Source organism: Drosophila nasuta, chromosome X, assembly GCF_023558535.2.
Source record: "Drosophila nasuta strain 15112-1781.00 chromosome X, ASM2355853v1, whole genome shotgun sequence".
Classification (NCBI taxonomy): domain Eukaryota; kingdom Metazoa; phylum Arthropoda; class Insecta; order Diptera; family Drosophilidae; genus Drosophila; species Drosophila nasuta.
In genome coordinates, this window is record NC_083459.1 from 90,990 (window position 1) to 228,722 (window position 137,733).

At 40.7% G+C, this 137,733-nt stretch overlaps 23 protein-coding genes across 37 annotated transcripts in view; 12 read left to right on the forward strand and 11 right to left on the reverse strand.

Moving 5' to 3' along the window:
• LOC132796093 (hormone receptor 4) overlaps positions 1 to 11,689 on the forward strand; it is a 17,812-nt gene extending 6,123 nt beyond the window's left edge. Inside the window, 6 exon segments of the mRNA XM_060807130.1 lie at positions 1,310 to 4,166; positions 4,251 to 4,399; positions 5,431 to 6,843; positions 6,926 to 7,044; positions 8,109 to 9,282; positions 9,344 to 11,689. Of these exon segments, the coding sequence (XP_060663113.1) occupies positions 1,310 to 4,166; positions 4,251 to 4,399; positions 5,431 to 6,843; positions 6,926 to 7,044; positions 8,109 to 9,282; positions 9,344 to 9,906 (6,275 nt within the window). The 3' untranslated portion in view covers positions 9,907 to 11,689.
• A 792-nt stretch (positions 11,690 to 12,481) lies between these two features.
• On the reverse strand, positions 12,482 to 16,685 carry LOC132796094 (putative GPI-anchor transamidase). Of its 3 annotated transcripts, none has more exons than XM_060807134.1 (7): positions 16,529 to 16,685; positions 15,962 to 16,473; positions 15,779 to 15,896; positions 15,607 to 15,717; positions 15,388 to 15,548; positions 15,216 to 15,331; positions 12,482 to 12,602 (listed from the first exon to the last, which is right to left on the reverse strand). In XM_060807134.1, exons 1-6 carry the CDS (start codon positions 16,613 to 16,615, stop codon positions 15,241 to 15,243), a joined length of 1,080 nt encoding a protein of 359 aa, XP_060663117.1. In that variant the 5' UTR covers positions 16,616 to 16,685; the 3' UTR covers positions 12,482 to 12,602; positions 15,216 to 15,240. The 3 variants fall into 3 exon arrangements, with proteins under 3 accessions (XP_060663117.1, XP_060663115.1, XP_060663114.1); XM_060807132.1 differs by lacking the exon at positions 12,482 to 12,602 and adding an exon at positions 14,722 to 14,827; XM_060807131.1 differs by lacking the exon at positions 12,482 to 12,602 and having other exon boundaries at positions 15,111 to 15,331.
• A 2,918-nt stretch (positions 16,686 to 19,603) lies between these two features.
• On the forward strand, positions 19,604 to 38,418 carry LOC132795346 (uncharacterized). Its single transcript, XM_060806007.1, has 8 exons — positions 19,604 to 19,879; positions 23,371 to 27,031; positions 27,101 to 27,290; positions 27,499 to 27,735; positions 27,803 to 28,263; positions 28,329 to 28,498; positions 29,562 to 32,360; positions 35,932 to 38,418. The coding sequence occupies exons 2-8, from the start codon at positions 23,579 to 23,581 to the stop codon at positions 37,304 to 37,306; spliced, it is 8,685 nt and encodes a 2,894-aa protein (XP_060661990.1). The 5' UTR covers positions 19,604 to 19,879; positions 23,371 to 23,578; the 3' UTR covers positions 37,307 to 38,418.
• Positions 38,419 to 42,492: 4,074 nt separating this feature from the next.
• Positions 42,493 to 56,891, reverse strand: LOC132796921 (alpha-actinin, sarcomeric). 4 transcript variants are annotated; one of them, XM_060808281.1, is made up of 10 exons: positions 56,789 to 56,891; positions 54,879 to 55,045; positions 49,196 to 49,612; positions 48,945 to 49,098; positions 48,608 to 48,759; positions 46,400 to 46,492; positions 45,871 to 46,221; positions 45,620 to 45,798; positions 43,963 to 45,097; positions 42,493 to 43,882 (listed from the first exon to the last, which is right to left on the reverse strand). In XM_060808281.1, the coding sequence occupies exons 2-10, from the start codon at positions 54,990 to 54,992 to the stop codon at positions 43,724 to 43,726; spliced, it is 2,754 nt and encodes a 917-aa protein (XP_060664264.1). In that variant the 5' UTR covers positions 54,993 to 55,045; positions 56,789 to 56,891; the 3' UTR covers positions 42,493 to 43,723. The 4 variants fall into 4 exon arrangements, with proteins under 4 accessions (XP_060664264.1, XP_060664266.1, XP_060664265.1 ...); XM_060808283.1 differs by lacking the exon at positions 48,608 to 48,759 and adding an exon at positions 47,139 to 47,224 and having other exon boundaries at positions 54,879 to 55,414; positions 56,789 to 56,868; XM_060808282.1 differs by having other exon boundaries at positions 48,674 to 48,759; positions 54,879 to 55,414; positions 56,789 to 56,867.
• A 3,018-nt stretch (positions 56,892 to 59,909) lies between these two features.
• On the reverse strand, positions 59,910 to 62,108 carry LOC132796922 (protein ultraspiracle). Its single transcript, XM_060808284.1, has one exon. The coding sequence runs from the start codon at positions 61,627 to 61,629 to the stop codon at positions 60,112 to 60,114; it is 1,518 nt and encodes a 505-aa protein (XP_060664267.1). The 5' UTR covers positions 61,630 to 62,108; the 3' UTR covers positions 59,910 to 60,111.
• Positions 62,109 to 63,243: 1,135 nt separating this feature from the next.
• LOC132796469 (E3 ubiquitin-protein ligase trul-1) lies at positions 63,244 to 65,414 on the reverse strand. 3 transcript variants are annotated; one of them, XM_060807650.1, is made up of 3 exons: positions 65,284 to 65,414; positions 63,582 to 63,942; positions 63,244 to 63,525 (listed from the first exon to the last, which is right to left on the reverse strand). In XM_060807650.1, exons 2-3 carry the CDS (start codon positions 63,803 to 63,805, stop codon positions 63,384 to 63,386), a joined length of 366 nt encoding a protein of 121 aa, XP_060663633.1. In that variant the 5' UTR covers positions 63,806 to 63,942; positions 65,284 to 65,414; the 3' UTR covers positions 63,244 to 63,383. The 3 variants fall into 3 exon arrangements, with proteins under 3 accessions (XP_060663633.1, XP_060663634.1, XP_060663632.1); XM_060807651.1 differs by lacking the exon at positions 65,284 to 65,414 and having other exon boundaries at positions 63,582 to 63,794; positions 63,862 to 64,030; XM_060807649.1 differs by lacking the exon at positions 65,284 to 65,414 and having other exon boundaries at positions 63,582 to 64,030.
• A 1,712-nt stretch (positions 65,415 to 67,126) lies between these two features.
• On the forward strand, positions 67,127 to 69,720 carry LOC132796925 (chronophin). Its single transcript, XM_060808287.1, has 3 exons — positions 67,127 to 67,331; positions 67,417 to 67,797; positions 68,894 to 69,720. Exons 1-3 carry the CDS (start codon positions 67,296 to 67,298, stop codon positions 69,434 to 69,436), a joined length of 960 nt encoding a protein of 319 aa, XP_060664270.1. The 5' UTR covers positions 67,127 to 67,295; the 3' UTR covers positions 69,437 to 69,720.
• A 565-nt stretch (positions 69,721 to 70,285) lies between these two features.
• Positions 70,286 to 73,858, reverse strand: LOC132796924 (uncharacterized). 2 transcript variants are annotated; one of them, XM_060808286.1, is made up of 5 exons: positions 73,635 to 73,858; positions 72,157 to 72,238; positions 71,241 to 71,407; positions 70,834 to 71,176; positions 70,286 to 70,759 (listed from the first exon to the last, which is right to left on the reverse strand). In XM_060808286.1, exons 1-5 carry the CDS (start codon positions 73,647 to 73,649, stop codon positions 70,446 to 70,448), a joined length of 921 nt encoding a protein of 306 aa, XP_060664269.1. In that variant the 5' UTR covers positions 73,650 to 73,858; the 3' UTR covers positions 70,286 to 70,445. The 2 variants fall into 2 exon arrangements, with proteins under 2 accessions (XP_060664269.1, XP_060664268.1); XM_060808285.1 differs by lacking the exon at positions 73,635 to 73,858 and adding an exon at positions 73,552 to 73,622.
• Positions 73,859 to 75,269: 1,411 nt separating this feature from the next.
• On the reverse strand, positions 75,270 to 86,846 carry LOC132796287 (anoctamin-6). Of its 4 annotated transcripts, none has more exons than XM_060807400.1 (10): positions 86,609 to 86,846; positions 85,252 to 85,544; positions 82,967 to 83,406; positions 80,931 to 81,503; positions 80,117 to 80,172; positions 79,494 to 80,046; positions 78,796 to 79,420; positions 77,555 to 77,760; positions 77,208 to 77,489; positions 75,270 to 77,144 (listed from the first exon to the last, which is right to left on the reverse strand). In XM_060807400.1, exons 2-10 carry the CDS (start codon positions 85,262 to 85,264, stop codon positions 76,854 to 76,856), a joined length of 3,039 nt encoding a protein of 1,012 aa, XP_060663383.1. In that variant the 5' UTR covers positions 85,265 to 85,544; positions 86,609 to 86,846; the 3' UTR covers positions 75,270 to 76,853. The 4 variants fall into 4 exon arrangements, with proteins under 4 accessions (XP_060663383.1, XP_060663381.1, XP_060663382.1 ...); XM_060807398.1 differs by having other exon boundaries at positions 82,880 to 83,406; XM_060807399.1 differs by lacking the exon at positions 85,252 to 85,544 and having other exon boundaries at positions 75,271 to 77,144; positions 82,880 to 83,406.
• Positions 86,847 to 86,961: 115 nt separating this feature from the next.
• LOC132796297 (glycine-rich selenoprotein) lies at positions 86,962 to 87,755 on the forward strand. Its single transcript, XM_060807412.1, has 3 exons — positions 86,962 to 87,096; positions 87,158 to 87,242; positions 87,306 to 87,755. The coding sequence occupies exons 1-3, from the start codon at positions 87,078 to 87,080 to the stop codon at positions 87,532 to 87,534; spliced, it is 333 nt and encodes a 110-aa protein (XP_060663395.1). The 5' UTR covers positions 86,962 to 87,077; the 3' UTR covers positions 87,535 to 87,755.
• Positions 87,756 to 88,098: 343 nt separating this feature from the next.
• Positions 88,099 to 91,326, forward strand: LOC132796289 (IWS1-like protein). Its single transcript, XM_060807402.1, has 6 exons — positions 88,099 to 88,300; positions 88,432 to 89,454; positions 89,578 to 89,737; positions 89,806 to 90,169; positions 90,257 to 90,664; positions 90,731 to 91,326. Exons 1-6 carry the CDS (start codon positions 88,279 to 88,281, stop codon positions 90,851 to 90,853), a joined length of 2,100 nt encoding a protein of 699 aa, XP_060663385.1. The 5' UTR covers positions 88,099 to 88,278; the 3' UTR covers positions 90,854 to 91,326.
• A 1,122-nt stretch (positions 91,327 to 92,448) lies between these two features.
• LOC132796294 (lambda-crystallin homolog) lies at positions 92,449 to 94,651 on the forward strand. Its single transcript, XM_060807410.1, has 3 exons — positions 92,449 to 92,720; positions 93,331 to 93,709; positions 93,938 to 94,651. Exons 1-3 carry the CDS (start codon positions 92,680 to 92,682, stop codon positions 94,472 to 94,474), a joined length of 957 nt encoding a protein of 318 aa, XP_060663393.1. The 5' UTR covers positions 92,449 to 92,679; the 3' UTR covers positions 94,475 to 94,651.
• Positions 94,085 to 96,990, reverse strand: LOC132796291 (uncharacterized). The gene is made up of 2 exons (XM_060807405.1): positions 96,751 to 96,990; positions 94,085 to 96,551 (listed from the first exon to the last, which is right to left on the reverse strand). Exons 1-2 carry the CDS (start codon positions 96,904 to 96,906, stop codon positions 94,755 to 94,757), a joined length of 1,953 nt encoding a protein of 650 aa, XP_060663388.1. The 5' UTR covers positions 96,907 to 96,990; the 3' UTR covers positions 94,085 to 94,754.
• A 415-nt stretch (positions 96,991 to 97,405) lies between these two features.
• LOC132796295 (27 kDa glycoprotein) lies at positions 97,406 to 99,024 on the forward strand. The gene has a single exon (XM_060807411.1). It carries the CDS (start codon positions 97,680 to 97,682, stop codon positions 98,580 to 98,582), a length of 903 nt encoding a protein of 300 aa, XP_060663394.1. The 5' UTR covers positions 97,406 to 97,679; the 3' UTR covers positions 98,583 to 99,024.
• Positions 99,025 to 99,169: 145 nt separating this feature from the next.
• On the forward strand, positions 99,170 to 100,722 carry LOC132796293 (XK-related protein 6). The gene is made up of 5 exons (XM_060807409.1): positions 99,170 to 99,496; positions 99,575 to 99,730; positions 99,816 to 99,946; positions 100,018 to 100,170; positions 100,231 to 100,722. The coding sequence occupies exons 1-5, from the start codon at positions 99,255 to 99,257 to the stop codon at positions 100,617 to 100,619; spliced, it is 1,071 nt and encodes a 356-aa protein (XP_060663392.1). The 5' UTR covers positions 99,170 to 99,254; the 3' UTR covers positions 100,620 to 100,722.
• A 411-nt stretch (positions 100,723 to 101,133) lies between these two features.
• LOC132796290 (calpain-C) lies at positions 101,134 to 104,178 on the forward strand. Its single transcript, XM_060807404.1, has 2 exons — positions 101,134 to 102,016; positions 102,819 to 104,178. Exons 1-2 carry the CDS (start codon positions 101,313 to 101,315, stop codon positions 104,116 to 104,118), a joined length of 2,004 nt encoding a protein of 667 aa, XP_060663387.1. The 5' UTR covers positions 101,134 to 101,312; the 3' UTR covers positions 104,119 to 104,178.
• Positions 104,179 to 104,282: 104 nt separating this feature from the next.
• On the reverse strand, positions 104,283 to 107,183 carry LOC132796292 (uncharacterized). Of its 2 annotated transcripts, none has more exons than XM_060807407.1 (4): positions 107,119 to 107,183; positions 106,353 to 106,698; positions 105,739 to 106,051; positions 104,283 to 105,672 (listed from the first exon to the last, which is right to left on the reverse strand). In XM_060807407.1, the coding sequence occupies exons 2-4, from the start codon at positions 106,688 to 106,690 to the stop codon at positions 105,346 to 105,348; spliced, it is 978 nt and encodes a 325-aa protein (XP_060663390.1). In that variant the 5' UTR covers positions 106,691 to 106,698; positions 107,119 to 107,183; the 3' UTR covers positions 104,283 to 105,345. The 2 variants fall into 2 exon arrangements, with proteins under 2 accessions (XP_060663390.1, XP_060663389.1); XM_060807406.1 differs by lacking the exon at positions 107,119 to 107,183 and adding an exon at positions 106,758 to 106,788.
• A 777-nt stretch (positions 107,184 to 107,960) lies between these two features.
• Positions 107,961 to 108,562, reverse strand: LOC132796298 (HIG1 domain family member 2A, mitochondrial). The gene is made up of 2 exons (XM_060807413.1): positions 108,324 to 108,562; positions 107,961 to 108,226 (listed from the first exon to the last, which is right to left on the reverse strand). Exons 1-2 carry the CDS (start codon positions 108,466 to 108,468, stop codon positions 108,054 to 108,056), a joined length of 318 nt encoding a protein of 105 aa, XP_060663396.1. The 5' UTR covers positions 108,469 to 108,562; the 3' UTR covers positions 107,961 to 108,053.
• Positions 108,563 to 110,388: 1,826 nt separating this feature from the next.
• LOC132797314 (high mobility group protein DSP1) lies at positions 110,389 to 115,878 on the forward strand. Of its 3 annotated transcripts, none has more exons than XM_060808988.1 (6): positions 110,389 to 111,136; positions 113,790 to 114,284; positions 114,364 to 114,522; positions 114,593 to 114,756; positions 114,924 to 115,098; positions 115,167 to 115,878. In XM_060808988.1, the coding sequence occupies exons 1-6, from the start codon at positions 111,113 to 111,115 to the stop codon at positions 115,356 to 115,358; spliced, it is 1,209 nt and encodes a 402-aa protein (XP_060664971.1). In that variant the 5' UTR covers positions 110,389 to 111,112; the 3' UTR covers positions 115,359 to 115,878. The 3 variants fall into 3 exon arrangements, with proteins under 3 accessions (XP_060664971.1, XP_060664973.1, XP_060664972.1); XM_060808990.1 differs by having other exon boundaries at positions 113,814 to 114,284; XM_060808989.1 differs by having other exon boundaries at positions 110,390 to 111,136; positions 113,811 to 114,284.
• Positions 115,879 to 120,014: 4,136 nt separating this feature from the next.
• Positions 120,015 to 124,581, reverse strand: LOC132797312 (uncharacterized). The gene is made up of 7 exons (XM_060808985.1): positions 124,469 to 124,581; positions 123,247 to 124,057; positions 123,054 to 123,145; positions 121,840 to 122,728; positions 121,596 to 121,769; positions 121,322 to 121,520; positions 120,015 to 121,156 (listed from the first exon to the last, which is right to left on the reverse strand). Exons 2-7 carry the CDS (start codon positions 123,369 to 123,371, stop codon positions 120,542 to 120,544), a joined length of 2,094 nt encoding a protein of 697 aa, XP_060664968.1. The 5' UTR covers positions 123,372 to 124,057; positions 124,469 to 124,581; the 3' UTR covers positions 120,015 to 120,541.
• A 407-nt stretch (positions 124,582 to 124,988) lies between these two features.
• Positions 124,989 to 127,509, reverse strand: LOC132797313 (uncharacterized). Its single transcript, XM_060808987.1, has 5 exons — positions 127,155 to 127,509; positions 126,766 to 127,075; positions 125,944 to 126,677; positions 125,538 to 125,886; positions 124,989 to 125,469 (listed from the first exon to the last, which is right to left on the reverse strand). Exons 1-5 carry the CDS (start codon positions 127,500 to 127,502, stop codon positions 125,162 to 125,164), a joined length of 2,049 nt encoding a protein of 682 aa, XP_060664970.1. The 5' UTR covers positions 127,503 to 127,509; the 3' UTR covers positions 124,989 to 125,161.
• Positions 127,510 to 129,222: 1,713 nt separating this feature from the next.
• LOC132796276 (probable transcription-associated protein 1) lies at positions 129,223 to 130,719 on the forward strand. The gene is made up of 2 exons (XM_060807385.1): positions 129,223 to 129,377; positions 129,456 to 130,719. The coding sequence occupies exons 1-2, from the start codon at positions 129,267 to 129,269 to the stop codon at positions 130,560 to 130,562; spliced, it is 1,218 nt and encodes a 405-aa protein (XP_060663368.1). The 5' UTR covers positions 129,223 to 129,266; the 3' UTR covers positions 130,563 to 130,719.
• Positions 130,720 to 130,821: 102 nt separating this feature from the next.
• On the forward strand, positions 130,822 to 132,210 carry LOC132796277 (mucin-2). The gene has a single exon (XM_060807386.1). The coding sequence runs from the start codon at positions 130,929 to 130,931 to the stop codon at positions 131,964 to 131,966; it is 1,038 nt and encodes a 345-aa protein (XP_060663369.1). The 5' UTR covers positions 130,822 to 130,928; the 3' UTR covers positions 131,967 to 132,210.
• Positions 132,211 to 137,733: the final 5,523 nt, after the last annotated feature.

Here is a 137,733-nt window from a genome sequence, read left to right on the forward strand (position 1 = left end):
TGTTTCTGGGATTTGCCCATATCTTTATACCCGCTACCCATAGGGTAGAAGGGTATTATAACTTTGTGCCGGCAGGAAATGTGTGTAACAGGTAGAAGGACGCATCTCCGACCCTATAAAGTATATATATTCTTGATCAGCGTCAACAGCCGAGACGATCTATCCATGTCCGTCTGTCCGTCTGTGTGTCTGTCCGTCTGTCCGTATGAACACCTAGATCTCAGAGACTACGAGAGATAGCGTAATAGCTAGAGTTGTGAATTTTGATATATATAATAATAACTATAGTAGTTATGATTCAGATAAAAATTGTCGAAGTTATTAAAGAAATACTTTTGTATGGGCAAAAACGCCTACTTACTAGGGCTCTTAGTTGGTTTGGCTGACAATCTGGTATATTGTGCCGTCTATGGTATATTTTGAATGCGGTACTATGTGGATATACCACATATACCATTTGGTATATTTTTAGTATATTTGCAGTATATTCGGTATATTTTGAGAATAATACCGCAAAATATATTGCTTTTATTCAAAATGGGTAGCGTGTATCTCACAGTCGAGTACACTCAACTGTAGCTTTCTTACTTGATTTGTATTTCTGTCAGTATATTAATTAAATATACCGCACTTTAAATCAATATCAGAAAATAAGCGTTAGAAATTATAAAACCGGATTATAAATCAATATGTGAATTAAGCTTTTGTTATATTTCAGTATCTTGGGGTTATATTAATTTGGTATATTTTAACAATAATACCGCTCAGTAAAAAAAATATATATGTATAATATTAAACTCTTTGCTCAGAAAAAAAGATTAGATATTTCTTGACAGATTTTTATGTATTTTGTTCTTAGACGTGATTAAATATGATTGATTTTATATATACATATATATATTTTGAAGTCTCAAAAAATATTTTAAGCATATTTATTAAAATCATGAACTTAAATGAATATCAGTTTCATAAACTTTGAAAGAACCAAGGAAAATAATCTGTAAATTTTTAATTGCAATGCAGCTTTTGGCTTTAAAAAATACTTCTTACTTTTCGCTGTCAGACAATATTTATCAGGAAAACAAAAAACAAGCTGATGCTACCAATTAGACATTGTTACAGATTTAAAAATTGATTGATTATTGTCATATTATTTTCAAATGTTAACAATTGCATCTGCAGCAAGCAGAGCAGAGATAGCAACTTGTTTTGGCTGCTGAAGAGCAGATGAGATGTAAAGATGTGATTATTGTTAGACTAACGTATTGCGTATACGCACGGTGTGCGCTTGTTCTTGTTACCATTGCAGGAATTATGACACTGAGCCGTGGCCCGTACAGCGAGCTCGATAAAATGAGCCTTTTTCAAGACCTCAAACTCAAGCGGCGCAAAATTGATTCAAGATGCAGCAGTGACGGCGAATCGATAGCAGACACATCCACCTCGTCGCCGGATCTTTTGGCGCCGATGTCGCCGAAGCTTTGCGACAGCGGCACGGCAACAATGCCGCTGCCATTGCCGCTGCCATTGCCGCTGCCACTGCCGCTGCCGTTGCCACTGCCGATGCCGCTGTCGCTGGCATTGCCGCTGCCAGCGCTGCCATCGGTGACGGTGACGGTGACAACGGCAGCATCCACATCGGCGGCAGCAGCAGCTGCCGTCTCCACATCATCTTCGTCATCAGCATCAGCATCGTCATCGGCATCGTCAACAGCAGCAGCATCAGCGACGATACCGTCGTCGTCCTGCCCGAGCAGCAGCATCACGATAACCCCAACAGCAGCAGCCGCAGCAGCAGCAGCCACGACGGCAACATCAACAGCTGCAACAGCAGCGACTGCAACAGCAACTACAACCACAAAGCATCAACAGACTGAAATTCATTCATCGAGCAACGCGATCAGCGCAGCAGCTGCCTCGACGGTAATGTCGCCGCCACCGTCAGCGATGACGCCGCCATTGGCGCTCGACAACGCGGCAGCGGTGGCGGCAACAGTTGCTGGCGGTGCGGCAGGATCGCGTGGCACGCCGACACCGCCGCACAACAATGGCGGCGCCTCGAGCTCCAGCAACGGCAGCAGTCGCGCCTCGCCCGATTCGCTCGAGGAGAAGCCATCGACAACAACGGGTCGCAACAGCAACAGCAACAGCAACAGCAATGGACTGCTCAGTAGCAGTAGCAACAGCAATAGCAAGGTTAACAGCAGCAACAACAATAATAATGCTGGCGGCAATCTGAGCGTGATCAGGAGCGTGAAGGAGGAACGCATTCAGGCGTCGCCCACCAAAATGCTCGTCTATCTGCAGCATCAGCAGCAGCAGCGGCATGAGCGAGAGCAGCGAGAACGTTCCAGAGAGCGAGAGCGGGAAAGAGAACGAGAACGAGATCGAGAAAGGGAACGCGAGCTGGTGGAACGGGAGCAGGCGACGACGGGACATGTGACGGTGCTGGTGACGCCGTCGCGCATCAAGGCCGAGCCGCCGCCCTCCGCCTCGCCCTCGTCCACAACACAGCGAGAAAGGGAGCGAGAAAGAGATCGAGAACGAGAACGAGATCGAGATCGAGAACGAGAACAGCAATCGCTAGGAAGCTCGAGTTCGATCAGCTCGTCGCAGCAGCATCTGAGTCGAGGAAGTCCGCCGTCTCCGATGGCGTCGCATCATGGCCATGGCTACGGCCATCCGCATGCTGGCCATCTGCATGGCCACGGCCATGGACACGGACACGGACACGGACATGGCCATGGTCATGGACACGGACATGGGATGGCACCGTCAGCGATTGTGCAAACACATCATCTCCATCAGCAGCTGACGCAGCCACTGACGTTGCGGAAAAACAGTCCGCCGCAGGAGCTGCAATTGCCGCAGCTCTCGATGCAGTCGATGCAGCAGTTCAATCTGCATCATCTGCTTGGTCAGCAGCAGCAGCAACAACAGCAGCAACAACAACAACAACAACAGCAGCAGCAACAGCAACAGTCGCCGCAGCATTTGCAACAACATTCGCCGCATTCGCTGATTCGCGTCAAAAAGGAACCAACAACAACAGGCGGAGGAGGAGGCACCGGAGGTGGCGGTGTCGGTGGTCAGACACAGCGACACCTCTCGCCGCATCATCATCAGCAGCACCAGCAGCAACAGCAGCAACAACAACAGCAGCAGCAGCAGCAACACCATCAACAGCAACAACAGCAACAGCAGCAGCAACAACACCTCCAACAGCAGCAACAGTCGCTGATGCACTCGGCCACGCTGCAATCGCTGCGTCCCTCGAGTCGTGATGCAGCCATACTGTTTCGCGTGAAGAGCGAGGTGCAACAACAGGTGGCTGTGGCAGCAGCAGCCGCATCCTCTGGCCTGCCACCTCATCTGATGCAACCATCCGCTGCAGCTGCGGCGGCGGCAGCGGCTGCTCAGCGCATGGTCTGCTTCAGCAATGCGCGCATCAACGGCGTCAAGCCAGAGGTGATTGGCGGTCCCCTCTGCCCCTCGCCGCATCCTTCGTCATCGTCGTCCTCGTCGCAGCTGTCGCCGCAGACGCCGTCACAGACGCCGCCCCGGGGCACGCCCACCGTCATCATGGGCGAGAGTTGTGGGGTGCGCACCATGGTCTGGGGCTACGAGCCACCGCCGCCCACAGCCGGACAGCAACAGCAGCAGCAACAACAGCAGCAGCAGCAACAACAGCAGCAGCAACAACAGCAGCAACAGCAGCAACATCAGCAACAGCAGCAGCAGCATTGCCTGCAGACCGCATCGTCACCGTCGACGGGCTCGATAACGCCCACACACACGCCGGGTCCGGTGGGTCCGGTGGCACCGCAGAACAACGAGGAGGCAGCCCAGCTGCTGCTCTCGCTGGGCCAGACACGCATCCAGGACATGCGACCGCGCCCACATCAGTTCCGCACACCGCACGCCCTCAACATGGAGCGTCTGTGGGCCGGCGACTACTCGCAGCTGCCGCCGGGGCAATTGCAGGCGCTCAACCTGAGTGCCCAGCAGCAGTGGGGCAGCTCGAACTCGAACTCGAACTCCAGCGGCAACGGACGCTCCTTGGAGGCGCCGCACGAGCCCACGGACGAGGACGATCAGCCGCTAGTCTGCATGATCTGTGAGGATAAGGCCACAGGTCTGCACTACGGCATCATCACATGCGAGGGGTAAGTCGAAGTCGTAGTCACACCTCATCCTTTCCTCGTTTGCTAACACATGTTTCCCATTCTGTTTTTCTTCCCTCTCTGCAGCTGCAAGGGATTCTTCAAGCGCACCGTGCAGAATCGTCGCGTCTACACGTGTGTCGCCGATGGCACCTGCGAGATAACCAAAGCACAGCGCAACCGTTGTCAGTATTGTCGATTTAAGAAATGCATCGAGCAGGGCATGGTGCTGCAAGGTCAGTATACTCTTCCTCTTCAGCAACTTTTCATTTGAACACAATTTGAATCGAATCAAACTTGTTTCAATTCCTGAAATGTAAACTCATGTATGTTATATCTGGTTTGTAGTTAAGAAAGCCACAATCGACTATTCTCGCAAAACAATGCGGTATTATTAATATAATATACCAAATGAAGTTACTGGAAAAATACAAAAAATATACCAAAAGGTTAAACTTGTACTTGTTCAATCTCGAAAATATAGCGAAAGCTATTTTTGGTATATTGGAATGTTTGTGCTTCTTTAACATCGAAAATATACTGAAGGCTATACTTGGTATAATGGTATATTTGTGTTTGTTCAACATCGAAAATATACCGAAAGCTATATTGGTATACTTGTACTTACTCGTCTTCTTATCAAGCAAAAAAAGAAATAAGAAAGCTACACTCGAGTCTCCTCGACTCGGATACACCCGCTACCCATTTTCTATAAAAGCAAAATCATGTGGTGTTATTTTTAAAAATATACCAAATTCAAGTATATTGACAAATATTAAAATATTACGATGGCTATATTCGGTATATTGGTATATTTTTACGTGTTCAACCTTGAAAATACACTGAAATTTGTATTTGGTATATTTGCACTTGTTCAACCTTCAAATATACCGAATTAATATACTGGAAAAATGCTGAAATATACCTAAGTCTATATCTAGTATATCGATATACTGCCATCTGCCTGTTACATACATTTCCCTCAAGCAAAAATAAAGAATATCCTTCTATCCTGATATTTAGTGCGAGATATCAAACCAAAAACTACATAAAATCCAGATCGAATGGAAAACTTGTCCAATTGAAAAAGAAAGCAACTAAAGAAAATGCTTCGTGAGCTAAATTTTCGTTTTTAACTATTTCGAGATGTGTTCATATCTAATGTGCATTTGCGCATGCCAGAGTTTGAAAAGCGATCGAATACTTTCATCAGCTAGTGTACACAACTAATTTCAAGAAATTCCTCTCATTTTTCGATCCCTGTCAGCCGTGCGGGAGGATCGCATGCCAGGTGGACGCAACAGTGGAGCCGTCTATAATCTGTACAAGGTGAAGTACAAGAAGCACAAGAAGACCAACCAGAAGCAGCAGCAGCAACAACAGCAGCAGCAGCAACAGCAGCAGCAACAACAGCAGCAACAGCAGCAGCAGCAACAACAACAGCAACAATTGCTGTCGCCCATCCATCATCATCATCCAGCAGCGGGACACGGTCATCCATCGCAGTTATCACCGCATCATCTGCTCTCACCACAGCAGCAACAGTTGGCGGCAGCCGTTGCTGCTGCACAGCATCAGCACCAGCAATCGAAGTTGTTGGCGGCGGGGCATGCGGCAGCGGGGGATCTGAAGCCAATGTTTCTGGGTCCCGTGCTCAAGGCGGAGCATTTGCAGGCGCCGCCAATGCACAGTCCAGCCCAGCAACAGCAACATCAGCAGCAGCAGCAACAGCAGCAGCAGCAATCGTCGCCGCATCTGTCGTTGTCCTCCCCGCATCACGTGGCACCACCAACAGCCAGCCAACAACAGCAGCAACAGCAGCAGCAACATCATAACCATCACCAGCAACAGCAGCAGCAGCAGCAACAACAGCAGCAGCAGCAACAGGCGTCGCTGCCCGCACATCTGATGAATGGCACCATACTGAAGACTGCACTGACCAATCCCAGCGAAATTGTCCATCTGCGACATCGACTCGATTCGGCGGTCAGCTCATCGAAGGACAGACAGATCTCTTATGAGCACGCGCTCTCCATGATCCAAACACTGATCGATTGCGATGCCATGGAGGACATTGCCACGTTGCCGCACTTCAGCGAGTTCCTCGAGGATAAGTCGGAGATTAGCGAGAAGCTCTGCAACATTGGCGACTCCATTGTGCACAAGCTGGTGTCGTGGACCAAAAAGTTGCCCTTCTACTTGGAGATACCCGTCGAAATCCATACCAAACTGCTCACCGACAAATGGCACGAGATACTCATCCTTACCACGGCTGCCTACCAAGCGTTGCACGGCAAACGCTCCTCCAGTGGAGCTGGCGGTGGCGGTGGCAATGCAACGACCGCTACGGCATCGAGTCCCGGCGGCAACATCAACAGTAACAGTAACAGCAACAGCAACAGACACGGCTCACCAGCACCGACATCGACGCCGACGACACAGCTGCCGATGACGCTGCACAAGGATGATCCCGAGTTTGTCAGCGAGGTCAACTCGCATCTGAGTACCCTGCAGACCTGCCTTACCACCCTTATGGGCCAGCCCATTGCCATGGAGCAGCTGAAGCTCGATGTTGGCCACATGGTCGACAAGATGACCCAGATCACGATCATGTTTCGTCGCATTAAGCTCAAGATGGAGGAGTATGTCTGTCTCAAGGTTTACATATTGCTGAACAAAGGTACGTTCTCTCTCTCTCTCTCTCTCTCTCTCTCTCTCTTTATCTGATTATTCACTACTCTGTCTTGATTTTCCCTCAGCAGAAGTGGAACTGGAAAGCATACAGGAGCGTTACATTCAGGTGCTGCGCTCCTATCTCCAGAGCTCTTCGCCACAGAATCCCCAGGCGCGACTCAGCGAGCTGCTCTCCCACATACCCGAGGTAAGTGTGACCAACCAGTGAAGGCAGCTTGTAATCAAATCACTCTATAGATCAATCATTAACTATTGCTTTGCATTTAGTCAACCACAACCTCAACCATTGAGTCTATCAATCAAACATTCATCTGACTTCCTGCACTTCAATAGCACTCACTATTAACTGGTCATCAATCATTCAATCACATTCGAGTTATGCTCAATCAAGCCAACTTCTCAATCGTCTAATCGAGCAAATGTCACTCAAGCAAGTAGACAACACTAATTCAAGCAATCAATCAAAACAGCAGCCAAGCATTTATTCATATAGGCAATCAATCATCCACTCAAAGAGAAAATGAATGAAGTAAACATAGAAATGTCAATCAATCAATAAATCGCAAATTAATTCAATTCATTTAACAAATCAATCAAATAATTCAACATCAGTCAATCATTCAATCACACTCGAGTTATGCTCAATCTATTCACTAATGCAACCAACACCTCCACACTCTCGTCTAATCGATCAAAACGTCAATCAAGCATGTAGACAATAATAATTCAGGTAATCAATCAAAACAGCAGACAATCATTAACTCGTATAGGCAATCAACCATCCAACCGAAGAGTAAATAAATGAAGTATACATAAAAATTTGAATCAATCAATCAATCACAAATTAATTTGATGCATTACACAAATCAGTCAAATAACTCAAAATCAGTCAATCATTCAATCACACTCGAGTTATGCTCAATCACTTCACTAATGTAACACCTCTGTTTTTGAGTAAACAAATCAATCAAATCGCCAATTTCTGAATCGTCCAATCGCGCTAACTTCAATTAAGCAAGTGGACAACCATTAACTCATATAGGCAATCAATCATCCAACCTAAGGGTAAATGAATGAAGTAAACAATGAAATTTTAATCAATCAATAAATAATTTGATGCATTACACAAATCAATCGAAATAATTCAACATCAGTCAATCAATGATTGAAGTCTGTCATTAATTTTCTACAATACCCTTAAGCCACACATTACTGACTCAATCATTTAATCAATCAAACGTTTGATTGCAGATTCAAGCGGCAGCCAGTTTGTTGTTGGAGAGTAAAATGTTTTACGTGCCCTTCGTGCTCAACTCGGCGAGCATAAGGTAGCAAATGCTTGAGCACGGCCTGTTGCCAGCCACTAACCACCAGCCGCTGCCAGCCAACAAGTCACAGCAGCGTCAACAGCAGCACGACCCACAGCAGCAGCAGCAGCAACACTTGACTCCGCGACGCAAATCGAAGATGCATCAACAACAACAACAACAACAACAGTTGCAGGCGCAGGCGCAGGTTGCTTTGCTGCTCGATTTGCCAAAGATTAAGATTGAAATTGGGACAACGGAGCAACAGCAACTGCAACAACCATTATTGCTGCCGGCGGCAACAGCAACCACAACAACAACAGCAGCAACATCGTCCGCATCGTCGTCGTCCTCATCGATTTTGAAGAATTCGCTGCTGAGCGGCGCGGCAGCAACATTGGCAACACTAACAGCTGCTGCCGATCAAATAGCGCGCAACTCGGTGACAGCAACAACAATCGATGGAGTCAACAACAATAAGAATAGCAGCAGCAGCAGCAGCAACCGTAGTAGTAGCACAGCAGCAATGGTGCAGGAGGCATCAAGTAACAACAGCAACAATAACGGCAGCAGCAACAACAGCTTAGAAGAGAGCAAAAGACTTGAACATCAACAGCAACATCAGCAGCAACAACAACAACAGTATACATCAATTCTACAAACGGCCTTAATGTCACAACGTCCAATGGCAGCTGCCACATCAACAGTAACAGCCACAGCAACATCACCGATAGTAGCAACATCATCAACGAGCGCAACCAGAGCAACAACAACGACAATGACGACTGCAACAACAACAACGCCACCGCCAGCGCATGTGCTCAAAACGGCGGTGACATTGGCCAGTCTAAGTGAGATAGCAACAGCACGACAGCAGCAGCAACAGTTGCTGGCGATGCAGCAACAGCAACAACAGCAACACAAACTGCCTAGAAGAATAATCAATTTGTCAAGCAACACTGCCACAGGCCCAGGAGCAATAACGATCACTGCCAAACCAATGCCAAAGGCCTTGGAGTTGCGGCAACGCAACAGTAACAGCAACTGCAACAACAGCAACATCGACAACAAAAGCAACAACTGTTCGAGTTCGTGTCAGAGTCAGAGTCAGGCGAATGGTAAGCAGCACAATGTGTGATCCATGTGATTCAGAAGCTAATGTTCCATACCAATTGCTAGCAGCAGCAGCAACAACAACAACAACAACAACATCGCTGCCCAATGGCAACTGTTGTCACGTGCCGGCGACAACAACCAGCACGGCGACAATACATACGCAGACGGATGACATGTTGCTGGCAATAAGCGATGCTGCAACAGCAATAGCAGAAACAGCAACGGCAACTGTCACACCGACTTCATTAACAATGCGCCCAGCAATGCAACAACAACAACAACCACAACAACAATGGAATGCCGTGTCGACGACGACGACGGCGACGACACAGATACAAGCACAGCCACAACATCAACCAGCAACAATACCACATACCACAACAACAACAACCACAGCACCATACAACAGCAACAATAACAACAACAACCACAACAACAACAACAATAATAATAATAGCAACAACAACAACAACATGATTAGTAATAATAATAATTATAGAAATATAAATAATTATAATGCCGCTGCCGCTGCCGCTGCCACGCCCATGCGCCCGCCTACGCGCACGCCCGTGACCTCAGCTTCTGTTACTGTAGTTGTGTTCAAAACAATGTTACCTGATGACTGAATTATTTTAGAATCGTACACTTAAAGCATGTTTTTTATTATCATTATTATCGATTTACCGATTACCGATTACCAATTACCAATTACCGATTACCAACTACCAATTATCAGCTATCAATTAACAATTATTACTACATGCATAACAAATGTAGAAAGAGAGTTTAAGCGAAAGAACGATAGAGAAAGAGAGAGAGAGGGAGAGGACGCGAATTCGCATTATTCGATATATGTATTTCATATTTTTTTTTTTTTTTTTTGTCGTTTATTCAAATAAGTTTCGTCACACGCAAATTGTTAGAAACCTAACCTACAAAAATGTATAGCCTAAAATCTAAAGCTGTAACCTAACCTAGAAACTAGCACAGTCTGCATACTTCACACACACACACACACACACACACATAAACTCACACACACACGCACTCATGCTGAACCGAACAAACCAAGCTGAGAACACAAGACTGCAACAGAGAGAAAGAGAGAGAGAGAGAGAGAAACAGGAAAATGAAATAGAAATGAAATGGAATGGAACAGAGTTTGGCTCAATTCGGTTCGGTTTGATTTTGAGAGCTGGATTCCTGTGGTTTTAAACGGCATTAAACGCAGATGTGTTTTTTAACTAAATCAATTATGCTTTTACTACTATATTCTTTTAAAACACACACACACACATACATACACGCGAACATTTTATTACAGACATATATACATAAATAACAAATTATATAAACTTTTTTTTGTATTTGATATTTGATATTGTGTGCAAATTTTAAAAGAGAAACGAAAAGCAAATGTAAGAAAAAGTAAAAAGAGAAAATACAAAAAACCTAAGTTAAGTGTTAACATGTATCATGATAATGAGATCAGTTAGGATGAGTTAAGTGCAAGTGCGAGCGAGAGAGAAAGAAAGAGAGAGAGCGAAAGAGTAGCCACATATACACATACACACACACACATACACATACTCTTACTCACTCACACTCACACGAACACACAGCTAAAGAATAATGCGCATTGTTGAGTGCAAAGATAATTGCAAAATGTTTTTTTTTATATACATATATATACAAGAAATAAAAATTATATATTATAATTAAATATATATACACAGATCTGAATAACATATACATTGTGTTGTATGTATACAAAAGGAAAAGCAAACCACATAAAGAATATACACACACATACACATATATGTATATATAATACAAATATATATATTATATACATATAGAAACTGTAGTCGTATTTAGCTAGTTTTACTGTATTCGTTTTAAGTACTTTTTGTAGAGAAATTCACACACACCTACACACACACACACACATACACATAGGCTGCAGGCGAAAAAAGGGCCAAGGGGAGGGAGGAAATAAAGGGCGCTGGGCTGGTGTGAGCTTATCGATATGCAATGTTATCGATAACACAGAATGCGTAATTTCTACTTTAAATTATTACAATGGCATATTATGTAATGTTAGTTTAATAAACTGCAACACACACACACACTACTACATATATACAAATTTAACTCACACGCATACGCCCACATACACACACACACAGACACACCACTACATACTAAAATACATTTAATAATAAGCATTAAATACGCATAATATTAATGAAGATGAAATCGATCGAGAAATGAGAAATGAGAAATGAGAAATATGCATACAAGTTTTACATCTGTTTGTATGTTTGTATGTATGTGTATACACTTAAAAACAAAACAAAAGAAACTAATTATAGTTATTCATTTATATACTATACATCTATCTATATATATATATATATGTATATATATATATATATACATATATAAATGTAACTCTATTTTTTTATTATTATTATTATTATTATTACGATTACGATTATGATTACGATGATCTATACATACATATATATATATATATACATGGTATATATATGTAGGTACTTGTGTGTATATGTGCCTATATACATACACATACTAAACACATATAATTACGCATAGTACATACAAATTACATTATATATAATCATGTACACACACATACATATGCATATTGTACGTATGTATCGAGATATATACATATATACAACTGTGTATATCCTCTTTTTTATCGCGATCGCGTCGAATCGTCGAAATACCCCAAAAACGCCCCACGTAATTGGGGGCTTCATCGATTGCCGATTGTTATCGATATCGTCGCACTACCATTTATTGTAAATGTATTAATTTTGTTGATTTTTTTGCTGTCTGTATACATTTTTTTTAACAACATTTTTAATAAATGTAATTCTTAAATATTTTCATTTTTATTTGCTCCTCTTTTCCCTGCCCTGCCCCATGCCCCTTGCCACAACACAGCCCAGAACCCGAAAACGAACCCACGAAGGTCCTCAACACTGCAATTGGAATGTGCGTCGAATGCTTGAGAATGTCCTTGGAAAGTTCCAGATTGGCTTTGGCTCAGTGCACAATCGAACGAAAATGTTGCATACTTTTAGGAGAGATTTCCATTGCACCAGTTAACATTATCCCCAAAACTATGATAGCTCTTGAAATGGACCACGACAATATTCGTATGAAGCACACACTTGAAATGATATCAAAATTGGTTTCCTATCACACGTAAAACATATGGTACATTATTTATTCATTAGCATACAAATTGTTTAGAAAATGCTGATTTCTTCGCCATCGAGTCTTTAATCTGTAAAAATGAAGGAGAATATTATGGTTATTATGATATTGAAGTAACTGACAAAACTCCTTGCTTGCCATACATTTTTTCGCCCTCACACACATCCTCATCCACAAACTCAAACACACACACATACAAAAATACTATATAGTAGAGAGCCAGATGATGGACAGAGAAATATACCGAGAAAGTCAAATGAGAACATAATGCGTAATCTATGTAGCTAAGAAAAGTTTAAAGCAAGAGTCTGACATGAAATTGCCTTCAAGTTGTTTTCAAGATTTTCCGTAGAGTGTGTTTTTTTTAAAGAATAAAAAATACGAAAATGAGAAAAAAAAAACAAAATGAAAAATAGGAAAGAATTAATATTAAAAGTACGTATAAAGGACACAGCATAAAATATAGGCATAAGTACTTAAGGATATGTAGCAAATGTCATGAAAATGAATAAGAAACATGAGAGGAAAAGAAAAGAAAATATAAACAAAAAAGAATATAACAATCTAGCAACTTTTATAAGGCATAGGCATCTGGAGAAGAAAAAGAAAACATAATGAACATAATGATAATGATAATGATCGTGATTAAAGACGATGATACCATATTTTTGCACTGCGTGTTATCAAATAAGTGTTAGGCATTAAATCGTAACTGTATTGCATTGCATTTGAGCTAGAAATGGACAAGAAGAAGGCCTCTCTGATAAATCCATTCTATATATCGTATATATAGCTTAGCATCCCGTTATATCCAGCTCTAAACCGCATATACTACAATACATGCATATAAACATATTTATATACAGAATATATACATACGTAGGCAAGAACGAGAAGAGTTGCACTGACAATGGCACCAGCAGATCCAATCTCAATCTTAATCGATAGCCGATAGACGATAGTCGATAGCCGATAAGCCATTACCCCCTAAGCCTAAGCCAGACCGTACTCTTCAAAATTTGGTATCCTCTCTTTGGTTTTGCTCTAATGTCATTGTAAATAACGAGTAACGAGTAAGCAGTAACGAGTCACGCGCATAGAAATGCACTTTGCAAACTGGTTTATTGTTACAATTTCCCCCCGTAGCACCATCCTCTCTCATCCTGACATCTCCTGGCATCCATAACGATTAGTTAGCTAATTTTCAAGACACGGGCAAAGTGAAGTAAGAAGAAGAAATCCATTCCAATACCCAGATGCGCACACACCAATCAAACTAACCGAAAATCGAAATGAAACGAAAAGAAAATAAATCGAAAATGTAGATGATCCTAAGTAGTACTCACTGTTCCACGGGCAGCACTCGCTAAACATGATAATTCACCACATGATATGATATTTCATACGATAAATGCTCAAGCCGACAAAGATATGTACAATGTACATATCTATATATATCTTGCATATAGCGAAATCGAGAGCTATGAACTCATTATTGAGCGTGTAATGCCAGTTGCGAGGAGAGTAACAACTTTTTATGGTGCTTAACTCGATCTTGAGAACAAAATCCCTTTAATACTTACATAATCGATAATCGATAAACCTAAAACTCAAACAATGGGACTGATGCAATAAAAGCTAATGAAACACATATATATACAAATATATATATATATATATATATAATCGATATTATCTGGCATTTTTCAACATGATTTCACACAATAACAAGAACAACAACAAAAGATTTATACATATATGAAAATGAACGAAAATAATAACGATAGCAGATAATTATAATGAAAGAAAAACATGTAGATCCTTCCATACGTTAAAGAGTAATCGTCGCCCTGTGCAAGTTCTGGACGATCTCGACACGTTCAGGAAGTGAACAGCGCAAGAAATGCCATTGTTACTCTTTAAAGATGTTTTTTTTTTTATGTATACCAAATTAGCGAAAGGATGTAAACGAAAACAAAGAAAAAAAAACCAAAAATAAAATGATGAATTAATATTGTTTTTTTTTCGTGAATTCATGTGGATTCTACAAACTGTAAGATGCTTGTCGAATGAAACACATTTTTCGAACTTGCCTCATACCTTTTATATAAGTATACAATAGATATTGTATGTATGGTTTTTGTTTATTTTTCATTTTTTTAGATTTGATATGAATGTTACTTGATGGATTAGAGAGCGTTTTGATAGTAAGAAGAAAAAGAAAGATGACAAAAACAAAAGTATAATTTAAAAACAGATATATTTGATGTAATTACAATGCGGAATGCGAATGATCTGAAAGAAAACCCAAAAAAGAATTGTTAGCAAATAGACAAATGAAGGTGACGGAAATTCAAATAGATTTTGAGAATGACGATGAAGTGTGAACTAAGCCCATAATTGAGAATTTTAAAGCACGATACGAGATCACAAACACAAAAAGACACACTCACACACACACACACATATAAATTTAATAAATTACACATGTATTAATAATAATATTAATAATAATAATATAATATAAATTAATGAAATGAAATGTATTTACGAATAAAGTTAATATTATCACATGAAATGTGTACAACATTCGACTTTATTTTCTCTCTCTCTTTCTCTCTCTCTATCTCGCTGTCTTCCTCTTTCTGTCTCTCCATCGCCATCTTAACGCAGTAATCCTTACCAAAGCTAGTCTATGTACATTCAGGTCATTTCAATAATTCAGCTGTGAACTGTGGCTCCATTATGATCTTGAACTCTTTCTTTGGCTGCACATTTGCGACATCGTTAACAAAGTCCCTGCGAATCGAATGATTAAAGGAAATATCTTTCAAAATGACCACAACAAAACGTACTCTTCGTTGGACAGCGTCACATTGATGCGTTCCGTGGAGACGCGAGTTGGCCGAATAGCGCCAAAGAAGTCGGTGATGGGCACCTTATGCGGATCCCGACGATAGAGATCCTTGCGGACACCGACAGTCGAGATGCAGACGCGCTTGGGACACACTTGCAGCTGCAACATGAACAATTTGGTTACAGGCTCCTTACAAAATACTCGAAAATTGTCTTACAAATTCGCCAATTGTTCGCTTACTAAAGGGCTGAACCTTCTCCAGAAACTCAAGTGCATAATAAGTGTAGCGATCGATCATATAGACGCCAATCGAGGGATCCACATGATGCTGCAATGAGGCACACAAGATTAGCAATCGCCTGAGTTGATGAGACTAGCGCAACACCTACCGATAACGAATCTTCGCCGACCAGACTGCTGGCCACCGCCAGAACATTAGGTGAGGTGAACTTCTCATAGAGCGAGGCCGCCTGGCAAGTGTCCACCATAAAGAAGAGTTCGTTATAGCTGCAAGGAGATTGATGAAGTATCCACAAAAAAAGAAAGAGAGAAAAATTGGCAACTAGACGCACCGTTTCTTTTCCCACATCTGCTGAATGCCATCGGCCAACTCCTGACTGGTTATCTCTTCTGAGTCCTGGAACTTGAGAAAACCGTCACCACCATGTCCCGTCAAATAGATCAGCACATTGCTGCCTGCATCAGAGAGCAGCTTCTTGGACCGTGCCGTACCATTCTGAGTGCGTCCCGTGAGCAGACGCACAAAGTTTTCCACGGTGACCTCGTAGCCGCGATAATCGACCTCCACATCATCGCCATACACATTGATGTGCTGGTTGGCATTGTTGTACACCTGACCTGGGCGGGGATTGCGAGCATTGCATGCCATGTCGTCGGCAATCATTAGAATGATTTGCGAGTCAGGAATGCCCAGACGCTTCACGGAACGGTAGATAGAGAGCACGTTGGCCACATGACGATAGTTGAACCAGAAGCGCGATGCATCCACCAGCACCGCCCAATTATTTGTATGCGTCGATTGCTGGGCGGCATTCACAAAGCTCTCGGGTAACGTTGTGTGATCCTATATAATAGATGATTTCAATCAGCATTTGTGCATCCCTTGGCTCTCTACTTACCGCAGCGCAGCCCGCAATAAAGATTATACACAACACAATTCCTTTAAGCAGCATATTTTGTTTTACTGTCATTTTAGTGTTTTGCATTTAATTTTGTGTTGCCGGTGTTGTGTGTTGTCAGCCCTGTTCCTGCTGTCAGCGCTGCCAGAGCTGTAAGAAAAACAGCTGTGCGCGCTGCCATGCATGTGACGATAATACGAGGTGGCAACGCTCGGCTGTGCAAACTGTATTAAAAATGGCCATTTTTCCAATGCATTTTATGGCTACATAAATAGCATTTATGCTACATTTCTGCCTTAAAACATGTAGTTGACAATCTCAACTAACTGTTACAAGCACGAAATATCCATAAATCGAGCTCTAAAAGTCCTAAAAAAGCAATAGAAAAGTGCTACTGTCGCTTTGCCACAATCCAATATGGCGTAAAACAGTTCGCTGTGCAAACGAAGAGAGAGAAACGAAACAAAAACAAAAGAAGAAAAAACAGCACGTCAGCGGACAGCACTTCGTATACTTATACATGCATACGCACATATGTATGTATGTATGCATACGTATGTACATACATGAAAGTTTCTGATGTGCTTGTGTATGTAAAAAATACAAAGACATTTGGCTTTTCTCATGTCGACGAGAAGCTAATGAAAATGAAACAGGCAAATACCTAAGAAAAACTCTTCGAATTCGCCGCAAACATCTCGCAAACGCGATCATGGCGCTCTCTCTCGCTCTCTCTCCATCTGTTTCTCCTGTTCTTAACGATTCTCCCTCTCTGATTCACGTGGGTTTTCATATATACACACATATGTACATATGCATGTGTGCATGCATATGGGTTTGGTTGCTCTTACTTTTTTGGGGCGAATGTACATGTATATGTACATATGTTGTGTGTATGTGTGTTTTTCACCATTTCGCGATGAGCTTGAAGCTTTACCGGAAGTTTTCTTTTCATTTTTTCATCCGTTTATTGTTGTGTATTATGCCTGCCCACTAGTATTCGTATGTACGTTTATCGTCGCTTCTGCTTTGCCTACAGATTCATGGCTGATAGCTGCGTCGTGGCGTTTTGTCGGCCATTGCGTTTTCCAATTTGTATTGCCTTCAGCGTTTATATACATACATACACACCCATGAACATGCATACACATATATACATACATACAACATACATGAATGTGGCTGCCAGAGCGCTTAAAGTTTCTACAACATTTATTGTACGTGAATACTACTTATTTGCTTAATTTTTAAATATTAGTTACATATATACACACGATTTAGATGTGAAATGAAACCAAATTAATCATGCTAAGTAAAAATGTTACATAATATTTAAATTGCATTGTATTAAAGGAAGAAAGGGAGTCATAAAGTGCAGCATGCTTGCCAATTATTTCTAGTCACTGGACAAAGGTGAAATTGAACGACTGGTGGGTGGTGAACTGCAAACAATTAAATGGCGACCCTACATACATATGTATGAGTGTGTGTGTGTGTGAGGTGAAGAAATATATCGATATGTTCGATTGCACTCAATTAATTTTCGAAGGAGTGGTGTGCAAACTACATCGATTATTTGCATGCAATATGGACTTTTCAATTACATTAATATAATTATCATGAATGTAGATTAAAACGATGTAATAATTATTAAAGCCCAGATGCAACAGTTGTATCAAAAAGAAGCTCGGCATATAAAAAACAATGTCCTAGTTGGACGCACATCCTTTTGACCTTGACCCCCTTTTCACAGCATGATGTACATACATGCATAGGTTGCTGCATACAGTGTACAATTATTTGTTCTATTGATTTTCCCGCTGCCCTTTTGCTCGCGTCCAAATAGCACAACAACAATGTCGTCAGCGCAATTAAGTTTGCTGGCTTTAACCCACATTCACACACACACAGACACTGTAGCAGGTGTGTGTTGGAAATGGAAACAGGACTCCGTCGTCATCGTCGTCGGCCACTTGCAGGATTGCCGTCCACTTCACCACTAAAGCAGCACTTGAGCACGTCACAAAAACAATAACAACAACGGCGTGATAGAATGAGAGGAGAATAACAGCGTCGCCCTTTGCCACTGTGCTTTTGCTTACCAATACCACTATAAATACTAAACCAATAACGCGAAAGACACGCATAAGTACATGTGTTGTTGTGTGAAAAAATAAAACATTAAAGTAGATGGAAGTGCGCAAATAGTCGGGGACTTTCGACATTTTCGCCATATTTGAAAAGAAATGTGCTGCCTCTTTCATTTCCGATAAAAGAAAAACAGCCGCCGCAGCAGCAACAACAACAGCGGCAGCTGAAGAGAGCGAAATAGTGACAGACGCAGCAGCAGCAGCTGAAGTAGCGGCGGCGATATGAATAAATGAATTTGCATACGAAAAAAAGCAAAGCGAAAAAAATCAGCAGCAGCCACATCAGGCGGCGGCGACGGCGGCGAATAGAAGTACATAAGCTGCCTGCAAGACTTTAGTTTAGTTTTATTGCTACCCCCGAATCGAAGCGAAGCGAATGCTCTTTGCATTTTGTCATAAAGTCCTTGCAGTAGCCAAAAGCAGCAAAGCAAACAGCAAACGGTAAATGACAAACGTGAGTATTAAGCACAAGTTAGTATTGTACATTTTGCTGGCCCATCTTGGTCGACTTGCGCATACCCTTCCCACCGGGCAGCAGAATTGCGGAAATCGACGAAAGGAAATGAAAAGGAATGGGAATGTAAAGCAACTTTGTTAAATCTTGGAATGCAATTGATGCATTAACTACAAGACTCTGTGACCATGGCAGTGCTTGATTCAGATTTTAAACTTGATATTGATTTGTATACATCCTTTAATTATGTTTAGTTGTGTGAGTTGAGCACAAGAGTATTTCGAAGATAGCACTTAAAATGTTGTCGTCGAGTCAGAGTAGACGGCGATGGCAAATGGCGGCGAATACATACTTCGCCGCCACCGCTCTCTCGTTCTCACTCTCGCTCTCGCTCTGCGCTCTCTTGGTCGCTCTCTTTCAACATGTTGTGCGCTGCCATTTTGCCTTGTTATTTCACTTCGTACCGTGTTTGCGTTCACAACTCTGTCGGTCGGGTTCTGCATTTTATTTTATTATTATTATTATTTTTTTTTGTTTTTCTCTGCTTTGGCTTGTGTGTTTGGTGTAGTGTGGTGCAGTATATTAAAAACTGACCGCGTTTTCATCGACTTTGATTCGCATTCAACGCGAATACAACAAAATACTACGAATTGATTTACGCGATTTAATTGAATAACAATATAAATGCGGAAAATTCGCAAATGATGCGAAGGCGACTCTGAAAAAGGAAAAAGCAAAGAGAATTAAGTAAGTATCGTCGTCGTCTGCCTCTTGTTTGTGAATGTGTTTGTGTGTGCCCCGTCGCATATGTGTGTGTTTGTGTCGCTGCCTATGGTTGTGTGAACATACATGCATTAATAGCTTTGTATGTGTGCGTGGATGGCAAATCACTCGCAAATAAAAATGCTCCCATGCATAATTTCAAAGAAAACTTTCAATGTTCGCAAGAACAACAAACAAGCCAAAAACATTTGACAAATTAAGTGCAGCATATATCACAGCTGAGCTGAGCAACAACAAAAACAAAATTCAACTCTCCGAAGAAGTGTAACCCAAAAAAAAAAATGCTTGTTAATTTTGTGGTTTCACGTGAATTTTTTGGGGCAACAGTTTTCCCCGTTGAAGTTTTGCCCGGCCACCTGCTGGCATTCTCCCCGGCCTCTTTCCACGATCTGCGCTCATTTCTAACTTCCAGCTTCCACAAAACTCGTCCTTGGACTGCGGCGTTCATTTACATATGTATTATACATGCGAACATTTCGTGCTCATCAACTTGCTCTCTTCGTAATATTTAATTTGTTGTCGGTTCGCTATTTTCAATGCATCCTTTAAAAGTGAGTGTAACACGCATACGCACGAGCATAAATACACACACAGAGACATGTTTAAGTATATGTAAATAATAAACGCGCTCAGCTGCCGTCGATCAATCTATCGAAATTCAAAATGATAAACAAGGCGGTAAATATATTTTGCAGTGTGACCAATCGGCATGCGCAAATTGCAACTGCTAATTTCGAATCCAAATTGTGACAGGTAATTTCGCAATGCAAACTATGATTTCTGTACAACAACGATCAAGAATTAATTGTGAATTGTGTGTTGAAAGTGTGTGTATACAAATGCCGCAAATCCTCATTTTTCCATATGCAAATTACAGTGTGTTCTCTGCTCCACCTGTAGCACACCTGATTGGTGCAGTCGCTTTCCGACTTTGTGTGTAATCTGCAAACCACCACAAATAATATTGTTTTGTTTATCAATTCAAATTACTCGCAAATTTGACTTAGCGTTGATAAATTAATAGATCAAAACATTAAAAAATGTTTGCAAAATTGTTGTGGCGATGTAAAAACATCGATATGGCTATGATATGCACATATATCGCGTGTGAGGTGAAGCTGTCGCCACGCGATATTTTTGCTATCGATATTTTTTACCCCTACATCCCTGGCGTGCGGCAACGCTGTGCACACATCGCGCACACACACAGTACAAGCCAGATTTGGATCCAAAACGGAGCAACAAATTTTAAAATACACAAACATTAAACGGGTGTTTTGTTTTATATATTCGCTCATAAATACAAGCGTTTGGAAAGTCAGTGTCGGTAATATTGGCTTGCAAACAAAACAAAAGAAATGTGCAGCGAACGCAACGAAAATTAAATACCATTTTTTCCCTCTGTTGCTGCTGCTGATTTGTTGCTACGTGCTACGTGTGTGTGTTTTGTGAGTGTGTTTACAACTGCATTTATCGGTTTCTCAATTTTCGAAACATTGCTGTTGGCTCTTATTTAAAATGTTTTTTTAATTTTTGTTTTTTTGCATACTCACGACTGAGCCTGCAGTACATATGTGTGTATGCGTGTTAGTGTGAGCATTATGTATACTGACTTCATTTTGGATTTTTGTTATTTGCGATTCGCTTTTATTTCCTTTATTCGCTGTTTGTTGTCGCTGTCATTTGTGTGTTTGCCTTCCCACTGCTTTCGTCGTTGCTCTGCTGCAGAGGGTGGTGGCGGCTCCGGCTTGTCACTTTCTGTGTGTGTTTGTGAGCAGCAGTGTACGTGAGAATGAGTGTGTTTTGTCAGTGTTATTAAATCCGTTTTGTGCTGTGTGAGGAAAGTGTAGTGTTAAAAGTGGGCAATGTAAATGAAAATGTCGGATTGTCTCCTATGCTAGATTCGCCACACAGGCGACTGGGCGAAGGTCGAATCTGAGTCGCTGCAGTTTAGTTGCAGTTGTTGCAAAAAATATATTACCCATCAACAAATCAAACAAATAACCAATTTCGCTCTCCCTCTATTTTTTCCGTCTCTCGTTTGCATGCTCGCTCTCTTCGTTTCGCTTCGTCTTTGTGTGCTTCTGGCGTTCTCTGTTGACAGGCAGCGCAAAAATGGCGCCTGTCATTTCGCACGCGCGTTTTCTTCGTTCGCTGTTCGCTATCAACTCTAGTGACAGGATCAGTCCAAAGCCAAAATTATTGAGTTCTTCATTTCGTTGTTGCGGTAATTATTCGCCATGTGCTCTCGCATTCTCTTCGACTATGAATTCGTATTTCATTTTCTTTGCACTCTCTCTCTCTCGCAATTTGAATGGCGTTATAAAGTTGCTCTCTCAGCGGCAGCAACAGCTACTTTACTTGTGGTTTCTTCTGGCAGCCCCAGCTGCTGTTTCTGCTGTTGCTTTCAAACTCGTTTTGCCACCGAGAGTGAAGAGAGTGAGGGAGGGAAGGGAGGAGTGACTCTAACGGGGTGTGAGAGTGACAATCACAGTATGCGAAGTGTGTCTTGCGAATCTAAAACACATCGCAGAACGCAGCTTTCTACGCATCCTGCTTCCTCTTCCTCCTATAGCTGTTGTCTTGCGACGTTCCTTTCGTTGCTGTCAATAGGGACCACGGATAACGCGTCGTATGCGCAATACTTGCAAAGTTACTTTAAATGCAGCTGTATTTTAGCAAATTACTCGAACGCTTTGGCTACTTTTATGTTTTTCGTTTTATTATTATTATTTTCTAGCTGGTTCTTAAAAGCAGCTTGCGTTTCTACAAAAAACTCATATTTAAGCTTGCCGCTTGAAATTTCAATCTTCATTTATTTACTATACGTTAAATACTTTATTTGCGCATGTATATGGATGAACGTACAAGAGCGCTGTACTTGAGCAAACACTAAATTGTCTTCTTCTATATAAGGTTCTGGGTCACTAATAGCTAAACCTATAAGATCTGAGGCTGTAATTCCGACATTTAACCCTTTCGGGACTACTGGGACAATACGTCCCAAAATTTATCATTGCATACTGGGACAATACGTCCCAAAATTTTTCATTGCATCGTATTTTCTATAATTTTAATGCTAAAGCACTTGTGAAATATCCCAAACACAGTTTTAAGTGTCTATTTCATAATGTAAACAAAAAAGTAACGAAATAAAACCCCGTCCCGAAAGGGTTAATTCTACAATAAGAACTTTCTTCAAATGCCATCTCTAAACATTTAATATTACAAACCCAAATAAAAACCCATTTTTATCGAAAAGATTAAGGAATTGTAGCTTTTAATAATAATTGATTATAATTTTGAAAAATAAAAGTAAACCCCTTGAGTTGTAAACTAATTGCTATGCTAGGAGTATTAAATATTTAATATTCATATTTGTGCTCGGGAAGGCAGGCAGACAGAAAATAGGCGTGTCACATTGTGTTTAATAAAACGTCGTTTCTCTTTCGCAGGTAGTTAACAAATGGGACCAAATCACAACAACGCTCTCAAGTATTTACAAGCTGAGCAGCCAGAGATTCGTTGTCACAGACACACCGACGACCGCAAGCAGCAGCAGCAGGAGCTGGCGGCGGAGGCAAGTGTATTAAAAGCGTCAAAATAGGAGCGTCGACATCGTCGGCAGCAGCGTCACCAGCTTTGCCCCGTGACAGCTCGAGGATGTCGGCGCGCAAGCCAGCGACAGTAGCAATATCAACACCAGCAAAATCGGATAACAATAATGTAGCAACATCACCCACACTTGAATTGGAAGGAACTGTATCGGGCGGTGATGAAGCTGCAACTGGAGGAACGTCAGCAACAACAACGGCAGCGTCTGATGGAGAAGTGGAGACAACAACTCCTGAGGAAGAGGTAGATCAAGGGCCACCAGAGAAGGAAAAGGACAAGGAGACGACGCTAGAGGCGACTGTGAAAGACAGCGGCTCGCCTAGAAAGTCGTTGACGGACACAAAGATACTGCGGAACACGCGTCTGTCATCGCCACTGCTGCTGGGTGCTGCCAGCGATGGCGAGGATCAACAGCCCAGCAACAGCCAAAATAACCAGAGAAAGGGCTCAACGGATCGTCAGATTATACGCGGCCGTAAGTCCATAAAGGAGATGCGCGAGGCGAAGCTGCAGGACGAACTCAATGTGAAAGAGGAGTTGGCCAACTTTGAGCTCGAGGACGAAGCGAAGGACACAAAAGACAATGTCAAGTCAGTGCTGGACAGTAAAGATAAAGAAAAAGAGACGACGCCAACTCCAACAACTGCCACTTCCACTCCGACTCCCACTCCTGTGTCCACTCCCGCCACAACCTGCAATCGTGTTACACGGAAAGCACACGCTCAGGAGCTGGCCAACAACATGGCCGCTAACAACAACACACGCGTCACCCGCAATCGCCGGCAATCGTCGACGGTCAACAACGAGCCCCAGCTGCCGGCTCGGGGTCGCCGAAAAAAGGCAGCGTTGCTTAAGCGCAAGCGCTCCATCGACGATGCGTCCAACGAGTCTAGCTTGGCTTTAAAATACACCAAAGTCGAGGTCAAGGAAGAGGACGACGATCCCGACTCGAGTGTGGCATCACTGGCTGGCGATGAAGTCGCTGTCACGCCCGCCAAATCCTCGTCGTCGTCGTCGGGTTCGTCGTCAACGCTCAACATCAAGCTAGAGCTGCCTGACACCGAGGATACTCCCATGCACACACCCGAGCTGCCCTCCCCCGCTGTGCAGCAATCAACGGCCAGTCGACGTGGTCGAGGCAGACCCCAAACACGGACTACGCCCGTCAGTTGCACTGGGAGCAGCACACGTGCCACACGCCACAGCAAGGCCGGCTCGCCGTGTCTGTTGTTGGCAACCACGCTCACTGAGCCGCCCACGGCTTCGAAGCGCCGTCGGGTCGGTTCATTGAATCGCAGTCTCCTGGTCGCCAAGCCGACGTCATCATCGTCCGGCAACGCTGGAGTTGACGAGGACTCCAAGGATAGTCTGGCATCCAGTTCCATGGATGATTTGTTGCTGCCCACGGCAGAAATAAAACAGGAGAAAATTACCATGGACTTTGAGGAGAGCCTTGATGCCGGGAGGACCACAAAACCGACCGATCCGGAGCCCGTTGAGGAGGCACCACCATCAACAAGTGCTGCCGCCTGCTCCAATGGCATCGAGCCGCTGACAGTCGACACTGATCCGGTTGCAGTCAAGGCATCACCTGCCAATGAACTGGAGGAACAACAAACAGCAGTCGAGGGAACGGTCAAGGACTTGGCAACAGGTCAGGAAACAGAAATAGAGGCGGGAGAAACCGCATCGGCGAACGAGAACGAGACGGAGGCTGGCAAGGCGCCCTCGCTGAGCCCAGAAATGATTAGCGAGGGTGTCAGCGCCATTAGCGTAAAGCAGTTCTATAAGAAGCCCGAGTTTCTGGCCAACAATCTGGGCATCGAGAAGGATCCTGAGCTGGGCGAGATCGTACAAATTGTTACGGAAACGACAGTCGACGCTGAGGCTGAGGCTGAAACGGAAGCTGAAGCTGACGTTGAGGTCGAAGCTGATGCTGAGGCCCAAATCGAAACCCAGGCCGAAACGGAGCTGATCCTTGAGCTGGACGGGGATGCGGAGAGCAAACAGGATAATTCCGCCTACTCCTCCGCGGCCATGGACGAACTTCGTGTCGATGAAAGCGGCGATGAGACCACTGAAATACTGGACGACCAAAAGACCACAGATGAGCAGGAAACAGCTGCTGAAAAGCAAGCAACAACAACAGCCGCAGGGGAGGAGGAAGATGCGACAGCTGCTGCCGTCGCTGTTGCTGCTGAGACAATGAGCTCGCCGGGCGAGCTAAACGGCGAGACTGAGCAAGCATCCAAGGCGGATGACTACGATGACTTCGAGAGCGAGATTATGGAGCAGCTGGCTAAGGAAGGCGTAGTGGATGCCAGTGGCAATGCGCTTAGCGCCACCAAAGCGTCGACACTGGATAAGCCAACAACGCCACCATGTGATTCGCTCAAGATTGTGCAGCAGGATGAGGACACTGAAGCGGAAGCTGTCGTGAAGGAAGAGCAGGAGGAAGAGGAGGTTGAGAAAGAAAAACAGCTGCCGCCTACTGAGGAGGAAGTTGCAAAAAAGAAACCAAGCCAAGTGGAGCTCGACTTGGAGGTGGCACCCTACACCGAGGAACAGGAGGCGGAGGCCAATGCCGAGGCTGATGCTGATGATGACGCCGATGGCGAGGGCGATGCCGATGCCGAGATGCAAATACTCAGCGAGGATTGCGTCGAATATCCCGAGGAGAACAAAGAGAATGTGTCGACTGCGGCCGCAGATGGCATCGTTGTCGCAGCCGGTGGCGATGCTGTCAACTGCGAATCATCAATGGACATGGACATTGATCTGGCATTCAAGAGCGAGGACAGTGCTGTCGCCGCCAATCTGGAAGTGGTGGCCGAGGTTGAGGGAAAGGAAGAGGTAAAACCGAAGATGGAGGATGAGGCGAAGAAGTCAATTGATGAGCACAAGATCGTGACCAAGATGGAAACTAATGGCGATGGCGACGGCGACGATGAGGTGCTGCGTCGCGAGAAGGAGCTGCATCTGCAGCATCTCGGTCTGCTGACACATCAGGCAGCCGAGCAGCTGCGTCAGGAATACATCCAGGAGGCGCACACTCGCGCCGTCCACCAGCAGCAACAACAGCAGCATCATCCCAGCGGCAAGCGATCCGCTGCCAAGGGCAATGCGCACATCGAATCCAGCGGCACACTCAAGACGGTCATCAAGCTCAATCGCAGCAGCAACGGCGGCTCAGGAGGAGCAGCTGCGGTGCCCACAGGCACCGTTATACACGGCGCTGCTGTCGGTGGAGCGGGCAATGCAGGCGTCTCGGGTGGTGCAGCGACGACGACGTCGGGCATTGGGAGTGCAACGCGCAAAGGTGGCATCGTGGTTGGAGGCGGCCATACGGGAGCGGCGAGCAGCTCGGCGCACGGTGTGCGACGACAATCGCTTAAAATGACATTCCAAAAGGGACGGGCACGTGGACACGGGGCCACCGATCGGGCGGCCGATGGGCAGCATGGGGCCCATGCCGAAGACTATTACACGATACAGAATGAGGTAAGTGTGGTTGGTTGCTGCTGCTTGTACAAGTAAAACTGATCTTGTGTCCAATTCTCCATTTTACAGAACGAAGGTGCGAGCAAATCGAATGCAAATCCGAATCTGGGTAACGCCGGCCGCAAGACAACTAACCGTCTAAGCTCTACTAACAACAACCATCACAACAACAACAATCAGAATCACAGCAACGGCAACAACAAGCAGCAGTTGCAACAACAACATCAGCAACAGTTGCAGCACAGCAAACATAACAATGGTGCGTGTTGCCGCCTCTGTTGCATGTTGACTTTGTTACGTTTTGTTGAGTTTTGTTTTGTTTGTTGCTCTTTCGTTTTCCGTTTTCTGCTCTCCGTTTTTCCCTTCCCCAATATCCCGCAATAACATTTTATTTGGGGAATTCCTAAGGGAATTGCCACTTACTGCCACTCGACACATTTCGCTTACATCGTTTTGTTGCACCACAGATTCGTCACACTCGGAAGGCCAAGGTGGACAACTGGACCACAGCTTCTATCAGACGGTGAAGAAGGACGAGAAGGAGAAAATACTCATACCAGAGAAGGCCTCCTCGTTCAAGTTCCATCCGGGACGTCTGTGCGAGGATCAATGCTACTACTGCAGCGGAAAGTTCGGACTCTACGACACGCCCTGCCACGTCGGCCAGATCAAGTCCGTTGAGCGTCAGCAAAAGATACTCGCAAGTAAGTTGACCTGTTCTTTCCCTTTTTTTGTGTCTCTCTAAGGGATTCTTTTTGTGGCTTTGTGCAGATGAGGAGAAGCTGACTGTGGATAATTGCCTGTGCGATGCGTGCTTCCGTCATGTGGATCGACGTGCCAATGCGCCCAGCTACAAGAAACGCATCTCTGCGCCAGGACACCTCGAGTCCAACAGCAACAACAACAACAGCGCTGCTGCCGGCGGCAGCAGCTTGGACAAGCACTTTGCTGGCGATGCAACCGATACTGACTTTGCCACAACTTCATCGGGCGCTGCTTCCGCATCGGCGCGTGTCTGCGCTGTCAAGGATTGTGCCGATGGGGCGAGTCATTCGCTGCGGCGCAAATGCGTGCGGAAGAGCGTCAAGAAATGCCTGCTGAACTTCGAGATACCCGTGGGCACATCGAACGTCTGGCTCTGTGAGCCGCACTACAACACTGTCATTCAATCCTCTGGCTGTGTGCTGTGCAAGCGTCGTCTGGGCAAGAATCACATGTACCACATCACCTCGGTAAGTGTAGATTTACTCTTGTGATTGTCGTAAGGATTGTTGTTAATCGATTGCATCATTTGCAGCAGGACACTGATCGACTGGAGAAGGCTCTGGCCGAGATGGGCATTCCTGTGCAGCTGGGCGTTGGCACCGCCGTCTGCAAGCTGTGTCGCTATTTTGCCAATCTGCTGATGAAGCCGCCGGACAGTACCAAGTCTCAAAAGGCCGAGTTTGTAAAGAACTATCGCAAGAGGTAAGAGGAAGTCCCCGAGACAGAAGAAGAAGGCAGCTGTGGTGACCCAGTAAAGTATGTTCCGTCTGCTTATCTTTTTGCAGTCTTCAAGCGCTAAAGCTACAAAATTTGCTTGAAATATTTCTTTGTGTTCTACGCAGTTCAGGATTGAAGATTGAAGAAAAAGTTATTGATCATTGATCATCCAAGCTATAGCAATTAATTTATAGCACAAGTCCAAGTTAAAAGTTTATTCGGATTGTTTAAATTCGCATTTATGTGGCAGGTTAACTTAATTATATATAATTACATATTGACTACTGTAGCATAGCAAAGTGGGATATCAGTATAAGATTTGCAATACATTAAGAGTAATTTATACATATGTACATATATACATCACATACAGATCTAGCAGGCAGATCCTGCGGGTACGGTCCTTTAAGATGCCTTTTTCTCCTGTATCTCACGAGACATTGAGCACCAGCAGTATGTAGTAAACTTTGCGATGTTCTACCTCTTGTTAATAGGAAAATCAGTCTTCTACATTGAAGTAGATATTAGAATATCCGAAAGTTAAAAGATAATTTAGAATTGAAATATTGAGAAAATCAATCAATCTTTAAGATTCCATCGAATTTGGTTGCCATCGTATACAAATTGTTGATGTTAGTCAAAAAATACTTTTGTATGGGAAAAAACATCGACTTATTAGGGGTCTTAATTATATCCATTTACCTAAAATAGTTTTCGGTATATTTTTAGTATTAAAGCGGTATATTTTAAAATTAATACCGCACTGTTTTTTTTTTTAATTGTTTGGTATATTTGCATGTAGTACTATATCAATATACCTAATAATTTTAACTCTGGTATTTGAATGTAGTACAATATCAATATACATAATATAGCTTTTGGTATATTTCTTAGTATTTTTGGAGAACATTAATTTGGTATATTTTAAAGTTAATACGTCATTCTGTTTTTATTCGATATGCGTAGAGGGTATTTAACAGTCGAGCACTCTCGACTGTAGCTTTCTTCCTTGATATTTACTATAATTGTCTTTTCTCTCGCTTCGCAGGCTGCTCAAGGTGCACAATCTGCAGGACGGCAGCAACGAGGTCTCCGAGGCGGACGACGAAGATGTGCGCGCCTCAACAAACAGCACAGTTGCCGTTGCTACAGCGTCGGCGGCATCGTCGGCAGCTGGCTACGATGAGGGGTCCACAGAGCTGCCTATGGTGGTGGACTACGACGGGCCCGCGACGGACTCGAATTCGAGCAGCTCGTCCTCCCATGGCGCAGCCGCAGCCAGTGCGGCCAGCAAGCAAATGTCCAAGCTGCAGGCGATACTCCAGCAAAACCTGGCCGGCGAGACAGCAACGACGAACGTTGCCAGCAGCGGGGGCGGCGGCGTTGGCAAAGATAAGGCTGCTGATATTTCGAATGTGCTGCGCGGCAATCCGAACATATCGATGCGGGAGCTCTTCCACGGCGAGGAGGAGTTGGGCGTGCAGTTCAAGGTGCCTTTCGGGTGCAGCAGCAGCCAGCGCACGCCCGAGGGCTGGACACGGGTGCAAACATTTCTGCAGTACGATGAGCCGACGCGTCGCCTGTGGGAGGAGCTGCAGAAGCCGTACGGCAATCAGAGCTCCTTCTTGCGCCATCTCATACTGCTGGAGAAGTATTATCGCAACGGCGATCTGGTGCTTGCGCCACACGCCTCGCCCAATGCCAGCGTCTACACACAAACGGTGCGTCAGCGCCTCAACTCCTACGATCATGGCCACTGCGGCGGACTGCAGAGCAATGCGAAGAGTGCAGCTGATGCTGCTGCTAGTCAGTCGCAGTCGCCGCCAACAGCAACAGCTGCAGCTGGCAGCAGCAACTTATCCTCCTCCAGCTGTGCGGCGTCAACGAATGCCGCCAGCGTTCTAGCAAGTGCCCTGATTACTCCACAACAGCAGCAGAGCCAGAATCAGAGTAGCGTTGATTCGCTGTTGTTGCAGCCGCCAAGTCAGGAGGCGGTCATTCCTTTGGTTGAGCTGAACGACGATGATGACGACGACGACGATGATGATGATGGTGGTGGTGGTAATAACGGCAACCAGAAGCGGGAGGATGTAGACTATACGCCGCTTGAACGCCTGCGCAATGTGTCCGTGGACAAGCTGACGAAGCAGCTCAGCTCGAATGCAGTCACCATCACTGCGCGGCCCAAGGAAAGCGGGAAGCAAGCGTCGTCAGCAGTTGAGGAGACAACAGCACACAAAATGCCATTGAGCAAGGATGCGCCGCCTTTGGTGCCCACAAGCAGCGCAGCAGCAGCTGCGGCAGCGGCAGCCAACAGTCGCAGCATTCTCAAAACCAATCTGCTGAACAAGGCAGTCGAGTTGTTGCCGCTGTCAGCGGCACAGCAGCAACTCCAACAGCAACAGCAGCAGCAATCGAATCACAAACCCGCCGCGAATGCGAACAACAACGAGAAGCCGCTCAAGCTGCTGGATGTGGCCAATCAGCTTGCGCGTAGCCACCTGGAGCAGCAGTCGGTATCGCTGCTGACGCTGCAGCAGCAACAACAACAGCAGCAGCAACAAAAACAGAAACCTCTGGCTGCCGCTGCTGCAGTGTTGCAACAGCCCAGCAAGCCAGCAGCGACGAATGTGGCACAGTTGCTGAGCTCGCCACCTGAGCTCATCAGTCTGCAGCGACGACGCACAAGTGGCGTGGCTATCGCAACTAGTGTCAACTCAGCGGCAGCTGCAGCAGCAGCAGCAGCGGCAACGATTGCATCGGTACCCGGACTGGCTGGCAAGCGACTCCAATTGCCTCGGGCAGGCGGCGGCAGCGGTGCTGCCAACGCGCCCAGTGTGATCATGCTGCCGGATTCGCTGTCGCCGCAGGAGCGACATGACAGCAAGAGCTGGAAGCCCACACTGATACCGCTGAAGGAGCAGCACAAGGTGCCGAACAAGTCGCCGACTCTGTTCCAAACAGCCGACGGACGTCGCCTGCCGGCCCAAGTGCAGGTGCAGTCCGGCGGCAAGCCATACCTCATCTCCATCATAGACTACAATCGCATGTGCATATTGCGACGCGAGAAGCTGATGCGCGACCAGATGCTGAAGACGAATGCCAAGTCCAAGCCAGGTGGTGGTGGCCAGGCGCAGTCGCAGTCTCAGTCGCAATCCCAGCAGCAGCAACAACAGCACTCGTCGAACTTTGCTGGCCTAAGCAGCAAAATGGCAGCAGCTCAACAGACTGCACGCCAGCAGCTGCAGCAGTTGCAACAGCAGCAGCAACACAAGCAACAGCTGCCTACGCTGCAGCCAGGCGGCAGCAGCGGATTGCGTTTGGCTCGTCTGGCGCCGAAGCCAATGCCACCACTGAGCAACCCACAGCAGAATGCGACCACGACTAGCAACAGTGGCAGCAGCTCGACGACGACAACGCAGGCGACCAACTATCAGCCGATGCTGGTGAATGCCTTGGCTGCTGCGGCAGCGGCTGCAGCGACGGGCAGCAGCAGCGGATTGGACAACAACACCTCGTGGCTGTGGAAGAACTATCCGGATCACTCGCAGTTTCTACTGAATGGCAATGGCAGCGGAGCTGGAAACGCCAGCAAATTACCGCATCTCACCAGCAAGCCGACAGCGACAAGCATCAGTGGGGGCGGCAGCGGATTAGGTGGGAGTGGCAGTGGTGGAGGTGCGATTACTTTCACGCTCAAACAGCAGCAACAACAGCAGCAGCAGCAGAAGCTCATCGATAATGTCATCATGTCCAAGATACCCAAGAGTCTGACAGTCATACCGCAGCACATGGGTGGAGGAGGAGGAGGTGGCGGAGACTTGACAGGTTCAGGCTCAAAGGAATGAGAACAACTGAAGCCCCAACAACAACCGAGTGACGATGATGGGATGCATTTGAAACGCAAGCAGTTGATACTTTAAGACGAAGAAAGGATGCGAGAGAGATCAGAGTCAGCTTTAGCTGTAGCTATAATATATATATATATAGATATAGTAGTGTTGGCCAAGCATATTCCATAGAAACAGTCGCGGATCAATGGATACGCCCAAGAAGGATTTTAGATGATAGGCAAACTACACAACAAACACACAGAAACACATTATACACACACACACACACACGCATACATACATACGGCTAGAGTTGAAAACTATACAAATAGAATGAAGAGAGACAGCGATAAGCATGAACACAGCGCAAGAAGAAATGGCGACAGAATCGTGGTGTGTTATAGGTCTAAAGTTAAAATACCTTAGAAATACAAAAGATACATATATACACTACATATGTAGTAGAGGGGGGGGGACACACACACACATACACTTCTTTATAGATATACACACACAATATGATACGATATGATATATAGTATATAGGCATTGTAGTATTAGTGCTCGGGGTGTGTTCTATATTGAATCATTGTTAAGTATGCCTTTAAAGTTAACATACTGCGCGAACAGATATATATACACACACACACACATCTTCATCAGCAAAGAAATAAGGCAGATGCACATATGTATATGTAAGGAAGGAATACATATATGCATATATTTTTTTATTCGACTTTACGGCACATCATTACAACATTTGGGCATTCGTGTATTATATATATACCAAATTGCTAGTACATAAATGCACTGACCAGACAGAAACGGCACGTGTGTAGAAAGAGAGGGCAGAGCACAAACTAAATGCTGCCAAAAATGATATTGGCAGAGGAAAAGAGAATATTTTGTAGAGTTGCGCATGGATGCTCGCTTGTTCCGCCTTCGAACTTATGTCGCGTCGTCTCGGCTACACACACACATACACAAATTCTCATACACACACACTTTCGCAAACCAGAGTTAGTTAGTAGTTACTCTCATTTAAGATGCTTTTTTTTTTTATTAAATTTACTATTACACAAAGACTACAATTCTATAAAGAAATGAAAGAAGAATGCACTAAAAATGATCGACATATTGAATTAATGTTGCGATTATATTAATATCTAATTTATGTTTGATTTCCAACTATTTTTTGTACATATTTATATACAGACAACAAACAACAACACGAAATAATCAATAAAAACAAAAACGAAAATGCATTCAAAAGTTTGATGAACACAACAAAGAACGGGAAAAGCACTCGAAGTGTTCAAAGTATATTTTTCATTTTCATTTCGGTTCTTAGCGATTCCTTTTCGTTGGCAAAATCCTTATCGCTCTGCGATTATCGATAACAGTGCGATCAATCACAAATTGCACTAAAATTCAAAAAGCTTTCCAAAAAACGACAAAAAAAAACAAACACTATTGAAAAAAGAAAAAAATATATATATACATATATTTATTTTAAGCAGAGATTTAATTGTGAATTAGATGGTTAAGCATAGTTATATTTATACATATAAATTCAATCGTTGTTGTTAGACATTGAAAATGTATTTGTAAACGGAGAATCAAATTATGAATGTTGAGCATATTTTTGGTTGTCGTCGAGTAATAGATATTTATATATATACAGACAGATTTAGATATAGAGCATATATATATATACAAACAAACATACATATACATATATATATTTATGCTTTCCCCAACTGTTGTCTGCCCCAATGGGGCTTGGGGACCTACCATTCATACATACAGAGCAGTATATACCAGTATATTAAACTGATCTAACAGATGCACATTTGCTTTAAGAACCTGGTTTGCCCTCCCCCCCCAGAAATCCCCGCATCCCTACCCCCACTGTGTCCATGTGTGAGTCATTATGTGGATGTGTGTGTTTGAGTCTTGTGCGTGTGATTTGATTGTACGCGTAATATTTACTACTCTTGTATACCATTTACCAACTACACTTATTTATGCATTAATTTCAGTTCTTGTACAACATATAAGCAAGGATCAGATCCCATTTCGATGCGATCTCCAGCCTTTTGTTACCATACAACAAAAAAAAAATCAAACCATACAAAACAAATACAAATAAACCCCATATGATAAGTACTATAAATACAATATAGTGGTTTCATTTCACTCGATTGCAGTCTTGTCTGGTGTTAACCAAACTTAAGGGAGTTATATAAGTACATACATACATACATATGTACATATTTATGTAAGAAGTCTATATTTAGTAGATTTATTGGTCAGCAAATATTAAATATTAGTGCATTTCCATTACCATTTTGAAATATTGCCCTAGATAGTATGAAAGTTTGGAACTCGTTTTTTTACAGAAATCGCTTTTTTCTTCGTTTTTCTAATCCGGGGAAGTCCAAAAATTATGTTCGTTGCCAGAGATTACATCAGCTGCATTAACATTTGAATTTGAAGAAGTGTGCAGCTTGGCCGACATAATTATTTTGGAAAAAAAACGCATAAAAATATTTTTGTTATACCCGGTACCCATAGTGTAGAAGGTTATTATAACTTTGTGCCAGCAGGAGTAAGAGGATTTAAAAGGCAGAAGGAGGCATACACTAACCAGAAAAAATTGTAATCAGATTTTATTTATTTCAATCGTAAACTTACCATATTTAATTAAAATCGAAAAACAATAAAATCACAAGTTTTTGGGCAAATTAAATTATTTCAACCGCTTTGGCATAGACTGAACTTCGGTAAAAGCAGATGTATTTTGCTCCACTCATCCAAAATCACCTTCTTAGATCCGGCGACTGCGGCGGTGAGTGCAGCTCATGTTTTGTATTATAAAGCAACCACTGCTTCACACTATGCGCAGTATGCTTGGTCGAGAGTGCTCGACTGTGAGATACCCGCTACTCATAAAAAGCAAAATAAAATGAATAAAAGCAAAATATTGCGATATTATTCTCAAAATATACCGAAATAATATACCACAAAATACTAAAAATATCTCAAATGGTATATTTTGTGCATAGTGCAAAATATACCAGATTGTCAGCCAAAACAACTATGACCTCTAGTAATACGCGTTTTTCACCATACAAAAGAATTTCTTTAATAACTTCGACAATTTTTATCTGATCGTAACTAAAGAAATCACAAAGACTTTAGTTATTATTATATTATATATATAAATTTGAAATAAACTTGATCTGCGTGCAAAAATAAATGCTGTTGAAAATAAGTTATAGCTTTATCTCTTATAGTCTCTGAGATCTAGGTGTTCATACGGACAGATGGACAGACGGACATTGCTAGATCATCTCGGCTGATGACGCTGATCAAGCCTATATATTCTTTATAGGGTCGGAGATGCCTTCTTCTACCTGTTACATACATTTCCTGCCGGCACAAAGTTATAATACCCTTTTACCCTATGGGTAGCGGGTATAAACTTAGAGGCAAAAATACACATTTATGGGATGCACCTACCAAAATGAAATATTAATTATAACGAATATGAATTACAATATAAAATTATAAATAAATATATTTGCAAAAACACGACCATGCATACCATAGCCACCTGGAGCAGCAGTCGGTATCGCTGCTGACGCTGCAGCAGCAACAACAACAGCAGCAGCAACAAAAACAGAAACCTCTGGCTGCCGCTGCTGCAGTGTTGCAACAGCCCAGCAAGCCAGCAGCGACGAATGTGGCACAGTTGCTGAGCTCGCCACCTGAGCTCATCAGTCTGCAGCGACGACGCACAAGTGGCGTGGCTATCGCAACTAGTGTCAACTCAGCGGCAGCTGCAGCAGCAGCAGCAGCGGCAACGATTGCATCGGTACCCGGACTGGCTGGCAAGCGACTCCAATTGCCTCGGGCAGGCGGCGGCAGCGGTGCTGCCAACGCGCCCAGTGTGATCATGCTGCCGGATTCGCTGTCGCCGCAGGAGCGACATGACAGCAAGAGCTGGAAGCCCACACTGATACCGCTGAAGGAGCAGCACAAGGTGCCGAACAAGTCGCCGACTCTGTTCCAAACAGCCGACGGACGTCGCCTGCCGGCCCAAGTGCAGGTGCAGTCCGGCGGCAAGCCATACCTCATCTCCATCATAGACTACAATCGCATGTGCATATTGCGACGCGAGAAGCTGATGCGCGACCAGATGCTGAAGACGAATGCCAAGTCCAAGCCAGGTGGTGGTGGCCAGGCGCAGTCGCAGTCTCAGTCGCAATCCCAGCAGCAGCAACAACAGCACTCGTCGAACTTTGCTGGCCTAAGCAGCAAAATGGCAGCAGCTCAACAGACTGCACGCCAGCAGCTGCAGCAGTTGCAACAGCAGCAGCAACACAAGCAACAGCTGCCTACGCTGCAGCCAGGCGGCAGCAGCGGATTGCGTTTGGCTCGTCTGGCGCCGAAGCCAATGCCACCACTGAGCAACCCACAGCAGAATGCGACCACGACTAGCAACAGTGGCAGCAGCTCGACGACGACAACGCAGGCGACCAACTATCAGCCGATGCTGGTGAATGCCTTGGCTGCTGCGGCAGCGGCTGCAGCGACGGGCAGCAGCAGCGGATTGGACAACAACACCTCGTGGCTGTGGAAGAACTATCCGGATCACTCGCAGTTTCTACTGAATGGCAATGGCAGCGGAGCTGGAAACGCCAGCAAATTACCGCATCTCACCAGCAAGCCGACAGCGACAAGCATCAGTGGGGGCGGCAGCGGATTAGGTGGGAGTGGCAGTGGTGGAGGTGCGATTACTTTCACGCTCAAACAGCAGCAACAACAGCAGCAGAAGCTCATCGATAATGTCATCATGTCCAAGATACCCAAGAGTCTGACAGTCATACCGCAGCACATGGGTGGAGGAGGAGGAGGTGGCGGAGACTTGACAGGTTCAGGCTCAAAGGAATGAGAACAACTGAAGCCCCAACAACAACCGAGTGACGATGATGGGATGCATTTGAAACGCAAGCAGTTGATACTTTAAGACGAAGAAAGGATGCGAGAGAGATCAGAGTCAGCTTTAGCTGTAGCTATAATATATATATATATAGATATAGTAGTGTTGGCCAAGCATATTCCATAGAAACAGTCGCGGATCAATGGATACGCCCAAGAAGGATTTTAGATGATAGGCAAACTACACAACAAACACACAGAAACACATTATACACACACACACACACACACGCATACATACATACGGCTAGAGTTGAAAACTATACAAATAGAATGAAGAGAGACAGCGATAAGCATGAACACAGCGCAAGAAGAAATGGCGACAGAATCGTGGTGTGTTATAGGTCTAAAGTTAAAATACCTTAGAAATACAAAAGATACATATATACACTACATATGTAGTAGAGGGGACACACACACACATACACTTCTTTATAGATATACACACACAATATGATACGATATGATATATAGTATATAGGCATTGTAGTATTAGTGCTCGGGGTGTGTTCTATATTGAATCATTGTTAAGTATGCCTTTAAAGTTAACATACTGCGCGAACAGATATATATACACACACACACACATCTTCATCAGCAAAGAAATAAGGCAGATGCACATATGTATATGTAAGGAAGGAATACATATATGCATATATTTTTTTATTCGACTTTACGGCACATCATTACAACATTTGGGCATTCGTGTATTATATATATACCAAATTGCTAGTACATAAATGCACTGACCAGACAGAAACGGCACGTGTGTAGAAAGAGAGGGCAGAGCACAAACTAAATGCTGCCAAAAATGATATTGGCAGAGGAAAAGAGAATATTTTGTAGAGTTGCGCATGGATGCTCGCTTGTTCCGCCTTCGAACTTATGTCGCGTCGTCTCGGCTACACACACACATACACAAATTCTCATACACACACACTTTCGCAAACCAGAGTTAGTTAGTAGTTACTCTCATTTAAGATGCTTTTTTTTTATTAAATTTACTATTACACAAAGACTACAATTCTATAAAGAAATGAAAGAAGAATGCACTAAAATGATCGACATATTGAATTAATGTTGCGATTATATTAATATCTAATTTATGTTTGATTTCCAACTATTTTTGTACATATTTATATACAGACAACAAACAACAACACGAAATAATCAATAAAAACAAAAACGAAAATGCATTCAAAAGTTTGATGAACACAACAAAGAACGGGAAAAGCACTCGAAGTGTTCAAAGTATATTTTTCATTTTCATTTCGGTTCTTAGCGATTCCTTTTCGTTGGCAAAATCCTTATCGCTCTGCGATTATCGATAACAGTGCGATCAATCACAAATTGCACTAAAATTCAAAAAGCTTTCCAAAAACGACAAAAAAACAAACACTATTGAAAAAGAAAAATATATATATACATATATTTATTTTAAGCAGAGATTTAATTGTGAATTAGATGGTTAAGCATAGTTATATTTATACATATAAATTCAATCGTTGTTGTTAGACATTGAAAATGTATTTGTAAACGGAGAATCAAATTATGAATGTTGAGCATATTTTTGGTTGTCGTCGAGTAATAGATATTTATATATATACAGACAGATTTAGATATAGAGCATATATATATATACAAACAAACATACATATACATATATATATTTATGCTTTCCCCAACTGTTGTCTGCCCCAATGGGGCTTGGGGACCTACCATTCATACATACAGAGCAGTATATACCAGTATATTAAACTGATCTAACAGATGCACATTTGCTTTAAGAACCTGGTTTGCCCTCCCCAGAAATCCCGCATCCCTACCCCCACTGTGTCCATGTGTGAGTCATTATGTGGATGTGTGTGTTTGAGTCTTGTGCGTGTGATTTGATTGTACGCGTAATATTTACTACTCTTGTATACCATTTACCAACTACACTTATTTATGCATTAATTTCAGTTCTTGTACAACATATAAGCAAGGATCAGATCCCATTTCGATGCGATCTCCAGCCTTTTGTTACCATACAACAAAAAAAAAATCAAACCATACAAAACAAATACAAATAAACCCCATATGATAAGTACTATAAATACAATATAGTGGTTTCATTTCACTCGATTGCAGTCTTGTCTGGTGTTAACCAAACTTAAGGGAGTTATATAAGTACATACATACATACATATGTACATATTTATGTAAGAAGTCTATATTTAGTAGATTTATTGGTCAGCAAATATTAAATATTAGTGCATTTCCATTACCATTTTGAAATATTGCCCTAGATAGTATGAAAGTTTGGAACTCGTTTTTTACAGAAATCGCTTTTTTCTTCGTTTTTCTAATCCGGGGAAGTCCAAAAATTATGTTCGTTGCCAGAGATTACATCAGCTGCATTAACATTTGAATTTGAAGAAGTGTGCAGCTTGGCCGACATAATTATTTTGGAAAAAAACGCATAAAAATATTTTTGTTATACCCGGTACCCATAGTGTAGAAGGTTATTATAACTTTGTGCCAGCAGGAGTAAGAGGATTTAAAAGGCAGAAGGAGGCATACACTAACCAGAAAAATTGTAATCAGATTTTATTTATTTCAATCGTAAACTTACCATATTTAATTAAAATCGAAAAACAATAAAATCACAAGTTTTTGGGCAAATTAAATTATTTCAACCGCTTTGGCATAGACTGAACTTCGGTAAAAGCAGATGTATTTTGCTCCACTCATCCAAAATCACCTTCTTAGATCCGGCGACTGCGGCGGTGAGTGCAGCTCATGTTTTGTATTATAAAGCAACCACTGCTTCACACTATGCGCAGTATGCTTGGTCGAGAGTGCTCGACTGTGAGATACCCGCTACTCATAAAAAGCAAAATAAAATGAATAAAAGCAAAATATTGCGATATTATTCTCAAAATATACCGAAATAATATACCACAAAATACTAAAAATATCTCAAATGGTATATTTTGTGCATAGTGCAAAATATACCAGATTGTCAGCCAAAACAACTGTGACCTCTAGTAATACGCGTTTTTCACCATACAAAAGAATTTCTTTAATAACTTCGACAATTTTTATCTGATCGTAACTAAAGAAATCACAAAGACTTTAGTTATTATTATATGTATATACCAAAATTCGCTCTACTACGACTCTAACTTTAAAATTTCGCTTGTTATTCGAGTTTTGTCAATTTGTGGGCGTTGCAAAAATTTGAAATAAACTTGATCTGCGTGCAAAAATAAATGCTGTTGAAAACAAGTTATAGCTTTATCTCTTATAGTCTCTGAGATCTAGGTGTTCATACGGACAGATGGACAGACGGACATTGCTAGATCATCTCGGCTGATGACGCTGATCAAGCCTATATATTCTTTATAGGGTCGGAGATGCCTTCTTCTACCTGCTACATACATTTCCTGCCGGCACAAAGTTATAATACCCTTTTACCCTATGGGTAGCGGGTATAAACTTAGAGGCAAAAATACACATTTATGGGATGCACCTACCAAAATGAAATATTAATTATAACAAATATGAATTACAATATAAAATTATAAATAAATATATTTGCAAAAACACGACCATGCAGGAAGAATACAATGCAACTACACAGGAAAGAATCAACTTGGATGACGTCAATATACCATATGTATGTATGTATTTAATAGTAAACACATATTTGCAAATTTCCGTATCTAATTTAAAAAACACTTACCACCCGAAAAGTAAGACGAACACAATGACTTTCTGGACTTTTCTAGAACACAATTAAAACAATAGATTAAAGTCGCCAAAATTAGTTTTACGAAATAAACGTTTATAGGAAAGTTAATTATTAACATATTGACTAAATAAATACCATTAGCTTTAATATTAATTTTAAATAATTAATGTTGGAGCACTACAGCCAAAGTTTGTTCTCTTTAAAGTGCGATTAGCAGATGGGAAAAAGCTTATTAAAGCAAATTAAATAAACATGTGTTCATGAGTTTAATGCTATTTTTAGAATATACTGATAGATTTTTAGAAAAATCAGGTTTATCATTGATAAACTTATACATTTAAGAGACAATGTGTCTTTATTTTGTTTCAATTCGATGTTATATATTTTCATCATTTTTTGCCTCTGTCGGATCCACTGAGCACCGAGCTTTTAACTGTTGGCAAAGGGTTTTGAACATCAAGGTGTCAGATTTTCGTTCTTTTATGCCGAATTTGCTCTGATCACTAAAAATTACTTTGTCCAAAAGGCAAAGGATCTTGGATGCATTTTTTTGAAATTCCACGCGCTGTTTTTTTATTGACGGGCGATATGAAGGATTGTTTTGCGCAACTCAGGCATGAAAATTCTAATTTCTAAATTTTGCGAACTGTCTCATCATCTATGTAAATCCTTCTTTTGGTTCTGTTGTATGTCTTGGCTAATTTTCGCTACCCTTGGATTACGCCCCACCTCCTTCAAAACATTCCGCTTTTCACGATCGGTCAGCTTCGGCCGCCTATCAGAACGTAGCTTAGACTTAACTGTGCCTGTTTTATTAAAAAATGTAAGGACTTTTTGAATCCACGAATGCGGTTTGTAAACAAGTTCGCCATTTAAAATGTCGATATGGGCATCGCAAAATGTAAATGCTTCGGCCTCATTCCTCCTGCTTTTGCTGTTGGAAAAATATAGGAAAACTATGAATATTTGGAGATTTCGATTTCTTTCATGATGCGCCATGCAGCAATAAATTATATTCGAAATGCATTCATCGCACTTTCTGCTCAGAATTCACAAAATTGCAAAGACATTTCAGTCGTAAACATTCGTCGCCAAGAAAAACAAGGAAAAAAAAGTGAATTGCGGTAGTCGTTGGTCGCACAGTTGCCAAACTTCAGTTCAAATTGGAAAAACAAAATCCGCCAAATGCTATGAAGTTCTATTCGCTGCAATAAAAGAGTTGTCTTCAGCACTGAGTGACTTGTCAGTATTATATGGTTAATGATAGAAGCGAACGATCGATTTGCAATCCTTAGAGTTCATCGAAAGCGATGTAAAATTCATGATGAATCGGTTCGATTGTAAAATACGTTTCAAGAGAAGATTCCAAGTGAAATTGGCGATGTATATTAAAACACAATATCACCAAATAATCATTTTATTTCACTTTCTCGTATATGTTTGTGTGTGTGTGTGTGTGTGTATATATATGCATATGAAATGGATAGAAATCATTAGGATTCTTGATTTGTAATTCGTTTTTTTTTGATTTGTTTAATGTTAAATTTGTAATGTGTTAGTATCGAGTGCTGAAATTGTGAAATTCTAGGAAATAAAATAAATATATGTATGTATGTAGTATGAATAATAAATATGTATACGAGTAGTTTGATTTCATTTCGATGAATAAATAGCTACATATGTATATAAATAGTTTAGTTTATTGGCTGTTTTCTCATATCATCTCTTTAATCTCCTTTTTATCCTCTTCACTAAGCCAGCTATGCCTGTACTCCTCCTCTCTTTCTATTTCGCTCTCTCTCTTTCTCTCTCCGTCTCTCCCTCACTGTGTCTCTCTAGTGATCGCTACACTCGGGGGAAGTCAATAAAATGTTGCTCGATTCTTCGCCAAGAAATTTGTATCGTTTGCGCTGTTCTAACTATGTTACCTATCTCTCTGTCGCTCGCTCTATCTCTCTCTGTTTGGTTGTGCCTCTAGTTCTTCTCTCTTCTAGCTGCTCTCTCTTTCTCTATCTCTCTCTCTCTCTATCTCTCTCTCCATTTTTGCTCTTTCTCACTGTTTCCTCAAGGATCATATTACAATATGCTTTCTTTGATTAACTTTAGAATTTGTTTTTGTTTTTAGCATTTGCTTTGTTTTTCTTTGTTGTTGTTGTGTTGTTGTTTTTGTTGATTTTTTGTTTTGTTTGTTTTATTAACAAAAATTTCAAAAAATAATGTTTTATAGACGTTTTGTAGTTGTTGTTGTAGTTTTCTTTTTTCTTTGTTGGATATTCGATATGCATTTGTTGTTTGTTTTGCTATTTAACAATCGGCTTTTTAAAGATGTACGTAGTATGTCGAAGATGGCATACATCGAGATATACAATATATATAATTCGCTCGAAATTATAATATGTTCATTTTTGCATCTTTTTTGTTGTTGTTTGCTCTTGTTTTCTTTTTCTTATTCTTTTTTGTTTTGTTTGAAGTTACCTTTACGAGTGTAGTATAATAATAAATCTATGTTTATTAATATTATCATTATTAAAATTTATCAATTATTATATGATCTCTCTGCTCCACGGCACATGGGAGAGCTTTGAGTAGGGGGGTGGATGGGGAGGGGTGTTAGTGGTGTTGGGTGGCGTTGCTTTACAAATCGGTCTCGCCATAGAGAGCTGTGCTGAACGACATATAGTCCAGGGCGCCGGGCACGCCATTGGGTCCCTTGTATGGTGGCATGCGCTGGATGCAGTATTCGGCCTGATCTGGTGGCAATTCACGGCGCAGCTCATCGGGCAATATGTATGGCTAGAGGTAAGCGAGAGAAAGGAAAGAGATGTAAGTCAAGATTCAAAATGAAATTCAAGTATAGTTCGATCTTCGCTTACCTTGTCGGCGGCCAGGATTCGGAAGGAATCGATGACTTGCTCGGCAGTGTCGGTGTCGGTGCTCTCGCGGGTCATAAAGTCGAGGAAGGCATCAAAGTGCACGTAGCCGGTGTTGTTGGGATCGACGACAGCCAAGATGCGCTGGAAGTCCAGGTCACCCTGACGATCCTTGCCAATCGAATAGCCCAGCGAGACGAGGCACGATTTGAACTCCTCGGGCGTCAAGCGACCGGTGCGATTCTTATCGAAATGATTGAAACTGGAGCGGAACTCGTTCAGCTGCTCCTGGCTGATGCCCTTGGAGTCGCGTGTCAGTATTTGATTCTCCACCTCGTTGATGTTGCGATTGATCGAGGTCAGCAACTGCTCCCAGCCAACGCGCAGCGTTTCCATCGTGTAGTTCGTGTAGCGATTCTCAAAGATCATCGACTCTTGGACGGCCTGGTGGATCTTCTCGAGCTCCTCGATGTTTGGCTTGTAGGCATACACCGCCTGCTCGTACTCCTTCAGACGATGCAATTGATCCTCCAGCGAACCCTGCAGTCCCATACCGATGGCTGTGACCGCATCCATTTGACGCTCGATCCAGGGTCCAACGGTGTTGGCCTTCTCGGCGAACTGGCGACGCAGCATCTCGTTGTTCTGCTGCTTGCGCAACTCGTTGGCCAGCGTTTGGTCGCGCTGTGGCACCAGTTGACGAACATCGCTCCACTTGCGTGTCATGTCGTGGGCGGTCAACGTGGTGTAGGGATTCTCGAGGCCACCGGGTATCTGGTGTTGCTTGACAATCGATTCGACCTCACGCACCAGGTTCACAATCAAATTGAACTCCTTGTCGGCTTCGCCGAGTGTCGCCTTGAATTGATCGTGCGCTTGGATCAGACCCTGAATCTCCTCCATGGTGTGCACAATGAACATATCGACCAGATCCTCGCGTGTGCCGTCCAACCAGTTGTTGAATGGCGCCGCCCTCTTCGCAAACTCCAAATGCAAGATATCGATCTTCTCCAGAATGCGTTCAGCCTCATCCAAGGCGGTGCGACGACGCTGGGTTAGGGCACCGAGACGATCCCACTGATCGCAGATGCGCTGGCAACGTGCGTTAACCGACACGCAATCGTGGTACTCCAGAGTGCTGTAGCAGAGAACGTGAGAAGAGAAGTTAGACGACATCTTTCTCCAAATGATCATTTAACGAATACGGATGATATCCCTAATGATATTGAAATGAGGTAAAGATCGATGAAGATCGGTTTCAAATTAAAACCATTAATTGATGTTCATGACAAGATGGTTTAGAAGATCAAGGTTCTTCTGTCGATAAAAATGAACGTTGATTATGCGGGAAAATAATTCAACTAACACTCAAAATGATCATCGAGACGAGAACTATTGTGAATAACAATGAGTAATGCAAATCTGCAGCTGATCGTTGAAAAGCACATTGAACTGCTAAATTCCCCCCGTCGATTACAATGTGATGAGAACGTTTGAAAGTTATCTATGATCGTTTAACCTAACCTCACACTTTGTGTAGTTCGCCCATAACGAATGGGAGCGTCCGAGGTAAGCATTGGATTAGTAATTGGACAAACAATTGAGCGACAGTTTGAGGAGAGAGCATGGGGAGGAACTTGTGAAAGGAAAGCAAATTTACTTGAGCTCCTGGGCAATGGCGGCAATTTGTTCGACGCGATCTTGGTGGGCGGCCAGATCAGACTCAAAGGCTTCGTGCTTCTTCTTGAGGGCCTTCAGCTCGTTCAGCTTGCATTGACGGAAGTCCTGGGACTGCAGCATCTCTTCCTTGCCGCGGGTCCAGTCCTCATGGGCATCGGCCTACGAAGTCAGAGAGAGAGATGATGAAAGCTGTTACGATTGCTCGAAGATTACAAAGCGTTGGGCGCTCACCTTATGCTTGAACTTCTGGGCCAAATGTTCGAGACGCTCCAGGCGCATGGTCTCGGCGAGCAGCCATTCCTCGAAGGCCTTCTCGGCGAGCTCGAGACCCTTCCATGAGTTGGAGATGTCAGACACTGTCTTGCCCTCGGTGGGTAAGTAGGCTGGACGGTTGGACAGACGCAGCTTCGTCTGCAGAGTGTTAAAGTTAGTTTCGAGTTTTGCTTTCTGCTCAACACGTGGTGGCTTGTGCTTGCGTCGGTACGTGCGGTACTCTTCAAGCTTCTTCTGTACTCCGGCCAGCGAGTTGTCCGCCTGGCGGGAGTTGAGCCATGGCATGGTGCGACGGATCCATTCCAGCAGCTATACGCGAAGGAGAGCAGAAAGGAATGCCGAATGCAATTAAACGTGAAAGCGAAATGAGTGATCAGCTTTCGAGCGAGTTCACAAGTTGCAACGAGTCATTGGAGAATGCATCCTTGTAATCATTGCAACGAGTAGCAATATCACTCGCTAGATCAATTTAAAGCGTGCAACTTACATCGCTGGCCAGACGTTCGTACTCCTCCATGAGACGCTCATTCTCCTGGTTGACCTTGAGCACCTTGCAAATACGGTTTGCAGCCGTTTCCGCCTGTATCGATTGTGAACGTAGGTAGAAGGTGTGATTAGCAAAGACTTTGTCACTCTCCAGCCCAATTACTCTGAGTGTTGGGGATTTACGCAAACGCAAAACAACCAAACTCAGAATTTTCGGAATGCAAAACGAGAACGAGACGAGACGAACGAACGAGAACGAGCAATACAAAAACGTAACGGGAAGGAAGGGGAACGGAACGGAACGAAACGAAACGGAGCGTAACGAAAGTCGCATTAGTTGAAATTGAATATTAATTGAATTGAAAAAGCCCTTTAGGGAAGCAGGCAGGCAGACAGGCAAGCAGTGTTCCAAGCAGCTCTCAAGGATCATTTGCCAATTGGTGTTTTTCCTCTTCCTCGCGTATCCTTGCGCACCGTCGACAGTGTAACGAGTTGCGAATAGCGTGTGGCGAGTAGCGAATAGCGTGTGAGTGTTTGTGTTCATGTATCAGACAATGAGGGAGAGAGATAGAGAGATGGGAGAGTGCGAGCTGAACTATGGATAGGCTGTCGATAACAAAATTGCACCAATGGCAAAGAAATGTTGATATGAGAGATTCAATAGATGTTGAGGCAGAGATAAGGAGCAGTGGGCAGCAGTAGTGATGGCAAATGGAAATGGGAATGGGGGTGTAACAGACCTTTTGGGCGCCACTGAAACAGTGATAATACGATGATACATAGGTCATGACAGCTCTCTCATCGGGCAGCGCAGTATTCTGCAAGTCTGCATGAGATCAATGATGTGGTATGGTGGTATATATTTTGTATTTTTGTTGGTTTGATTGTTTTGGTGTTTGGTGATCGTGGTGGTGTGTTGTTGATGTTGTAGCATTATCGTTATCATTATCGTTATCGTTTTGTTGTTGTAGCGAGAGCAGTAGCAGAGTATTGTAGTTGTTGTTGTAGTTGTTGTTGATGAACATTGCAGTGCAGAGCGACAGCGAGAGAGAAAGAGAGAGAGAGAAAGAGAAAAAGCAACAAACATACAAAATTGAATTATTTGTCGGTTAGTCTTCGGGCAAGCATATCATGAACACAACTTAGCAAGTAAACGCTCAATATGCAAATAGTACTCATAGTAATATAATATGCCGATCTGCAGATATTTATGTACATATTTCACAAACTCAAAATCAGAAATCCCCGATTAATGGATATTACTTAAATTGACGCCTCTTTTTTAATACTTTCGATATTGTTTTTTTCAATTTTAATTTTATTTAGGCGAAGTTGATTTAAATTCGTTTTATCATCGATCCTAGCGCGAAGTTTACATTTTCTTGACCTTTCTCACTTTATTTCTACCTTCATTTACAATTCCTCTCCGGACATGAACTTTCCTTACAGGGCATATTAATATAATAAATAGTATATCTGATATTGAGCGAGTTAGTAGCTTAATAATCATAACTTAAAGCATGCCTAGGGATTAACGCATTGGACTTGAGCTCAAAGCACGCTTGGATACGATTCACAATGGTGCATAATTCAAGCATGATCTGAGCTCAAAGAGTCACAATAATAAGTACATAGAGTAATACATATACATAAATATATTATACAGTAATCAATAACATAACATGAGAGAGCAGAGCAGAGAGCAAATGGATCAGATGCAACATGCGCAGGAGCGAGAGAGATGGAGAACTGCGTGAGCTTTTGCTTTTTTTGAAAGCTCACCAATACCAATGCGGCAGATCTCTCATCGTATTAGTACGGGGAGAATGGGTTAGTTAAATCGCTTGCTGGGCACAGCATAAAGCGCACACACTGTGTACAGAGATGTGGTCTGCAGTATATACTCCTTGAGTATATATCATATATATACGTATGTCATATATATCCATCTAGAGATCAGTGTTTGAGTTATTTTGTTGTGTATTATTGGCGTTAATACATCGAAAACAAACAAGAAGACGAAGCGCATTCTTTGGCGGCGGTTGGCGGTATTTTTTTGGGGATTTCATGTTTTTTTTTTGTTTGTCTCCAAAAAAACAAAAACTGCAATATATATAGTATTGCATATAGGCATATGCGAACGAGAAATGGAATATATATAGTATATATAGTTCATATTTATGTGTATCGAGATGTGAAGTTTAGTCACATTGTAATTATTCGGGACGTAGGTGTATTGTCTTGTGGGTTCGGGTACATGCGTCACATTTCCAACCTGTTGGGCTCCCTGGAAGGCGTGATAGTAGCAGGAGACGTACGTCATGATGGCACGTTCATCCGGTTTTGGAGTGTTGATTAAATCTGTCATCGATTCGCGGTTGTTGTTGTTCGTTGTTGTAAGAGAGAATTGAAGCATTATCATTATTATTAAAACTAACTGATCCTACGCTAGAAAATACTGCCTAAGTCATCAAAAATCACTTATCTTAAGAGCTAGCTTAGATGATGAAGCTGGAATATACAAAAGGAAATGACTGCGAACATACCATCTGGATCCAACATCCTTGGAATATCAAGATATTTCTCAGCAACATCGAAGGCAGTGTTCAGATTCTCCAACGGATTGTCTTTGGAAAGCTTGGCATAGTCGATCAGATCTGGGCGATGACGATGGATGAGCGCACAGAAGGCCAAACCGTCCTAAATAGATTGTGTGCATTATATTAGACTAATATATTCGCAATATATGTTACATGTATGTAGTATAGATTCACGATTTCATCACACAGACACTTACCTTGAAGGACAGATGGAAGTTCTGTACGTTGACGTTCTTGTAGGGCGCCGTCTTGCGCTGGCACCACAACAGCAGACCCTCCTTGGCGGTCATCTCCTCGACGGAGATGTCCTGAATGGCGAAACGCAGGATGATCGTCCAGATCATGCCCAGCGTCATTTTGAGATTGCCATCGACGATCTCCTCGGCACCAATCGACACCAGATGCACGCCCTTTGATGCGATGAAATCAAGAGCCTTGTTCACGTTGGCGATTTTGTGGAAACGCATCTTGCCGCGATCGGGCTTGGGCAGAGTCTCGCCGGAAATCACCTCCAGCAGCAGCATCAACTTGAGGCCATTGCGGAAGTCCTCCTCGATGTTGTCGATGGCAGTGCCGGCCTTACGCAAATGACTGTTACACCACGCGGTAAATGTCTGAAGAGCGCAACGGATGTTACAAGATTACAAATATATTTTAGTTGTATTCTGATTCTAAGCAATTTACTTATAGAGACTCCTAACATAATGAGAAAATACTTCTTAACCACAAATCAATTCATTAAAGTTACCAACAAAATTATCATATCTGTATAAATATCGTTAATAATAATAATTATTGTGGTAGCTATAAATAGAACATTTTAAGACAATTCTCAGAGTGATCTTCTCTTAAAGAATTGAATGATTTGAACAAGCTTTTAAGTACAAGGAACTGACATATCAGTTAAAATAAAAATAATCAATTGTCCTATTTTACAGTTAAGGACTAGTGAAATACATACATAAGTATATCAGTGAATTACCCATTATTGTATACCTACATATTATATCAATATTAATGGTTTTCTTCTAGCCAAGAATATCGAATATAAATCGAGCTCAACATTGTTTATTTCCTAAAATTTGGGGAGCTGCGGAAGAGATCATAAAAAAGGGAAAGGGGAAGAGGAAGTGGAAAAGGAGTTTAGACAGCCCCAACTTTCTTTAAGTTGAGACCCTGAAGAACAAAAAAGCTCAGCCACAAGCACTTTTGCCGGTCTGGCAAGGCTGCTGCTGCTGTGACGGCAAATGCACCGATAACGACAACAACAACAAGAACAACGGCGACGCCGACCGCGACTGCGGCTGACAGTTGCAGTTATTTTTCACCGAATGGGGACAGACAGCAAGAACAAAGAGAAAACAAGAAAAAGACAATGTGCATGTGTATGTAAGTGTGTGTCCGTGTACATGTGTATAGCCATACATTCAAACAATAAATAAACCAGTTTTTTTTTGCACACACTTCATTATTTTGGAGTTGCGCCGACGCTGCTGTCTGCGTTTTTGGTGCTTGTAAATTTACAACTTGTATATGAGTTGCATTGTTTTGTTATTGTTGTTGGGCATGGCACGCCCACACGCCCGCCAAATGCAGCTGGGCCACAGTAATGAGACTGTGTGTGTGCCTGTGAGTGTGAAACCATTCAGCTGGGCATCCAAAACTCAACTCAATGATCGAAACAAACAGTGAAAAGGAAAGCAGCGGACATGATTTACAAATGCGTAACACATATCGATAAAGGTTCACATATATCGATATGCATAACAATGGACAACCGCTAGATTAGAACGTCGTAGGGATGGTAAGCCATCCCCATCTATATGCATACACAATATTTTTCTGCTGTCTTTCACTTTGCCCGTCACTAAGCTGGGAAAATTATGTTGGAAAAGTAAATGAAAGACGAATGATAAATAAATGGGAACAAAGTCGGGCTGCTTTGGCTGCTTTATTGCCCATTTAGCTGCTTACAGTTACACATGCGTGCGTGAGACAATGGGACAGTGACAGTTTTCGAATCAAACCAAGTTGAGATTGTGGCGCTGTCGCTTTGTCGCTGCTGCTTGAGGCCTGAGGCTGTAAGACGAGCTTAGAAGACGACAGACGACAAACAGCAAACCGGGCAGCCGCAGCAGCACAAGAACAAGAAATGCAACTGTTAATGCAAATCGCTCTTAAGTCAGTCTGCCTGGGTGTATTCGTGTTTGTGTGTTTGTGTGTGTGTATCAAAACGGGCGCTGGGGACAGACAGATTACCTCTGCATTACATTAAGCACACAAACAATAACACGTTCAACTAGGCCAGCAGTGCAGTAGAAAGAGAGCACAACATACACACACATTGATGGTGTGGACAAAGAGAGAGAGGGGATAAGCCGCTGTCTCAATGCTGCGTTGCCAAACGAGTCGTTGGCGCTTCCCGCTAGCTAGTTAGCTACACACACACAACATACATATGTATGTGTGTGTGGGGCTAAGTGCCTGCCGCATTCCGTCGTCAACCCGTTTGAATGTCTTCCTCTTCTTCTGTTTTTGCTGCCGCTTTGAGTTTTAGCTGCAGTCAAAGCCGTTATCAGGCAGCGATTTTCAAGCTATTCAAGCTTGCTGTCTGTTCTGTTCTGCTCTGCTCTGCTATTAAGGCATCTCTGATCTCTTTGCGATTGAGCAATCGGTCATTGGTTCTCACGACGCAAATTGCGCACGCGTCAAAATAACAAAAACAACAAAAAAGCCCAAATAAAATACAAGCACAAGTCTAACAGACGCCAACGCTAACGACAGCGATGATGGCGGGAGCTTTCGGTAAAAAGCTCTTCAGCTACGCGCACTCGCTCTGGCACACACCATTTTTAGCTGAATGTAATTTGAGGCGGCCTCATAGCATGGACTCATTCGCACACACACACACACACACGGACATAGAGAGACAGTCAGGCGGCGTAATGGGGTGAAGAGCAAGAGCGAGAAAAGATGCTTTCGCATTTTAGTTGCGCTACACAAATAATCGACAAGCGAATATCGATAAATAGCTATCAAATGTTGTTGATCCGTTGTCAAAAACCAAAAAGCGCAAAAAAATGATTTGTTATTGTCGCTTCAGTGCACACGTTTAGTTAAGTCATTGTCTATGGCAATCCTGCCAGCTGGCAAATGTCTAACACCTGAGGCACGCACACACACACTCACAGCAGTATAACCTCTGCACAATCACACACTCACACAAAATGTATGCTGCAATGTGGATGACGCATAGGCTGCTGTTGAATCACATTCACACACATATGTATGTACACTCACACAGGGACAGTTGGCCAAGCGAACGAAAAAAGATCGAGAGTGAGGAGAGATAGAGAGAGAGAAAGAGAGTGAGAGTCATCGCAAACAAAACAACAAAACAGCCTACGCCTACACACCTGCACAGCTGCCCCAAAACCCACCACACCTTTCACCGCCCACCTCCCACCACACCACACTAAACCACACACAGTGCAGAGCAAAGTAGCGCGCTTGTTCACACAGTCATCAGCCTTCCATTTTGGCCAATGTAAACACATGAAACAACATCAACCATAACAACAACAACAACAACAATTTGCTGCTTTCATTATTTCAACTGCTGCTGCGTCTTTTATAATGACGAGACGAAATTCTATGGTGCGGTAATTTACGATTACGAAATGTATATATAGATCAACTAGTTGATACAAGTACTCGCCGCCCCCTTCCCCCTCCATCCCACTCTCTTGTTCACGGTTGCCCCCAGCGAGTGTGTCAAGCTCAAAAATCAAAATTGTTTGAAATCAACAATTTTCTTTGGCCAGGAGCATTGCAGGTGCATTGCTATGTGTGTGTGTGTGTGTGTGTGCGTGTGTTTGTATGTGGAAATTGCAGCGCTTCATAATATTGCTGGCTATTTATATTTGTAAATTGTCTGCCCCTCCCCTCCGTCTACCCCTCACCAACCCATTCATCGGCGTGTCAAAACCACAACCTTGCACTAAATTTACCGAATTTTTCTTTTTTAATGCATATACATATACGCTTTTTAGCAATTTTTAGAATTATGTATATAAATATCTGCGGCAAGAAGAAGCAGACGGGGGACTTTGGCTGGCTAATTAACAATATTGAAGCATTTGATGCGCTTCATTTGCTCACAAAAAGATTAAAAACAAAAGAAAACCCAACAAAAAGAGCAGTACCCAAATATATAATCGAGAATTTTCAAACGTTAGATACCCGAAATTCAATTTTATGAGACCTCTAAAAGAGCCTGGAATAAAATAAGTTATGCGATCGTTATGAAACTATTTGAAATTTGTCAGCCAAGACATTTTTTAGCGATAGTAAAAACATTATTTTGATATGCAGTTATTAAATAAGCTAAAAAAGAAACGATTTTCTATTTTTCGATTCGATTCGATTGAACAGGAAGTGAGCATTATCAAGTTACGAATTAGGCATAAATGTCTCTCGAATTTAGAAGCTTTAGCTCTAAAAGTCACTGAGATTTATGCGACTAAAGAGGAGAATACTTATTTAGTTGATGTTTTTACACCAAGTTGCAATACCCTGCTATTAAAAGTGGAACAGGTATAAACATCATTTGCCAATTTATCAAGAGGCAGTGTAAAATGTTCGCAGCGGGAAGGGGAAGATTCATGACCCACTGATTGAAAAGCTTATCGAGCAGGTGGGGGAGAGGAGGAGGAAAGGAGCTGCAGCTGGGAAGCTGCCATTGAGTCATATCTAACAACTATTTAAACAGTGGCAGCATGTTATTTGTTATTGTTGTTGCACAGTAACGGCAGCCGCTTCCGTTGAAAACAGAACAAGACAAACAGCGACGACAAATGCCGTTGAAAGAGGAGAAAGAGAGTGAGCGAGAGGTGAGTACTCATTTAAGTATGGGGTGGTGAGGTGAGGTGAGCTGAGGTGAGCTGAGGGGAGTCAAGTGCAAGCACAACATAATTGAATGGAGAACATTGTGTTTAACCTTCGGTAGATTGTTTGGCGTTGACTTCGGTTCGGGGGCTTTGTGGTGGGTGGCTAATTGAGTGGGCGAGGGGATTGCGGGTGGGTGCGTGGGGGGCGTTTGTTCTATCGCTAGACATGGCCTTAGCAGGTATTGTCAAAACAGCGCAAACAGCAACAACAACAGACAGAATAAGACAGAAATTGAGGTTTCCAGTGATAAATGATTGTGTGTCGAACGATATTCCTGATGCCAAGGCAACCACTGCCATCATCATCAACAACAACAACAACAACAACAACAGCAACTATGTAGAAGAAGAGCAAGCAGCCAAAGTCAGCCACCAGGCAGAGCAAATAAAAAAACACTTATTTTTGTTCAACATATTTCAAACATTTAAGAAAAGAACCATGAAACGAATCTATTTTTAAATTGTGCGCTGAGCTTTTCGTCGGCTACTGGCTCGCCGCCTCACAAATATTGAAACATAATCGAAGAAACATCTACATATACAAACGGATATATGTATGTATGTATGTATATATTGTATGTCTTCTACTGATGTATGTATGTATATATGCTATATCTACATCAGAGTATATACTCTATACTCTATATGTCAGCTATAGAAACTACTGACGATCGCATACATTTTATATTTCTCGACTATGGTAAATTCGACTTTGCTTCTTCGCCGCCTCAATTCTACACATTCAATATGAATAGTCGATAACATCGATGGCAATCAATTTGTCATCTCTAATTAAATCTCGAAATCAAGTTGGCAGCACTGGTCAATGGTCAATGGCCAATGGCTAATGGCTAATGGCCAACGGCCAACCCAATTAATTCATGAATAACAGGAAGTAAGTGTAAGTAATGCATGTTTTGGTCACACTCACCTTCTTCTGTTGCTTCTCCCACGCCGGATCAAGCAATCCCTCGCGCTCCCATTCCTCCTCCTGCTCCATATAGCCATCTCCGTACTCCATGGAGAGTCCGTTCTCCATCATCATGTTGTGGCTGTTTTTTTACGGTGCAGTTGCTGGTGGTGCAGTTGCTGTCGCTGCTGTTCGATTGAAGGGGTTGCACACTTTTCGTTATTATATCTCGATTATTTTGTTTTTTCTTTTCTTTTTTGTTGCTTTTTTTTGTTTTTTGTTTTGTTTTTGTTATCAACAGTTGCAGTTGCTGCTTGTGTGTATGTGTGTGTGGGTGTGTGTGTGGGTGTGCAAAACTGTTTTAAGCTTAATTCTGCTTCTTTATCAATTCGATTCGAATTCGCAAATGGATCGTTCGAAGTTGGGCATAGAACTTATTCAAGGGTGTAGGGGGGATCGATCACAAACAAGAACAACAATAGAGAACAGTGCAATGTATGTATCTGGTGAGAGGGGGCGGAGGGTAGTTCGTTCGTAGATGATCCTTAAAAATTAATCTGCAATATGCGAGAGTGAATAGCACAAATATTTTCATTAGCGATCACCCATAGATAATTTCATAAACGGAAACGGAAACGAAAATGTAAATGAAAACGAAATGGAGACGTAAAGTGCACAACAAATATATTGAGGGGCGACTTTAAAGGGTCTCGCCATAAGAAAGGTTCATCGATCAGTGATCGATTATTTCAAAGACAGCTTGTTAGTGCGATCGATGAATGCGAATTGTAGATCTTCGGTCAACAAAATTTGATTGGTGACAAAAAATATGTAAAAACATATGTGTTCATAAAAATCAAAAAGAAATAACGCAAACAATTTGGAGAAGAAGCAGAAAAACGTTGTATAACCCACAATAATTTGGCTACTTAATTTATTTTGTTCACATTTTCGCTTTTTCTTCGTTTCGTTTCAATCCGTTTCGCTTCCATTTCGTTTCATTTTCATTTCCATTTCGTTGCGTTGCGTTGCGATTCGTATTGGTATCGTTTTAAAAATAGTATGTTTTGAAAAGTTTTATTTTCGGCGTCAACGTCAACGCATGTGCCCCGTGTATTTGTTCAGAGAGGAACTGGGGGAAGGGATTGGATTGGATTGGATCGGATGGGATTGTGGATGTAGTACATATTTGAAACAATTTTGAAAATGTTCACACAGACACACACACACATACATACATACATACATATATATATATATATATATATATATATATATATATATATATATACATATATATATATCACGATGTTGAGTAAGTACTCAGACTTTGATTCAGACTCAGTTTGGGATTGAATTTGAGTCTGTGGTTCAGATTGTGATTCTGAATACGAATGTCATATGTATGTGCGATATATATGATACATATAATTGGGTCGATCCGTTTCAAAGTATTTAGCACAGATATAGCAATAATTTTTCTTTTGCCATTTTCAAACTGATATATATAAAAATGTATACATATACATACTTGTAGTTTTTCGGGTATTTGTGAATATATATTCTTATATACATATATATATATATTCACATATATACCTGCATATATACCCGACTCACTCACTCGCACGCACACACACATTCGTAAATTGTTCGTTGAAAAAGCTTCTTTTTTATAGCAATATATCGATATACTATATGTAGATATATATGTATATATCTTTATATATTTAGTGTACGTATTTTTTCAACCAAAAAAAAGGAAAATTATAGTTGTTTTTTTTTGTTTGTTTTTTTTTGTTCCTTTTCAGATTTTGTATACCAAAAATTTTCAAAATAAAAAAAAATGTAAAAAAACCAACAGCAACAACAGCAACAATAACAAAAACAACAAAACAATATGTATGAATACAATTGGAGGAAATATCTACGTTTGTCGCTTGCAAAGAGAAAGACCCGCTCGCGTTGATAGCTAACTCAAAACTGATGTCGCGCCAGCAAAAACTGAATATCGTACGTGTGCGACGACCCAGAAGTGCCGTCGTCGCAGCAGCGCAGCAGTCAAAGAAAACTGTGCAGCAGCCGACGCAGCAATAACAACAACAACAGTTACGGCATGAGCAAATGCACGACGACAACGACAATGATCGCCTCTCGTCGTCGTTTTCGTATACACACACGAAGATCCCACGAGCGAGTGCGCACTGCGCACCCACACACATACAGCTGCAAGCGACAGGCACGCACACACACACAAGCACACGAATCATACATGTGGGAGTGGGTGGCAAGGCAAAGAAGAAAGTATGAATTCGGCCAGCAAACACTATTGTTGTTATTGTGCTGTTTCAGTGATGCTGCGCGAGTGCGCCTATGCATGTGTGCATGTGTGTGTGTGTGTTGTCTGGCATCCAAAGAGAGACTCGATAATTATCGATATGTACAAATGCAAAGAGAACAACAACAGGTAGAAACTGTTAGCAAAAAGCCGTTAGCTTTTGGAAATGCAACAACAAAAAAAACAAAGAAAACTGAACGGAACGCACACACCAAGGCAGCGACGGCAGCAGCAACAGCGGCCAGAGCAGCGGCAGAACAACAGCTTCAGAGCATCTGCATTTGCAGCTGAATGAAGCGAAACGAGCCACCCTGTCATTGTATGCGTGCCTGCGCCTGTCTCTGTTTACGTGTGCATTTGTGTACGTGTGTGTGGAACAACAACTTGTTGTTTGCTGTTGCTGTTGCTGCTGAGGCTGCTGCTGCTGATGGTCAATGCGTATCTGTCAGCTTAGAGCTGTCCGCTCCTTCGTCCGTTCGTCTGTCTGTTTGTCACGTCTGTTCGGGGTCGCGCTGTCGCATCATACGCCCCCGCCTAGCTACAAAAATAGCAAATTGTTAATTTCGCTTCGAAAACTCTTTTCCAATACATACATATGTACTTGTATGTGTGGACCGAAAATATGCTTAGGAAGCGGTGATGGGGGCGGGGAGCACATGATTTTTATTGGCATGCCACTTGGTTTTTCCGTGCAAAACAGAAGATCGAACATATAATATTTACTCGAATAAATACATACGTATGCGATATACACATATAGACAGATTATTTATGAAATTGATTAAATATTTTATAGCGCTAACGCAATTCGAAATGCACACACACACGCGTGTGAGCTTTTTGCTGTGTGTGTTGGTGCGAAAGGACTGCAAAGCGGAGCAAGCAGCGGTAGGCAAAAAAAAAGCTCTCGCTGAAAAACAGTCAAAAATGCTAGATTCAACCTCCAGATAACAAGAAGAAGAAGTAGAGTGGGGCGGGGGTGTAAACAGGGTATTACGTGGTCGCAAAAAAGAAGAAAAAAAAAAAACGCTTGTCGAAATCGTTTATTTTTGGCCCCATAATGTGCGTCGTCAGCGCGGCAATTCTTGTTCTTTTTCGAAAACAATATCTATTTTTAAACGTTTTGTGCGTTAATACCATATTTCTGAAAATATGTATTTCGACGCAAAACATACATAAATTTAATAAAAATTGAAAGAAATGCCTGCAATACACACATACTTTATGTTTATATACATTCATATTCACGATCAGCCATAAAGCAGACACACTTTCTATGGAAGCTAGTAGCAGCAACGTATCTTCCTCCCACAAGTTCCGTGTTTTTTTTTCCGGGGCAACACAAATTTCAAATTTCGATTACAGTAAACCCAACTTTATTCACATGTTTCCATTTTCTTTTGAAATTCTTCTAATCGAAAAATGAATTCGATTTGAAATAAATGCGTGAGTTAGAAAAAAATACATTTTTATCAAGTAACAGAATGATTTTCTTTATTTGAAATTTTGATTTTTTAATTTTTCAATTGTGAAATATTTATTAAGTTTCCATTTTCCTCATAAAAAAAAAACAATTTTTTTTTGTTTAGTATATTTTTAAAATTAGACAAACGATTTCAAATCAAAATTTAATAATTATTTCACAACTTTTTGCATTTTTAGATAAAAATTATATTTTATCTCTTGTCATTGTACAAAAAAAGAGATAAAAATACTTATTTTTATAACACAATTTTATTTTATTTTTTAAATTATATTAGGTAAGTGATTTTAAATCAAAATTATTTTTCCAAATTTTACATTCAATTGGTATTTTTCTATACTTTAACAAAAAAAAAAAGATTCTTATATATTTTAATACAATTATAATATTTACGATCCCTGCTCTCAATGCAATTCAAATCCAGCAATATTATTTCGGTAATTTTCGAAGCTAATTGAAATTTGATAAGACTGTGATAATTAAAATAGAAGGTGTAATTTCTCGAAAATAAGTCATATACTTTTTATTTGCATTTCAACCAAAAGTTCCGCTGCCAAAAAAATAAATGGAAATATGAAAAGCTGAAAATTGGCATATGTTATGACATCTAAATTTAAATAAATCATAAATTGTGCAGACTCAGGAATTTGGCAAAGTGGCAAAGTTGAGGCGGCGGCGGCAACGTCAGTGGAGCGATGTGAGCTTAGCGAGTGTCTACTGTAATGCAACACATCCAAATATCCAAATCATTTCGAGGACAATTTCGCCCGTTCTCTTTTGCACAAGGACAAATGAAGGCAAAAATAACAAACACACACATACACTCTCGGGTATTATATCTATAATAACATCGACATCTACATCGTCAGCGAAATCGACTTGGACATCGCAAAATCTACAGCTATATAACACTATATAATGTATATTCGTATTTGTATTCGTACAGTATATTAATTTTGCATGTATTTTATAACTTGTGGGTATAATTATTTTAAGAAATAATTACAATGCTTGTTACAGATTTAGTTTAGTTGTATGTTTTACATTTATCATATAATATGTTTATATATATATATATATATATTTGTATATATATACATGTACTACATACATATAACTATGTTTTGTTTTCCTTTTCGATTTTTTTTTTGTTTTATCGCAAATAGGGCGATAAATGTAAATAGAGGGAGAGAGTAGGGGGCAACATTTTCTAGTATACAAAAAAACAACAATGACATATTTTATATTTTATGTAGTATCATCTCATATTAAATTAAAAGGGGTAAGTGGGGGGAGAAATGCGCATAAACTCAATCACAATCAATCGATTCCGATCCAATCGATCATCGATCATTTTTCTATATATCTATTTCCAGGGACATCGATAACGATAACAGCGCATCATCATCGTCCTCGTCCTCATCAGCTGCAACTCATTCGGGCTTGAGCGTCAATCCTGGCGGCGGTTGCGATTCCAGCTGCTCAATGAACAGCTCCTCCAGCGGCCGATCGCTGATGATGCGAAAGAAAAACAAGTGATCCAAGCACTTCAAACTGATCGAACGCAACGCAGGCAGCCGCAACAATAGCTGAGCAAAGCGTCCATCATCGCCGGGATGCTCGACGCGACAGTGCTCATCGAGGCAGGCGTAAACCTTCTCGCGACAGAGCTCGATGTCCGCTCGATTCTTAATGCCCCTGATGTCCGGATTGTAGAGTATGATCGCTTTGAGGCACGACAATTCCCGTCGATCGAGATTCAAGCGTTTCATCTTCACACTCAACTCTGACAGAATGCGATCGAAGATGGAATGCACGCCCGCCTTGATGGCGCTATTGCGATGATACGAGAAACTCTGGTTGAGGAACAGCTGCTGTGGCTGCATCACCGGCGATCGCCGCTCAAAGGCGCTATCCCCGTGCCCCATGCCGCCGAGCGAGTCGTCCAGCGACACAATGCTGCACCAGGCGACGTTCGCGATCAGCAACTCGTTCCATGCGGCCTTCAGCAGTATGACCTGATCGTCGAGTGGCAGTTGGGCAAAATGTGGCATGAGGCGTGCATACTCTACCATCTGATAGAGCTGTTTGTTCACCACCTGGCACAGGGCGGAGACGGCTCCTTTGTAGTCCGGTTGCACGGTGGAATTGGGTCCAACCCGCAGAAAGGCGAGCGCTTGATCGCCACTGTGCGTCTCTGCCCGTTGCTCGGCGTCCAGCAGCCGTTCGATGGTGAAGTCGCGGGACACATTGTTGGCCATGAACTCATCAGAGGCGCCACCCAGATTGCTGCCGCCGCCGCTGCCAAGATTGCTGCCACTCAAGTTCCCGCCGCTGCTGTTGCCACTTGCGCCTCCAACGGGTCCGCCACCGAGTCCACTTGCATTGCCGCTACCAGCGCTGTTGCGTGCCGCCGAGCTGCGTGCCCCACGCTGTCGCTCCTCCTGCACCGCCTCGCGCTTCATGCCGCACGACAAGCACTTCTGATAGCGACAGTATTGGCAGCGATTGCGCTGCCGCTTGTCGATAATGCAGTTGCGATTCTCGCGGCACGCATATGTGAGATCCTTGCGCACGGTGCGCTTGAAGAAGCCCTTGCATCCCTCGCAGCTGTAGACGCCATAGTGCTTGCCACTCGCCCGGTCCCCGCAGATGGAGCACAAGTGCTTTGATCCGCTCAGCGGATGATTTGGCGGATATTGTTGCTGCTGTTGCTGCTGTTGTTGCTGCTGCTGTGATGTGGCGGCCATTTGATTGGCGTTGTTGTTATTGCCACCGACTCCGGGAAGCACGTTGGCCATATTCATGGCCTGCAGAAATGGGGGCACGGGACTCTCGGCCTTGGGCGAAAAGCTGCTGTTGTTGCTGTCATTTAGCTGCGAGATGTCCGGCTTCACTTCCTCCTTTATCGGCCCCAGACGAAAGCCAGCGTCCTGGTCACAGTTGTCCATGTTTCGCTTGCTTTCTTATTTTGCTTCGTTTTGTTTGTTGTTTCGTTTCGCTTAGTTTCGTTTTGTTGCTGTTTTTTGTTATTTTGTTATTTCGCTATTTTGCTTATTCGCTGTGTGCGTGTTTGTCTGTCTGCTGTGTTTTGTGTCTGTGTACGTTTTTGGCGACTTTCGCCACTGCAGCAGTTTCACTTTGCGGTCGACAGGAGCGCCACCGTGTCGTCGTGTCGTATGGAGTTTATTTCTAATGCCTCGCTGCATCAACAATTGCAGTTTGCAGCATTTACATAACTTTTGCTGCTTTGCATCTGTTTCTTGCCACAGCACACAACACACACACAAACACGAAAAAATACAACTAAATAACAGCAGCAACAACAACAACAATAATAAGCATCAAGTGTAGACAGGCTTTCTGACTAATGATTAAATACTTTTCGCGTCGACATTTTTTTCTCAACAAAGACGCGCAAGTTCACCACAGCAGCAAACTTCAATTCACCACCCGGTTTCACACCAGAGCCGACGACCAGTGTTGTCCAGTGCTCGCAGTTGCGGCGCGCAAAAAACACATCAAAACCAAACGCAAAACAAAAACACAATTGGTTGATTTTGCTTTTGCACAAACAGCACAAATTAATTATGCTTGCTTGACAAATATTTGCTTGATTTTTTTTTTGCCTTTAGTTTGTGAGTGCAAAACAACCCTGATTTGTGTGCTACCACCATCAAAAAACAGAGTTCTCACCACAAGCACAAAACGCACAGCGCGAGCCGCAAAGCAACTCTGTATTGTCTGCGTCTGTCGCAATACAATTTTTGTTGTACTTGCAAACGCACAACATGAACACACACATATTAGCGCAACAGACGCAAAAACACACATACAGAGAAACAATAGCGACCCTCCTTGCACTACACGGCATATGCAAAATTTACAAATACAACTGTAAGCACACACACAAACATGCACAGACATATGGACAAAGCGCCAATTCTCCGGCTCCGGCCTCGTCCCAAATAATCACACAAGGCAGCAACAAAACAATACTGAGTACGAGCCTCCTCGAGATTATTGGTTAAACAAACTATGCCAACAATAACAACAACAACAAGCAAACAAATGCTTTCGTTTACACAAGGTAGTATTTGATATTAAAATGTTAGAGAAATGTTATAGAATGCACAATGCAACTTACTTGCATGCGCACTTGTTTGATTTCACGCAAAAATAACTCTATAATGCGTCGTTTGTTTACACCAATTACTTAATTGTTGCACACTCACATACGCACACACATCAAATTGTTGATGGACAATTGATAGTAGCAATTTTATCTGTATTTGCAATTGTCTTTATTTACCGAACTACTGATCTGCTGTCCAATTCAAACGCACTGCAGAGTTTACAGTGCAAACAAAGTACGCAAAAATACTAAAACTAAATTTGCCATCATAAAATACAATTGATTGACTGCAGTCGTCTATCGTTATCGAAATAATATAGTAGTATTGCCCGCCAAATATTCGAATATCAACAGGGAAATGAAGTAGTATTTGATAAATGGGTGTATAATCAATTCAAATCTTGGCTTTTAATAAGAAAGTAATGCTCGTCTATGATATAAGTACGTATATGTAAATATTTATTACCTACATGTGTCATTGGCATACAGCCGGCATAGATTGTAAAATTGTAAAAATGTATAAATTGGTATGGTGTAATACAACGAAGTTTTGAGCCCACAAGGGCTGCTTTATAGCGCATGTTCATATTCATATTTATACTCAATTTGTGTGCTTTTATTGGGCAAGTGATTTGATTCCGATTCATCAAAGTTCAAGTAAATCGGAAAGAATGTGGCACTTGTACTGCGGCAAGTTGGGCATTGTTCCGAGCTGGACAAAAATAAATTAAATTGAGATCAGACTGTATCACCACAACATTCACTCACTTTTCTTTCCAACGCTCCAGGCACGTCCAGTGGAAGACATGACCGCAAGTGCCTCCCCAGATATTGTCAACCGATCGATACGATTCCAAGCAAATAGTGCAGTTTACTTTGCTGCTGCTGTAATCTTTTGAATGGTTATCAATATCGCTGTTGGTGCTAGTGCTGGTTCTTCTGCTGTTATTGCCGCTGGTGCTGTCCATCGTGCTGTTCCAACTGCCGCACATATTTATGGATAATAATGAGCTTTTTTGCAGTGCTTATCAGTTTGCGTCTTTTTCACCTTTTTCCGCCTGCACTTTGCGAATCCTTGTCATTTACATTTACAAAGTGATCGCGGGCTTTGATATTTTTATTGCGCCACCTATTATCTTAGACCGAGTCAAAAGCGTTAACAATGTTTTCTGTCTTTATATGGCCAATATTATCGACAGTTATCGATAGCACGATTGGTTTGATGAATCTAAAGCAGTTGAGCTTGTCAGCGACAGTCATCGAATGGTTCTGTCTTTTGCTTGTTGACATTTTTGTGCATGTGTATGCGCGTTTATATGTAAATGTTAGCGTGTGTTTGTAAATCGATATGTATTAATTTAGTATTAATTTAATACTACTCAAAAAAGTTTTGATACTTTAGCGCCAACTATTGATAAGAAATATCGGAGGTGAAAGCAATATTTACGTTATATTTGCAAAAAAAAGTTAACGGCCATTTAGCTTTCACCTCCGATATTTCTTATCAATAGTTGGCGCTAGTATATATATTTTAAGTGTATATATTTTAAGAAATTATTTGCTGATTATAAGAAAATTCGATTCTTATCAATTTACAAATGCTTAAACAGTTCACCGTTAACCAAAAGAGCCAAATGTAATGTTTTTTTTTTCTTTCCATTTTTACAACTTGACGGCTATGACGCTGTTTTGGACGTTGGCGGTATATTTGAGGAGCTTTTTAAGATTAACACAGCAAGCATCTTCAACTTATGAGCGACATTCTTTTACTTATACATATATTTATTACCAGATTATTTGATTAACTAACAACAAGTACAAGAAAGGATCTGTTTTCGCTGAACATAAATATTAGTACACTTAGACTGGAGAGTAAAGTACTAAAATTGTTCTTCAAACAATTATTTTACCCGCTACCCATAGGGTAAAAGGGTATTATAACTACATATACATATATATTATATATATTTTTTTGACAGTATTTGTTATGTTTGTACGCAATCAAATAACAAGCGTAATTTTTACAATAACATTTATATTTTTTATGATTCCTGAAAATTGAGTTGTGACAATCTGATATATTTTGCTCACTATGACAAATTTTGAATGTAGTACTATATCAATAATCCAAATATAGCCTTTGGTATTTTTTCAGTATTTAACAGATTGTTAATTTGGTATATTTTAAAATTAATACCGCTCTGTTTTTATTTTATTAAAAATGGGTACCGGGTATCGCATAGCCGAGCACACTCGACGGTAGTTTTCTTTCTTGTTTTAATATGTAGTACTATGTATATCGATCTACTAAATATATCCCTCGGTATATTTCAGTATTTTTGTGATATTTTCGGTATATTTGTAGAACATGGTTTTGTTAATACGTACACAAAAATGTGCTGAAAATTTACTCTTAGCCAGCCGAAACTGTGATCTGTGTTAAATAACATAAATTCTCGAATTTACATACCTTTACTTTCTTCTCCATATTTGGCCCGGTATTTAAATGATGAATCTTTATTAAAAGAATTAAACATTCTGCGGCATCATCCAATAAGCTTTTTAACTAGAAAATTGTCCATCATAGTATTGTTATTAGCTTTTCCTACAAAATAGTTACACTAAAATATTATAAAATATAAACGTCTCAAAATTAATAACAGTCTACGCAGTGTACTATATAGATCCAATTACGAATTATTTGTTTTTTTTGCTATTTGGAATTGGGGCACGCGATAAAATGCTCTCAAATAGGTGAATGGCCGCTGATAAAAAGTGTTTATTTTGAGATTTGCCAAACTTTAACTCTGTAGCTAAGATGTGTTCCTCCCCATTCATTGATAAGAAGCCACTAAAAGGCTTATCAAAATGGTATATATAAGTGATAACACGTGTTTATATCAATATTGTGTATTCGACATTAACAAACAGCACCATAACAATGATGTTTCTTTATTAATCTTTAAGTATTGCAGTTTATATGATAATATCAGCTTTAGTTTTAACCCCTTAATGCGATATCGATGTGGAATTTTAGCTATAGATTACTACAGCAAATTGCATCATCACACTTATCTATCACCGAACATTTATATCCGAGTAAGTAATCTTTTCATTCAATAGATTTTAATATATTTTTTTATACATATATAATCAATGAAAATTTCACTTTTGGAAATCAATACGAATCTGTTTATATAAATACTTGTTCTTCTACTCAGCAACTGTTACAGATATTCTATATATATCAATTACATTATACTGGTCATCATTCAAACTATATTATATTATTATTGTAAAATTGTATACTGTAATTTTACTATAACTTTTGTTAGGCTTCCATCAATTTTGTTTTTTATATTATATGTTAGAAGGTTTGCATTGAAAAGCTTGAGAATTTTATTGAGTTAAACATCAAAGTTCAATTTAATGAAATTGCCAATTTACATTTTTGGTTAGTTTCCACTCATGAAATATTAGCACATTTCTAATAAATAATACGTAACCGTTAGACGTATTATTGGACCTATTTCATTCTAAATTGAATACTACTTAGTAAAATTAAATTAGATTTCAACGCTTAGATTTTAGATAATAATTTCACTTGTTGACATTATTCTTGTATTTCATCACAATGTATAATCTTTTGTTTTTGTTTGCAGTAAAATCAAACATTATGAACATTAATTTGAATTTAACACTTCCCAATTGAAATTATTAGTTTACTTTGCACTCAAAAAGATGTAAATGAATTGATTATAATAAATAGATTCCTGAGTTTCATAATGATGTGTACATATAGTATCTTCTGTTTACACTTCATTCATATTCATAATATGTGCATATGTGTGTGTTGTTTCTTGGAAATTCGATTAGATTAATTCGAATATCGTTTACACTTTAAGGTTCAACCAGCACAAACCGTTGCAGTAGCGGTCTTTACATACATATGTATGTATGTGCATATATGTGTGTGTTTGTATGTATTTGTGCACTTGCACACTTTTGTCACATACAGGTTGGGTTGTGGGTGCAGGCAGGAAAGCACTTACGGCTGTGGCAGCGACAGCGACAGTGCGAGAGAGAGCGAGAGCGATGGTGAAACTGCGAGAGTGCATAAACACAAAGAAGAGAGAGTCGAGATAAGTTTTAGCAGCAGCAGCAGCAGCAGTAACAACAACAGCAGTTATTGGTTTCAATTTCATTATTGTTTTTGTTTTCGGTTTTGGGTTTTTGTTTGTGGGTTTCTTGATAGCAAACGGAAGCGACCTCCTCATACGTACGCTGTACATTAACTCACTCACTCACTCACTCGACTCGCTCGCTCGCTTGCTCGCTCAGTCTTCGAACGCCGTCGCCTGGAAAGTGTTAATTTATTTTCTTTGCAGTTTTTAGTTTTTATGATGCGTTAGTCGAGTCTGTCACATTAGTTGAGCAGCAGCAGCAGCAGCAGCAGCAGCAACCGCAGCACCAACCTTCGTCATGGCCAACAACAGCAGCAGCAGCAGCGTCGCAAGCGTTAGTCACTGCTTGATCATCAGATTCCTTGAATTACAAACGAATCATTATTTTCTTGTGTTTTTTTTTTATCACTCACTTACAGCGACCTCGTCACATTTTGCAATTGAGTACGGAAGAGAAGCGTCGCTTTGTCGACTCCTTTGATCGCGTTTTCACGGACATCGATGGCGTCATCTTCACTCTGCAGCACAACGTGCCCCATGCCCCCGATGGCTTTGCCGCCCTCCAAAAGGCCGGCAAACCCATCACCTATGTGACCAACAACAGTGCACGTGCCGTCGAGTCCACAGTGCGCAGTTTCGCCCAGGTGGGCATGGAGGTGCAGAAGGAGCAAATCTGGCATCCAGCGCAGTCGATTGTCCACTATCTGCGCAGCATCAATTTCGATGGACTTATCTACATCATAGCGTCGCCAAAGTTCAAGCAGGTGCTCCACGATGCCGGCTTCCAGATGATCGATGGCGTAAGTTAACCTAATTCCCTTCTCACTCCTCCTCAGTTTAATCTTTTCCGTGTGTATACTCCATTGGGAAAACATTCTGTTTCTCAATCCCATTCTTCTTAATCAGTATTCGACTATCTGTCCTTATGATCTCATAATCTTTTATACCTAGAGATACCAAATTTGATGTCAGTATTTCCCAAGTTGTTCATTTATTTATTTATTGTTGAGATACTAAACTTGATATCAGTATTCCCCAAATTGTCGGACAAAGATTTTCTTCCAATCGAATAAAGAAGTACGAAGTTATTCAAGAAATAAGTCAGTTGCAACTTAGCAGCTCTGTAATTTAACATATACCGATTGCGTTAAGCGAACATTCCTGCTTTATTTATTTATTTATTCTTCTTAATCAGCGTAAAAGGTTGAGATACCAAACATGGTATAGAATTTCTCAAATTTCGACACAGACACCTTTTTTTTTATTTTCCTAAATCGTATAATAACACCTCTGTTATTTAACATTTAATCATTCTGCTAAGCGAACATTCTTGTCTTATTTATTGCCTTACATCAATATCTTCATCTCATAGTATGTAAAAGCTTGATAAAACTTGTTGTCAGTATTCCTTTCGACACAGACAACTTTTATTTATTTTCCTCAATCGTACAAATAACTTGGAAGATGTTCAAGAAATAGGCTATGTAGTTATTACTTAACAGCTCTGTTATTCAGCATTCATTAATTCTGTTAAGCGAACATTCTGTAAAAGTTTGAGATACCAAAGTATTCCTCAAATTTATACGCAGTGAACTTTTTTGTTTCCTCAATCGTATAAAAACTTGTCTTCAAAAAATAATTCAGTTGTAACTTATGTTATTTAACATTCAACTATTATGTTAAGCGAACATTCTTGTTTTTTATTTCTTTACTCTTTTTAATCAATGTTCCTACGCAGACAACTTTTTTTCTTTTCCTCAGCTCTGTTAATTATCATTCAATCATTCTGTTAAGCGAACACTATTAACTTATGGCTGTTATGTCAATGTTAAATTTCTTTTAACTTCTTTAGCTCATTTCTAACTTGTATTTCTCTTTTCTTTGGGGTGGTGACAGCCTAATCATCTCATCGAGGACACCTACTCAGATCTGGCGAAGCACATTTTCGACAAATCGCCAGTGCGTGCTGTGGTCATCGATGTGGACTTCAATTTGACCTCGACGAAACTGCTGCGCGCGCATCTTTATCTGCGGCATCCGGATTGCCTGCTGTTGACCGGCGCCACGGATCGTCTGCTGCCTGTGGCCAAGGACATAAACATCATTGGACCGGGTCCCTTTGCCTCCATTCTGGTTGAGGCCAGTGGCAAGGAGCCAACGATGCTGGGCAAACCTGGACGTCCTTTGGGCGATATGCTCATTGAGCATCACAAGGTGAGCGATCCGAAGCGTGTGCTCATGATCGGTGATATGTTGGCGCAGGATGTGAAATTTGGTCGTATGTGCGGATTCCAAACGTTGCTCGTCCTCACCGGAGGCTGTACGCTGGAGCAACTCGAGGCGGAGACTTCGCCCGATTTGGTGCCCGATTATTATGCGGATAGTGCGGCCGATTTGGCGAAACTATTCGAGACACTTGTGCCCAAGGCGCATGTCTAGCTAGATTACTCTAAGATTGATAGTTTATTCACCGGCAAGGATCGCAGAACGAAGAGTTTGACGAGCTAGCAAATACTCTACAATATGTATAGGGAAAGATCGTTCTGATTTACTGATTACTGCACTCCTGTGCTCTTGTGTATATAACATTATAATGTTCCATAAGATAATGCTTGTTATTTTTGCCCATAAAATTACCAATATATCGTGTAACCCCCTATTTATTAGAGAAAAGAGAGAGAGAGAATTTGTAATAAATTTAATACATCATTCTGTGTTGAGAAGTACTTTCGTTTTATTTTTATAGTATCACTAAAATTTATGATGTTTTCACTTGCGTTAATCTTATCAACGAACTTGCTTGAACTATGCATAAGATAATTGAAATCGCACAACTTTCACATGTTCAGACCTTCTATATACCCTGTATTCTTAGTTATCTCGATTATTTTCCATTTCATATTCCCAATGAAAATGATCGAATTGTGGAAGTTATTAAAGAAATACTTTTGTATGAGCCTACTTACTAGGAGTCTTAGTTGCTTTGGCCGACAATCTGGTATATTTTGAATTTGGTACTATATCAATATACCAAATATACCATTTGGTATATTTTTAGTATTTTGTATAATTTTCGGTATATTTTTAAAATACAATATTATAATACCGCAATATTGTGCCCTTATTAAAAATGGGTAGCGGGTATCTCACAGTCGAGCACACTCGACTGTAACTTTCTTACTTGTTTATATATTGTATATGAACCTACTAGTGTTTGAACCCAAGACCAACTGAAATCGTAAATAAAGATTTTTTCAATCTTGATTTATTTTATTACCTTTATTTTTAAATTTTTAAAAATTCGGAATTTTATTCAAAACTATGTTCTACGATCTTCGGTTATTATATGAAACAAAAAGATCTTAAATAATTAGCAATGATGCAAAAAAAAAATCTTGTGCAATTGGGTTTTTTAGAACTGAGCGAAATGCCCATCTGGGTCACCTCCTCACTTCCTCCACTTATCCGACAGATCGCCCAGGCAATCGCAGACGTAATCTGGCAAGTGGGCGTGGTCGGGGGGCAAGCTGGCGACATCCTCGGCGCTGCCCCCGCCGGTGAGGACGAGCAACGTCTGATATCCACTGGCACGGGCAAAGGCAATGTCGCTGGCCAGACTGTCGCCGATGAAGAGGACGCGACTGTTTGGGCAATCGATGTGGCGATCGCGCAACAGTTGACGCAGTGCCTCACCCGGCTTGCCCAGCACCGTGGGCTGGCGTCCACTCGCCTTGGCCACCACATCGATGAAGGCGCCGGGTCCTAAAAGGAGGGAGAGAGAGAGAGTAACGCAAGAGTAAAGAATAGAACAGAATAGAATTTAATGGGTTGCCCACCGATGATGTCGCCGGTGCCAAAGGGAATCATGGCATCAGCTGCGCCGGCCAGGAATAAACAGTTGGGATTCTGCAGCTGGACATGGGCGCGCATAAGTTTCGTGGCACTCAGATTGAAGTCCACATCGATGACCACCGCCTGCACCTCCTGCCGTCCATAGATGGCATCACGCAGATCCGCGATGCTCTCGATCACGAATCCTTCTCGTTCCTCCGCCAAATTGAAGCCCGCATCGCGTAGCAACTGCTTGAAGGGAGGCGTGGCCAAACAGTAGATGAGTCCCTCGAAGCCAATCGATTTGAGATGATCGCAAATCGTCTGAGCCGGATGCACAATCTGTTCCTGCATTAACCAATCGAGTGGGGATTGGAGTTTGATCATTATTCGAACAATCTTTGCTTCTTACCTTGTCTATGCTTAGTCCGGGCTGACTAGCGAACTTCTGGAGATGCTGCTTCACGGAGCTAATGCTGTTGTTGGTCACAAAGGTGAGCTGCTTCCCGCGACGCTGCAGCTCGGAGATTGCCTCAGCTGACCCTGGTATAAAGTCACGCAAAGTGTACCAGACAACGCCTGCAAAGGACAACATAGATTAAACTCTATCTTTATACAATACAAGTATATTTCCCTTTTCTTTCTTCACAAATTCGTTTTCCCCATCTTCAGAAATAATCGGAGTCGTATACGCAACATAATGTAAAGCTTCAGTTTTGTTGCGTATACGACTAGTTACACAATAAGAGTCAAGTATACATATGTTAATGGACTGTTTACTTTTGTTGATTTTCTTTTATAAGCAAACGATAAATTAAAAATTTCAATTTCGTTGCAATTTTATAAAAAAAAATTGTGTATTTCGAAAAGAAAAATTAAATTACTTTCCAATTCCCAACATTACTCGATTCATTTGAATGCTCCTATCTCGTTTGCTTACATTAAGTAAGCAATGATTGAAACAATGAACACAATGGAAGAATAACGTGGTTCTAAATCAACAACAATCCAGACTCTAGACTTAACGATTGTGTACATAGAAAGAAAAAAATCTAGATTGAAAAATGTTGATTTAAGATTTTGTTGATCTCAAAAAAAAAAAACAATCTTGAAATAAGATTTGCATGCTAAATTTGCATTTTAACATTTAAAACATCCTATTTTAAGATTAAAATTTTGATTCAAGGATGTTTTATTTTGGATTGAAAAGAAGGTTACAAAATCTTGATTTAAGAACTTTTCAATTTTAGAAATAATTATTGTTATTATTTGCATAATGATTAATTGATTAAAAGCTAGATAGTATGATCTATAAAATGTAAACCAACCGTCACAATCGCAGAAGACCACATCGAAAGAGTCGAAGAACTTTTCACGTTCCGCTGCAGAGAGCTGCTTAATATTTTTGGGCTGCAGAGAAACGAATGGAAATGGAACGCATAACATACATGTGAAGATAAAGTATTTTAAAAATTGACTGATATGTTGTTAGTGCATTCAAAGTAAGAGAAAATAGTTCAAGTTTCAATGCATTTAATATAATGTAATGTATGCAGCTTGCAGCTTGCAGCTACGAAACAAATGGAATTGGCACAAATGTAATTAAAACCCACTACGGCGAAACAGGTGCATGCAGAAACAATGGAAAAGCGGTTAAATTAATTAGCTAAACCACATGGATTGCAATTGTGATGTTTTGAAAAATGGGATTGCGTTTTACTGCGAATAATATGTAGGGGAACGCATGGAAATGAAACACACAACCTTTGCACACGTTTGTACATATGTCGGTATGGAGAACCGGCACACAAGAGGAAAAGCAAAGGAATTGAAACACAGAGCTAAGATATATGTATGCATAAGTGGATACTTGGGGATGCATAAAAAAAAGGAATTAAATCGATTTTGACATATTTTGACGAATTTTACATCACCTTAAAGTCAGAAAAGATAAACATGTATCCACTTTTGCTCTCCCCTGTACGTATAGACATATGGTATATGGAACACAGAACTAACAAATACATATCTATTATATTATTATTACTTACTTACTTACTTACTCATTACTTTCCCTCTTGTGTACCTTTTCTATGGAATGAGATGCAAATTAAACAAAGAATAATGTGTGCTTAGATAAAGGGGGGGAAATTCAAGGCCACCAAATCAGCAATGGAAACAAATGAAAATGAAACCCAGAACTAATAAATATATGAAATGAGATTGGGGATCAAATGGGTCAAATGGAAATTAAACAAATGAATAATGTGTGCTTAGGTAAAGGAGGAAATACAAAGCACAAAAACTATTAATGATGAATGGATACTTCAGCAATGGAAACAAATGTAAATGAAACACAGAACTAATAAATATAGGAACATATGTACGTAAATACGTCTTGTGTTCCATTTCCATTACTTTCTCTCTTGTGTACCACTTCTATGGAATGAGATGCAATTTAAACAATAGAATAATGTGTGCTTAGATGAGGGGAGAAATTCAAGGCCACCAAATCGATATTATTAATGAAGAATGGATACTTCAGTAATGGAAACTAATGGAAATGAAACACGCGATCAATTTGCACTTTTATCTACATCATAGTCGTAATGTATCGTTGCTAAAATGATTGTTTTGTTTTTTAATTACAAAAAGAAGAGCAATGATGAAATGTTGTGAAGTGCAATGCAATAAGCGGCTTATCTGTAATTGCTTGGACACACTTGGCAGGGATTTGGCTTAGTGGAAGCCAGCGACCAGGCAGCTGCTTGCCAAAGACGACGCAGCATCGCGACTAAATACTTACGGAACTGGAGCACATTGTGATGGTTGCTGTCTCAGAGGGTTGAGCGATAAGATCTCGATGCAAATGCGGTTCAGAGTTGACAAATCTATTATAATGCTGATTTCGTTGTTGTTGTTGTTGTTGTTGTTGTTGCTGTTGTTCTTTTATTATTATTATATTTGTGTGCTGCGACTTATGCAAATGCAAATGCCATTGAAGCGTTGTGCCAACTGATTCGTAGCTAAGCTCAAAAGTATCGTCCAACTGCTCGACTGGCCAAAGACAATTGAACGGACTGCGACTGCGAGATCTGCGATCTGCGATCTGCTTTCTGTCAGATGCATTTCAATTTAGTTACAGATGATTAAATTAGCACCTATCACGCTAGCTGATCTTAGAACTGGAGCACATTATTGTGTGTCAGCTTGATGTGCTTCAATTGTTTATATCCCCATCGTCATCTCGCTTTCGCCCTCGCCCTCGCCCTCGTCAACGGTTCCAATTGATTTGCCACCATTCGAGTGTTATGCTATATGACATTCATAGATTGCATACGATCGAGCTTCCGGTTCTGCCGCACTGACCTGTTGCACTGCAGCGTCAGTTACGATAGAACACTGGACACATCGGATCAACAATGAACGCATAACTTTATAACAAGTAGAGGTATCCGAATAATTCCGAATAGATTGCAAGCTGAACAATTTCCTTAAGGAAACACACAACAAAAAAATGTTCTAAAATTAAGAATTTTGATCTCAAAAGTTTGTCAAGAACGTGAAAATCCTAATGTTAGAAAACACATCAAGAACATTTAATTTAAGACCCAAGCACTTATTAACAAGAAACAAAAATCCTATAGTTTTCTTACACTAAAAATCTAATTATCATATAAGATCAAAAATGTATTATTTATATTTAAATTTGGCATTTTTTAGACTAATGTTCTTAGTTTGAAGAATTTGTTCTTTAAGTTGTCTTATGTCAATAAAACGATTTTTAAGACAAATCTTGATTTTAGAACTTGGTTTTTTTTCAGTGCATATATTCTGATTCGGTAACATAAAACGCTTGGTGTTGATTGGAATTTTAAAACTCAGTTATATTTTGCAATAATCTGTCGCAGATTATTGCCAAGACAACGAACTTAGCAAATATGGCATGAGCTATGAATCCTATACTCGTTTTTTTTTTCATTTCTAAATTCCAGTATAATTTATTATGACTTTTGGCTTCATTATAGACCTAACCCTGACCGCTTAAAATAGAAGTTGCAACGATTCCAAAAGAATGTGCTCAAGATATAAGCTATTTATATCCGCGTAGAGAAGTATTATTACATTTATTTTTTTGATATCTTTTTAAAATATTGTTTTATTGAAAACGAGTTCTTGCTTTTTTGTACAAAAAAGAAAGACTTGCAACTCAGCTCTTAAGCATTTTCATAAGGTTTCGAATATTGTATTGTTTAGATAAATCATTATGCCCAAGGACATATAATAATTGGCCGGCCGAGTTCCTTAATCTTTTACAAATTATTCTATACTTCACCTTTAAAAAAAATATCCTTAAAATTCTGAAATGTCAATTCGAAAAAAAAATAGTTGAAACTCTACAAATTATAATTTCCACATTTCTTTTTATTATCATAATTTCCAGTTATGATCTTAGAAATTATTTTTTGTTGGTTTTTAATTTTTTGCATTTTTTATACAATTATTTTTATAATTATTTTCAATTTACATTTTGGTTGTTATTAGTTTTTGTTTTGTGTTTTGTAAAATGTTAACAATGCTATATAAATTTACATTAGAACATTCTGCGGATCGCAACGCATCTCATTTGTATATATATAAATATATTTATCAAAATAATAAAATATACTATTTCGTATCTCGTAATTTGCTGTTGTATAAAACACATGTATGCAGTGTGTGCTTAGCGAAGACATTAAACGAAAAACAAAAAGATCGAGAAACAATAAAATTCAAATTCAAAATTAAAAAAAATACACTATAAATGAAAAATAAAACGAGTTAAAAGTACACGCAAAAATACACACATAGGACATGTACGAATCTACTATAAACATGTGTAATGTTTGTTTGTTTGTTTGTTGTTTTGTTTTCGTTTGTTTGTTGTGTAAATTGTAAGGTACATTGGATTGTTTATTAGTGTTAACATGCATATGCATCTGCTTGGCATACGCATCTGATTAGTTTGGTATTTTTGTTTGTTTACGCGTGTGTCGATAAGGTACAAATGAATTCGCTTTCGCCTTTGCTTTAGAAATAACCAGTATGATTCAAAAGATACATCTACTACTAGTGCTTCTAGATACATCTATCAAAAATTGTATGTGTGTGGGTGTGTCTATGCAACATTCATAATTTTGGCATTCTAAGAAAACACATCGAAAACTCTCGTACTATTTAATGAATGGAATATTGAATAATGAATTGAATTAAGATGAATTTTGCATGAATCTTAGCAGAGAATGAGTTTGCCATTATTTTTCCGTTTTACGATAATTGCAAAAATAATCGAGTTCGTACGAAAAACAAAAAATTAACGAATCAATATATTTGATTGTAAAACAGAGTTCCTCAAAGCAATCATAACTCTTAACTGCTTAAGGAATAAGCTTAACTTTTAGTGCCGAGCAGAACATTTTTCGATAGGGAATACCTCATATGCACACACACACACGCACACATACAACTATATGATATGATGTCTATAATTTCGAGTGTCTGTTGCATCAGTCGCGTTTTTCTACGAACACTTTTCAATTTGGCAATTCATTTTGGATTTACATACATATATAGAACATAAATTATGCAACAGTTGCTCACACTTATCTGATATATGTATGCACACTATATACGCATACACATACACATATGTACTCTTAAGTTACACACACACACACACAAAAGTATTTAGCGCCTTGAGCAATTGCATCTAAAATGAGTTTCTATACTTAAGTACAGCACATAGTTAACAACAACAATTCAGGGCAAAAGTAGTGGAGAAATTAATAATATAATTTATACTATGTACACATAAATATGTATGTATGTATGTGTGTGTGTGTGTGTGATGTACTATATACAAAAGTATATAAGCAGTGTTCTTCTTGCCCCGGTAACAAATTCAAATCAACATTCGAGGCTTACAACTAAAATGCACTTGGTTTCTTCTGCTGATGATCATGACAATGATAGTGATGATAGAATCTCAGACGTAGGTGGTCGAACTGTCCCCAGCAGAGTTCTTATTGTTGCTGTTGTTGTTGTTGTTGCCATTCAGTCGCTGACGCAACAAATCCTCTGGCTCAGAGCCAACTGTTTGCTGCTGCTGTTGCTGACTCTGCAGTTGGGTCTGCGTCAATTCCTGGGCCTGTCTCTTCTCAAACTCGATGATGTGCTCGCGCAACAGGAAATTCTCGCGCTTGATTCGCTTCAGCAGACGACCGGAGACATCAGGCACAGCCCAGCGCAAAATGCCCTGAAGCATGGTAATAATATTCTGCAATAGAAAGCAACTCATTTAGCCATCAGCATACTAGGATCAATTTCCAATTACGCTCACCTGATAGATGACAATGAAGGCGAGACGAGCCGTCAATATCTTCCAGTAAACCACGGGTCGCTTGTAGGGATTCGGTTCCCAGGCATTGTTGCGAAACTCGGTGTAGTAGCACTCCGTTACGTTGGCAGTCGCGCTGACATTCAACAGCGTGTCCGTCTCGAAGTCTTTAGTGTAAAAAGCAGCCATTGTAAAGTTCAGATAGCCGTTCAGCTCGGGATCATCGTGAGTCGCTTTATAGACTAGTTTTGGTATAAAGTTTGTGCTAAATGCAATTATCATAGCCTATCGAAAGCAACAAATTTTAATAATAAATATAATGAGATTGCTTCCACTTTGCTTGTACTCACGCTAGAGGCGACTGCAATGTGCGTGAGAACAGTCATTATGCTGTGCCAGACGCCAATATCACGAGCACGCATTCCCACGGGACGTCGCACGAATCGCAGCATCTTGATGGCATCGAGGCGCAGCTCGATCACATTGTTGATCAACGCCAGCAGCGGCGCCAACGGGAATGCCAAGCTAAACAATGTTATGAACCCGTATTGGATCACTGCCCGAAACGAAAGTAAAAAGAGAAATGTTAAATACAGCTTTTTATATCCGATTTTTATAACTTTGTGCCTGCAGAAAATGTATATAACAGGCAGAAGAAGAGATATTCGACCCCATTCTTGATCAGTAACAACAGCCGAGACAGATATAGCCATGTCCGTCCGCCCGCCCGTCCGTCTGTCTGTCCGTCAGTCTGTCCGTATGAATTACTTAATCTCATAGGCTATAAGAGCTAGAGATACATTCAAGTTTGTTATGCATTTTTGCCAAATCAAATAGCAAGTGCAATTTTGAAGCTAGAGTCGGCATATGCGTAATTCTCTTGCGGAATTTGTCGCGTTCACACTATTTACAGTGAAAAGAACATAAACCGGAAAAATTTATAAATAAATAAACTATATTCTTATAACTCTGGATTACCACTATATTTAGAACCAGAAGTAATTTTAGGAACTTTTTCTGTTTCAGGATAAAGATTATAAATTGGTAAATGTTTTGGTTCGAGTACGTTAGCTTTTAAAGTTATCTTAAAACAGAAAAATTATTCCAAAATCATTCTTAGCTCTAATTAAAGTGCTAATAAAGAGCTTTAAGATTAATTTTACATCAGATTAAAAAAATGTTTTGGTTTTGTATATTTTTTCAATTTGGATAATGTCGCACGTGACATTTTCACCGGAGAATTATCCATATGCAATAATAAAAATAGTTTTTATGATTCGTGAAAATTTAATTGCGATCGGATAAATTTTAGAAGCTATTTAAGATATTCGATTGTATTGTAAAAAACGGTCACTATAATTGGATCCCATTTGCTTTTGCTGACAATTTGGTAAATTTTATACTTTATGGTTTATTTTAATGTTGTACTATAGAACCGATATACCAAATACATATCCATCGATATATTTGTAGTATATTTTCGGAATAATAATTTGGTGTATTTTATAGAATGTGTTTTTTTTGTAAAGAGTAGTGAACCCACTCAACTGAAGCTTTCCTACTTGTTATATACATTATTAGATGTACGCACCCATTTCAAGATATTCAGCGTAGAGCGAGTTATTCTCGGCGGGCAGCAGATTAAAGTCCTCCGTGAATTGATTAGTGGATGGTACCAATTTCTGTTCGCTGTGCCGTTTAAACCAGCCGTAATTCTGATTTAGCTCCTTGGCAGTGCGCATTAAATAGGGTATCAGCATCTCGACGATGGCATTCACCGCCTGTTTGCCAACCATTATGATGACCAGCTGCACACAGAGCTCCATCAGGCAGCCGCCCGGATTGCACTCCTCCTGGCGAAAGCTGAAGATGCGATTGTATTTGGAGGGATACCCAACAAATTTGCCTTTGAAGAATGCAATGTAGAAGAGCGATGAATAATAGTTGACAAACTGGAACACATAGTTCTTGATGGTCAAGCTCTCATCGTATTCGGTCTGTGTGCGGCAATACTCGTAATTTGTGAGCCGCACCGCTAAGCTGCTATAGACCAGATCCAGTATGGAGATGACGATCAGATCGAGGAAACCGGCTGTAATTGGTAGCACCATTATCTTGTATGTCATTGTGTTCTCATTGGCCAAAATGCTATGTGAGGCCCGCTGTGCCATGCGATAGATGATGATCGCCGAAATGGCGATCACTGATATGCAGATCTACAAAATGTGATCAACACTAGATTACTACGACGAGTTCTACTTTCGAATGATTCGATTTCACAGCACTTACAAATAAGACCATAATGCTGTAGCTGGTAAAGTTTGGCCAGAACTTGATGCTCCAGAAGGGCACATCTGGATCCAAGGTTTTTGCCTCCCCCAGCTTCTTGCTGAGACGCTTTGATTGTGACACCTTGGCCAAATACTGGGGACGCGGATGCTCGACGTGATGATTGAAGCCCGTCAGACCCCAACGGTGCACCAGACCGGCCGAATAGCGTTTCCACAGCTCCAGATAGATCACCGACCAAATGGCCATAACAAAGGCAAACACCACGGTCATTTTGTTGTCTATCAAATAGTTGAATTTCGATGAAGTGCAAGTCTCGTTGAGGCGCCAAAAGTTGCACCCTTTATCGCACTGTGGACACATGATCGTCTCATTGTCATTGCAAATATCCTGACTGATCGGATCACTGGACCACGTAACGAAGCCGTACAAAAAGAAGAAGATGCCCAGCACGCTCACCGGCATCAGCATGTGCGTATAGAAACCCAGCCAGGCGAAATACAGCGCCACCTTGGCTCCAAAATAGTCCTTCACGTAGTCCAACGGCTGCAGACTGTTGAATGAAAGGAAAGTAGTTAATACAGCACTCAAAAAGGAAAGTCTCTTTGGTATATTTAACTCACTTCTTCCATTTGCGAATGCTCGCCCATTCCTTTAGCAGCTCACCTCGGCGATCTTTCTGCAAAATGCAATAAGAAAAGAATATTAAGACATAAAAAAGCCGTTCAGTATTATTTTTAAATATACCAAATTGAATCAAATATAAATGAATATACCAAAAATAGTTAAATATACAAAAGGCTATACTTGGTATATACTATTTGATAAATGAAAATATAGCAAGAATACAAAACTGCACACAGAAGCCACAGCCATTAATTAAAAATCGTATAATTTATTTAAGTAATACTTCTGTATGGCAAATTACGTCTATTGCAATCTAGTCTTGGCTGTTTTGGTTGACAATCTGGTATATTTTGACGCCTGTGGTATATTTCGAGTGTAATACTTAATCGATATACAAAATATGGTCTTCGGTATAGTTTAGTACTTTTACGGTATATTATTTGGCATATTTTAGTATTTGTATGGTATATTATTTGGTATATTTTAATAATACTACCTCACTGTTTTACTTAAAAAAAATGGATAGCGGGTATCACTCGAATGTAGCGCTCTGACTTGTTTTCGATTATTAGGAGTGACATCTAAAACAAAATTGATCTGCGTGCTACAACAATACAGCTCTATCTCTTATAGTCTCGGAGAAATACATATGTAAGTGTTCATACGGACAGACAGACGCACATGGCTATATCAGCTCGACTAAACAAGAATATATGCACTTAATGGTGACATTTCCATAATACCCTTTTACCCGTATGAGTAGCGGATTTAAGAAGTAGTTGCAGTTGCAAGAAAGTTCTTTTCACTTACGTCGTGCAGCGTGTAGGCGCATAAATAGACACCGTCCTCGACAAGCTTCTCGATGCCGAGATTGTCAGCCTTCTCCTCGCCCTGCTCGAAGTGCTGTCGCTGCATCACAAAATTGATGATGGAATACCGTGTGCTGGGATCAAAATAGTTGGGATGCTCCTTATCGTATAGCTCGAGATACTTTTGCGCAAACTCCATGTGAATGCGCTGTTCGCGGTCGGGAAACACATCCGTATTCAATTGCACCGAACTGAAGAGGCTTCGGCACATCCGTGTGAACCACGACTTCAACTCCAGCGTGGTCTCCGCAATGATTTGCTCCTGTCCCGGTATGGGCTTCAATGGCATCTTGATCTTGAGGACCTCGGCGTAGCGATGGAGCACATCGGGCGGCGCATGCAGCTTGATGAAGTGCACCCACTGTTCCTTGTAGTATTCCAATTCGATGCCCTCGCGCATCAGATTGGCCTCGAAGATTTTGCGCTTATTCGCAGCCTCCTCGTCGAGGTCCTCGCCATTGTAGGCGAGCACAAAGTCCACGCTTCGTTTGCCATCGTTAAAGCGTCGATACGTCTGCAGCACAAAACAGAGCAGAATAGAGCAAGATATTGAAATTAGTACAAATCTGTTTTCTATATGATTATATATAAATATAAATATAAGGGTCATATACATATACACATGATGAGATAAAAACGAAAGATATCAAAGCGCGTGTAGGTGCGAGTGCCGCGTGACTTAGAAATATGTGTAACTGATCTGATATTCTGATAATCTGATTAAGCCCCCCAAGGAATAATTCTCTTACAGCGGAGTTAGCATCGCATGCGGCGACTAGCGTGAAGTGGACAGCTTTCGAAAAAGAAATGCAAAACATGCCGATTCCACACCGATCTAAATCACACTGAACACTCTTTGTTCTCAGTTTCTCAGTTTGGCAAGCTGCCCAGCCGGTTCGATTCGATTCGGATTAGTTCGGTCCCATGAAGAAGTCCTCCTCTCTCCACACAATACACAATACACAATACAATAATACTACGAAACATCTAAGTCAGCTGGAATAGTAAGATAACGTTCCGAGAATCGTGTTGCAAGCACATTTCTACATATTTTTTCTTTCTTTTTTTACTTTTGGAACTAATCAGACTGGATTCTGGACTAACACACAAATACTTATATGCAAATCAAGTAGCAGCATGGAATTAGCAGATGAATAATTATAATAAATGCAATTCTGACGAACAAAAAACAAACCAGTTGAAATATCTAAACGGAAACTGGAATCGAACCGTAATTTGCATTTGGTCATTTCACAAAAAAAAAAAGAAAAGAAAAGAATTGAAAAAAATGGTATATACTTAAAGCTAATTAATATTATTATGCTAAAAAATTGCCATTACCCATTCCCGCAAGCAAACTATTGAAAAAAGAGAGAAAAAAGAGAAAGAAAACGGTGAGAAACGTAGGCGGCAAGAAACAAAATGCGTGGGCTTCATAAGTGTGTGTGTGTGTGTGTGTGTTTAGGGTGTGTGTAAGTGTGTGGTGTGTGAAAGTAAATAATTAAATATGCAAAATGCAGTAAATAATCAAGTTTGTGTGTGTGTGTTTCATTTGTATATCTATATCGAAAGCCGAACGGAGTGAAGAGTGAAGAGTGCATAAACATATGAATGAGAAAGAGATGGAGCGATGTCATGAGAAGCGCTGTGAAGAGATGCAGCGACAGTAAGAGACAGAGTGAGATAGCGAGAGAGAGATTTATAGTATAAGAGCACAGAGAGCACTGCGTTAATGATTGTCATCGATATTATAAGTATTATAAGTATATATTTTGCTTTTTGGTTGCTTTGCTTGAGATAAATAAATGCTTTGGTGCTTCTTGTATAGCGTTGAACGGTATTTTGATGTTTTGGTTTTTTGTTTTTGTTTTGATTTTGTTGGTTGTTTACCCTCAATTTCCACTGGGAGTATGTAATTGGCAATTTCTTATCTTTATTCGAAACTGTGCTACTTTGTCTTAATAGACGTCTAGAGACCTCATCATCGCCACCGCCAGCAGTCGCGCCATGACCATAGTGACAACCGCCACCGCTCATGCCACCGCCTCCAACCCCAATGCCAGTGGGCAGATGTGTGCGTCCATTTTGGAGGGCGAGCACCTGAGCGGCGATCGCAGCATCCGTATGATCGCCACCGCCATTCAAGTGCTCCAAGGCCGTCGACTGGCGATAGCCCGGCTGCCAGGCTAGGCGCATGTGCTCAGCAGCGGCCCCGCTCGCCAATCGGAGGCTGTTGCGTGACTCATCCCCGGCGAGATCCACCGCCGAATGGTAAATGGTGTTGCGCGACTGTGACAGCGATTTGCGATGTGCCGCCGCCGCCGCTGCCTCCGATTCGGCCAGCGAGATCGTATCAAAGTAGAGGCTCTCGCGCTCATCCATTTCCGATTCGGGATAATCGTAGTCGTGGGTGCGCACTGTAAATAGTACAACGTGGTGTCATTAATCGCCTGCTCTCACAAACACATACAAACATATACACATATACACAGAACGGTGATCGATATAAACAACAACAACAACAACAACAGAAAAAGGTAAGAATGATCCATGAAAACAGAGTACTGGATGATATACTACACATACTTGCTACTCAGTGTGAGTTTTGCAATGCTGATAAGGCGAACGTACAGAAGCTTTTAACGCTAATCGTATGATAAAAACCCAAATATTGCGACTACTAATTAAAATCAATGTCACAGTGATACCTCGATATGCCACGTTCGAATATTCAAAATAATAAATACTATCAATATTTACTTTACATTTTTAAATCAATTTAGGAGGTTACAATAATAAATCTGTTACTGAATATATAGATCATGAATTTATAATGATCACAAAGAATGTATTTCTATAGATGCTGCATTGTGAAATTTCCATTTTTTTTTTTAATTTTCATAAATTCTTTACATTATTTAAATTATTATCAATGAATTGTAAGTTTTTGTATTTTTTCCTTGCATTTTCATAAATTATTCACATTTAAATTATCAATGAATTGATGAATTTAGTGCTCATTTAAAAAGTCTACACTGATTTGATATTTTTAAATCTATGAATGATTATTTGATAAATTTTGTAATCAAATTTAAGAGTACAATTAAAAAACACAATTAATGTACATATTTTCATAGTTATTAATTTTCTATATCATTGTATAATTTAATTTGAGTGCAATATCCATTTCACAAATACAAATTGGAGAAATAAAACATTTTGCAAATCTTTAGCAGTTAAAAAAATGTATGCATAGTGGAAACGGACAAAACGAATATAATTTTTTGTAGAACGAGATCAACCATTAAGTGTTTCGAATAATAATATTAATATTGCTTAGTATTACTTTTCAAATATGTAAATATTTGTGAACTGACTTTTCGTTCATAGATTCTGTGAAGATCTACCTATAGAAGTGCCCACTGTAAGCTGCCTAATTGGAAAACGAAATCGAAATTGAAGTTATCAGAGAGTCGAAGGCAGTCGCTACTGATACTGACACATTAGTATGTATGATTGTTCATCGTCAAGTGGCTGGAGGGGTCATTGAAATACGGTCAATTATGTAATTGGAACATAACAGAAGAGAACAGAAACAGAAGCAGAAGCAGAAGGCAAACGACATATTCTAGGCGACATACGAATATGTAAATGTGCATGCTACACTTTTGGTTGGGGGTGTTAAGACCGGTCTCCCAAAATGGATGATGATCCGTTTCCGGCTTAGATGCGAGTGCGAGATGCAAACTGTGTGAGAGAGAGAGAGAGAGAGAGAACAAACTATGGATGTTCGTGTGCTGCCGACGACTGTCGATGACTTCATGCAGATGTGAAGCTTAAATGCTTGACATTTTGGGGGCAAGTGTTGAGTGCGTTTAGTTTAATAAACAAATGAAAGCTCAACAATAAATGTGCAACAAGAACAAAAGTGACGTATTAACGTAGTACATATGTATGTGTGTACACATGTTAATACATACATATTTTGTGAGCATATGTACATAAATGTTGAGTGTTTGTTCTTGACACACACTGTCTAAAAATACGAAATCAAATAGAATTGTGTGGAATTTTGCATGTGAGAGAATGCGAATGTGTGTGTGAATGTGAATGTGAGTGTGAATGTGAGTGAAACGATGATTGCTAAATGGCGAAAATGGCAACTTGATCAATGTTTATTTATTGTAATTATTGAGGATGCATGTATATGCATACATACAATATATATACATACATTGTATATACGATTGTTATTTATTTACCCGCTGAATACATTGTTGAGGCACACAGAGAGAGATAGTAAGTGGGTGTGTGTGTGTGAGACAAAAAGAGATAGAGAGACAGTTGCAAGAGATCGGCAGGAAAAGGAAGTTGTAGAAGAGAGCCAGGCGACAGCTTAAAATCACCGAGTATTTGTGCTTGGTACTCGTTACACGTGACTCGTTACTCGTTACACGTTACACGTACTCGTTTCCTTCAGTTCACGCAAGGCGCGCGATCGTTTGTGCAACAACCACAACAACAACAGTAGCTGGCATAACGGTAGACCGACTGACTGACGGCATAAAAAGAGAGAGAGAGAGAAAGAAAACGTACAAGAACATAGAAGGAATTCTTTTGTTAACCGTGATAAACAAAATTTATGCACAAAACACACACACGCACACTATAAAAAAATAAAAATACTACTACTGACCAGTGGCCAGCCAAATGATGTCAGCTAATCAAAAAAGAAAAAAAAACGGCAAACAAAAAGAAAACGAAGCGAAAAAATTGTATCGACGAATCGAGAGCTAGAAAAATGCGTACGCGCGCGTTGTTTGCCGATTACTGACCAAATTCAGGCAATGCGGCGGCACGCAGAGCAAGATTGCCAAAACGCCAAAACGGCAAAGCGCGAGCGACGGCGTGCAACGAGCTGTGACCGCCGCCGCCGCCGCTGCTGCTGCCGCTGATTTAGATACGGAACACACAGACGTACACACGCACGCAGACACACACACACACACACACGTATGTACACATATTAAAATTTACATAGCAGCTTGCTTGCTGGGCCGCAAAAGGTCAAGTTGAAGTGTAAATCTTTTGTTGACAAACGGCAAGTGCAAAGCCAAACACGCGCTCCAATTGTTAACCTGTTTAATTGCCTGACACACTTGCGTATGTCTACAAAGAACTAGTGCGCGACTAGCGAAAACATTGGTGGCATCTGGAAAGAGAACTTGTGCTACACACCAGCCATGCTTTACCACTGAAGTAGTTCGGGACTAGCCTCAAAGTGTATAGTCAGTTGATGACTAGTAAGCTGCGCTATTGCAGCGCATACGCCGGCAATGTGGGGAATTTGGTATAATGATCACACCTTTCGCGTGCCAAAAAAACAAACAACAAATACCAAACACTGCGGGGGAGGTATAACTTCAAGCACAAGTTGCTTTTTGTCAGGTTCTTTAAATAAATCAAGACGCATATGATGATGACGACGACGACAACGTTGTTAGTTAGTCAGAGTAGTTGTATGCGCTGGCTGTAAACTTGGTTAGAGACACACGCATTTAGTTGCTTTTGGGATTCAATTTGCGCTCATCTCGCACAACTCAAGACCTCACAACTCACCTCACCACAGCCTCAGGCTCAACCTCAGGCTCAAGGTAGCAGCTGACCGTCGTACTTGTGGCCTGTGTCAGCTCCACGGTTGCTATTGTTGCTTATATTGAAGATGTATGTATATGTTGACGGATATTTACACTATTTTAGCAATTAAGAACGCGTGCAGCAACAGACGCCAGACGCAATGGTAGCGTCGTTGGCCGTATTGTTTTGTTATGGCTAAATTGCAACTTGTGTGTGGCTGTTTTTTGCACTACACTGAAACTATGAAACCATCGGAGCCTATCGATGGACGCAATATCGATAGCTCGCTTTCGATTGCGCGCTGTTAATAGAAAATACCGATTCATTTCAACGCATCTATCGATATTAATTCATCGGTTATAGACACGTCATTGTAGTTGTCAAAATAAAAATAAATACAAACGAGAATACATACATCAGGTGGTGTATTTAAGTTAATATAAAAAAAATCATGGTGTACATCGACCGCAGTACGTAAGAACTAATTGTAATTGTGTAATATGTAATTCATTTTACTTTTGATTTTTGTAGATGGTCGCGTTTGGGAAAAGCGCCCTTGGGACTGGCAACGCATAGTCGCAATTTTTGTGGGTCTCTGGTATCTTGTCATACAATTGTAAGTTACCATACCGTGTTGCAGACTATGTGTAGTATATCATTTTTGTTTTTTGTACAATAGCTTCCAGACATTGGTGGCTCCCTTCAATGGCGGCGGTGATGGCAATAATCGCGACAATCGCAATAGCCGCAGCAGTGGCTGGGGTGGCGGTGGAGGCGGCGGTGGTGGAGGAAGTGGAGGCGGAGGTGGTGGAGGCGGAGGAGGTCTGAGACCCAACAGACGCATTGGACGCATTAATCATCAGCCACCAATGAGTTGCTCCACCTGCCCTGGCGGTGGATGCGGATAATAATGGCATTCGGGGAGATGCGCTGCCTCAATTTAGCATTAGTTCATATCACTATAACAAACCTAATATTGAGTGGGAGCAGTTATGACGTGCGATTTTGCACGTGAATTATGTGGATAATCCTAGCTCGATTTAGCTTAAGCTTATACAATTAACCGAAAATTGATAAATCAAATGTATTTTGTAATGGAATAATGGAATATACTCGAATTCAACTAACATTCAGACTCAACAACGACGATCTTTTTAAATAATAATAATAATAATAATTTCTAATAACAATATAATAAAGCACTACCATCAAAATAAAATTGGTGCAATTAGCATTTCAAACCGCTGCAATTCGATAATTTTCGATGTGATAAATTACCCCATATGTTATATGTAATTTGATAATTATCGAGCACCCGTTCAAGCAGGTGATTACTGTTATAGCGTTTTAATATTATTGCTCATAATCGAACCAGTTCCATGCGAACTACACATGTGTAAATTGTTATCGAAAATCGATGTTCCGCTTCCGTTTGTTCCTTTTGCGTCTCTGCTGTGTCGCGACATTTATGCCATACATACATACATGCAACTGTGCGTGTATGTGTGTTGGCTCGTATTTTATTTAGTCAATTTTGAAGCGGTCTTCAAAAATATAAATTATTTTCCCTCGTCCCCAAAAGTAGATAATTTTGAATAAGTGCAGTGCTACGCATCCCTTCGAGCAGCATTCTATTGAACTGCTCAACAAATATGGAAGTCGAGGCCACCAAAGGTATTATTACACAAATGGCGAAGGAACAAAAAGAAGAAAATGAAAAAAACGCCAAGCGCTTTGCTATTGTTGCTTTGGCTTGTTTAGCGTGCTTCTTACACGTTTTTCTGGTGTTTGGTTTTTTTTTACAGCGGTCAACATGGCAGAGGATGGACAAGACGTTGACACTGCCACAATCTTGGCCAGCACAACTAAAAATCTGCAAGACAATGAAGTGGATTCGACATCCGCTGCCGCATCAGTGAATGACACATCGCTGGAAGAGGAGGCCAATGGCTCGCCACGCAAGTCCCGCAGCCGCAGTCGTAGTCACAGCCATCATAGTGCAATCGATAGTTCACGACGCTCACGCAGCGGCTCTGGCGGCTCTAGACGTTCGCACAGTGGCTCTGCCCAACGCTCACGCAGCGGTTCGCATCGTTCGCGCAGTGGATCAGGTTCGAGGCGCTCCCGCAGTGGATCCCATCGTTCACGCAGCGGTTCCAGGCGCTCGCGCAGTGGCTCCCGTCGCTCACGCAGCGGCTCCAGACGCTCCCGCAGTGGCTCGAAGCGCTCACGCAGCGGTTCCCACCGTTCGCGCAGTGGCTCGGGATCCAATCGATCGCGCAGTGGCTCTAGACGTTCACGTAGCGGCTCGGGAGTTCGCTCTCGCAGCGGTTCTCGACGTTCGCGCAGCGGATCGGGTTCAAGACGTTCACGCAGTGGCTCCAGACGTTCACGCAGTGGTTCTGGATCTCGACGTTCGCGCAGCGGCTCCGGCTCGAGACGTTCGCGGAGTGGTTCAGGTCGACGCTCGCGCAGTGGCTCCAGGCGTTCACGCAGCGGCTCTAGGCGCTCACGCAGTGGATCTGGTTCGGTGCGCTCCCGCAGTGGTTCAGGCTCAAGGCGCTCACGTTCTCGTAGTGGCTCACGGCGTTCCCGAAGCGGTTCACGTCGCTCTCGCAGTGGATCACGTCGCTCGCGCAGTGGATCGCGTCGTTCCCGCAGTGGATCGGCTCGATCACGCAGCGGATCGCGTGCCAACAGTGTTGCCTCGGGCAAGGAGAAACGCAATGGTTCACGTAGCAGTCGATCACGTTCAAAGAGTGTTGCCGAGTCCATTGGTTCGCAAAACGAATTCAATCGGAAACGCGTTATTAACAGCGATTCGGAAGGTAAATTTGAATCCCGTTAATCCCTTAGAATCCCATCTATCTTTAGTCTGTCCGCCTCTTATTCTTGCGCATTAAGCAAAGAAAATGTTTAAGACACATCATTGTATCACCTCCATTTTGTAGACGACGCACCCAAGCTGCACAAGAAGCGGGCTAAGATTACAGACACTGATAACGAGGACGAGGATGAGGGAAAGGAGACTGCTGCTCTGGCCGAAAATGCACAAGAAAAGAACGTCGAAAGCTCCGACGATGAGAATACGCCACTGCACAATGAACCAGAGTATGTTTTTGAATGTCCATTGAATACTTCTCAAATATCTAATGAAATTTTCTTTATAATGGCTCTAGGAACAGCAACTTTGTATCCGACTTTGATGCCATGTTGATGAGGAAGAAGGAAGAGAAACGTGTGCGCCGACGCAAGCGTGATATCGATCTGATTAACGATAATGACGATCTCATTGATCAGTTGATTATCAATATGAAGAACGCATCGGACGACGATCGACAGCTGAACTTGACCGGAAAGCCGGCAACAAAGAAAATTTCAATGCTCAAACAAGTGATGTCACAACTGATCAAAAAGCATCTACAGTTGGCCTTTTTGGAGCACAACATACTCAATGTGCTCACCGATTGGTTGGCACCATTGCCAAACAAAAGTCTACCCTGCCTCCAAATTCGCGAGAGCATTTTGAAACTGTTATCCGACGTAAGTATGAAATGACTGACCACCCGACATGCCCAAACTCGTATGTAAAACCCATCTCTTTCTGATTCGCATGCCGTCCCGCTTTAGTTCCCAACTATAGACAAGAGTTATTTGAAGCAGTCGGGCATTGGCAAGGCTGTGATGTATTTGTATAAGCATCCATTAGAGACCAAATCAAATCGTGATCGTGCCGGACGTCTGATTTCGGAATGGGCTCGTCCTATATTCAACCTAAGCTGTGATTTCTCAGCCATGAGCAAAGAGGAACGTCAAGAGCGTGATTTGGCCCAAATGTCGCGCAATCGTCACAAGAGTCCCGAGCCGGAACCCGCCAGTTCAAGTGATCCGCAATCATTAAATCAAACCTTTACCGGTGACGATCAACTACTGCGTCCCGGTGATCCTGGCTGGGTGGCTCGCGCCCGAGTTCCAATGCCCTCAAATAAGGATTATGTGATTCGCCCCAAGTCAACCGTTGAAGGCGAAATATCCACAGTAAGTTGTCACCAACTTGATTTCACACTTTTAACGATATTGATTTTATGTTTGTTCGAATTTTAGTCCACTAAACGCAAGCCCAATCGTTATGAGAAACATATGAAACGGTTTTTGGACTCGAAACGCTCGAAGGAATGCCGTCGTGCCGTTGAAATATCTATCGAGGGTCGCAAAATGGCGCTATAAGGACACGGATATCATTACCACTTAGTTATTTTAATACTTTTTTTTTCAAATGAATGAACGCATCAAGAAAAACAAAAGAGATGAACAAAATTTATATTGATTTTGTAATATAGAAATTATGAACGAACGCCTTTAAGTGGATATATGTACACAGAGATACACGATTGGAGAGCATTCAAAATTCAAGATTAAAACAACATTTCAGACATTTGCAACAATTATCAATTGAATTTTTTAATGAATTGGATATAAACAAGAGTGAATTCAACAAAAAGGATCATATTTCAGATAACCTTAGAGAACAATTGAACAACTGAAGTTAATAATGAGTTCCTCCTTACGATATGATACTGCAATTTATCTGACTAGCAATGCAAGAAATGGGCACTCGTGATTGAAAATAGCTAAACATATATGATTAACCTTTTTATAATACGAGTCAATAAATATTATAACTTAGAAATGCTAACTAACGCCTCGTAGTATACGTACTTTTATCAGTTGCCCATTAAAAGCTGCCTTATTTACAATTTACTTAAAATATATTATACACTATTATTATACTATAACCAATTGATTACAATCGATTGAGTCGCGATAAGCGCGAACGATGCGGATTGTACATGCCTTCTCTATACCTCTATAGCGATTTCATCGAGTATAAACATTCCGATCTCAGTAGCTAAAGTTAAAAAGCTTTTGATTTGATTACTGCTATAAAATATTTGTAGATAATTGATGAGAGAACCATACCTCCATATATTTTTTACTACAATACTTTTATTTCGACTTTAAATTTATCATATTTCCCAGCTATATGATATCACATCTCAATAACGAATCTTGTTAATGAGTTTATTGATTTTTCGTAAGTGCTTCTTATAGTAATGAGATCACAACTTAAGATAAGTTGAAGAAACAGCGCTTCCAAATAATTCCTTGAACATAACTGGAAAGGTCACTTGCTTTATTGTGGAATATTTTGTGACGAAACTTCAGTCTAAATATAAAGTCTTATATAGTATCTACGAAGTGTATTATGATTGAAACACTTGTGTTTATCTCTGACGGAAAGTTATAAATTTCTGGCTGTGCGTAGTGCATACACACACTCGCATACACAACAAATCACATAGATACTCCTTTGGTCGGCAAATATTATAAAAGTGAATTAAATATGAAAAGTCAAATTAAGGGCATTTTGTCTCTCTTTATGCCTCCCGCTTGGAAATGCGCTCGCTACCTGTCACGCACAATGTATGCATGTATGTGTGTTATGTATATAATATACATTGCATGTGCATAATATATATCGTATGCATCGTATGTGCACAATTATTTGGAAATCAAAACCAGTTGCACCAGTTAAATATATGTAATTGATTGCATTGCGTGCTTTGTGCAAATTCAAAAGTAATTAGCAACTGTAAATTTACCAGAGGGTCGCAATGTTTTGGTTTGCCGCTCAGTTGCTGCTGCTGCTGCTGCGCTGCGCTGCTGTCGTCACTTCATTTGCCGCTGCTGCTGCTGTGTGGTACCAATAAAACAAGTTGAATTCCCTGGCCACATTATTATCTCGGTTTAAAATCACCAACACTCAACTGAACAGAACACAACACATCACACATCACACTTGGCGTGGCGTACATATGTAGGTCGCGTTCACCTTTCGGTCTTTGGTTCTCTTATCGCCCAAAATAATAAGTATTAAAACCGGTTGCGCTTAACAAATTGGTGTTCAAACGCATTGGGGGCTCCGCCACATCGAGTAGTCTTTCCTTCAGCAAGCAAAAGCACAACAGCCACAGGCACAACATAAAATCAAAATGTCGCAGATCAAAAGTGCTAAAATCGGAATCGTTGGCAGGTAAGTGGACGAAGAGGAGAATGGGAACAAGGATGGGGAACGGCTCCAAGGATTCAAGTGGATAATTTCCGAAGCTATAGCAACAGACATGTCTGTCAGACTCATTGAGATTATTTTTCCACGAGTATTCATTCTTCTATAAGATAAGGACCCTCGAATGTTTGTCCTTCTTCAAATATCACTTTAAAATCGAAGAAGATCTTGATTCTATCTATAAAACTGTTTACAGCTACCTCAAAACAAATCTTCTTCAAATTACTTCTAACTTAATGATCATCTGTATATTCCTTCTCTCCGCTGCTTCAATTACCTTCAACTCAAAGCATATTAAATCCCTAACTACCAAAATGTTTGACATTGAGCAATTGTCCCATCCCTGTGATAACCTTAAGCTCGAAAAACACATAAAATTTTATAGATCCCCCAAGTATATCAATGCAAATGCTATTAAAATTGTTCGCATTGAACTTTAAACTTAAAGACTATAAAAACATATAGTTAACAATCATTTCCGTCTGTCCTTTACTTTAATTCAATAGGAATTTGAGCTAAACAACACTTCGGATAATACTTTTTGGGAGTTGAAATTGAAATATTTTTATATTTACAGCGGTCTGATCGGACGTTCGTGGTCCATGCTGTTCGCCTCCGTGGGCTACCAGGTGATGCTCTACGACATTCTGCCCGAACAGGTGTCGGATGCCCTGAAGGCCACCGAGAAGGAATTGGCTGACTTGGAGAAGAAGGGACTGCTGCGCGGTCAGTTGACGGCAGCTCAGCAATTCAGTTGCATTTCGGGTACCAATGACCTTAAGCAGTTGGCCAAGGGTGCCATTTTCATACAGGAATGTATTCCCGAGAAACTGGAATGGAAGCAGGATCTGTTCAAGAAACTCGATGCCGTCGTCGAGAGCAACGCCATCATTTCCAGCTCGACCAGCACATTCTTGCCATCGCTGTTCACCGCCGACTTGAAGCACAAACATAACGTGAGTAAGCAATTCACGATATCACCAAATGGTTGGTTGTTATCTGCAATTTGTCCTTACATTGACCTGCCACGAGTAGCACAGTCCGAAAATGTTGAATGCTTCGTCAAGTTTTTACCGAATCTCTCTGAAGTCTTAGAACTTTCAACTTTCGTGTAGTAAACTTACAATTATTAGGTACAACTTACAACATACTCATTTGTTTTCCTTTTGTTTTATTCCGGACAGACCGTTGTCTCGCATCCCGTCAATCCGCCCTACTATGTGCCCCTGGTTGAGATTGTGCCAGCTCCATGGACGAAGCCAGAGGTTGTGCAAAAGACACGCGCCATCATGGACGAGATTGGCCAGAAACCCGTCACATTGTCCCGCGAAATTGAAGGCTTCGCCCTCAACCGCATACAGTATGCCATCCTGAATGAGACTTGGCGCCTGGTCGAGGCCGGCATTCTCAATGTAAAGGACATCGATAGCGTTATGAGCGATGGTCTGGGCATGCGGTATGCCTTCCTGGGACCCCTGGAGACAGCCCATCTGAATGCCGAGGGCATCGAAAACTACAACGAACGCTACTCGAAGACCATCTACGCGGTCAGCGAAACGATGGGACCAACACCCAAAATGGAGGGACCCACAGCGGCTGTGATTGCGAAGCAACTGAACGAATTGGTGCCGCTGGACAAGCTGGGAGAGCGTCGCCTTTACCGCGACAGCTGCTTGACCCAGCTGAGCATTCTGAAGAGCAAGATTAATAGCAAGAAGTGAAGTAACAAACATTACAGCATTAGATACAAAAAGGAATGTCATTCACATACGTATATTAATAATTAATGCTTTTTTTTTAATAATTAAAATTATATCAAGTATAACCCGAGTGTCAAGGCAATGAAAGAAGAAAACAAAAAAATAAAACAAGCACTCGCTTCAACTCAACTTACAAAATCTTGTGCAACTTAATATTAATTGGATTAAGATTAGACGGATTTCTGATATATCATAACAGTTTTTCAATTGTTTAAGTTCTTTAGTTAATCACAATAAGCATTTATGGACCCGACTTCTTTCCATATCCCATGGAACGCACATTAGGCGTTGTTGTTGTTGCCGTTGCCAAGCTGGAGGCGGAGGAGGAATAGTTGCTGCCCATCGGCTTGAAGGATCGACGCATTTGTGGCATCGGTGTACTGGTGCAGAACAATTTATTGCCTCCTGGCTTCGATCTGATTGGCATGGGAGTCTCTTGGCCAGGACAACGCGGCACTGTTGAATTCAAATGTTTAACATCTGTGGTCAACATTGATGGTTTCACCATCGGTGCAACGCGCTTAATTGGTATCGCGTCTTTAGTGGCCGCAGCCAACGATTTGATGTTCGTCTCATTGATAGTTGGCGCCTTGATCCGTCCGCTGGCCAACGCTCGACCATGGCTAATCATTGAAACGCTGGCATTGGCAGCGGCGCCTCCGTTCGCTTTGCTGCCAACGGTAAAGGAATTGCGACGTTGTCTGTAGGAGGACATGGCATTGAATTTATCACCCACCACAGACAGCTCCTTCAAGGGCATCGGATGGCTTCCGATGTTGACGTTGACGCTGACGTTGCTGCTGTCTCCCGATGACTGCTTGACCAATGACTTGGGTCTCTCCTGCTTGGACTTGTCGTGTATGGACAGCGAGGAAGAGCGTCGTCGAAATGTGTTCGCCTTGCTGCTGCAATCTGCTGTTTGATTTGAACTTGGATGTTGAGTCTGTGTCTTAGATAATGTGTGGGGTTGAACAACGTAGCTGGGCAACTGATTGCCCACCGTCGAATTCACAACTAAGATGACTGTTGGTCCGCCAACTGGCTTTGTCGACTCGGGGTCGTCACACTGTGGCACCGTGTCACTCAACTTCAGTTTCGTCAGCTTGTGCCGCTCGAGCAGTTCATTGATTTGCAGCGCCAAATTATCGTTGACTACCTCAGTTAGATAGGATTCTTGCTTCTGTGGTACACTCGGAAGCGATATATCGTCGCTGTCAATTATGGGTATTATTGCCTTATCGGTGGCCAGAGATTCGCCATCAAATGTGGCCGAGGAACAGGTCATGGCATCGGGAAAGTCTTGCATCTTGCTGCCTACCACATACTCTGCGCACTCGGCGGATTTCTTTTGCTGCAGCACAAGATCCAGATCAAATGTCGCTTGACGTTTGTAGCTGGGCATCAATTCATCAACAGCTGGTGGAGGACTTGTCTGCACAGCTGCACTGATCGAAGCGATAAGTGTATCAAACTGCTGCCGCTGCGAGACATCGACATGCTGGCAAACCAAGGATTGTAAATCCTGCAATAGTTTGCCAACATTCCCAGTTGCCTGTTGTGGCTCTGTTTTTGGACTTGGCTTAATTGCTGCAGGCTTCGATTTGATCGGTGACTCCAGCATGGCAATGCGTAGCTGCTTTAATCGGGCCTCAAACTCCACATTCGAGCACGTATCGTCGCTCAACGTGGTAGCAGCAGCCTCTGGAACGAGATTCGGCTCATCTTCGATGAGTTTAATGGGTGACTCTGCGGCGATCATTTGCAGATTTTCTGTGAGCATCGCATTGCGCGAGAATTTCGTGGATAAATGATGTGGTGGAGGCGTTCCCATACTGGACATCTTGAGTGCATTCAATTGGATCACCTGCTTTTGCAACGTCTGTGATTCGGACACTTTTATGGCATCCGACGACGGTTCGAAGTCCATGGCAACCGGTGGCGTTTCATTGTTTAGATCTTGATCGGAATATTCAAGTTGGATGTTGCCCACCTTTTCCTGTTTTTGCATTGAAGGTTTCTCATCGATCTTATTTAATCCCTGTACAAAAATTATAAACATCGTAAGTACACATAAAAAAACGTATATAACGGATCTCTATAGTTATTATAACGATATCTCCGATATTATGCTAAATATATAAATTGTAAATCAAAAAATTTAAACAAAAGAAATAGGATAATCGTTGTTGAAATAGATAAATAAATAGGTGTTTATGTGTCTGTGTCTATAAACTAACCTTAATGCAGGCTTCTTTTTCCATTGAATCGAAAGGATCATATGGTCCTTTAAAATGAGTTGATTCAACTATAATGCATTCCTCAATTGCCTCCGTCGTGTCTGTATCAGGCTCATCGCAACCCGATAGGTCAATTAAATTACCAGTATCACACATTTTGCACTACGAAAAACAATTCTGATATGCGGATACAATTTGAAGCAATGCAAACAATTTCCCGCTTCGACTTGGCTCAGTGATAGTGATGACACCTTACCGATGATTCGGTATTTGGTTGTTATCGAGCACTGGTATTGCTGTTAGCTGCAGTGAGAATTTTTGAATGCAAGAGCATTCTAGGAATGTTGGCAAAACATCCAAATAAATAATTAATTCTAAATAAAAAAAATTATTACAATAAAAACCGCCAAAAGTGGGCTTTAGTTTAAAAATTGGCAACTGGTTCATTTGAACGGTTTGGATATCGTACTATTCCAACGATTCCGATATACAATGCCTGGAGATTTTTAGTATATTATCGGTTGTAATAGTAAAAATACCAAAACATATGCGTAACCACGGCAGAAAGCTGCAGAATTTGAAACTAAAGCGTATTTTTTTTGCAAAACTTCGTTGGAATGGCTAACATGACAAGATAATACCATCGATATATCGATAGAAAGAGATGCATCTGTGAACCTCTCCACACCTTTAGTGACTAATTAATAATTTTACAAAATTTACAGAGGAAGGGTCAGATTTCAAAGTGCAAGCTCAAGACGTGCATATTTAATTAAATTCGTCGCTAAACCCCAACATATTGCATTTGAGCAGTGCTCGTAATGCAGTACACAGCGTAATACAGCTACTTGGCGGAATAAAATAGAATTTTAGTCGCGAACAACCCTTTATTAAATTAACTTCTATACATATTACAAAATACAAACAAGATGAAACAACCGGATCCAGTGTTTGCAACCGCCTGCATCTGGTCGCTGTTAATAGTTTGCTCAAGTGCAGAATTAAATTTGGATAAAATCGACTTGCAAAGCCAACTGCCTGAAGATATTGCCAAATCCAATTACACCTACAGCGACTTCAAAGAACTGTTCCGCAACAAATGCACCGAAGTCACCGGCAGAGAATCTGATGGAGATTTGGCGTACACGGAAATCGAATTGGCTTTCGGTGCGCTCACCGAATGCATGAATTCGCTGGTCAATGTTACGGCGCTGCAACAGGAGATTCAGGAGGCGAGTCCTCTCGGTGAACTCGATGTGGTGTTCAATAAGTATTGCAAGAAGCGTTCGAATGCCACCGAATGCTTTGATGCATTCACCGACAAGCTGCTGCCATGCTTGCATCCCGAGGAGCAGGAAAGTCAGCAGGAAATCAAACGGATTGTTCAGAGTTTGTTGAATTTCGTTTGTCACAAGGATGGCGATCAGATTGCCTTGTTCATTGCCGAGGAGGGTCCCGAGTGCCTCGGTTCGCAGCGGGATAACATTGAGCAGTGCTGGAATAGCACATTATCCACGTTCGTTAACAATCCGGATATACGCGAGAATAATAAGATTAAGAAATTGCCTAAATTGGTTGTGGGCGAGACGGAATGCGCTGACATCCGAAACTTAGAGCTGTGCGTTGTCCGGCACTTGGAGCACTGTACAAAAATCACGCCTGCCAATCTAATTGAGTCCATGTTCAATTTCATACGCAACGAGACGGTTTGTCGCAAATATCATACACTACCACTTATTAGCGATCGTGCTAGTAATGTGTTCCTGCATACCTCACCGAATCTCATGTTTTCTCTCTTCACATTTATTTTACACAAACTGTATTATTTTTAAAGATGAACTTCATTCGACTTGTTGGGTTCATTACATTATATTTATCTCATCGTGTTATGAATGCTGATGGCAGCAAATCATTAATTTACTATACTTATAAACTTATCTACTTATGCATACAGAAGCCAATTCTACTATATAAATTAAGTACAACAGCAGTATAAACGAATTAATGGTATTCATTGCTCATTTATATCACATATCTCTTTGGTTTAAACAATAGAATCCCTCTAGTTATTCTGTCATTATAAATTTATTATGGTAATCTCTTATTATATATGTATGTATTTGTAGTATATTCTACTATTTCCAACTAAAATGAAATCTCATAGATGGGACGGACTGGTTAAAAAATGTATCATTTTTATGAATCTCAAAATGCAAATATATGTAAATGAACACTGCAAAAAAAAAGCAAACATACAAACAAAAACAAATCATTAAATCTTGTTTTAATTGGTCGTTCAAAAGTCAACGGATTATTAGCCTAATGGATATGGTATTGAATCAATGATTGATTGATCATTTTGTGGTATATTTGAATGCGAGAATTTGCGCATTTTGTATGTCAATCGTGTTATCGATAACTGCTAAACTTGGCTTTGCCATCGCTGTCGCAATAAGAATTCGTCGAGATTTGTTTTAATATGATCGAAACATATATGTTTAACAATGGACTTCGCCAATGGGCTGCGGTTGGATAATGTAGATTCTGCGAACGTTGCGTCATATCAGATAACTGTATTTAGCTCAACGCTTACTGTAATTTCGGCCTTGATGCGATTTATCACGATCATACTCAACTGGTGCCTAGCCTATGATTACTGGATCTCAAAGTCATTTGCCTACTGCTATTGGACGATTCTATCCATAGTATTACCTATGATCTTGACATCAATGATCTACTCAGCAATGTAAGCAATTTAATTTAATATGTTAATCTATTTGTAATTAGTATCATTCACAATGTGCTCTTAATTGATCATTTATAGACTGGTAATTACCAATGTGAAGAATAAACCTTACAACCCTTGGGATCATGTACGGAAACTCGTTCTCTCGTATTTGTTTCGAGATGCACGTACTCTTAATTGGGCCTTGCAATACAATGAAGCTAAAAAACACGGTGATAAGGTCACTCAGTTTCAGTAAGATTGCTTTCCAAGGATTTCAACTAATCGATCAAGTAGCTGGGTAGCTGATTTCATTGCTTGCAATTTAAAATTTTTTTAGATGCTATCGCGACTACTTAAAGGAAGAATGCAATGTTGGTTTACTGCGACTTTTCGATACGTTCTCGGAAACTGCTCCCCAAAAGATATTGCAATTGGCGATTGTCTTGCGATATATAAAGACATTGACGTGTAATTATTATAAGTCGTCAATTTTAATCGCGTGAGCTTAATGTAAAAGTGAATTTGCATTTATTTTTCAGATTTTCGTGCAATAACGTTTTCAATATATTTCCTAAGTATTGCATGGGGATTAGTGTCGTATAATCGATCAAATCGCTTGGTCCAATTGGATAAGCATGATATAGGAACCAGGGGAGTGATTATTCAGTTTTGGTTTTTGCTTTGTTTTTCGGGTTAGTTTTATTCAATTTTATAATTGATATTTTTTATTTTGATTTTAATTTTCTTTTTAGTTTCGCGAACTGTTTGTATAGCGTATGTGGCCAGTCAAGTGCCAATGGAGACATCCATAGCTAGTATTATTCAGATAATCTTAAGTGCTACATTAGTTTTTGTATTTGATCAACCAAAGTTCTCAAAGTCGGCCATCATGAATTATATATTGTGCCTGGCCTTTGGAGTAGTTTATCTATTTATTTATACACCTGTTAAGGATGCGCCTACTAAGTTCAAGTATTTGTTGTATTTAACGTTTTGTTTATTGCAAAACATTATTCTCTGTATATTTTATATTCCATTATATTTGAGCATTGCACTCATAGTATTATATTTAATAGGTATTGCGCTAATGATTTATTATTACTTGCAATGCCATCCTGGAATAACCTCTAGTGTGTTTTAAGACGGAGATCATAAAGAATAGTGACTTACAACTAGACATAATTGATATTATATTTAAATTAATGATTTTTTTTAATAAATTTAAGAAAAAACACTAAAAAGAATATATTTTTGGAATAAAACTCTGTCTTAAACATATTTAAGAATAGGCCGACATAATCGAAAGTGCCAAATAAAAACAAATGTAAATTTACAGGCATTTTTACAACACGCATTTTTATGACCTATTAAAATTCCCTTTCATTCATGTTTTCTCAAAATGTACAGTGGGCTTCGGTCCCTTGGCATACGTAGCGTAACGATAAAAAGCGCCATTAAAAATAAATGTTATTATTTGAAGCTATATGTACATTTTATTTACCATATATGGGATAGCATATTGCCTAACATATTCTTACAATTATTTTCTCAATGTTTTCAATTATCCACTGTGCGCAACGCAAGCGCAAGCGCGACTTGAGCTGCGGCGATTAGGCGCTTAAGCTTTTGAGGCTTTTCTCGCAACGCAAAGCTGGTCACACTGCAAGAAAGAAATGGCTTAGACTAGGTGGCAGTGTGCAACAAATTAACTTTCACTTCACAAAATAAAACACACGCAAACTACTGGCAAATCGTCAATTGATCGAAATCAAATTAAAATCAAATTAAAATCAAATTCAAACCGAACCGAATCGAAGTGATGTGAACAAAATAAATGATGGCATCGAAATACGAGCGCATTATCAGTGATTGCAGATCGCGAAATCAATTGTGGGAAGACGCCGATTTCCCAGCAATACAATCGTCCGTCTTCTACTATCAAACGCCCCCATTCACATTCCAATGGAAACGCATCGCCGAGCTGAACAATCCCCAAGCCTCGTTCCTCAATGAGAACGCCGAATTCGATGTGATTCCTGGTAAAATGGGAGATCGGTGGTTAGTCTCGTGCTTGGGCGTTTTATACTCGCTGCGCAATCTCTTCTATCGCGTGGTGCCCGCCGATCAGGGCTTGGATAAATCGTTGGGCATCTATCGCTTTCGTCTCTGGTGGTGCGGCGAATGGGTCGAAGTGCTCGTTGACGATCGTCTGCCCACGATCAATGGTCGACTGGCGTTCATGCAGCCCCAGGCATCGAATTGCTTTTGGGCCGCGTTGCTAGAGAAGGCAATTGCCAAGCTGCATGGCTCCTATGAGGCCCTCAAGTATGGCACGCGATCGGATGGATTAACCGATCTCCTCGGCGGTGTGGTCAAGTGCATGCCCATTGTGGCGGACAGCATTCGGCCGCAGACGCTGAAGGATCAGCTGGCCACCACCTGCATTGCCACCTGCATCGCTGTGAAGAATGCGCCAGTGCAGAAGAAGAACACCACCGAGAGATTGGCCAATGGCATTCTGCTCAATGTGAACTACAGGCAAGTCGAGTCACAATAAAAATAATAAACACCATACATATGTATAGTATATGATTTATGTTCAACAAATTCATTGATTATTCAAATTTGTTGTTAAATAAATATTGATTTTAAGTAATTCTACAAAAATACAAAGAATACAAATATTGATTTTTCTTTAATATTTCCCAATCTTTGTTATATATATATATATATATATATATATAAGATTGGGAAATATTAAAGAAAAATCAATATTTGTATATATATATATATATATATATATTTATAAAGATTTTGAGTTGAGCGGAAATATTAAAAAAACAAAAATTATTTTTATTTTATATATTTAGATTTTTAACGATCTTTAAAAGAAATGATTGTCATATTTTTTTAACAGAATAAAAACCCAAAATTAATGATATTTTTAAAAATGTACTTAAGTTAAAATCTCTTTTATATGTATATGGGAATGATAAAGTAAATATACAAATTTTCTAATGCTGTTCATTAACAATAATATTTCATTTTGAGGCTTAGAGGTATTTGAATTGAAATTTGAGGGTAAAAAATAATCGTTCTTCAGGAAGCGCAATCATTAAAAGTATGTATTATTTATTTTATGAGCAAACAAAAAGTTATTACTGAGGCGAAAGTAAAAGAAATCGTAAATAATCTTGTTTCTAATCTATTAAAAGTAAAATATTTAAAGGCGTATGAAACTCCAAGCATGGAAATTAAGAATGATAGTTCATTGAAAGATAACCCGTTTTATTCGTTCCTCGATTAATTATAAATTTTGTATTCTACTATTGATTTGCAGACTCTCTTGCTTGGACAAGGTGGAGACGGTGATGGGTGACTCGGTGCAGCTGATTCGCATGAAGGACACGTTCTCGGCGAAACCGTTTGGGGACAAAACCCACTTCGCTGGAGACTGGTCGCCGCTTTCCAAGACCTGGGAGCGTGTCTCTGCCGCAGAGCGTGGACGCCTCTTGGGACAACTGGAGCTGGGGGAGTTCTGGATCTCGTTCTATGATTTTGTACAAACGTTTACCACCCTCGAGGTTGTCTACTTGGACTCGGAGACGGCGAGTGGGGAGGAGATGCTCAAGGGACGTCCCTTGCATTGGAAAATGAAAATGTATCAAGGCCAATGGAAGCGGGGCGTGACAGCGGGCGGTTGTCGCAACCACGAATCGTTTCACATCAATCCACAGCTTATGATATCCATTCAGGAGAAACAGGACATCGTGGTGGCCCTCAATCAGCACACTGCGGTGGAGCCTAAGGTGATTGGCTTCACGATGTACATGTGGAATCGCGACTACAGCCTCAACGAGTGTCTCCAAAAGGACTTCTTCAAGAATCACGTGAGCTTCCTCAACTCGGACTATGGGAACACACGGCACGTTAGCTATCATACCCAACTGGAGGTGGGACACTATGTGCTGATGCCCACCACCTATGAGCCGGCGGAGGAGGCGCAGTTCACGGTGCGCATCCTGGGCACCGCGGCATTTCGATTGTCGTGCCTGGAGACACAGACGATGATACTGCTCGATCCGTTCCCCTCGCTGAAGAGCGACGATAATGTGCAGAAGATCAAGAGCGTTTGCCAATACGAACCAGTCTACATGCAGTTGGCCGATGAGAACAAGACGATCAATTGCTTTGAACTGCACGAACTGCTGGAGGCGTGTCTGCCCAATGACTACATCAAGGGATGTGCCAACATCGACATCTGCCGTCAGGTGATCGCGCTGCAAGACAAAACGGGCAACGGTCGGATCACGTTCCAGCAGTTTAAAACGTTTATGGTGAACCTGAAGTCATGGCAAGGTGTCTTCAAAATGTACACGAAAGAGAAAGCTGGCATTCTACGTGCGGAGCGATTGCGTGACGCCCTCTACGACATTGGCTTCCAGCTGAGCACGGACATCATGAACTGCCTTATCCAGCGATACATACGCAAAGATGGCACTCTGCGGCTCAGCGATTTTGTGTCCGCTGTCATGCATCTGACCACGGCCTTCAATCAGTTCCATTTGAAGAACTACAATCAGGTCAATGTCATTGAGGTGCATCTGCATGATTGGATCAAGAGTATATTAAGTTGCTAAATCGAAATTAGTTAATTATTCTATATGCTGCCCCTGTTCCAGTATCCGTTGTTCTATGCCCATTACCCTACTTAAAGGGTATAAGTTCTGACATTGCGACAGCCAGCAGAACAAATTTCAACTTCCGTCCGCCTGTCTGTCCGTCCGTCTGTTTAAAAAGCCAGATCTTAAAGATTAAAACAACTTAAGCTCTTTATCTTCAAATTATAATGAGAATTAAAGTCAGCAAATGACATTTTCGATCTGGTTCGTATGATTAAACCGATAATGATTTCCCTAATCCGTCTTCCGGATTCGAAGTAGAACTATTTAATTATCTATGCATATAGCAAGGCGTAACTGGACACAGGGCAACCTCCAGTCGAGCATACTCGACTATACAAATTCTTGTTTATTTTAATATATATTTATATATGTATTTTTTTTTTTTGCAACCTAAATCATAATTTATGCGACGTTCGTTATAATTATTTATTTTTAATGGGACATGTTAAACATAAAGTAAATATAAATCAAATTAGTTAAGTTGTTAAAATCGCAGTGTAAAATACAATTGAAATGAATTTATTTGATGCAAAATCGTTTTTCAAAGGTCTCAGCTATGGGACAATATTATGTTATGTTATATGTAGTTATAGTTATAGTATGTGTTGATTATGGAATTATTTAGCGATTCAATATTAGTGTTTAGCAGTTAAGTAAGAATTAGCACAACTCTAGACTTATTCAACATGCGAGTTCTATATGTAGATTCCTTAGATTACGTAAATACTGCATATTGTAGTTAGTTTTCATTGATTCCATTATTATTATACCCAAGCAGAATAATGTTTGTCTGTCTGTATCTAAGTAATCTACACTCTTAGTACCGAACGTTATCTTAATGTAATATTATGCAGATCCGTCGATTTGGATCCGTCGGATCGGATTGCTATAGCTGTCATAGGAACACACACAGTCTCGAAATCGATTTCGAGGTATTGCATCAGAACAACTTTAGTAGGAATGCACTCTCTGCCAGGGTATTTGAATGTTCGGCATGCCGAGCCCAACTTCGTTTGTCATTTGTCTCTTATTGTGATGTATTTATTGGACGACAGGCCTCTCAACTTTTACTCTCTCTCTCTCTCTCCCTCTCTCTCTCTCGTTTTGGTGACGTACACTGGCTGCATTTTCCTGTTCCATATTTAATTTACATAACGTGATTGCTATACCGACTAATCAAGCTTACATCGAGGTGCCATTATGGGATGAGGCATCGCTGATGCGTCGCGACAACGTTGTCTTACGGCTAATGGACAACGAGTTGCCCTGATTCGCCTGATTCGCTGATACACTCGCATTATAATCGTGTGGAGCTGTGGGCGATGAACCCGATCCCGACACCGACACCGACACTGACCCCGATGCCAATGTGCGAAGTGGCGAACGCTTCAATGAACCGGTGACCTCATGTGGCTCTTGATAGCCCGAGTCCATGTCATCATGATAGGAGTCCATCAACGGTGTGGGATCCTCGTAGTCGTAGTCAACGAAACCATTGTTATCAAAGGACTGCAAAGAGAATGCAACATTTGTAGTTGATACGCGAGCACTAACAGAGAAGTCACCAGAAACTACCTTAACGAAAGACTGCGATTGCTTTGCATAACCTCGGAAGACTTGATTGTGCGCCTTGCCGCGATAGTCGACGGACTCATAGTGCCCATCCTGCGAGTTCTCGATGATGAAATGTCGGGTGCCATGTGGCGTTAGAGTGGCCCACAGCAGACGACTGTCGTTGACCAGCTGGCTCTGGAGCAAATCGCGACTGTTTGCCGTGGCGCACGGATAGAGAATGCCGCCAGAAGTGAATGCATTCGATTTAGTGGCCTCGCCCAGTGCATTGATGGCCGTCTGCTTGATGTTTGCATCGTGGTACGAGAAGAAGGTGCTGAAAATTAAAAAAAAAAAAACAATGCATGTTAAGTGGGGTCGCGTTACAAGTATTGTCAGCAAATTTGGTTGCTCTAGCTCATCTAGTTCCAGAGATTTGTGAGTTCTTACAAACGGTCAGACAGACAGACAGACTCGTTTAACTTGCAAGTTAATCAAGCGAGAGTAATGAAATGTTCCCACCACATATTTGAAGAGTATGGAGTATGTATGCTTACCAAATTTACTGACTATAACTGCTATAATTCCAGAGATCAAATGAAAGAACCAATTGAAAGTTAAAACTCTGGACTACTCACTCTCTGCATCTGATGACGATGAGCGCCAGGAAGCAGCCGAGCACGAAGATGCCAATGCACGAGGACACAAAGAACCAAACATTCTCCAAACCCTTGGAATCGCTTCGCACCAGTTCCATCAGCTCGTTGCCGCTGTCATTGTGCTGACTGCTCTGGCCGCACATGAAGGCCGCAAAGCAGGGCTGCGATTCGTTTGAGGGCAGCAGAACATCGATGTGCCTGGGCTTCGATATTAGGAACGAGGGCAACGGCGGCGGCGGCATCGACAAAATAAAATCTGGCGGCGGACCCGCCAGTTGATCGCAGCTTCCCACACAATTGCCAAACAATATATTCATCTCGACGTCTGTTAAAAATAATGAATCAAATATATGTACATAATTCAGCTAACATTATGTTATCTACCCAAATGCCTATGCATGTATGTGTACATATGTATGTTTGTGTGTGTGTTCTTGTGTACACCTTCTTCCCCCCTTTGGGGGTTGTTTTGTACCTTTAATTCAAAATAAAACATATAATTGCAAGTAATACCAACTAAATCAGGTCAATCGCCCTGCAGTAATATATACATACATATATATATATATATATATGTACAATATATGCATATATTCTGTATATTTCATGTTTACAACTGTCACAATAAAGCGTTTCTCAGCAATTTGATCTTTTGTCCTTTTTATCATTATAAAGTATTTGAACACTGCAATTATCGTGTTGCATATTTTTTTGTTTTTTCTCTTTTTCCAAAACATTGTCATACCTTAATCAAATAACGTCCTATACCGATGAAATACTACCTTGAACTGAGTACTGCACACAATTGACATTAGCGCCCCATACATCCCAGAGAGTCCTGCGCGCGCATCTTCCCCAACCAAGGGGATAATACACAACCCCCGTAGCTTTGGCCACACCCATCCAATACACAGGCATGTATACAAATTACTTTACTTTTACTACATTTTCTCACAAAAAATTCCAAAAGTATTTGTTGTTTTTTGCAATTTTCAAGAACCAACCTCACAAAAAATAATGCTCCGATTGCTAACATTGATATTAGTTTGGAGAGTAACGTATTAGAATATTAAGTGTGGCCAATGCTACCAAACGAAATTAATTTTCTTTGTCTTACAGATTTTTATCTGATCGTAATAAAGTTCAAATAGTAATTTTGAGATTCTAGCCTCGCATAAAATAATTCTCATACTGTCTGTTATTGTAAAGGAATATACATACAATGTGACCAAAGCTACTACATATATAAAATTCGACTTCATTATTTTCTAAGCTTATGTTTTCTATCTGATCGTAACATTTCCACAAAATATTAACCTAACCCAAATATTTCTCTTGAAGCATCAGGGTCCAAAATTCTTAACATACATATATATGTATATAGTGATATGTATAGTATATATGAGCACAGTTGATCCACAGCGAAACTAGTTGATCTCTTTTTGTTTTTAGTTTTTCTTTTTCAGTTTTATTTTAACTACTTGCGCAGTAGCGATGCTTTTCTAGGCCATATAAACTATCATATATTTAGAGAGAAGGCACTTAAGATCGATCCTATCTTATAAAGTTAAATAACAAACAACAATGAATGATCAAAAATATTATTTAGATTATGCTAGAATAGAAATTTGATGTCGAACTCTTTAATTTACACAACAATCACATTGAATCGATAAATTATTATTTTGTTGATTTCTTGTCGCCGTATGTCATTACCACGCCCACAATCAAGGCGAGAACAGTGAATCCTTGAGCCGCAATTCGAGTGCGCATCATGAATTGTGACATTTTGCGATTGCCGGTGCGAAAGTTGTAAAGACCAGCTGTTAATGCCGCTGTCGTCGCAAGGCAGCCTAAGTGTATGCAAACGAAATTAATGCAAAAATTTAATGCACTTTTAGTGTTTACATAACAAAACGAAAAAAAAACCAAATGGGTGATGAAACTTACCAATTGGCACTAAAGGGTTCTCGTTGATTTTGCGCAACAGTTTCTCTTTGGTTGTCTCCACTTCGACAACGGGCCCCAGATCTTGTCTCAGTTGCACCCAGTCGAGGTCTTCAGCTGGTAGCGGTATTTCTGTTTTGTTTGCCATTTCAGTTCCGTTCGTTTACAAATGTGTTTGCTTCAAATCAAACAATAACTCGCATCTAACGCCGACAGCTGGCACACACACATGGACATAAACATATAAATACATGCATACGAACAGATGACAAGCCGCCACCATGTGGAACGAAATGAACGGAACAGAGATGCATCGCTAAACAAAATTATGAAATTATGTTTTTCGAACTTATGCGCTAACATTTTTAACAATCTACGATATGTAGGACTTTATGGTATTTTCTTTTTATAATATGCGGTTTGTCAAATAAAACGAAACACATTATTCTACATATAAAACACAAAGAACTAGTAACATAAAAATGTTGATCGCCATCCCTGATAGAACCACTCCCCTGGGTTGTATTCTCAATATTTTTCGATAAGATGCACAATAATCGAATATAAACATTCGGCGAATTTAAAAAAAAAATTATTTATTATTAGCATTCAAATCCATTTTATGGTTTCAAACTTTTGATTTTCCTTGATTTTACCCTAATTGTGTATATTATTTGAGAAAATTAATTTATTTCATTTGGGTAAAAAAAAGAATACCCATATGTAAATATTTGAGAAAATTAATTTATTTTATTTGGCTGAAAAAAAAAAAGAATAGTAATAAACAATAGAATAAGAAATATGCACATTTCAATTGGTGTGTACATATATTTTAGTTTATAAAAACACCCTTTTGATGATGATGATGATCAAATAAAATCGAAGAAAATTTGTGTGTTGGGTATTTGTGACCTCACTAACACACGTTCACACACAGCTGCATTATTCCAACAAATGTGTCTCTCTCTCTCTCTCTCTCACTCTCTTTTTAAATTGAGAGAGCTGGGAAGTACAGTCAGACGAGGAACGCAAAATGAAACATGTGTATGTAGCAAGCATATCACTGTGTGTGTATACCATATACCCAATACATGCATTTTTTGTGCTTGTGTAGAGGCGAAAAACAAACGCACACATGCAAACCAATATGGTGAGAATGTATTGTCGCCTTGCATACATATAAACAAAACTTGTGTATGTACATTTTGATGTGCAGTACCCGTACATACATACATACATACATATGTACATAAGTATGTACGTGCAGACTACCCACAACGGTCATTTGCGTGTACATACAATTGACAATAAGTAAATACATAAGTACATATGTGTGCATCTACATCTGCATGTACATATACAACGTACATATGTATGTACACAAGTATGTACGGACATACATATGTATGTGCATATGTATGTACGCCTCTGTCTTATTTGAATGTTGTATGGAAAGTTTATAAGTTTTAGGTACAAGACGTGCAGAAATGTATGAATGTGGAGATGTACATAAGGATGTGTTCACACATTGAAAATTATAGTAATAAGAAAAACAAAAAGTATGTACATCTAGTTATACAGACACTACACATGCCTACGTACATATAAACAAGAATGTATGCACATATATATGTACGTATGTGCGAGTGTGTGTGTGTAAACCTTTGTATAAAAAGTAATAAGCCAAAAATGTTATAAGGCCTGTGTTTCCCTCCACCACGTGTATACACGCACACACTCACAGATACAGAAAGACAAACGCTCTCGCTAAGCACACTGAACACTCAGCAGCAGCAATACCGAAAACCAAGCAGGAGAGAAAGTGCGCTCAGTAAAACTGTACAGTGTACGCGTACACTATGAGAGCAGCATGCCGCCCGCCGCCATCATTTGCTCATTTTAGCCCGTTTTTACTCTCTCGCTTCACGCTCTCTCACACACACGGGCGAGAGGGACTCACACGGATTGCACACACTCGCGCAGGCAACGCATACAGAAGTCGCTGGCGCTAGCCAGGCAACCGAACCGTGGCTGTGGCTATGAAGCACAGTACGGCAGAGACGGCTATTCAATTCAATAGCCTTTGCATTCGTTGTTGGTACTCTCTCTGTGTGTGTTTTCAATCAAGCGAGCGGCGCGCGAACCTCATCTTTTCTTTCCGCATTGATATTGTATGCTACCAACAAAAACACATTTACACACTCTTGTGCCCTGCAATAAAGCACAAGCTGCTGCGTTGCGTTGCCTCGTTTGTTTATTTTTTACTAACTAAAAACAAACAGCCAACAACAATAACAACAACAACCGCACAAAACACTTCTACAAAAACGATTCGCGTTGCGTTGTGTTGCGTTACGTTCGCTGTTACGCTGTAATTTGTCGTAAGAATCGGAAAAATTAAACAAAAAAAAACGAAAAACAGAAAAAATAAAGTTATATCGTGACTCCGTTTTGTTCCTTTGTACATCATCTGTATGTACAATAATCAATAGAAGAACGTACATACGACAACATACATATACATGCATACATAGAGAATACAAAAAACAAAAAGGAAAAACGAATGCTAGTTGGAAACTCGCTTGCAACACTTATTTTATCCCCATTGTGGTGTGTGTTTGTGTTTGCGTGTGTGTGAGTGTGTGTGCAGTGCAAGAAGCAGAACAGAGGAACAGAAACATTTAACAAAGTTAAACTCTTTAACTACAACTGATTAAATCCCCTTCACCTCCTCCGCCAACACCACCACCCCCTTCCAATCCGCTAAAGGAGATCAGAAATCGGCTAAAACCATGGAACACTTTCATCAAATACAGGTAAGCTTAACTGCACATACATACAAGCATTCATAGTTACATACATACATACAGAAATATATACAAACATTCACATACATACAGACAAACATACATATTGAGAAACCTACATACATATGTAGGTATGGTGTTTTTGTTTCTTTTGGTTGATTTTAGTTTTGCATTTTTCCCGCCAACAACAAATAAAATTGGCAAATACACGCACTACTTCCATTTGTTATATACACATGTACACATATAAACATTCAAACACACGCACACATATGAGTATGTATAAAAATACATGTGAGACTGAAACGCATACGCGTAGAGTATGGAAATTTTACAATGGCCAAGCTGGAATCTTACTGCATACAAACATACATTGTACATTCATGTATATGTGTGTGTGTGTTCTCAGCATATGAGCATTTTGCCAAGAAACTAAATACATAAACATGCAAACACAAACACACACAAACTTATGTATGTATGCTTTTGCACGTAGTCGAACAGCGACGCCGTAAAGACAATACACACACACACATACAAGCAAATTTTGTATTTTGCGTGCGCATCTATGGTCGCCATTTTTTATTTTATTTAGTTGCTGCTGCGATGTTTACATACGCATGCTGTTAATTTAGAACACAGCCAAAATGGCATACAGCGAACGTATGTATGCACATACATATGTATGTATGTTTTCATACCTTCAATTGTGTGTATATTTAACAATATAAAATTGGAAATGACATGTGCCTTGATATTTTCAAATGCTACACAAACAACGCTAGGCTATGTGTGTATGTGTACATCCACATGTATATGGCTCGTACATACATTCATACATACACATGTATGTAACTACTTATGTACATTCATACATATCTATGAAAAGTTGACGAGGCTTGCGTAATCTGAAATTGCCTGTATATACATACTTGTATTCATACTTACATACATATGTTTGTGTGTATGCATATAAAGAAATGTACATACATATGTACGTCTGCCCCATGCGAATTCTCTTTGTGTGGTTGTGTGTGTGTGTGTGTGTCTCGCTATAAGCAGACAACTACTACTATGTGTGTGCGATTGTGTGTAAACTCGAAATGCTTTGTCAGTTCTCGCTCGCTCTCTCTTCTCTCTTGCTCTTTCCCGCTGTACAACCATTTTGTTTTTAGTTATGCATGTACATAGTATTTCTACAAGTGTACGCAGCACGTACATACAAGCAGATATATTTACATCATAATTGACCATTTCATTTTATTTTGGGGATATTCTACATGTGTACATGGCCTGTACATATATTTACACATACAAACATTCATATGTTTGACCAGTGTTGCCTTTGTATTTTATTGTACATGAATAGCTTAGCCACCCCTGGCATAAAGAGCATAAAAGAGAAGAGTCGATAAACTGGTTCACGAACACGAACCGCGTCTGGTGTGAACCTGCTCTTTTCTTTTTCTATATAAACGTGACTTTTATTGAAAAAAGAAACCGAACCCCATCCCCAGCAGTTCCAGTTGTTGCTGTGCGTTTCAATGAAAAATCGAAATCGGCAAACAGCTGACGACGATGCCTCGCGCTCTAACAAAACAATGCATTGTTTTTGTTTATACTTTATTATTGCACACATACATACACTCTCTGATAGCTTTATGCACATGGTCGCATGTATGTTTGTGCATATGTACATAAATATGCGTAACAACTTGTTTACATACTGTGAACGCAAGAATTGCTAATAAGAAACGCAGCTTGGTTGGTTGGTATATTGATAAATCTGAATGGAACAATTGAGAAATGAAACATGTTCCATTCGCGAATTTGTTGTTGTTACTCCAACCATTTTTTTTCATGCGCGTATTCACTGAATACTTTCCATATGCACGCTACGTACGTGTGTGTGTGTGTGTGTGTGTGTATGTGTGAGGCAAGTGAGCGTGACGCACACAAACAAATACAGCAGGCGAGAGTTGATCGTTTTTGGCGCCAAACGCCAATGTTGCTGATTTTGTATGATCGCCTCTCTTCTCTCTTTATTTTTTCGTGCACGTTACGTAGACGATTCTTAATTGCGATTACTTTCGTTGATTAATTAGGCACGCCAATATATAAATGCATTTGTATGTGCTTGTCTTGCTAGGTCAGTTTTGTTCCTGAGTTTTTTTTTCTGGGTTGATCACCTTTTTTCTATAACGATTATCGAGAGAGATATCGTCAGATCATTATTAGAGATCGTAGTTGTTGTCTTTCAATTGTGTATTATAAATACCCATTCAAATGATGAGCGAGCCTTCTTTACTCGACATTTAAAGTGAAATGGAAATATGCGTTAGTCAGGATAGCTTTTTTGGGTAGTCGATGTTATCGATCACAATGCTGATCATGTGTTATTTAAAATGGATTTTTGCATGCCCAATACATGAAATATCTGATTCAGTGTGATGCCAACGCGGAGAATCCATTCCTTTTCATCTCTCCCTTTCTCTTTCTCTCTCTCTCTCTCTAACGCTCTTGTTTTGGCCTCACACTGGATCACATACCTACGTATGTATAAATATATACATCTACATCTACATAAACATAAACATAAACATATATATACAAACACAATCATAACAACAACAACAAACCCCAACAACAAACTATTGATCAGCAAACAATTCAACACTATCAGCAGCAACTGGCTGCGCAGCAACAACAACAAGCGGCTGCAGTACAACAGCAACAGTTGCAACAGCATCAAGTAGTTGTCCAGCAGAATCAACAGCAGGCGCATCAAAATAGCTCCAACACCACCGCCGGCGTTGGCCAACAGCTATTCACATACAAAATGGCCAGCAGTTTCCCCAATCCAGCCACGACAATGGCCCAAGTTGTTGCCACCTCGAATGCGGCAACCACCGGCTACGATTACCGTCTAAATATGGCACAAGCCGCCGCCGCTGCAGCGGTGCCCGGCTCCCAATGGTGGTATTCGGCTGCCAATCAGGGCCAAGTGGATGCCAACACAGCTGCCCAATTGCAGCAGCAGCAACAACAGCAACAGCAGCAGCAACAACAGCAGCAACAACAGCAACAGCAGCAGCAACAACAGCAGCAGCAACAGATGCAACAACAGCAACAGCAACAAAATGTCATCAACTCAGCCGTAAGTTTTGCTCGCTTTTCTTACTTAGTTGGGACAACTTTGTTAATGCAAGTCCTATTCATCTATTTGTGTTTTGCAGAGCCCAATGGTCAGAGGAAAAGCTGATGCGAAACCCAGAGGTCGAATGACCGCCTACGCATATTTTGTACAAACTTGCAGAGAGGAGCACAAAAAGAAGCATCCCGATGAGACGGTGATATTCGCCGAATTCTCGCGAAAATGCGCTGAACGATGGAAGGTAAGTGATGCAATCGATATTAACAGTTAATGGACTTCTCTTTTAAAACGCTTTTAATTTGTTTTGCCAGACAATGGTTGACAAGGAGAAGAAACGCTTCCACGAAATGGCTGAAAAAGACAAGCAGCGATACGAACAGGAAATGCAAAACTATGTGCCGCCCAAGGGTGCGGTTGTGGGTCGCGGGAAGAAAAGAAAACAAATCAAGGACCCCAATGCGCCTAAACGTTCATTGTGAGTTCGTAGCAAAATCTCTACTAACATTAACATTTTTCAATTATGATTTCTCCACCCCCTACCCTTTCCCTTTCCCTATATATGTATATTTGCATTTATCATCATCATTCAAGCTCCCATGCATAATGTATTAATTTCCATTTGCATTTTGTCTTTTCAATTAGGTCTGCGTTCTTCTGGTTCTGCAATGATGAAAGAAATAAGGTTAAGGCTCTTAATCCCGAATTCGGCGTTGGCGATATTGCCAAAGAGCTGGGCCGCAAATGGTCGGACGTCGATCCAGAGGTCAAGCAAAAGTACGAGTCGATGGCAGAGCGTGACAAGGCACGATATGAACGGGTAAGAAAATAATGAGACATCCACAACTATTGAATGAGTGTTGTATTAATATTTGGGGAATATTTTAGGAAATGACCGAGTACAAGACAAGCGGGAAAATTGCCATGTCAGCACCCTCGATGCAAGCGTCGCTGCAGGCGCAAGCACAAGCAGTGCAGAAAGCGGCGTTATTAGCAGCTGCTGCCCAACAACAACACCAGCAGCTGGATGAGCAGCATGATGACGATGATGGTGACGGTGATGATGACGAGAATCAATAGGTTTAGCAGTAAAATACTCTTCACTATTTATAACCTATCGTTGGTCATCACGAACACAAGAAGGAATCATAATAATTGTTGGTTGATCTATTATCAGGTTAACTAATGTGTGTTGGATATATAGATAGATATATGTATATGTATATGTATATATATATGTGTGTGTGTATGCATGTATATATATATGTATATATGTATGTATATTTATATATACACGCGCGTATATATATTTATAGATATATATATATGAAATTAATTATATTAATTTTTTTTAATAATAAGTAATCAAATTTCCATGAATTACTGAAGGAGAAAATCACAAAGAAACCTTTTATAAGTTTTATTTTAAGAATACTATAATAGTAATAAGTATATCGTTAGATTAAAATGACATTCATCTGTCGGCAAATCTTATTTTTGTGCTTCAATCATAAGTTTCTCCTAAAACACTAAGAAAACGAATTATTTTATAAATCAAAAACAAAAAAAAGCAAAAAACATAAAAAAGATCGAGATCAAAGTTGAAAGAGATCGATCCTCACATCATCATGTCATTCTCAGCAAAATCAACAACAAATAAGATGAAGATGAAGAAGAAGAACATCAACAATGCTACCACACTTAACCTACGAAAAACATATGTGTATATATGCATACATACATATTACGTATATTGGTACATATTTCCCATTTATTAAAGTTAGATGATTCACCAATAATGAAAAGAAAACCTAAATAACGATGCGTTTACTCACTTGAGTTGCAAAAAAAAAAAACACTACTCAATTGAAGCGTGATAATTTCAAATACTTAACTCAGTGGCGGGTGATATCTCTCTACATAATTATGTATATATATAAATACATGCATACACACACACAAACACACAGACGTACATAAAACTATACAGTAACAAATATATATACATAATTGAATATGTATTTATCATATTATTTCAGAATACATAAAAGTAATACTAAATTATCTCAATCGATATACTGTCAGCATTTAAACATGAATAACAAAAACATCTTTTAATCAATATCGTGAAAGTAAATTAAATATACAATTTATATATACTATATTCTCATCTGATCCCCCATCATTATAATAATTGCATTCCCTGAGCCCCATTTGAATTGGATTTTTTTTGTATTATAATTGACGCAAGGTTTTTTTTTTTTTTTTTTTTTGGTAGGAATTTCCTAAAATAAATTAAATAGCTTTTGGCGTTTAATTTATGTAGTTTTCTCTGTGTAAATACATAAAACCAAAATTTGATGTTAGATCGATGCGATAATTCGCTCGGGTAGCCGGAAGAAGGAACGGAACCTATTAGATTACAGATTCCCCAGATGTATTATGAATATGATGACAATGTATGTTTAGGCTGTTAAAGGATATTCGAGTACGCACTATTATAAAGAAGAAGAAGCATGGAAAAACAAAAGAAAAAGAAAAAGAACATGAAAAACAATAACGAGACGGACATTGACGCACGCCTGTTGTGGTCTTGGCCATGTACATATAACACATATATTGAAGTATTATTAAAATCGTAAACTAATAATAAGAGCTGATTCAAAGCGATTCTTCAGTAACGCCGCGATATTGTGCACTGTACACTAGCAAAGTATTTGCCGGTGCTTGAGAGGATTAGATTGGATTGGTTTGGTTATATCCTTGATCCTTTTGTGCAGACGGCCAGTTAACTCAGTGACAACCACACACTCAACACACAACATATGTACACTCACATATATGTATGTATATATATGTATATACGATATAGAGTAAATCATGCTTTTTTGATATTGATTATACGCGAATGACAAAAGCTCTTGATGATGCAGGCTTACTTCGATATGTATATACGCATATACATATATGTATGTATGTATCGAGCGAGATCTGGAATAATATAAATATAAAACGAGAGACTTCCTAATACCATATAAACTAGCGGGTACACATTAGATAAAATATGGCGTGACACACATACGATAGAGAAAGTTACATAGCGACAGGGTGAGATGGAGAGAGACAGAGTGCAAGAGAGAAAGAGACGGGGTGAATAACATCGTATGCAAATTGATTATCGCCATTATAAAGGTCGATGCTTTATTAACATATACCGCACACCTGATCGATCGAACGATGGTCACGTTATATACCTCAAATGTATGTACAGATATTATTTTCATAATACTTTTTTTTTTTTGAATCATTTTTTGTTTTGCCAGAGAACAACTCGCCACCGAGATGATATTCATAGACGTGTAGATTATAACATACATATATTTTTAGTTGTCGATAACAGTATATCCTTAAATCCATTTACTATGAAAACACAAACAAAGCAAAACGAAACAAAAAAGAAACTCCAGTTCCCTGTGCTTGTTATAAGAAAAGTAAACTAATACAAATAAACTTTTAGAAAAGTGATAATTTGTTTTTAGTGTGTATTCGAAACGTTACGAGTAAGTTCTGAAAGTGGCATTATCTCACGCATACAAACAAAACAATATATACGTTTTTTTTAAGCTTTCCCAAAAACCTTACCCTCCCCACCCGCCTCCCAACAAAATAAATAATACCTTTCTATAATAACCGTAATATTTGACACGAAAATGAAAAATGAAAAAAACCAAACAAAAAAGATCAAAAACAATGAGAAAACATAAGAAAAACTACTTTTTACTTGGATTACATATTGTGTATATATAAGTTTGAAGAATATTAGCAATACTATGGTAGCGACTAAGGTATTTTTTTTTAATTTTATTTTTTTTCTATGAATTTACACAATCCTGTAAAAATAGTTGAAAATAAAAATAATTTAGCTAGATGTACGCTTATGAAGGCAAATTTCCTCAAATTTGATTATAATTGTTTTGCGTCCATTTCAGAAAGTATTATTTTTAATTTTCTTTGAGTTCTTTCTTCATATAAGCGAGATGCCGTTATCATCTTTTTACATTGCCTGTTTTAAGTCCTTAACTTAAACATATAGTATAACAGGCGCAGGGATTGGTCAAAAGCAACGTTTGCACCAAAATAATTGGATTAACAAAAGAAAAAAAACTTGTTATTGGTAAAATTAAATATTATAATAAAAGTACACTATATATCGGTCAACGATTGATACAAAAACCAAAATGCGACGGTGCATTATAAATCAGTTTTACTGAATAGAGAAAGAAAACTAGATATTTCTCATTGATTAATCGCATCATCCTCATTGAAAGTGGCAAACCACAACAACTATAAGATATAATATAATACACTCATATATCATCATCATAAAAACGATTACGAGGACAATCACTTATCAGGGACTTCTTTGATTATCGTATAATCCATTACAATTACTTGTATTATAGATGTCTCATTAAGAGCCTTTAGACCTAACATTGAGTTTCTTGTTCGTGCATCCAGATAATATTCTGTGGCCTCATTCACTGACTAACTGAAAATGCTAAGAAGTCTCCTCAGCAAATTTCCTTTTGCAATGTAATTTTTACTATTTATTTTCAAATTTGAATTGAACGGTAAATTCTCAAAAACCTCGGTGAATCTCAAATTGTTTACTTATGATGGTAAGTTCTCAAAGTCCACATCGGCATTTCTCTAACCTAACCTAATGTATGGCTGGAAACTTTTACTGTTTTGTTTGAAAGATTTTATAATCATTTATATAGGTCTTTTATAATTAAATTGCTGTTTTCTTTGCTTTGCTGCAAGACTCGTCGTAAGTATGCGTTTATTTTCAATACAAAAGAATTTCCTGAATAATTTTTACTTTATATTCTTCGCAATTAAATTGTAAATCCTAAATACAGTAGTTATTATTGTATGTACCACAATTCGAGATTAGCTTTACGTTTGTTCTTTAATTTTTGTCGAATTGAGGGAGCGGAAGTAGGCAACAAAGTTAATCTGCGTGCAAACATATGATGTCAAAAAAATTATATCTTTTACTCTCATAGTTTCTGAGATCTAGGTGTTATACGGACGGACAGAAAGAAGAGCAGACACGGCTATAACATCTCGGCTGTTTACGCTGATCAAGAATATAAATTCTTTATGGGGTCAAAGGTGCCTCCTTCTACATTTCCTGCCGGCACAAAGTATAACAACAATTCTATCCATAGGGTTCGCTATTCTCTGCGGGGTGTAAAGATATGGTCAAGCGAAAATGTTAAAAGTTATTTGAGTCATGGTGCGTGCCAATTGCAAAAACCGTGTCAAAGTTTTGATATGCCATTGCATTATATGCGACGCTTCCTCTACTAAATGGGAAATTAGGGTAAACACAATTTTTTCTGCCCAATTTTGCAACTACTTGAGCAAAAAAATTCAATATTTTGTGGCCCCTTAATCAAAATGCGAAGCTGCATATGTACATATATGTAAATATACCAACTCTTGAGAAATAAGAGCAAGGTAAGGTAAGTTAGGCAGAATAGTTCTCCTCCAATAAAAAACACTAAGTAGCAATAGTTAGAAGTGAGAAGAGTCTCAAGAGCCTATTTATAAGAAAATCGTATGCTGCGTTTGCCATATGAAGCACATGACAAAGTAAGTAAACCTACATGACGACACATAAAAGCGATTCAAATGAAAAGCAATAAGACTTGTACTGTTTTCTTTTCTTTTCCTTTATTAAATGTACGGGTTAACAAAATTATTACATGACACAGGTAATTATAGTTTGAGTTAATTAAAATGTGTGTTCTGTCTATTGCTTATAACTTCGGCGACTTAATTGCAAAATGCTAAACTATTATAAGGGGAAAATTGTTTACTTTTCCGATGTGCGTTTCGCGAGTTTATACGAGTTGGAATATGAATATGAATGTATGGTTATCGTGTGTTGTATCCTGTTAATAAGATCATTGTTAACCCGTTGCGATGATGAAAAAAAATGTAGAGAATGAAAAACGAAATGCATCTAGATGAAATTCGGGAAAGGAAATGCTTATATTTAGTTACTATCATTAGAGAAGCGAAGATATCGCCAAATTACCAAAAATAAATAAACTATTTTTATTGCCCAAGTAGCGCCAGTCCTCTCGCTCTCTTCACTAATGTTAGAAGACTTCGAAGTTATAATTAATTCTAGAGGAGGGGGAGCTGGCGATGCTTGAGCTGGTGTTCTTAAATCCACATCAATCAATCGGTTAATTCCACAGTGCGCCGCCGCAGATTTCGAGGACCATCTTCTTGCGGAAATATTCCATGTTCTCCTGCGAGAAACTCAGCGGTTGATCCCGTGTAATGTACTCGGCAAACATGCAGCTAAAGACGCCGCAATCGCTGCCATTTGTCTGCTGCGGTACATTCTGAACACTCTCGATCTTAAAGTCACTGGTATCGAAGGGCACCTTGCGTTTATCGAGCGACTCCTCGCGCAGATATGCCTCCAGGGCGTTCAACACCATCTGATTGGGCTTGCCCATTGAATCGTAGTAGCGGATCGTCTTGTTCCGCATGTGTATGATGGCCATGCACCAATGGACACCGCCCACGTGCACGGGTACTGGAATTATATCCTTGCTGAACAAATCCACTTTGCGTGTCCAACGCTTTACGGCACTGTGACCGTTCTGCAGCAGACGTGGGATGAAGAATGTGTTCATCGCATAAACGCTGGGCAACTTGCCCTTCTTGATCTCGGAGCGATCGGTGAGTAAATTCATGTAGAAGTTAATAATCTCATCGTTCAGCCAGCAGCTGCCAGTGAGCGTGCTGATGTCGCTGCGAGTGATATTGAGGCTGAACTTGGAGACGAGCAGCTAAGCAGCAAACAGAGAGAGACAGCAATAGGGATAAAGAGAGAGAGAGATACAAAACATTAGATGAGAACATCAGCCGTTGATATGCAGTAACATTTTAAGCGCGCCCAAAGGTTTTGAAAATCAAAGACCATTCGGATGATGGAAAATAGAATATGAAATTACCATTTGGGACGGTCCATAGACGAGTTCATTGTAACGCTGCTGATGCTCATCAGTGAATGGTATAATTTTAGGTTCCTCCTCCTCAGCCGATGGAAACTTCTCCAACACAAATATAGTCTTGCATATAAAGCGGCGCTTTGACAATGCCTCAAGCACATTCTGCTCATATGCACTACGTTCCTCCGTGGCTTTGTTGGCTCTGCAAAGTGTTGATAATAACGAATAAATAACTAGTTCAAATGGATAGTGCTAAAGAATGCAAACGCATACTCACTCCTGAATTAGCTGTTGCTTCTCATTGATAGCCTGCTGATGCTTACGCACCGTTTTCTCGGTAAGGTTCTTCTGAAAGTTATCAGAATAGTAGATACAACTGCGATGACGTTGCTGCAAAGCCTTCGTTAATGGCCGAGAAATCACATTCGATGCAAGCGGCTGCACTTGCGAGCTGTGTTTGCAAATTGAAATGTTTATATAATGCATTATGAAAGAAAAAAGAAGGGCTTGGGACAACTCACTTATTGACAACAGTTTCGCTCTGTAGTTCACTCTGGGGTTTCGATAACGTCGACTTGTCGCTGTCCTTTTTGGGCATAGTTTTAACGCTCTCAATGCCCGAGTAACTCACTTCTGGTGTTTTCTTTATGCCGCCCAGCGCTGGCATTGGCTGGGGTGCATATTGATATTTTGTTTTGCTCTCCAGCAGCTTGAAGTATTCGGATCGATCCAGTGTATAAGATGGACGTTGTTCAGCTTTGCTCTTCATTAGACCGCGGAGCCAATCGTCCTCATTGCTATTGATACGCTGCAGACGCGGCGGTGTTGATGGCTTCTCATTCACATCGCGCACCAAGCCAGGAGGGCGGCGGGGCAATGTTGGACATACGCTGTCGTGCAGCGTCATATTGTTGATTAGATTAATATACTGATTGTGCTCGTTGCGTTCATCCTCCAAGACCAGAACATTGTCTCTGCTCACGCTCGACTCGTACATGTTGCTGGCATGTCCATTCAAACGCGCATCCGACGATGACAGACTATTGGATGGACTTGAGAAGTGCAGATCGGATGCAAAGCCATTTGTGCCGCAGCGCAATGCATCGGAGTATAGTAGATTTGGTCGAGTGGCCGACGAAGTGCGTCCGAATTCGGAGCGCGGCATTGTGGGCACATCTACAACAAGACGATCGGAGAATGCCTGATAGATGTTGCTCTCGTTGTGCTGCTGCTGCTCCTCAGAGTCCGACAAATCGATTGCTATTGCCTGCGTGTTGCGAACACGTGCGCGACGTGTTTGTGGCGCGTTGAACATCGAAAGACGTTTTAGGCTTTGGCATGCCAAGCTATTGCTATTATTGTCCTGATCGTTGCGCTGCCTGGATTCCGCCATATGGCTGTAGTCATCAGCTGAAAAAACAAAAACGTGAAAGCTTTAATTTTAATTGTAATTCATTTTTAAATTACTTAGAGCTAACGAATATTATACATTGCAAACGAAAGAGTTAAGATGAAATTTTTTTCTTTTTAAGGTTAAGGATATACCTTTATTTACTTATTTTTAATTAATCTTTGCAGTGTAATATTGAATATACTAATTAAATATAAAAATATTTCATAATAATTTTAAGCTAAAAATAAGACAAATTAATAAAAGAAAAACTAATCAAATTTGAGATTATAATCTTTAACAGACGCAGGAGGACTACAATATAGAGTATAATTTAATACTAACCGTCATTCGGCATGAATTTGGGAAATGTATTATCGACTCGACGATATTTAATCAAACGTTCTGCGGAATCCTCGTTGCTCGAAAGTTGATAACTAGAAGCGACAAACAAGAGCGTTAAAATACAAATAAATTAATCATATCCATCAATGAGATTGGATTGGATGGGATTCGATTTCAATACTATGTTTATTACCTGCGCTTGCGTTTATGATCAACGTCATTTCCAACCGTTTGATTAGATTGTTGATCCTTGGGTTGTTGGCTTCGTCCGCCCAGCTGTAACCATTGACGAATCTTGTTAAACAGATCAAAGCCCATCGGATCGTGATTTGAGGTGAGTGTTTCTTTTGTTATTACACTATCAATTTTGGTTGACAATTCTTGGATTCTTTGATCGAATTCGTGTTTCAATTGCGCCGCTATTGAAAACTCATCGATCTCTTCGCTTAACAAATAATCGCGCACATCGCTCAATTTACGCAGCAACAGCAGAGTGGCCCAATGATTATCCACCTGACGATGGTCCTCGATGGTATCCAAAATGAAGTCCAAGGCACGTTGTACGACTTCCAGACGCCGGTCGGTTGTTGCTATTGTTGATGGTTCTGTTCGAATTGCTGCTGTTGTTAAATGAATCGCGTTGTTGTTGTTGTTGTTGCTGCTGCTGCACTGCTGGTCGAATTCAGTCTTCAGTTGTGACGACGAGAATCCCTTTTGATTAGTGTTGTATTTGAGGAACTGCTGGAAGTTGTTGTTGTCGGTGGTCGTTGTTGGATAAATTGGATAAGGGCAGTTGTCCTTTGTCACATTATTTAAAACAGTATCGCCGTCGCAGTTGAATGTCAAGCCATCTCTAGTACCGTTCACTAGTATGACACTATGCTGCTGCTGCTGTGGGTTCCAGTTGGCTCCGGTGGCCGCCACAGTTACTCGACAGGGCAGTATATTGACAGCTAATGTGTGCACACTGGTTAACAGTGTGCTCTAAACAAGCCCTAAACAAACTGCAATAGAAACAATCAATTGAAACTGAACATGGCCGCCATTTGATGTTTTTTGTTTTCCTGCTTGTTCTTTTAATCGTCTGTTTGACGATGTTGCGCGCCGCTTTTTTGCTAACACAACACTAAGACATAACAACGAAATCGAGAACGCCGAAATTTGTAGTGAAAAGCGAACAAACTGTGTAAGTCAAAGTTGTCGTAAACAAGCTGATACTATTTGCAACTGCCACGCACTCTTTATGTGTATTTTGTATTGTAATTTCCAATCAATGTACATGAACCAACTAATTTAATGCCGGCTGACGACGCTGTTCTCACACACAACTACACGTTGCCTATACATATTAATGAGCGCGTGCAATGTGTATTCGATGAGTATTATTGTTGCATTTGCGAGGCGCACACACTTACCGGTGAGAATATAACAAAGTGAAGAGAATGTTATAAATTGTAAAATTTTGCAACAAAACTCGCTCGCCAAGACTTAAGCGTGCAGATGGGAGAAAGAACTTATCGATGTTTGGGTTATCGCACCTTTGCATAGACGATGAAAGTGCACAAAGGTTTGAGCACAACAATACAAAATGGTTGACACTTTCTTTGAATTACTAGTCAGTTGATATTGATGTATTAATTAATGTAGTGAATATTAAAAACATTGAAAAAAGCTGCAATCACTTTCATCTCAAACTATTTCTATAAAAATTCGATATATTAGCTTGAAAATATGTATGTACAGCGTTTTGGAACACTGAACCGCAAGTACTGTTACCGATGATAATTTCATCGCACCACAAACGGTGTGTCCATATAAAATAAAAAATATCGAAAGTGTTGCCCTAGCAATTTTAGGTGATGAAAAATCGTTGTAAAATCAAAATGTACTTTATAATAATAAAAAGAACATACGAAGAAAGGTATATATTTTTTTGTGTTTGATAATAAATAATTCATAATCATAATCATGCAAAAATAATCATAATATCGACATAAAACGTGACACATTGCGAGCAAAAGAAATTGTCCGTTAAATGAAGTTTACGCAGGCGTGAATGTATTTATTAATTTAAAAATCCTGATGACTAGATTTTACATAATCGTCAATCAATCCTTGCTCTGGCAACAAAAAGATAGAAAATTCCACAGCAATGTAGTGGCGCCATACAAGGTGCCAGCCAAGCCAACGGTGGCTTGAAACGAATAGTGCACAACGATCCAGTGTGCGAGGGCGCCCCAAATGAGTATCAATAGGCCATTGGTGAAGTGAACGGGCCGACGGATGGCCGTCCAATTGGCGCGCGTCATGCCAAGCTGAAAGACCATCTCCTGCAGAAATGCGGTGACCACCTGGCCAAATCCCAAGAGCACAGCTGAAACGCTTAGCAGGAGCTTGGACGTGGAAAAGCTGATAACTAAATGGACAAATGATGGAGGAAACTTTTGCAAGTGTTGGATGGGAGTTGTGGTTTGTCATGCTTACAAATGAGCGCCAGACACTTGCAGATGCTGCCCAATGTATACCATTGCAGTTTGCGTTTGTAGAGACTTGAACCAAAACGTGGCGTCATCAGCGAGAAGCACATCCAGGGAAAGGCGAGCAGCGAGAACAGAAACGGTATCTCGGCGTTCTTCAGAGCATGATGACTGACTGCCAGACCGGGCAGCACAGTGAGGCACATTACATAGCTGAATATGTCCGCCGAGATGAGCAGCGTGGTGGCATACAGCTGTGGCACGAACAGCGCATGCTGCAGTGGCATCGCAATCTTGTCCAGCAGATTCCACCACAAGTGTGAGGTGACTGCCAGCGACATGCGACGTATGCGATGCTGCAACAACAACAATTGAACTAACTCAATTTTTGTGTTTTCGTTTTTGTGACTTACCAGATTCGCATGGGTCTCGGGCAGCGGTGATGAGCTGCCGGTGCCGGTGCCAGTGCCAGGATTAAGCGGATTTTGCGTGTAGAGACGGCCATTGGAATGTGACTTGTGCAGCATTTGGGATTGCGAGATGCCATAATTGTCAATAGTGGCGTTGCTTGAACGCATCATGGACACCGTCTCATCCTCCTCGGGTATGATCTCCATGATTTCCACACCATTGGGATTCACATATGTCACGTATGCCTCATCTGTGGCCAGCATATAGCTGCTGTGCGTATCGACAACAGCAGCAGCGACAGCGGCAACCGGCGCCGTTCCCGTTGTGCTGGCCAACTCTGACACCGTGGCAGGATTGCGCCATGACATGGCCATCACATCGAGGCCATCCAATTGATCGGCCACAAAGTTGGCAACGAGCGCGCCACGCAACGGCAATGCTGCGAAGCTGCTTTCCGCTTTGATCACCGAAATGCGTTTGGTCTTGAAGGCATCCTCGCGATGCTTGGTAATGATGAGGCTTAAGGGAATTAGATTGACCAGCAGTGCGGACATCAAGACTATCGACTGTGCGGTGCCATAAAGTGTGCGCAGACTGGTGAAGACAAAGGATAGGAACAACTGGCAAAATGCCTCGCCACACAAATGAATTGTTTTCCGCACATATTTATCCTCACGCGGACGCACTGCCTCCAGTATAACGTGCGTCTTCCACAGATACAAACTGGAGCCAATGCCTGAGGGAAAAAGTGTTTTTAACATATGTATGTATACAGCGACATATATACAATATTTCGCTGTGATTTGCAAAGCATTGATGCTCACCCGCAAAGAAGCCATAGAAGATAATGGCCACCGTTTGTGTGGTTGTGGTGACCACAACCCAGGCGGATGAGAACAAGATGCCGCTAATCATGAGTGATATGCAGGCAATCAGTGTGGCCAGCAGAAAGATGCGTCGATATTGCGTCGTCTCGCGAGCCCGTCCACTATACTCTGTGTCCAGATGCTCCATGATGGAGCGACAGATTTCGCCAGTGGCCTGATAAACGATCGCTGGCCAAATGCGCAATACCAGATCTTTGTCGGACTCCACAACGTTTCCGTACAAATATGCCGGAGTCGCTAGGAATGCCTTACAAGAAAAAAAACAAGAACTCACATAGAGCAACAAAAAGAGAGACCGAGAGATAGAGAGAGAGAGAGATACTTACGTGTATGGCAAAGCCGCAGAGCATGTACTTCTGTTGAATGTGCTTCTTGACCACCCGACGTCGTTGCACTCCGGCTGTGGCACGGGCACCGGCACGGCGAGGCACCACCGGAGTGCCGGCAGAGGTGTTTACCACCGTTGCCATTGGCATTGTCGTCATTCGTTCTCCTTGGTTTCTCGGTCGCTCTTTTCGATTCGATAGCCAATTGTGAGGGGATGATCCGACTCCGAGTCCAAATCCAAATCTGTCTCTGTATCTGAATCTGAATCCGATTTCCAATCCGTATCCGTTTTGATTTTTTCGTACTCTCCGGGTTTTGTGTGAGGCGCGTTGTCTGGCCGTTGGCATTCATCATTTACCAAAACCACAAAACCCGTTTAGATAATGGCAAAAGCAAAAAAAAAGAACACAAAAAAAAACAATCTACTGTGATAATAATCGCGCTTATCACGTTGAAGATATCTCTCCACATACAAACACGCACAGACGGTTGCACCAAGCGCCAATGTCTCCTCCACCACTTGCGTCGACTCCTCCTCCTCCTCCTCCTCCATCACTCTGTCTCTGTCTGTCCACCGACATGTCACTGTGTTTGTGTGCTTGTGTGTATATGCGAGAGTGAGAGATTAACGTCAGATACTCGTACATATGTAAAAATAAAAAAAAGTTTGTCTTCTGTGACGTTGTTGGCTTTCCTGCAGTTCTGGCAGTCGACGAGGATTATGTTTATGGCTACTCGCCAGCTGATCACTTCTCCCTCAATCTTACTATCTCTCTATCTCTCTCTTCCATTCACTTGCGCTCTCATTTCCCCACAGGAATTTGAGTGAACACAGCAACAATATTGTGTAACGGAATTATCTATTTGCATACCGAGCACTAAATGCAGTAGGGTGGCTCGTCAAAGTATCTGGAAATTTTAATTTCAATAAAAAGTTCCAAGCTAAAGAATATGCGATAAGGTGTGATTTTTCCCAGAAATAATAACTTTATGTTCATGCTTAAGCTAATACTATATATTATGCCATAAAAACGGATTATAAAGAAGTGCGTAATCAGGCAAGAATTTAACCTGAATAATCAGCTGGAAATAATTCAAGAAAACGAAAATACATCAACAATGTAATTCATCATGCGTTTATCTTTGAATATGTGAATTATTCAAAGAATACAACCGCAATGTAGGTTTTTTTTTAAATCTTTTTTTCTAATAGACCACAAGTTACAAGATAAATGCATGCGAATAAATTAATTTCTATAAAAAAACGTGTAATACTCAAAAATATAAAATTCGTCGCACAATTAAAGTGTATTATAAAGCGAATTTGATTTTAGATTAAAATTCTTGAAGTACATTCTTAATTATAATTAATTAATAATAATATTTAAGAATATAAATATTGTGATAAGTATGTGGAATAAGATAAATTTATAAATGTACTTGTATTATTATTGAATAAGTTAGGGTTTTAGTTTATCATAAATATTTGCAAAATATGTAAAATAAAGCACAATAGAAACGGAGAAGAGTAAAGTGCATGATGAAATATTGAAAACATGTAAGTGATTCATGCTTGTTTTTTGGAAGGAAACAATCATTGGACGTATTATCCGAGAGATATACAATGTGGGTACTAGATAGAACCGAGTACATTGTGTACACTCACGCCATATGTGTGTCCAATCGGGGCCCAGCCGAAAAGTAGAGTCGCCTCATCGTCGTCGCCGCTTGACCTCCTATCGCACTTGCTTATCTTTACACACTTCCGTTTCACATCCGCGGACAGGCGGTGGCAAAGTGGTGAGGTGGGAGTAGGTGTGGCACTTGGGGGACTGGGGCGTGGCAGGTGCTCGGTTCGCACAGCTGATTTTATGGCTTTACAACTGTATTTTGCCATGGATGACGACGACGTCAAAGCGAGCGTTTATTTGCACTATATACGACAGCCTGCAGATCGAGATAGAGCTAGAGAGATTCGTAGAGATTTGATAAGCATCCCCCGGCTGCTGTACTGCTGTGCTGCTGTAGCTGAGAATCCGGGTATATAATGAAGTGTGGATGATGCCAGTAGCTCATACAACGATCGACCGAAGTTAGCCACTGGCAACACGATGACGATGACAATAGCAACAGCAACTAAAACAGCAACCAAAACAATGATGACAACACGACGTGGAAAGTTCTCGACAGCGACATCTGTATTGCTTCTCTGTGCAGCATTGGTAAGTGAAGTGCCAGCCAGCCAGCCAGCCACATTCGTACTTAAGGATATGGATATCTAAGAGAATAATTACTTGCAGCTACTGACCAAGTCCTTGGGCATTGTGGCTCTCAGTGGGGATGGTGATGGCAACGCAGTTGCCGGACAAGCTGATGCCTGGAGCGAGGGCAGTGGCTGGGAACTGATCGCAACGACAGTTGGCACTGAGGATACCGAAACGACAGCTGATGAGGCACTCGAGACAACAGCGGAGCCGGAACAGGAGAGTACAGCAGGCCCCGCGGAGGAAACCACAGCCGATCCCAATGAACCCGAACAGGAGACCACAGCTAGTCCCAATGAACCCGAACAGGAAACCACAGTCAATCCCAATGAACCCGAACAGGAGACCACCACAAGTCCCAATGAACCCGAACAGGAAACCACCGCTAGTCCTAATGAACCTGAACAGGAAACCACCGCTAGTCCTAACGAGCCAGCCACTTCCACGCCTAGCGAGGAGAGTGAAGCGACCACCACAACTGAGGCTGCCGATGTGATCACCACCCTTGCACCCACTACTCCGGCACCGCCAGCATTCCAGTGCCAGGCGGCTGGCGTTTATCCCCACATCAGCGGCGATTGTCAGCGCTTCCACAACTGTCTGCTGGATGACCTGACCGGTGAGCTGCTGGCTTTCGACATGGTGTGCCCCCCATTGAGCGCCTTCTCGCCAAGCTACGGTCGCTGCCTGCGCGATGTGTCCAGCTGCAATGACGATGGCTTTGCTTGCCTGGCGGCTGGTCGCTTCGCCGGCAGCGATGATAGCTTCTACTATGTCTGCTCGGCCAGCTTGCAGGGTGGCTATCACAAGTATGTTGTGCGCTGCTCAGCGGGCACACGATTCGAGCCCTTGGTGAATCGTTGCTGGCGCTACGACTGGACACAGTTTGTGCCCGGCCAGCCATCGCTTGAGTCGAGCGATTTGGCTGCGATCAAGCGTGAGCAGAAGCAACTGAAGGCCGAGGAGAAGTTGCGTTTGAAAGCCGAGAAGCAGAAGGAGAAGGAGGCGCGCAAGCAGGCGAAACTTGAGGAGAAATTAGCTAAGAAGGCGGCCAAGGAGCAGGCCAAAAAGGATGCCAAGGCCAAAAAGCCAGTGTCCGTGGAGAGCGTTGAGTCTGTGGAGCAGGCAAGCAATGAAATCTAATCGCCAAGCAACCACAACCCCATCCCCAACCTCAACAATCACTAAAAACCCCTTCTGATAATCTATGCTCGTGTATTGCCTAGTCTTCAATTTAGTTATGTTTGTTATTAATTTCTTTTTTTTTCCGGCATGAATAAAGACAAGAGTTCTTAAAAAATGAAGCGCGTACTCGATGGGTTGTCTCTTTATCAGCGCTAATCGCTGATGGGGAATCTCTACTGATCAGCTATAAAAGGAACCAGCCAACTGCCCATCCAGTTAGTCTATCGAAACGCCTACCGGACCTTTAAGCGATATCAACTATACGAACTCGTTTGGTGTTTTTTTTTTGGTTTTGTTCAGTGAATCCTTCTCCTCTCGATTGACATGTTCAACGTCCAATTAACTCTTGCCTGCAGCTTGCTGCTATTCGCGTTCGTTGCCGTTTCTACGCATCCCTGCAGCTATGTCGACTTCATTCCCGCAACGGATAGTCCCCAAGTTTATTACGCCTGTATGGTCAAGGCCAATGGAGACTACGCTCTGGCGCCTCTGCGCTGCCAGGATGGACATGTGTTTGACGCTAGCCAAGCACGCTGTGTGAGCGTGCTACGTGAAGTTGAGGCCGTCGACGGCGGGGACATTGAGAACCCGACCGTTCCCCCAGATAATCTGGATGAAAGCACCACAAGTCCGCAGCCAACGAATGCTCCTTCTGCTGCTCCTCTCACTGACACCACTGATGCTCCGACTACTGAACCAACAACCGCTCCAACTACTGCTCCAACAACTGAACCAACAACTGCCCCAACAACCGCTCCAACCACCGCACCAACTACCGCTCCAACAACAGCTCCAACCACAGCTCCAACAACTGAACCAACAACTGCTCCAACAACAGCTCCCACTACCGCCCCAACCACCGCTCCAACTACTGCTCCAACAACTGCTCCTACAACTGCTCCAACCACTGCTCCAACAACCGCTCCAACAACTGAACAAACAACTGAACCAACAACTGCTCCTACAACCGCTCCTACAACTGCTCCGACTACCGCACCAACAACCTCCCCAACCACCGCTCCAACGACAGCTCCCACTACCGCACCAACAACTTCTCCAACAACCGTCCCAACCACCGCCCCAACAACAGCTCCAACCACAGCTACAACACCGACAGGAACTGCTTCAACTGGCTCTACCGCTTCTACCACGGCAGCACCTACTCCGTCTACAACTAAGAAGGCCATTTGTGCCACTAAGGGAACCCAGCCAGACGAAACCGATTGCACCAAATATGTGCTGTGCTATGAGACGGCTGATAATGATGTGTTACCCGTCACACTTGATTGCCCGACGCCAATGCAGTTCGATCCATGGAGCAGCTACTGTGATGCTGACTACAACTGTGAGGATGACTATTAGAGAGTCGAGGGATATAGCCAGAAATACATACATAATAAATACATACCGCTGTACAAAAGAAACCAATACACAACTTTAGCATTTTATCGAAAGAAATAAATAAATTGTAGTTCATATACACACATACATACATATAGTATATACATATAAACCGAAATTAATTGAAATTTGAAAATAGTTAATGGCTCGATAAGACGGTGATTTAATTTCCGATTTCACCCCCAAATAAAATAAATATTTTGAAGTACTGTCTTTTTACTATCTTATCAAAAAGTGGTGCTTCAGATTCTTTCCCAATTAAAGCGTTTAATTGTCAATCAAAACACAAAAAAAAAAAATGGCAAAGATTTTCAGATATGTATTACGATCCAAAATTACACTGCAATAACACGTGGCGCTTTCATGTGTAGAGCTACTCGTAGTTAGTTTTATTTTCATTTATTTCCATGGGTAACCTGGTAACTGTAGAAACATGGCTTTTATGGCCCATAATACTACCACTAAATTTCAGACTGTTTACGGTTAATGCCGCTTATCTGAACGATAATGCACAATACAGAGACAGAGACAGAGACAGAGAGTGAGCGAGCTCTTGAGATGAGTCATATTCAGAGATCTCTTGTTTTTAGGATATTTTTAAACTTTTTATTATTATTCTGAATTTAGATGTTAAATTCATGTTTAGTAGTATTCATAGGCGGTAGATAGATAGAATACGGAGCATAACAGCATGATGTATATTACTCTAAAAGTAATGGTACCAATTAGCTGAATTACTGTACGTATAAAAAGCATACAGTGCTGATATTTTATTATTTATTATTCATCGTATTATTATTAAATTTATAATATAATATATATAATATATATAATTATATATTACCCATAGGGTAGAAGGGTATTATGCTTATGTGACTGTAGGACAGCCTAACCCATGCCATGTTCGTCTGCCTATCTGTCTGTCTGTCTGCATTAACTCCTAGATCTCATAGACTTTAAGAAATAATCCTATCATTCTTTATCGACAGCACTTGTTACTTACCACTTCTGCCCCGGCAAATCGATAAAACTCGAACGGCAAGTGTAATTTTTAATTTTTGGTAAATACAAAAATAACTATAGTTTTTACGATTTCTGAAAATTTGGTTAAAATTAGATAAAAATGTAGAAGTTATTACAAAAACAAGTAAGAAAGCTACTGTGAGATACCCGCTACCCATTTCTCAAAATATACCGAAAATACTATAAGAATACTAAAAATATACCAAATTATATATTCGGCATATCGGTATCGTATCGCATTCAAAATATACCATAGACGGCACAATATACCAGATTGTCAGCCAAAGCAACTCAGACCCCTAGTAAGTAGGCGTTTTTACCCATACAAAAATATTTCTTTAATAACCTCGACCATTTTTATCTGATCGCAACCAAATCAGAAATCACAATTACTATAGTTGTTATTGTATATACTAAAATTCGCAGCTCTAGCTCTAAAATTACGCTTGTTATTCGATTTTTGTTGATTTGCGGGGCGGAAATGGGCGTGGCAAAAATTTGAAACAAACTTAATCTGCGTGCAAACATAACAAATGTTGATCAAGAATATATATACTTTATGGGGTCGGGGATGCCTTTCTTCTACTTGTTACTTACATTTCCTGTCGTCACAAAATTATAATACCTTTCTACCCTATGGGTAGCGGGTATAATTAATTTCTTTGGACACCAACTTCTAGGGGTCTTAGTTGCTTTGGTTGAGAATCTGGTATATTTAGCGCTATATGGTAAATTTTCAATATAGTACTATATAAATATAAAAAGTATAGCGTTTGGTATATTTTAGTATTTTTACAGTATATTAATTTGCTATATTTCAAAATTAATACTGCTTTAAAAATCGAGTATGCTCGACTGGGAGATACCCGTTACCCATTTTAAATAACGATAAAGTAATGCAACATTCTTCTTAAATTATTGTATAATAAAATTATGTGCCAAAAAGTACTAAAATATACTAGCATATTTTTTAGGTATTTCGATATAGTAATACATTCTACGCTATGGCTAGGGGGGATAAAAAATAAGAAAAGACAGGCCTATAACTCATGTTTATAGGGTATCAAATATAGGGACCTACAACATTCAAATCTTTATTTTTCATGTTATACTCGTATAGTATATACCTTCTTGTGATACAAGCTAAATTGGTATATGAACTTAAAAAGTATTATCACAAAATTTTGAGTAGTTCTTACAGACAGATATGCCATCTTAATGACATTTAATTATTCTACAAAATGCTTATTAATGAATGAGAAGACGCAAAAAAAAATGCATTACTAGGAATTTACTTTCTTGAAAGCATTATCTAATCTTATCTTTACCTTAGAAAGATTATGCACCACATTTGAAAAAAAAAATCACATACACAACGTATTTTTGCAGATAGACTACTCATTGAGGACTTCGGTCTATCTGTTGTGGAGGTAAACGCCACACACCGATTGATTAATGGATGGGGAAATGGGGGAGTGCAATGTGCCCTATAGATATGCAAGAAAATCGCACGGTGGCTTCAACTCAATGAATTCTCAAATGAGTGAAAGTGCCGCTCAGCGCAGTGCGATTCGAATTGCATAAGGCCAACACACAGAGAGAGATAGAGAGAGAGAGAGAGAAAGAGAGAGAGAGAGAGGGAGGTGGCGGTGGGCCAGGCTGGAACCGTCGCTTGGTTGGACAATTGCGCATGCGCGTAACTCGTTAAAATTATTTCAATGCTGGCGACAATTAAAGAGCAGGCCGAGCTTTAGCTTTAGCTTCAGCTGAAGCGCGAGCCCAAACACAAAACATTTGCTTCAAATGCAAAAATCGACACTAGCAAATGGACGCAGTCCAGGCACGTACATAGATGACCTCCCCCCCGGAGTCTTTGGTTCCCCGTTCGCCGTTAAGTTGGCTGCTGATGATGTGATAAGCATAAGAGGAGCACGGTAAATGGAATGAGACGAGCTGCACGTACGAAGAGGCGAGAAACGAGAGAAGAGAAAGATGTAGATTGTAGATAGAGGTAGACGCGGAGGTAGAAGAGAGCGGAGACTGTGCCATTTTGGCCCTAAACGATCATATACGTGGCTATTACAACTTATGTACATACTATATGTATATCTGCCAGAGCAAGAGTAAGCTGTGTATCTAACAGTGCTGAGTTTTGTTCCTCACTTTCTTTGGCACTCAGGTGTGTTGCATAGTTGACCCAACCAACAAACAGGCGGCTTAACAAATCATCAAATACATTTCGTGCGAACATTTTCTTGGAGACATCAAACACAAAAACTGCGCCCAACTCACTCAGTTGTAAGCTCGAGAGGAGGAGGAGGAGGAGGAGCGGGGTTAGCTGAGATAAATGACCAGATACAATTGTATCTTTATTTGTGCTCGGCACTTGTTATGTAATTTGCGCATTTACACGTTGTTTTCATCTCTGTTGCTGAAACATCAAATAATTTGAGAGAAATATGCCATCCAAGATCACCATTTAAATGTTGTACAATTATACGACCTTTTCAGCCAAATGGGACAACAATTGCGATGCTTTGTTGCTGTTGCTCATGTTGCTCTTGTTGCTGGACCAGCAGTAACAAGTTAAACACACAGACACAAAAAAAACAAAAAAGAAACTAGCTCCATCCATTACGTTTTGGACTTGGTAATCTCTAATTAGAGTACACAACAACAACAATAACAACAATAACTCGGACAAACGCAATACCCATTGAACTAAACAGATCATGAAAGCTTAAGCTCCAGGTAAAGTTAAAACAACATGAAATTATCTAATCAAATTCAGAGAGATTACTTTTGCCAGCTGCTGCTGCAAATGAGACACTTGATTTTGCCAATGCGAAAATCTGCGTAAACTATTTTGAAATTTGTGTCAACGCTTTGCAAATGATGGCAAACTGTTTGTAAAATGTTAAGGAATGAGTTCAAAACTGAAGGGTTCAAATTGTGATTTAGCTTCGAAGAAGTTTTTCTCATTCTCAGCAGTAAGAAAGCTACAGTTGAGTGTGCTCGACTGTGAGATACCCGCTACCCATTTTGAATAAAAGCATAATATTGCGGTATTCTTTTCACAATATACCGAAAATAGTAAAAAAATACTAAAAGTATGCCAAATGGTATATTTGGTATGTCGATGTAGTACCAAATTCAAAATATACCATAGACGGCACAATATGCCAGATTGTCGGCCAAAGCAACTAAGATCTCTAGTAAGTAGGCGTTTTTGCCCATACAAAAGAATTTCCTTAATAACTTCATAAATTTTTATCTGATCGCAAACAAAATTCGCAGCTCTAGCTTTAAAATTACGCTTGTTATTCGATTTTTTTGATTTGCGGGGGCAGAAGTGGGCGGGGCAGAAATTCGAAACAAACTTGATCTGTGTGCAAACATAAGACATGGTGTCGAAAAAAAAAAATTGTAGATCTATAGATCTCGTATAGTCTCTGAGATCTAGGTGTTCATACGGACAGACAGACAGTCAGACAGTCAGACAGACAGACATGGCTAGATCGTCTTGGCTGTTGATGCTGATGAAGAATACATATATATACTTTATAGGGTCGGAGATGCCTCCTTCTATCTGTTACATACATATAATACCCTTCCACCCTATGGGTAGCGGGTATAAAAATGAAGACAAATTCAAACATCGAAATATAGAGAATATTTGAAAATAACACATTTATAAATAAAACAAATAGAAATAAATTTAATGGAGATTTCATTAAAAAAATTAAAACTAATATATAAATAAATAAATCAATAAAAGTTACAATTCTTCAAATGGATACTTAATACTAATAACGAAAAATTAAAACAATTATTATGTATAACATTGAAAAATACATATAAGCAAATATAGTATATAAATAAATGACAATATTTGTAAATATATAATATTTGCATATAATGCTTATAAAAATATTATGAAATAGTCAATTAATATAAAAAAATATAAAAAGTAAAATATTGAAAAATAAATAAAGAAAATCACTAAAATGACAAAATTTTTAACCGTCAATTAAATATATCATGTAAGAAAGATATCAATTTTTGTGAAAAGCAAAACATTGCAGTTTTATTCTTAAAGTATACTAAATTTATACACTGCAAAAAATGCTAAAATATACCAATATACCACCTAATTTTTATCTGATCGCAACCAAAGTTGTTGATGTCATAGAGATTAGTTATTATTGGTATTATACATACATATATACCAAAAATTCTATACACCAATTTTAGTTTCAAAATTCCATCAGTTATATAGATTTTCGATTCGCGGGGTCGGAAGTGGTCGTATTATTAATCAAATTTTGCTTCTTGGTTCAATTTAGACATACTATATTTCCATTCTTGAAACATGATGATAATCTTGCATTTCAAGAAGGGGAAATTTAGAATTTTTGTTTATTTTGATCTTAATTTAAGAGTAAACATTCTTGGTTCAATTTTGACATTATAAAATCTTGATTCAGGATTTTATTCTTTTAAAATCATATTATATATATGTGTAAATAAGCAAATATATATAAATGAATATATAATGACAATAAATATAATACAAAAGTTCTGAAGAGTTATGAAAAAAGGAGAACAATTATTTTATAAATAATATAAATGTAAATAAATGAAATAAAATATATGAAGGAATGAGTTGGCAAAATAAAATCAATTTGTCAAATGGATTTAATAT

Bases quoted from the DNA above. Each gene is read 5' to 3' on its own strand.
- LOC132796094 (XM_060807134.1), bottom strand. From the start codon at position 16,615: ATGCAAAACACTAAAATGACAGTAAAACAAAATATGCTGCTTAAAGGA. The intron at 16,474-16,528 runs GTAAGTAGAGAG...TCTATTATATAG, and splicing joins TTATTGCGGGCTGCGCTGCG to GATCACACAACGTTACCCGA. The intron at 15,718-15,778 runs GTAGGTGTTGCG...GCCTCATTGCAG, and splicing joins TCGGCGAAGATTCGTTATCG to CATCATGTGGATCCCTCGAT.
- LOC132795346 (XM_060806007.1), top strand. From the start codon at position 23,579: ATGTCGGCGCGCAAGCCAGCGACAGTAGCAATATCAACACCAGCAAAA. The intron at 27,032-27,100 runs GTAAGTGTGGTT...TCCATTTTACAG, and splicing joins ATTACACGATACAGAATGAG to AACGAAGGTGCGAGCAAATC. The intron at 32,361-35,931 runs AGAACAACTGAA...TAAATAAATATA, and splicing joins GGTTCAGGCTCAAAGGAATG to TTTGCAAAAACACGACCATG.
- LOC132796921 (XM_060808281.1), bottom strand. From the start codon at position 54,992: ATGATGATGGAGAACGGACTCTCCATGGAGTACGGAGATGGCTATATG. The intron at 48,760-48,944 runs GTATGTTCGCAG...AATCGATGACAG, and splicing joins AAGGATGTTGGATCCAGATG to ATTTAATCAACACTCCAAAA. The intron at 45,799-45,870 runs GTGAGCGCCCAA...CTGACTTCGTAG, and splicing joins CCCAGAAGTTCAAGCATAAG to GCCGATGCCCATGAGGACTG.
- LOC132796922 (XM_060808284.1), bottom strand. From the start codon at position 61,629: ATGGACAACTGTGACCAGGACGCTGGCTTTCGTCTGGGGCCGATAAAG.
- LOC132796469 (XM_060807650.1), bottom strand. From the start codon at position 63,805: ATGTGCGGCAGTTGGAACAGCACGATGGACAGCACCAGCGGCAATAAC. The intron at 63,526-63,581 runs GTGAGTGAATGT...ATTTTTGTCCAG, and splicing joins CTGGAGCGTTGGAAAGAAAA to CTCGGAACAATGCCCAACTT.
- LOC132796925 (XM_060808287.1), top strand. From the start codon at position 67,296: ATGGCCAACAACAGCAGCAGCAGCAGCGTCGCAAGC. The intron at 67,332-67,416 runs GTTAGTCACTGC...ACTCACTTACAG, and splicing joins GCAGCAGCAGCGTCGCAAGC to CGACCTCGTCACATTTTGCA. The intron at 67,798-68,893 runs GTAAGTTAACCT...GGGTGGTGACAG, and splicing joins GCTTCCAGATGATCGATGGC to CCTAATCATCTCATCGAGGA.
- LOC132796924 (XM_060808285.1), bottom strand. From the start codon at position 73,617: ATGCTGCGTCGTCTTTGGCAAGCAGCTGCCTGGTCGCTGGCTTCCACT. The intron at 71,408-72,156 runs GTTGGTTTACAT...TGTCCTTTGCAG, and splicing joins GGTCTTCTGCGATTGTGACG to GCGTTGTCTGGTACACTTTG. The intron at 70,760-70,833 runs GTGGGCAACCCA...CCCTCCTTTTAG, and splicing joins TGGCACCGGCGACATCATCG to GACCCGGCGCCTTCATCGAT.
- LOC132796287 (XM_060807398.1), bottom strand. The intron at 77,761-78,795 runs GTGCGTACATCT...CGTTTCGGGCAG, and splicing joins CGCTGAATATCTTGAAATGG to TGATCCAATACGGGTTCATA. The intron at 77,145-77,207 runs GTGAGCGTAATT...TTTCTATTGCAG, and splicing joins CCTTCATTGTCATCTATCAG to AATATTATTACCATGCTTCA.
- LOC132796297 (XM_060807412.1), top strand. The intron at 87,243-87,305 runs GTAAGTTACCAT...TTTGTACAATAG, and splicing joins TGGTATCTTGTCATACAATT to CTTCCAGACATTGGTGGCTC.
- LOC132796289 (XM_060807402.1), top strand. From the start codon at position 88,279: ATGGAAGTCGAGGCCACCAAAG. The intron at 89,738-89,805 runs GTATGTTTTTGA...TAATGGCTCTAG, and splicing joins CCACTGCACAATGAACCAGA to GAACAGCAACTTTGTATCCG. The intron at 90,170-90,256 runs GTAAGTATGAAA...GTCCCGCTTTAG, and splicing joins TTTTGAAACTGTTATCCGAC to TTCCCAACTATAGACAAGAG.
- LOC132796294 (XM_060807410.1), top strand. From the start codon at position 92,680: ATGTCGCAGATCAAAAGTGCTAAAATCGGAATCGTTGGCAG. The intron at 92,721-93,330 runs GTAAGTGGACGA...TTATATTTACAG, and splicing joins AAAATCGGAATCGTTGGCAG to CGGTCTGATCGGACGTTCGT. The intron at 93,710-93,937 runs GTGAGTAAGCAA...TATTCCGGACAG, and splicing joins ACTTGAAGCACAAACATAAC to ACCGTTGTCTCGCATCCCGT.
- LOC132796291 (XM_060807405.1), bottom strand. From the start codon at position 96,906: ATGTGTGATACTGGTAATTTAATTGACCTATCGGGTTGCGATGAGCCT. The intron at 96,552-96,750 runs GTTAGTTTATAG...ATTTTTGTACAG, and splicing joins AAAAAGAAGCCTGCATTAAG to GGATTAAATAAGATCGATGA.
- LOC132796295 (XM_060807411.1), top strand. From the start codon at position 97,680: ATGAAACAACCGGATCCAGTGTTTGCAACCGCCTGCATCTGGTCGCTG.
- LOC132796293 (XM_060807409.1), top strand. From the start codon at position 99,255: ATGGACTTCGCCAATGGGCTGCGGTTGGATAATGTAGATTCTGCGAAC. The intron at 99,497-99,574 runs GTAAGCAATTTA...GATCATTTATAG, and splicing joins TCAATGATCTACTCAGCAAT to ACTGGTAATTACCAATGTGA. The intron at 99,947-100,017 runs GTAATTATTATA...TTTATTTTTCAG, and splicing joins ATATATAAAGACATTGACGT to ATTTTCGTGCAATAACGTTT.
- LOC132796290 (XM_060807404.1), top strand. From the start codon at position 101,313: ATGATGGCATCGAAATACGAGCGCATTATCAGTGATTGCAGATCGCGA. The intron at 102,017-102,818 runs GCAAGTCGAGTC...ATTGATTTGCAG, and splicing joins CTGCTCAATGTGAACTACAG to ACTCTCTTGCTTGGACAAGG.
- LOC132796292 (XM_060807406.1), bottom strand. From the start codon at position 106,785: ATGTACACATACATGCATAGGCATTTGG. The intron at 106,699-106,757 runs GTAGATAACATA...TATTTTTAACAG, and splicing joins ATACATGCATAGGCATTTGG to ACGTCGAGATGAATATATTG. The intron at 105,673-105,738 runs GTAGTTTCTGGT...TTCTCTTTGCAG, and splicing joins AATCGCAGTCTTTCGTTAAG to TCCTTTGATAACAATGGTTT.
- LOC132796298 (XM_060807413.1), bottom strand. From the start codon at position 108,468: ATGGCAAACAAAACAGAAATACCGCTACCAGCTGAAGACCTCGACTGG. The intron at 108,227-108,323 runs GTAAGTTTCATC...GCATACACTTAG, and splicing joins GAACCCTTTAGTGCCAATTG to GCTGCCTTGCGACGACAGCG.
- LOC132797314 (XM_060808988.1), top strand. From the start codon at position 111,113: ATGGAACACTTTCATCAAATACAG. The intron at 114,285-114,363 runs GTAAGTTTTGCT...TGTGTTTTGCAG, and splicing joins AAAATGTCATCAACTCAGCC to AGCCCAATGGTCAGAGGAAA. The intron at 115,099-115,166 runs GTAAGAAAATAA...GGAATATTTTAG, and splicing joins ACAAGGCACGATATGAACGG to GAAATGACCGAGTACAAGAC.
- LOC132797312 (XM_060808985.1), bottom strand. From the start codon at position 123,371: ATGGGCTTTGATCTGTTTAACAAGATTCGTCAATGGTTACAGCTGGGC. The intron at 122,729-123,053 runs GTTAGTATTAAA...TTGTTTTTTCAG, and splicing joins CAAATTCATGCCGAATGACG to CTGATGACTACAGCCATATG. The intron at 121,521-121,595 runs GTGAGTATGCGT...AACACTTTGCAG, and splicing joins AAGCAACAGCTAATTCAGGA to AGCCAACAAAGCCACGGAGG.
- LOC132797313 (XM_060808987.1), bottom strand. From the start codon at position 127,502: ATGCCAACGGCCAGACAACGCGCCTCACACAAAACCCGGAGAGTACGA. The intron at 127,076-127,154 runs GTAAGTATCTCT...TTTTCTTGTAAG, and splicing joins TCTGCGGCTTTGCCATACAC to GCATTCCTAGCGACTCCGGC. The intron at 125,887-125,943 runs GTAAGTCACAAA...TTGTTGTTGCAG, and splicing joins CCGAGACCCATGCGAATCTG to CATCGCATACGTCGCATGTC.
- LOC132796276 (XM_060807385.1), top strand. From the start codon at position 129,267: ATGACGATGACAATAGCAACAGCAACTAAAACAGCAACCAAAACAATG. The intron at 129,378-129,455 runs GTAAGTGAAGTG...AATTACTTGCAG, and splicing joins TGCTTCTCTGTGCAGCATTG to CTACTGACCAAGTCCTTGGG.
- LOC132796277 (XM_060807386.1), top strand. From the start codon at position 130,929: ATGTTCAACGTCCAATTAACTCTTGCCTGCAGCTTGCTGCTATTCGCG.